The following is a 144,179-nucleotide window of genomic DNA, read 5'->3' as shown; positions in this document are numbered from 1 at the left end:
ATTTTATTCATTGCTGTATCCCCAGCAACTAGAACTGTGCCTGGCATGTGGTCGGGCTTAATAAATATGTGCTGAGTGAATGAATAGGAGACGTGACATGACTTGGTGAAGCAACAGAAGGAAGAAAGTCATGTGAGCTAAAGCTCTCAGGAAAAAGCTCAAAGGGATGGGGCAGCAGGCTGGGCGTGGAGAAGTGATGAGGCATTAGGTAGATGGGGGAGGCCTTTCTCTGACAGAGAAGGCAGGGTGGGAAGAAGGAACATGGAAAGAGGACAGAAAAGGCCTATGGGCATCCACATGTTATGTTCTGGGCTAACCCAGGATGAAGATCTACCTAGAGTGGAGGAAAGGACCACATTAGGAAATGGAGGGAGGTCAGGACAGGGAAGCAGCTGAAAGACCCAAGACCCCCAGACACACCATGTGCTACGCGAAAATTTCCATATATTCTAGAGGCTGAGCTGGTAGATGGCTCAGCATGCATGCATGGAACAGCATCGAAGCTGACACTAGGAAAAGAGAAAGGGATGAAACCAAAGCACTTAGGATTGTAGGTGGCCTAGTAGAACTATTCATTAAATAAGTTTAAGTTAGATTTGATCTGATTCGTCATAAGAATCTAGGTCAAAGATGACCTTTCTCTCAGACCTCCCTCAATGTTGAGTCATTCACATGGACATGAACTGGTTTTGTCTCAGAAACCCTCTTCCTCCACCACCCACCTCATGCAAATACGTCTTGCGAATCGTTGTCAAACAGACCTAGGTTGGAGCTCCACTTCAAACCCTTACTAACTGAATGACCTTGATCTATTTAATATCTCTAAGCCTCTATTTCCTCTTGGGTAAAATAAGGATAATAATAATATACTTATCTCATAGAGTGGCTCTATAGATTAAATGAGATAAATGCATATAAAGCCCTTAGCACAGTTCCTGGCACAAATCAAATACTCAGTATCATTTTTATTGTCTGGGGACCACTGTCTGCCCCTCAGCCTGTCTTACATCTCTGAATCCCAGCAGTGGGCACAAATTACACTCTAGGTGGGTCCTTCACAACAGTAATAAAATGAATTTTCTCCAACTTTGAATGATGCCAAAGGGACTGTAGCTAGGAAAGAAAAGGTGACCTGTTTCCCCTCCTCAGTAACACATAGCATTCCTTGCATCAGGACACTTTCAGAAAGTCAGAGAGGAAAATCCTGCGATTTCTCCTGAGCTCAGGATGTGAGGATTCATCTGGTGTGTAACGCCCGGAAGGAAACCAGTCCCAGACGGCGCGCAGGCTGGTACCTCTCTCTGGGTAACACATACCTGCTCTTTCATTTTCTGGCTTTACCACTTAAGTGTTCCAACCAACACAAAAGATGGTTCTGCAAGATACACAGGAGAACCAGTTGGAGTTCAGATTGTTCCTGGGCCAGAGTAAAAGCACTGCAGAGGAGCTATCACAACACCTGTCAGCGAGAAGTTAGGCTGGCCATTGTGATGCAAGTCCAGTTCCCTCTCTCCTGGCCTGGAGAGTTCATTACAACCTGTGATCACGCCCTTCTGTCCCGAAGACTGAGCAGGACTTCCCCAGGGACTCAGTTCTGTGAAACCTGGAAAAGCTCCTACCCTAGGCAAATCATACAAATGAAAACCCCCAATGGTGGAATTCTCCAATGTAAGAGGCCTACTTTGTGCCCAGGAAAGTAAATGAGGAATATATATAGGCGAATATGATTGGATTCCTTTGAGAATTATGAAATGAGGAGGAAAATTCTAAGCGCTTTTATTTGGAAACTGGAGTCCCCTTCTGCAATGTATTTACTATCTATGGCTTAAAATGAGCCTGAGAATCTGTTCTGAGGAAGACTACTGGACGCAAAGTTTATGCTGTAAATTCAGAGGCATACCCCCCCCCCCACACACACACACACACTCACTAGCCACCAATTAAAACATTTTGCTTTTTTCCCCCAGATATGACATCTATTTAGAGCCCTGTTAATTCTATACTCTTCCTGGTTTTACACAATCTCTAAGATTTGCAAAAGGCTATGCTATGAATGAAACAAACAAAATAATTCCCAATATTTGGGCACCAAAGTATTTTCATATACATGATGAGTGGTGTCATATAAACATTACAGCTTAAATAGCAAACCACCCCCATTCCAGTACTCCTACACCTCTTTCTTGGTATATTTTCCAGATAGTACTTACCACCCTCTGACATAGCATATTCTCTTTATATATGTGTTTAGGTTTTTTTCTGTTTTGTCTGAACAGAATGTAAGCTCCATGAGAGAGCGGGGTGGGACATTTTCCGTATTTTGTTTACTGCTCTCTCCATAGAGCCCAGAATAGTGCCTGGTCCCTGCTTGGCACTTGTATAAATCAGGGCCTGATCAGGAGACAGAAACCACACCAGCTATTGAAACAGAGAGAATAGAAATTAAACATTGTTAACCAGCCAAAAAGTTATTAACTTGGTAACTGAAAGAATAAAAAGAAAATTCTAAAGTAATCACTTAGGGCTGAGTTAACCAAGGGAAGAGGTTGAAATGATTATTAAAACTTGGAAACTTGGAGAAGGGGCCCCACGGAGGTGAAACTCTGAGAAGGGGACACTGCTGGGCTGAGGCTGGGGTCTCTGAGCTCAGAGGAAGACCCCGTGGGCCTGGGACTCAGATCAGAGGAGAGGCACTGCCGGACCCACGTCTTCGAGGTGGCACAAGATGAGGCTGAATCCAAGGGCACACGGAATTCAGCTGTTGCCACCTGAGGGCGCTGTCGCGTCCAGGAGATGCTCACAGAACCAGAAGCCCTAGGAAGCCCCAGGGACCTCACAGCAAGAAACAACTCCCCTCTGCCCCATCCAGCCTTGCAGAGTTGTAGCCCCAGAATCTCAAGGGTAAGTGTAGAAAGGAGGTGTTTCTGCTTAGAGTAATAATTTAATAACGTTATCCGTAAGGTTTCATTTCTAGAAGGAAGGAATGAAAGGAAAGAAAAGAAGAAGAAGGAAGGAAGGACAGACAGACTGTTGGACATCGCTGATGATAAGTAATCCCGTGGTATTTAAAGTAAGAGTAATCACAATACCCACCAGTTATTTTTCTCTTACACCGTGCTCAGCTCTTTACACCTTTACTCTCTTGTCCCCTGACAAGTCTATGATACCGGACATTATTCTCATTTTACAGATGAGAAAGCTGAGAGCCAGAGAGGTTTAAGTGCCTGCTCAAGATCACAGAGCTAATAAATCCTGAAGTGGGGATTTGAACCTACGGGTATTTAGCATTAAAGCCCATCCTCCTCCCTGCTCCTCCCTCATGCTCATTGGCTAATGTGCATTTGGAAAGTTGCCATTTCAAAAACTCAGGGATACCTAGAGAAAGAGAGCACTTGGACTTTGCAGGCGTGTGTGTGTGTGTGTGTGTGTGTGTGTGTGTGTGTGTGTGTGTAAATTCCGGGTTCAACTGTTAATGTGACCCTATTTGTATTCATGAGCCTGTGAGGCCTGTGGACACTAAGTTACTATTATTGCCATCAAAGACTTTAGCCAAGGAAAGAAAGAAATGAAGAAAGAAAGAAAGAAAAGAAGAGGCAAAGCTAAGAAAGAAAGGGAGGAGAGAGGGTAGGGGAGAGGAGAGAGGGGGTGAAGAGAAGGAGGGAAGGAGAAGTGGAGGGGAGGGGAGAAAGGCCCCCCTGCTGGTTACACGTAGTCATGGGCACCAGCCCCTCCCCACACAAATAACTGCCTGAGAGAGTCAACTTTTCTTCCTGTCTCTCAACCAGAGCGAAAGAAGCTGTAATGAGGTTATTTATTCCCCCCAAGAAGCTCCGAGGGAATAAGTCCCTTAGCTGACGGTTCTTAGGCTAAGCTTCCCTACAAATACATGAAATGCCCAAACCCAGCAATCAGCACAACTAATTGAAATGCCAACTTGAAGTTCACTAGATGAGTGCGCAGGGGTCACAGTCATTAACAGCTATTAAATGTTATGCGAAAAGATCCATGAAGAGACACAGGTTTAGCAACAGACTTTAACCCTACACACACCGTGGGAAAAGCAAGGGAAGGACAACGCTGGATGGGAAAGCTGGAGTGGAACCAGAGCAGAGATTGGCCCGGGGGGTTAGCAGAACACAGGCAGACCGCAGCAGGAAGGATTTGGGCTAGCTGTCAGGAAGCTGACGGTAAGAGCTTGGAGGGATCCACCTTTCTTTCCTAAAGCGTCTCTTCATCAGGGTAGTAGGGTAGACCCAGGAATCAGACCTAGGTGCCAATCATAGCTTCACCTCTTTTTTGTAACCTGTAAAGCAAAGGTAATACTATCTATATCAAGGAATTGCCATGGGGATTAAATTAATAGTTTAAACGTTGAGATGAATGCCTGGCACACAGCTGTTACTCCATAAATAGATATGTCTACGATCAGTCAACTAACAACCAATCAACAAATGTTTATTGCAAATGTATTATTTCCAGAAACTCTTTTTTTTCCCTTTTCTTTTCCAGCTCTTTTCTTTTTTTTAATTTTTATTGAAATGTAGTTGATTTACAAAGCTGTGTTAGTTTTGGGTGTACAGCAAAGTGATTCTGTTATATATATATATATATATATATATATATATATATATATATATATATATATATATATATATATATATATATATATATATATATATATATATATATATATATATATATATATTCTTTTTTAGATTCTTTTCCCTTATAGGTTATTATAAGATATTGAGCATAGCTCCCTGTGCTATACAGTAGGCCCTTGTTGGTTATCTATTTTATATATAGTAGTGTGTATATTTTAATCTCAAACTCCTGATTTATCCCTGCCCCCCTCCAGGAACTCTTAAAGGAATGCAAAGACGAATCCAACCCAATTTCTGACCTTTAGACTCACTTGTAAAGGTGGAGCACATACCAGATCCCAAAGCCTGTGTTCAGTATTTTACATAAATTAAAACTTGCAGTCCTCAAGAAACCTGAAATCAACTGAGACTCAGCAATCACACAGCAAGGGAACGAAGAAGCCGTGTTTCAAAGCTTGGTATGTCTGCCTCCCAAGACCATGGCATTTCTCTATACCGCTTGGCCTCCTAAGATGGAAACATAGAAAGTTCAAAAACAATGGGAGAGGGAACAGAGCCCATAACAAACCAGGTATTCCAAGGCAGTGCATGTTCCCCAGACAGGTGAGAGCCCAGGCTTTTAGGAGGAAGAGATGGTGTTGATCATGCCTGTACTAGTTTCCTAGGCCTTTCGTGACAAATTCCCACAGACTCAGGGCACTAAAAGAGCAGAAATTTATTCTGTTTCAGTTTCCCTCGGGGGCCTCTGGAATATATATATATATATATTCCTTTTCAGATTCTTTTCCATTATAGGTTATTACAAGATATTGAATATAGTTCCTTATGTCACACAGTAGGTCCTTGTTCTTTATGTTTTATACATAGTAGTGTGTATGTGTTAATCCCAAACTCCTAATTTATCTCCCCCCTCCTCCACTATCCCCTTTGGTAACCATAAGTTTGTTTTCTATGTCTGTGAGTCTATTTCTGTTTTGTAAATAAGTTCATTTGTATCATTTTTTTAGACTCCACATATATGTGATATCATATGATATTTGTCTTTCTCTGTCTGACTTACTTCACTTAGTGTGATAATCTCTAGGTCCATCCATATTGCTGCAAATGGCATTATTTCGTTCATTTTTATGGCTGAATAATATTCCATCGTGTATATATACCACATCTTCTTCATCCATTCATCTGTAGATGGTCAAAGCCCACCAATTTAAATGTTAATCTCATCTAAAAACAACCTTACAGAAACATCCAGAATTCTGACCGGATATCTGGACACTGTGGCCCAGCCAAGCTGACAGATACAGTCACCCCTCACCCCCCCAGACTCCGTCACTTGCATGGCTGACTCCTCAGTGTTCTGGCATCACCATTTCAAAGGCCATCCCTCACCCTGCAATCTAAAGCAGTCTCCCATTTTGCTTTCTTCGTAGCAGGTTTCACTGTCCAAAATGAGCGTATTCATTTCTTTGCTTGCCTGTTTATCCTCTGTTGTCTCCACGACCCCTGCCACCAGCTACACGACATTAATGACTTTTGTCTTGGTCACCATGACACCCCCAGCGCATAAAGCAGTGCATGACACCTATTAGGTGCTACCTTAGTGTGTTACTTTTGATCCTCCAGGAAGCCAAAGCAATGAAGCAGCTAGAAGTGCAAGAGATGTGTTGGGGATACCACCTTTGAAGGCTTAAGGGGATGGGGAGCAAGGAGAAGCTTAGGTCTGTAATTCAGGCCTGACATCTATGAAAGGAAAGCGGGGAGGAAGAAGGGCTGGGTAGGAAAAGTCTCAGACTGCAGTGAATCTCTAAAAATGTTTTTGCCAGACCAATGGGGAGCCCAGCAGAGGAGTCCCGCATCCCAAAGGGATAGCCCGCCATCTGCAATCATTGGCTGGTAACAGCCCAGGAGAGACGTACCCTCAGCACCTGTGTATGGGTGATCCAGGGGGACAGAGGCTGGGTGGTCACTCATGTTCCCCTAAGGTCGAGATCTGAGTGGAGCATTTTCATGGCCACCCCAGGCACTCAGTAGCCACTGGGCGATTGAATGGATGAATGTCCTCGTCTATATCCTGCTCCATCTCTCCTCTGCTGCTGGCTGACTGCCACCTTCCGCCCTCGCCATTCTCGGCACTCTCCCTCGGCCCCTACCTGCTTGTATCCTCCTGGCGTTCCCGCTACCCCGCCAGCCCTTCAATTTCCCTCTCTGCTCCCACCTCCTCATCTCACCGCTGAAATAAAGGCATCCCCAAAGCTTCTACCCTCTGCCAGGTCTCTTTCCTCTGCCACACTGTCCTGTAGGGCTGTGCCAGGCTTGGGATAAGAGATGTGCATGGAGGCATTGGTCTGAGTGATGTCAGTAAACACTGTGGTTTACGGAGCACTCGCTGAGCGCCAGGCCTTTCCCTGTGCCTTTTGTTGGCATTATGTTGCTTATCTTCACTTTACCCATAAAGAAGTAACAGTATCCCATTTTGTGGTTAAGGAAACTTGTTCAGAGGGGCTCCTTAGCCCAAGGCCTTATAAGTTGCCAGGATTCAGACTCAGGTCTACATGACTCCAGAGCCTGTGCTCTCACTAGACTGCAGGTCCTTGAGGTCAGAAATCGTGTTTTACAACTTCTTATATCCCCATGGCACCCAGTGTAGCTAGATGAGCACACAGTAAGTGCCTTGCAACCACCAAGTGCCTGATGGATTCCGACCCTGGTACACACCTGCCTGCAGAGGAGAAGGGAAGGGGTTAACAGCTCTGGCAGAGGGAGCCTGGCTCTGGGCAACCTATTCTAAATAATGAGCCTCTGGTATGCTTGCTAATGACATTCTCCCCTCACTGCTTCAGGTTTGACTCACAGGAGTAATGAATTAATTAGTGAATGTGGGTGAGAAGCTCTTTGAAGTTGTAAAAAGCCCCGAGTACAAATGCTAAGAAAAGGGACCAGTAGACTAAATCAGATACGCTGTGAGGGCTGAATAGCTCCTGGTGGCTGGGTCACCTGCCCTCTGAGGACAGTGCAGCCAGAACAAAGGAAAGGAAGAAGGGACAGCCACTGGCATCGTGAACACACCCAAACACCCAGGGCAGCCTTCAGAGGCTCTGTCACCCCCTGGAGTCTGGCAAACAATTCATCTGCTCATTCCCATGGATTAACAGTGGAAGAATCTGAGGCCACCTAGAGGCTCAGCAGGAAACAGTGCCCTGTTATCAGTGTCATGGGTATTGTACTGGTTTAACTACTGCTGCAAAATCGCTAGATAACCACCCACCCCAAAGCCCAGAGACTTACAACAGTCATCATTCATTTTCATAATCTGCAGGTCAGTGAAGGGTCAGCCGATGGAGGATGGGTTTGGCTGGCGTGGTCCAGCTCTGCTCCACCTTCTCTCGCTGCCCTTCTGGGATGGGCAGCCAGCTCAGATGGGGTCTCCTCGTGGTGATGGCACAGATGCAAGAGGACAAACCTACTCTCTCAAGCCTCCATGTGTGTCTCAGCTGCTAATATACCACTGGGCCCAAACAAGTCATAGCAATGAGGTGAGTGCAGTGACAAGAAAGCATTCCCAACCACAATGAGATGACGCTGTAAAATTACATGAAAAGGGGCTGGATATGTAGAGGGGTAACGAATTAGGGCCATTAGTACAGTGTACCATGCGGACAGAGGGGTGGTATGGTGGTGGCAATCAGTCTAAGTATCTGACATGCCCATTGATCTAAACTCCCTGCCCTGCTGTTTCTGCAAGACAACAGGCTAGGGCTTGAAGTAGGGCATCGGCTCTCTGGTTCATCAGTCCCAGCCAGGCCTGCTTCCCTCACTTCTCCTCCCTGTCTGGCTCCAGAAGGCATTGGAGGTTGGAGCCACCATCATAAAATGCACTTTTTCCTTAATATTATATGTAGGATACATAACAGTACCTGAACCGAGGAATCTGCTGCTGAGAAAAGAAGTATTGCTGATCCAGTTGTCCTATGTGATAAATAGCTAAATAAGAATTGTGGCCAGTGTGTGAACAGGCTAAACCTGGTGAAGTCTAATCAGGAAATCTTTTTCCCCTCTAAGCCCTACCTTCTATGCTACCGTGTCCTCTCTCCTGTTCCATCCCTCAGTGACCGCCCATAGCTTTTCAGTCTCTTCTAGCTGTTAAAAATGCAGCTCAGTGCAGTTGAACACATGGCATCATGTCTAACTTGGCAGTCACCTCCCCGCCCATGTCGGTGCTCAATGTATTGGTCTGAAGGACTTGGCAGGGGAGGGGAGGTAGTATGTTCAATCCTATCTTCCCCTACCTCTTCTGTCTCCAGTCCCAGCTCCTTCAGAGAAGAAGAGGAGTTTAGAGGGAAGAGGAGGACAGCCTTTTTACTAGACAAGTGCTCTTTAGGTCACCTATGAGCTCTGAGTGATTGGCATCTGTACCATGGAGCACACATGGAGGGACGCTCCACTGCACAATTGCCTTAACATGGGAGGAGATGTGCTTTGGATAATCTCTTCCAGTCCCTCCATACCCACACTCAGATCTCACCCTGCAACTCACCCCACGGCTCTCTTGGGCTGGCTACCAGGCAAGGCAGTTGTGTCAGACATCTTTGATGCCCCATTTCTCATCCTCTCGGCCACCATTTATCCCTGGCTGTTGTTGCAGCTACAGGATAGAGCATCTCTCTTCTGCTGCCTTGGGCATCTTTTACTTTCTGCCTGGGGCCTGTCACCTAATGAATTGCATGCTGGAGTCTGCTCAGCCACTCTGGTGTGTGTGCAAACTGCAAATGCAAGGGAGTTAACACCCCCAGGACGCTTCATGACCACTGGAAGACCAACATCGTTTTCCATGTCTCCAGAGAATAGTCCAAGTCAAGATCCCAGTAGGATCAAGTCCCAGTTGACCACAGCAGTAACTCAGTTGTCCACGACAGTAACCACATCAAGAATTCACCCATAGGATTGGCTTTCCCTCCTTCCCCATCACTCTTCCCAGCCCCTCCATTCCTGATCTTTGGGATTACTTCCCAAGATATATGAGCCCTTGTTGTAGTCTCTGCTTTGGGGGAACCCAAGATTGCACAGCAGTTCATGCTCAGCTAACTTCTGCAGCAATCACTTGGTTTATGTGAAACTCCTATAGCCTTGCCATCCCAAAGGGACAAGGCAGGCTGCCCACTGCCATTCCAACTCTTGGTCCTGCCATTCCTCTCCAACACTCTTCTCTACAGAGTCAATAACTGTGCCTATAACAGTAGATTCTTCTTTGAGGAAAACTGTCATTCAGACATGAAAGGCATGGATAAGAGCTATAGACTGAGCATCAATGCCCCACTACAATTATCCCCAGTTCTGTAACCTAGGGAGTAATTCAAATATGTCATAGACTCCTAGCGCTGGAAGTTGCCTCATTTCTATACTCCATGCTTTGCACAAGGAAGCTGAAAGGAAGAGATGGGAAGGGACTTACCCAACATGACTCCATAGGTTAGAGGCAGACTCAGCAGGACCAGAGCCTTCCTGACTCCCAGGCCAGCTCCTGCCTGCCATCCCCACCCCACCCCCCCGCCAACACCACCGTCCCTCGGGGAAGAGGGTCAGGCTACAGTGAAAGAAGCAGAGACTGGGAGGTTTCATGTACAAATGTTTGAATCCTGGTTCTTCTCACTAGTGGTGTGACCTCGAACAAGTTATGTCACCTCTTTTGAGCTCAGCTGCATCATCTGAAAAGTGGTGATAATAATGCCCTCCTCATAAGGCTGATGTGCATAAGGTTGATGTGCTAAATAAGTGTGTGATTGGTGCATGGCCTTGCAAAGAACAAGCTTAGTAAGTAGAAGCTTTTACAATTATTACCTAACGTCTTGAGGCTCTGGATTTCTTATCTAAGAAATAGTGATAAATAACATTCAATAGGCATACTCCTGGACTTTGGTGATATCACAGTAAGTAATACATAGGAAGTTGCTCTGAAAAAACAAAAATATTATACATATAAAAGGCATTATTATTATTATTACTTCAAAACCAAAATAATTCTATCTGTCATCATTCAAATTATCACCCTGTGATTTCTGAGTAAGATCATTGCTGCTCAGGCTTTCCATAGAGTAGGTACAGTAGGTACCCATTTCCATGAAGTTTCCACAGAGTAAAAAAAAGGAGAAAGATTTGCAGAATTACCTGACACCCTAAGACCTGAGACTATTCTATTGTTATTACTTCACCATGGCTAGAAGGTTGGCACCCAAATGTGCTCTTAAGTGGTTGACGTAGGATTCCAGAATGAAAGGGGAATTATTACCCAAGAATTGGGGAAATGTCAGGTGAAGCCCTGGTGATTAATTTGGAATAAAAATAAAGTTGAATGTAAATGATGGACAATAACATGTGAGATCAAAAGAGGGAGACCCGGGGTTACAGTAATCCAAGATCCTTGCATTTTTCAGGAGTTCAGAGATATAATTTAACATTAGACTTGTTTAATGAAGATCTGTGTTGAAATTAAGGGTAAGCGCTAAGAGATTAGAAGTATACAGTATAACTGCCAAATGGGAAGTCAGGGACAGAGGAGGCTAAGGAAATCTCAACTAAATTAAAACACAGTCAAAAGGATGTAGGGAAGAAGCATAAAAATGTCAAATAGAAAATACAAAATAAAGTGGTAGAACTAAGCGCAAATATATCACTAACCAAAGAAAATGTAGACTAAGCCCTCCAGTAAAAGTCAAAATGGCTATCAGGGGCTTCCCTGGTGGTGCAGTGGTTAAGAATCTGCCTACCAATGCAGGGGACACGGGTTCGAGCCCTGGTCCAGGAAAATCCCACATGCTGCGGAGCAACTAAACCCGTGCACCACAACTACTGAGCCTGTGCTCTAGAGCCCGAGAGCCACAGCTACTGAAGCCCGTGTGCCTAGAGCCCATGCTCCACAGCAAGAGAAGCCACTGCAATGAGAAGCCTGCACACCGCAACGAAGAGTAGCCCCTGCTCACCGCAACTAGAGAAAGCCCACGCGCAGCAACGAAGACCCAACGCAGCCAAAGATAAACAAATAAATAAATTTATTTTTTAAAATAATAAAATTAAAAAAGAAAAAGAAAAAGAAAAAGCTTTTTAAAAATAGTTATCAGTTCTGGGGCAGGAAATATATAAGGTAAGCCTGGAGTATCTTATTATATCAGGGAGCAAAGAGGTTATCAAAGATGACAGGGGTCACATAAAAAAGATTCAGGAGCTCAGTCCAAGAGGCTCCGATTGTCCAAAGATGGGACCATCTGAGCAGTGTTAAGAGCAATAACTGTAATATTGAAAAAAACACAGAAAATATATTTGCAATATCCAAACACATAAAATATAATAGCAAATATGTTAGCAAATAATTGCAACAGAGTGAAACATTTTCAGTATATCACAATGGTAACTCTTAAATGGTCGTATTTAAGGAAATAAATTCATTTTAAAAAAACTAGTAACTAAAAAGGAAAAAATCAAGCATTTATCTTGCCTTTCCTGTATAAACAATACCTCAAGGCAACCCAATAATTGAGTAGAGAAAACTTCTCCTTATAGAAGTACCCCAGCTATTAAATGAAAAATGGTTATAGAACTAGAATTATTTTAAAAGTGATATAGAATCATCATTTTGCAACCCTACTGAAATAATGGATCTAGTGCAAAGTTTGGCAAAACTTTTTCTTAGAAGGCCAGCTAGTAAGTATTTTAGGCTTCACAGACTACACAGTCTTTGTTAGGACTACATAATTCTGCTGTTCTGGCTCAGAAGCAGAGATAGACAATATGTAAATGACTAGACATGACTGCATGCTAATAAAACTTTATTTACAATAACAGGCATGATCGGGATTTGTCTCACAGTGGCCGGAGTAGTTTGCGGACCTCTGAGCTAGGCAGTGATCACCAGTATTTGCTATCATTAAAAGGGACAACTATATTATATTTTCAAGCACACTGCAACTAACTGAAAAAAACAATAACAAAAGAAAATTACAGTCAGAAATTATAAAATGTACTTCTAAAATCGCAAAGATCAAAGAAGAAATCAAGACAGAAATTAGAAAATATTCTGCAACTAAATGATAATAAAAACACTCTCTATCAAACTTGTGGGATTTACCTAACATGGCACTTAAGGGAACACTGTAGCCTTAAATGTTATATTAGAAAAGAAGAAAGATGGGAAATTAAGGAGCTAAGCTTGCAAACATTTAGGCAAAAGACAACAGGATAAATCTGAAGAAAAGAGAAGCAAGTACATAATAAAGACAAGAGGAAAAGTTAATAAACTGGAAACAAAAACACACAGCAAAATAAAAGTAAAGCCGAAAGCTGATTATTAGAAAAGAACAATAAAACAGACACAGCAGGAAAACTGGTTAACACCCACACTTCAAACAGGCTGGGTAGAAAGGAATCACGAAATGTCACATTAAAAATGCTACAAATGACAGATTAGAAAGACTATAAAGGGAGCTAGTGTTTTGTTAACTCATGACTGCAAACAATCAGGATTTTTTCTAGAAGTCCTCAGTACTCTACCTAGGGATTTATAATTCTTTCTTGCGTTCAGAGTCCATTAGTTTCTACCTGATTCTCTCCCTTCAGTTCTCCTACTCCGCGGAGCCCGCCCCTCACTCTCAGCAGAGAGATACCTCACCTCCAAGGTCACTGAGGAAACAGAAACCATTAGGTGCAGCCGCCTCGCCCGCTTCGCTGGATTCACTAACGCACCTGGCCTGTACCCGCTCTGTTACAAGGGCAAACCCTTGCAACCATATTTAAATATGCCTTTCCCAGGTGTCCTGCTTGGTAACTAGTATTTTAAGTTATTTCTTCACGATGTTTCTCCCAGCAGGTCTTTTCTACTCCACAACAACTTCATTAACACACAGCTCAGTGGGTGCAGCGACGTCTCACCCTGCCTCCCTGATTCCTGTCGTTTTTCCCCAACTCACCATGGCAACCATGGACGATGTAATTTCCCCTAAAAAAAAGAAAAAAGAAACCTGACAATGCTTGTCAAGCTACAAAGCCATCCGGGACTCCCTCCTGCCCGTAAGATGAAGACCAAGCATCGGTGTTGGCCATTCAAGCCTTCAGCCTCCCACCCACTTTCTGCCCCTGTACTCCTCCCTTCGAGATCTTTCTATGGACTCACTCATTGCAGAGCCTCCTCCTTTGTTCCTTAAGGACTTCCCTCCCAGGGATCCTCTTACACATCCAACTTCTCCCCCAAACTCCTATGCACTTCCCTCTATATAATGGATTTAGGGACTTCACTTATAAAATACTTTGTGTGATTTCTCATGCAGCAAGTAATTACTGTTTCACCAAATATTCACTGAGCATTTTCACCTAGAGACCTATATCAGAATATTTATACCAGCCCTATTCATAATTACCAAAGACTAGAAACAACCTAATGTCTTTCTACAGTAGAATGGACAAATAAATTGTGCTACATTTGTAGACTGGAAGACTATACAGCAGTAAGAATGGATGAACATTCATAATATGGGATGTATACATGATTTTATCCACATCAAGTACAGAAAAAGGCAAAACTGAGTGATAGTGTTAGAATCAGGATCGTGGTGACCATTGACAGGGATGAGCGGAGGGGTTGGTGACCGGAACAGAGCACCGTGGAGGCTTCTGGGGTAATAGTAGCTCTGTTTCTTTTTCTTTTTTTTTTAATATCTAGCACATAACCTAGTTAGCAAAGCTAGTCCTCTTTTACTTATTTATTTATTTATTTATGGCTGTGTTGGGTCTTCGTTTCTGTGCGAGGGCTTTCTCCAGTTGCAGCGAGCGAGGGCCACACGTCATCGCGGTGCGCGGGCCTCTCACTATCGCGGCCTCTCTTGTTGCGGAGCACCGGCTCCAGACGCGCAGGCTCGGTAACTGTGGCTCACGGGCCTAGTTGCTCCGCGGCATGTGGGATCTTCCCAGACCAGGGCTCGAACCCGTGTCCCCTGCATTAGCAGGCAGATTCTCAACCACTGCGCCACCAGGGAAGCCCTAGCTCTGTTTCTTGATCCTGGTCACAGTGTGTGTTCCCTGTGTGACGATTCATCAAGCTGTATAGTGATGATTTGTGCACTTTTTTTCTATATGTTAAACTTCAACAAAAAGTCAATTGAAAAAAAGCAGCGAGCACCTACTCTGTGCCAGGCACAGGGTTAGAGGCACTAAAGACATAGTCCCTCCCTCAAGGATTGGAAACTGAGTGCAGAGGCAGGTGAAGAGGTATGGCAGGCATTATGACAGAGTGAGGGAGTGATGATGGAGGTAAACACAGGATGTAGCCCATTCAATTCTGTGAGCCTCAGTTTTCTCATCTGTAAAATGGGGAACATATTTCCTACTTCACTGAGTTACATAAGGACCCAAAAGATAATAAAAATGGGTGTGCCCCACAGAGTATCTGGGGCATGGTAGGTGCCCGACAAATGGTTCTTGACTCTGAATCTGATTCTCAGCACGAATATTCCAGGAAAGCCCCACAGATAGCATCTTCTTCCTCTCTGCCGCCACCCCCCCTTTACACCCTTGCACACACACTCAGACACACATAACACCACATGCACACAGGCCACCAGTCACAGCTTCTTGGATTAAGACAGCAGTGGAAAATATATCTTAAACTTCAAAGGTGTTTGTGGTCACGTTCTCTCATTTCTAAAAATGTCTGGCTTCCCATACACACCCCTCTGCCAAGCCCTGAGCTGCTCCCACTCAGGTTTCCTCTGCTGCCCAGCGCCCGGCAGCAACCCAAAAGGCCACCAAAAAGTCCTGTTAGAGGTATATGCCCCATGCCCTGGGGAACCTGGATAAGAAGCGAGTGGTGTCATCTCCAGGCTCTTTCTTTCTCTCACCAGGATTCAGGAACTTTCCGACCTGAATGAAAACAGTTCTTTGAAGTCTGCTCATGTTTAGAAATGAATGGGGAACGTGGACGGCCTCTGTCGGGTTTGGAGGCTGTGGCTCTGGTTGGTTTCATTTGAGAGCAGTCTCATGACGTCTGACAGATAGAACAGACAGTGACCTCAGTAAACAGATCACAGAATTGCTGCATGATCCTGAACAGGTCCCCCCAAAGGTGTGCTCAGGGTACAGGGAACTCTTTCCTGATGCCACCTGCCATGACTCACCCAGAGGTACAAATGTGAGCAAGTAAGCCATCGATGGGAAGGAGATTCACTACAGCAGGTCCGATCCCACAGATCTGTGCAAAGAGCCAAGAAGGCACCTTCACCTCTTTGGTTCCCCTCGAAAATCTCTCTCAAACCCCACCCCTACTTCCCATCTCCCTTGCCAAAACATCAGCCCCCATCAGCTCTCAGCCATACTTCGAAAATCCCCTCCTCACCCATCTCTCTGATTCCCTTCTTGCCCTGCCGGCTACACCGCTTCCCCTCACCCCCTCAAGCCCACCAAGCTCCCTCCAAATTTGGCAGATTGCCCTGCCCGGAACATTCTACACCTCCTCTTCAGCGGGCTAAGTCCTGCTCATGCTTCAGATCTCTGTTCCCAAGTCGCCTTCCACAACTTCTCGCTGACCCCCATGCCAGTCTAAAGTAGATCCCTACCCCGTCATCTTCTCCCGTAATAACCATCACAATGTTTAAGAATCTATCCATCTGTGTATTTGTTTGCATATCTGTCTCATCTGCTGCTAGATTATAGACTTTCATTCATCATTCTGTCTTCAGGGGCTAGCAAGCTGCTTCAAACAGAGTAGGTGCTCAATATTATTGGATTGATTGGATTATTGATTGATTGATGGCTCTCTGGAAAGGGAGCATTGCCAAACAACTTTAAGCTGAATTAAAAAAAAAAAAAAAAGTTTTTCCTTCATTACTGAAAGAGGTTTGGGGAAGCAATGGAAGAATCATGCTGCTTTTTATAGTGAAAAGTTATGGGCAGTCATATGCAATGAGCACAGAACCAGACAACATGTTCCTGCCACACAACAGCTGTGGGATTCAGAAAGTCACTTAGCCTCTCTGAGCCTTAGTTTCTTTCTGACAATGGGAAAAAATAATACATTTTGGGGTTATTGATAGGATCAGATGAAATGAGGAATATGAAAGTATTTTATAGAATCTTAAAGCACTGGAGAATTCATGGGGTCTGAGTTAAGGCAGAAACAGGGGAGGCAGAACGTAATGGAAGTGTGCAAAACCTGTCTGAGATGCAGTTCACACACATACACATACATGGGCACTGTGCGGTGTTGAGTGTTCCTCAAAATTTCACGGCCACCTGGAACCTGTGTATGTGACCTTATTCAGAAATAGAGTCTTTGCCTATGTAATCAGGTTAAGATGAGGCCATCCTGGATTAGGGTGGGCCTAATCCAGTGACTGGTGCATTTATAAAAAGGGAAATTTGAACACAGAGACACAGAGGAGAACATGTGAAGCCAGAGGCAGAGAATGGAATGGTGCCTCTCGGAACCAAGGAATGCCAAGGATTGCCGAATACCCACCAGAGCTTGGAAGAGGCAAGGAAGGCTCCTCCCCTAGAGCCTTCAGAGGGAGCATGGCCCTGCCCATACCTTGATTGTGAACTGCCAGCCTCCAGAACTGTGCAAAAATGGATTTCTGCTGTTTTTAACCATCTAGTTTGTGGTGCTTTGTTACAACAGCCCTAAGATACTAATACACACGCAACCAGCAATTTGCCATTTTGAATACCTACAGGTGGTCCACGTGCCCCACCTTTGCCCTAGTGAGCGAGCCTTTGTAACCAAGGAAACAGCCCTCATGCTTAGCCTAAAAATGCTTTCAGGAAGATTTCACTTCAAAAGATAAGGCACAGAGATGAATTGTTCCTCTTGAGCTGCCTGCACTTGGATGACACTTGTCACTCTTAATGCCCCAGTTCCCTGCCTGCATTTAATGCCAACCAAGACTGCAGCAGTGGCCAACCCAACTTCCTCTGTTGCCCGAGGTCCAGCCAACATCTGGTTTCCCCTCCTCCTTACTGCAAACCACTGGGGGAACGATTCCATCACTGGCTCAAAATGACCGAGGAATAAGTGGCCAGGAAGGATTTCTATTTGCAGCCCTAGGCAAGCAGATTCTATACAAATGACCCAAAAGGAGAAACTGGCCAGATGTCTTGGATCAGGGTGTCCATATGTCATCTTCCCAGGAGGACACCAGACTGTGATTTCCCTTTCTCGATTGCATGTTAAAGATCAGAGCCTAGAACCGCAGTCAGCACATAGCAGTGACAGAAGGGAAGCCCCAGCTCACCCACTGCACCCATGTGCCGGGTCTGTATCTTCCTCTGAGGTGTTAGATGGGAATGCCCTTCCCTGCACTTGCTGGCCGTGAGGAGCAAGTCTTCCCCAAACGCTTCTAGCCCTTTGCTCCTTACGTCTCCTCACAGAGGTGGCATGTTTCCTGGTTTGTGAACAACAGCTGTTGGTCCATATTTCTCAAGAGGGAGGAGTTAATCCATCAGTGGTGTGGAGTGAGGTTCCTTCCCTCTCCACCCACACCTCTGGGTTGCTGGGACCTGAGAAAGTATATCTGCTCTGCAGGTACAAAATTTCCCTTGGGGAGACTAGGCTGTGGATAGAGAGTAAGCAAGCCCACTTTGGCTCTCATTATAGCCTCTACTAATCTTCATCAATAATAAAGGTGGCTTTTTAGTTTCCACATCTTAGACATTGAATGATTTATCAATTGGTTCAGCGCATGGGTGGTGAAGAGAGGGGCTGTTTGGCGGGGACTCCCAATGACCCTGAGGTACTACTGATTATTTTTAGTGATAGTTATGTTCTATAAAGTTCTGCAAATACTGAATTAGCAAATACTAAACCATTGCTCCTCGGGGAAGTACACACACACACACACACACACACACACACACACACACATCTCACATAGATTATAACCTTAAATCTTAACAACAACGCATCCTGGTAGATTCAATTTGACTTTTTTATTTTATAAGAGGGAAAGTAAGCTTCAGAAGTGTTAAGTGGCTTGCCTGAGGACACCCCACTAATAGGGGCCAGAGCTGGGATTCACACTCAGTCCAACTGGCCAGTGTCAGAGCCTCGTGCACTGCCCTGCCCCATCCTGTCTCCACTCTCTGCTCCTCTCTGCACAAAAGCTGAAACACGGAAGCAGAGTGTTGCCTCATTCCACCTCAGCTAGGAAGGTATGCATCGAGCAACTCAATTTTTTTGGGCTGCTCTGCACATGTCTGCAAATAACTTCTAAAGTGCCCAGAGTACTGACTTGGGGGTTACAAATAAGTATCAGCTAGTAGGTGAATTTGCAATTATGGCATCTGTGAATAATGAGGATGAACTGGATGTTGTCTTATTGCTTCTAATTATTCACTGTCCTCATGGTAAAGGGATTATAATCTTTGCCCCTCTCATGTGACTTGCAGTGCCTCCCTGGGCGGCGGGGGAGGAGGGGGGTGAGTATATGCACCTGTCCATTGCCATCACACCTGGCCATGTGACTTGCAGTGATATATGCCAACCCTGGGAGAACCTCTAAGAGCTACCTCATGGTTTTACCCACTTTCTCGCACTTTTTCCTCTTCCAGCAGAACACTGTGTCCCAAAAGAGGCTGCTCCTTCCACCCGGATCCTGGAATGAAGACACATGAATCACAGCCAACATGTGATGTAAGTGTTTGGGCTTGTAACCCATTGAGACTTTGAGGTTTGAAATTGCAGCCTAACCAAGCAAAAGCTGACTAATATAGACCCACGACGTGATGAGTAGACAGCTGTGCTGTTACCTTATCCTGTTGATTAAAGGCAATAATCCCCTTCTGTTTAGATAGTGGTTGGTTGGAACTTTACTTTTTTGCTTTCTGCAAACCTATAAAGAGGAAAAGTCAACCCCATGTTCTGGAGGACAAGAGAATGGGTAAAAACAGAGACCAGGACTTAATCCCACAGTAGCCAAGCATGCCAGCTCAGGTCCAGCAGGAAGCGCTTGCCACGGTGGGATCCGATGTACAAGAGATTCAGTGAAGGATAGAGGGGGAAGGAATGGAGAAGGCCGGGAGGATCCTTCAGACAGCGATGAAGGTCTGACACCGGGGAAGGGAGAGAGCGAAGGAAGGACTGGGGAAGAGGAGCCTCAGACTGCAGCTCAGTTCTGGAAAAGTGTCGACCAGGATGACGGGGAGCCCCAAAGCCAGAGCTGTTCACTAGGGGAACCCCACAGTAAGCAGGTCCCCCAGCCAGGCTCAGTTACTCTCCGGGAGCAGCCTGGAGGCAGCAGGGCTTCAGTGTTCATGGGACGGCAGCTATGTTCCCCGAGGCAGATTCTCTTGAAAGAGATCTGAGTGGTGGGTCTCCAGGGCTACCACACCTGTTTGGAGAAGGCCTGCGCTCTGTGGAGCCCAAATACAGATGGTCTCTGACTTAAGACGGTTTGACTTACGGTTTTTCAACTTTACGATGGTGTGAAAGTATTGAGTAGAAACCGAACTTCGAATTTTGTATTTTGACCTTTTCTCAGGCTAGAGGTAGGCAGTGTGATGCTTTCTTGTGGTGCTGAGCCAGAGCTCCCAGTCGGCCCGGGGATCAGAATGGTAATCAACCGATACGCTTACAACCATCCTGTACCCAGACAAGCATTCCGTTTTTAACTTTCAGTACAGCTTCAATAAATTACATGAGATAGTGAACACTTCATTGTAAAATAGGCTTTGTATTAGGTGATTTTGCCCTACCGTAGGCTACTTGAAGTGTTCTGAGCATGTTTAAGGTAGGCTGGGCTAAGCTATGATGTTAAGTATTAAATGCATTTTCGACTTAGGATATTTTCAACCTCCGATGGTTTTATCTGGACGTAACCCCATCATAAGTTGACAAAGACCTGTAGATATGGGAAACAGGCCAGATGAGGGATATATTAGAGATAAAATCCAAATGGCACGTCCCCCCATAGCTCTCTACTGGCCACCCTAACACATGCCGTAGACTCAGCACCTAGAATATATGTCTATTTCTGCAAAGCCTTTGAGGACTGAGTCATTCCATCACCCTTACAAGCAAATATTCAGAGACTCCTGCTGCTTCGTCAAAGAGGAGGAACCATAAGGCAACCCACTCACTCGCAGTTATGCAACAAGTCCAGGCAGAACCAGAATTCAGACAAGGCTCATGTAATCCCTGCCCTGAGCTACTTCCTTCCCAGGAGACATATGCAGATTTTCCAACCGAATGAGCATGAACTTGACTGCTCCTGCCCATGCTTACCCATTTCCTCCTGACATGGAAGATGTATCCATACAGAATCCATATGAGGTCACAATATCTGCTTCCACCTCCTCATTTCACACAGAAGGCAGATGACACCCAGGCAAGGGGGTGGGGCGGTCGGCCACACGTTGGTCTTATCCGATGGAGACAACACCCCAGAATTTCCAAGTCTATCCAGGATTACCGTGAGGAAACAGAGGCCTGGATTTCGAGACTCTTCTTGTGCTGTGGCGCTCGTTTATTGAGCATCTACTATGTGCTGATCCTTGCCGCAGGCTGTGGGAATATGGATGAGAATGGGGGCTGGAGACCCGCCCTCGTGGAACTTACCGCTTCAAAGCCTTCCCAGGTGTGGCTCAGAAGCGCAGCTGCAGGGTTCCCTGGTTTGGTCCTAAATCCACAGAAGTAAGAACTTAGCCTTTCCCTGCTGTGTGTGAGCTCATGATTTTTTTTTCTTATGTCAGTGAGGTCAATTACTCTCCTGCAGTTCTGCAGTAAAGCTTTCCAAGATTCTCAAGTCACTGCTCTTATTAATTACTGTATCAGCTGTTTTACATTCCCTAATTATCTCCCTATGGCACAGACAATGGCCTTTTTAATTTTTTTTTCCTTACTCTTTCTGGTAAAAATAGAAAATATGAATATGTATGTATTTTAAGCTTTTATGGAATTTAAACACAACGCGAGCGCCATCTGCTGGTTACAATGAGAAATAGCTGCCTTGATTTCCACAGTTTCAGCTTTGAAAATCCTACTAATAAAATTAATGGTAATAAATATAAAGTAATGATATGTTTCAAAATAATAGATTAAAATACCATTTAGGCACCTAATGCATTCCTTTGCTAAGTGACCTAATCCTCATAGCATAATTAATTATTCTAAAATATTCGTCACGAATATCATAGCTAAAACCCTTGGTAAGAACTTGTTATGTACATGATCTCAAAAACCTTCACAACAACTGTATTTGTTGGGTTCTGTTACTCTTCGCATTTGAAAAATTAGGAAATGACAGCACAGAGATGGAAAGTGACTTGCCAAGGAAGTAGATGACACCGCCAAGATCTGAACTCCCATGGACCTGGCTTCTCCTCTGCACCAGCGTTCTATAATAAGCTTGGCGAAGGAGACAGAGACGACGTATTTAAAGACACAGAATGAGTCACAGTTTGCAAAGCACATGCAGGGGCATCACCTTGGTCGGTCCCCTCAACCACCTCATCAGAGAAGCTGTGTCATCGTCCCCGTGATACACATGAGGAAGCAGAGGGAGGTTAATTGTCCTGCCCAGATGTCACACTCAGAGGGGAAACAGGACCTGAACCTGGGTCTGCTGACTCTGGATTCCAAGTTGTACCCCCCACATGGTACGGCTGTCCAATCCTCACAAGTGCTAGAGAAGGACAGCATCTTAATCAGATTTCATCCTCCCCGAGGTCCAGAAGGAGCAGGCCCCATCTCAGAGGACAAATAGGAAAATGCTTGGATTTCTGAAGGCTCCCCGCGGCAGAAGATGCAACAACAGGGCCTGACCTCCTCCAGAAATAAGGCCTCTCCCCCATACTCCCCACATTCCCTTTTGTGCCTTCCACACCCACGCCTGCTGGAGTAGGAACTGCTCAGACCCTCCACCTACAGGCAGGCCACCCTCTTCACACACACACACACACACACACACACACACACACACACACACACACTCCCTAACGCTGTTTGGTTCAGCAGTTAGCTTTTCCTGAGTCTCTAAGAACAGCAGGTATCACGTTGCTAATCCCTGGTGTCTCCCAAACAGCACTTTACACACATTGTTGGTGATTCATTGATCTCTAAGGAGTGATTAAGATGGAGAAATCCCAATAACTTTATATGGTGACAGATGGTGACCAGACTGACAGATCACTTGTAATGTATAGAAATAGCAAATCACTGTGTTGTGCACCCAGAACTAACATAGTGTTGTAGGTCAGTTATATTTCAATTTTTAAACGGTCTTCAACAGTAAACCTATGAATAGGTATAAAAAAAAAAAACTGGAGGAATCCCAAGACCACAGCCACTTGGAGTCAGGCAGTTAGGGTCAGGGCACAGCTTGCCCTTTCCAGAAAGTTTTAAGCCTCTTTAAACTTCAGTTTCCTCGTCTCTAAAATCAGGATAACAAGCTCTGGAAAATTCAGTGAGGGTTAAAGGGATATCACACTTGAAAGTGCTTCATCAAGTATTAAACCCTTTGTATATGCCAAAGAAAGCCCTGCCTGAGCTTTGTGAACTATAGATTCCTCCAAAAACTATGAAGCTAGTTGGAAACCACAGAGATGTAAAGACAAAAACTGTAACGTGCCATAAGAACATAGGTTGTTAATCATTATTAGACCGGAAGAGTTGAGGCTCCACAATGAGTCATCAATTCCACAATTTACTGAGTGCTTCTGAGTTCCAGGCACCGTCCTGAGGGAGGGGAGGGTATTCAAAATACCCCTTGGCGCTGGACTTAAGGCACTCACTGCCCCACAGGAACACTGTTCTCCTTCCTCTTCTCCCAAGCTGACACAAGGAGGACCAATGGGTATTTGCAAAGACGCCAGCTCCAGCTCCAGCCCAGCAAGTGTGCAGCATCAAAATACCTCTCAGCTCCTCTGACTCTGCCACTTACCTGCTGTCTATCCTTGAACCAGCTCTTTATCCTGTCTACCATATGAGTACCAGCCCAGATAATGGATTTTAAAATGATATCTAAACAGTAAAGTGCCAGGCCAAAATTTGGCAAAGACCAGTCATATTCCTCAATATCATTTTCCCCTTCTTCCCTAGCTGGAAACATGACTGTTCAGCATAAAATTACATCCCCCAGATGTCCTTGCAGTTAAGTGTGGTCATGTGACTAAGTTCTTGCCAATGGGATGTCAACAAAATGTCATGTGGTAGCTTCTGGCAGATCCTGGGACTTTTTTATAGGTAGTTGGTCCACCCCCTCTGCCTCTTCTTCCCACCTTCCTCCATGCTGTGTTTGGAATGTGGGTGTGACTACTGAAACTCCAAATTGGGCCATGAGGACAGTGGTTAAACCCTAGGGAGAGTGGATGGAAGGTAAGAATAGCTGTGTTCCCAAGGACTTTGTGGAGACAGCCGTCATGGCTGTCCTGGACTGGATCGCCTACTGATGTTCACATGAGAGAGAAATCAATACCTATTCAAGCCACTCTCGTTTTGAGTTTTCTATAATTTTCAGCTGAACCTCATTCTAACTAATATAGTTTTCCATCGTGACTTGACATGCCACATTGACCTTTCTAACAAGGGCTTTGTACAATGGAATGGGATGCACAAATGAGAAAGTCAACTCCCACAACAAACAATACTGAAGGAAATACTGTACAAACTTCTGTTAAGGTTATTAGAGAACAGAATCTTCCATCAGCTGGATTCCAAGAACCAGCAACCCAGTGGGTGTGAGACCCATGTGCGTAGTAGGAGTCATGACAAAAACCAACCATATTGTGAAAAATTCATGTAAAATATATTCCCAAAACCCCTACCATGCCAGGCCAGATGCTCGGGCTACAAGGGAGCTAAGATATGGTCCCTGCCCACAAGTGGCTCACAGTCTGGTGGGAGACAAACGATGGCCACACCGTGGGGTCTGTACTATAACAGAGTGGTTTGAGGTGCCACAGGAACATGCGAGGGCAGAGACATGGGCATCCTGGTAAGAAGGCAGAGGGACAAGTAGGAAGAGTTTCTTTTTTTTTTTTCTTCAAATTGTTGTTTATTTATTTTATTTATGGAAGAATTGATTTAAAATATTGTGTTAATTTCGGGTGTACAGTAATATGCTTCAGTTGTATATATTCTTTTTCAGATTCTTTTCCACTATAGGTTATTACAAGATATTGAATACAGAACCCTGTGCTATACAGTAGGACTTTGTTGTTTAGTTTATACACAGTAGTTTGTATCTGCTAATCCCAAACTTCTAATTTATCACTCCCCCCTCCTTCCCCCTTTGGTAACCATAAGTTCGTTTTCTTTGTCTGTGAGTCTCAGCCATAAAAAAGAAGGAAATAATGCCATTTTCAGCAACATGGATGGACTTAGAGATTATCATACTAAGTGAAGAAAGCCAGACAGAGGAAGACAAGTATCATATGCTGTCATTTATATGTGGAATCTAAAAAATAATACAAATGAACTTAGTTACGAAACAGAAACAGACTCCCAGACATGGGGAAGTTTTCTGAAAGGAGGTATTGGAGCTCGGTCTTAATGGATACATGGAAGTTATCCAGAAAGAGAAGAGTGGAGAAATCATCCCAGGCAGAGCACAAAGTGCACAAGCAAGAAGGTGTCGGTGGAAACCCAGAGCAGCATCGAGCGGGGCCCCCCTGTCACAGGCCACAGAGGGACACCCGGAGAGAGCAGCTGCTACCCCAGGTGAACCCGGCCAGCCCTTGGAACACAGCTGCACCCCCAGGTTTCACTTTCCAGGGTGACTCAGAGGATGACGCGGAGCGGCTTTGGGCTCCCTGGTGGTTTTTCGCAGCGACAGCTTCTGCTTGTGGGGTCATCACTGGTGAGTAACGAGACAGACAGCCTTTATAGATGGAAAGTGAGAATATATCAAAGTGCTCAAAGCAGGAAGCGAGAGGAGCGGGTAGAGCAAAAGAGAAGCGAGCATTATTGATTCCCTTTTTGGAGCCAGTCCGGCTGCCTTCTTGCCTGCCCCCCTCAGCAAAAGGAGAATCTCAATCCCACAGCTACATCCACCGCGGAGGTCAAGTGGAATGTTCTTACAGGCTCCCCAGAACTTCTTGCCCTTTCTCCTACGCCAGAGCTGAAGCAGCCCCTTCCACAGGGTATTGGCACACAGCTTTGCAGTCTCTGAGAGCCCTGCCCTGCCCTGCCCTGCCCTGCCCTACCCTGCTGCCCCAAGATCTGCCTTCCAGATATCCAGGACACAGCTCACATCCTCTCAAACCTGCTCACACACTCAGCCCCTGGCCTGGTTGCAACTCCACTGAGCCCCCAGGTAAAAATGGTCTAGGTAAAGAGAAGGATAATGCTTGGAAGATTAAAACACCCCTGCCTCACGTATACGCTTACGTGAGGATTCTCCCAGCAACCCTCGTGGAAGGCGTGTTGATCCACCCTGCTCAGACAAGAAACTGAGGTTTGCACTCATGTGCCAAGGCTCATGCCAGGCACTGTACCACTGCAACTCTGAGGAGGAGATGGCAGTGTCTGACCCAGAAAGTCCCATTTTAGCGTGGCGTGTGTGACTAGCTGACACCCCCCTGTGCTAGGGACCATGGGAGACCCAAAGAAAGAGGAGGCATTACCCTTACCCTCAATGGCGAGGACACCTAAAGGCATGCCCGCTGTGTGCCAGGCACTGTGCCGGTCACCTAACATGAACCATCTTAAACAGATGATCCCTTCCAACAACTACTTTGAGGTCGGGATTATCACACCTGTTCTACAGACAAGGAAACAGAGCCTCAGGGAAGCTGAACGTGATGCATCAAAGAAAGACCCAAGAACAAGTAAATGGAAGATTCGGTCCCCAAAGCTATGCCCTTTCGACTCCAGGAGAGATCACCACCGTGAGCGATGCAGACTCCGGGGCCCCACGCCAGCTTGGCTGAATCAGCATCTCCGAGGGTGGGACCCCGGGGCTGTGCTTTTAAAACCATTTCTCTTCATGATTTTCTGATTGGCCAAGTGCGAGAACACTGACCTCCATCAGGGGCCCTGAGCTGCGGACTCACGGCCTTTATGCCTCAAAGGTCCAGTAATACGAGACAGTGAGCCAGGATTGTCACCAGGAGGCTGCGACATGGACGGCTGACGGCACAGCGGTTAGAGCATAGTCTCTGGAGCCAGGTCGCTTGAGCTTGAATCCCGGCTCTGCTGAATGCTAGCTGTGTCACCCTGGGCAAGCCACAGTCTTCCGTGTGCCTCAGTTTCCTCATCTGAAAAATTGCAGTCAGGATAGGACACATCTAGAAGGTTGTTTGGGGGACTGAATGAGTTAAATGTGTAGAAAGTTTAAAACAGTGCCTGCCACAGAGTAACCATCCAAAATGCTGTTGTCATTGTTCCATGATCAATTGCCCCAAATGACACAAGAAAGAAGAGGATATTTGACACTGTGGTTCTTGAAAGAGCAGGTCAAAGGGCGGAGTTCCAAAGGATTTGGATGGATAGCGAGAGAAGAGATTAAATAGCAGTTCTTTTCTTTAGTTCCTGGTCTGGTCTCGTGTCACTGTTTGTTATTCCTCGGGAAATGTCACCAAGAGCAAGTCACTGCAGTGGAGACGGGTCATGAGTCAGCCTGCAGGGCTGAATCACAGCCAAAGCACAACTTCTCCAGAGTCTTCAGGCAAAGGAGACGACCGTTAGTTCTCTTTTAAGCTGTGGAAGACTTTCCCCAAGAAGTGAGCTGTGTATGCTTTTGATGGCCACCAGGGGGAGAAAAAGGGGACTTAATTGACTACAAAATGTGAAAGGTATCCTTAAATTCCCTGAAGATTTGGGCTATTTCCCACTGATTTGTTTTCACTCGTGCTATTTCCCCTACTTAGAATGCGTCCCTCTTTAACCCTCCAACCTGTTGTCAACCTCCCAGCCAACTTCTTCATATGCAACTTTGGGCCAACCACTGTGCTAGGGGCCAAGGGAGGTACAAAAAAATATAAGGCATTGTCCTTACCCTTGAGGGTAAGGGCGTTTAAGGAATGTTTGCTGTGTACCAGGCACTCAGCTGGAATCCCTACAACTACAATGAGGTAGGTTTTATATATTCATTTTCAAGACTCAGTTCAACAGGAATAAGATTCAGGGCACTAAGTGCTAAGCATTTTCTGTGAATTAGCTGATTTAATTCCCAGAACTACCCAATAAGTAAGTACTACCATTATACCCATTTTATAGCAGAATAGACTGAAGCTTGAAGAAATTCAACAACATCCTTGACCAGGAACACAGAGCTAACAAGGGGGATGGAATTCAGATATGAGCCCATGGAGTCTGATTATAGAACCAAAGCCGCATCGTGGCCACCTCTCTGGTCCTTCCACAAACCCTTGACTCATGCCTGCACTGTGCTCTCTCTTCTCTGAATTCTGATCTTATTTACCAGCAATCCAAAAAAGGGATTTGTACTTAGGTAAATTCCACTCTCCTATCCCCACCCCACCCCTGCCAGGTAAAAAGTAAGTTTCTTGACGCCAATGACCCTAACTCAACCTTCCTTCTATGAAGCTGCCAATTTTTGAGCACCTCTGTGTCTGGCATTATCAAAGGCGCATTATTCTTTAGATTTGTTGATTATTAGTCTTCACAGTAACCCTGGGAAGTCAGTAGCATTATCCACATTTTATAGATAGAAGATTAAGTCTCGGAAATTACATGACTCTAGACCACTGTCACCTAGATAACAAGAAGAATATGCAGGACCCCGAAGCCTGTGATCTCACCATGACCCTAAGCTACTGCCTCCCCCTCTGCCTTGCACAGAGTAGCACCCAGGGTGAAGGAAAGCCTCAGAACATGAACTTGAAGACTTCAGTGCAAGTCCCTGGTCAATGATTGACTAATTGTACAGGTCGCTTCACCTCCCTGGGATGCAGGTCAAAAGCATCATCTGTTAATTCCTATCCTGGTACAGTTCCCAGACACAGGCGCTCTCCTGGTCTCAGTGCTGCTCCTTCTTCTGGGGGATTCCATGTTTGGATCCCAAACATTAGTCTAAGAACCATGTCATATTCACCATCAGGTCCCTGGAGCCCAGCACAGAGCCTCACACACAGAGTGAACTCAGTATATACTCAGTGAATAAACGGACAAATAAACAAAACCACAAATTAATACATCTGGTCCCTTGGGCACTCTGTACCCAGATCCTCTCTGTGAACTGGCTTGACTACGTCCTGCCAATCTCCTGCCCTCAATTCCATCATGCAATTTGGACAACAAAGAAGCACTTTGTGGACTTTAGCAGGCTATGGAATACAGTAGATCCCTCTCTCTCACTCTCTTACTCTCTTTATTTCCCCAAAATCAATCCTGTCTTTTGAAGAGAATTCTGCAGTCTTAGGTCATCCCACAGTCACTCCCACTTTGGAAGTTTAGAGAGAGCGAGATAATACCTGATCTATCCCTTGCATCTAGGATGCTGGTAAGGACCTAAGAAAGAGTCTGTCTGAAACTCTGATCTTAGATCAAGGATGCTGGAAGGATGTAGACATTTTTCAAGGTAGTGGTGAGGTCAAGAATCCAGCCATAGCGTGGAGTTCACAGGGGTTGTCACTGTGCTGGTGGCAATGTTATAGCCATAGTGCCCAGGGCTGACCTTGGCTGCGGTTGCTGCAGCCCAGCTGCCCTGGGTTCCCAGCCTGGTTCTCCAGCCCTCTCCCATCCATTCTGTGAACTACTCAGTATACTCCAGTGAATTCTAAACTGAGGCAGAGTCCACTTCTGTAGCTTGAAAATCGTGGCAGAAGCTGGCCAGATGATCACCAATGCCACTTCCTCTTTTCCTAAGCATACAAGACCATTTCTCTCCGCCTCCCTTGCAGTTAGGTTAGTGGGGTTCCGGCCGGTGGGGCGGTCATCGAACCCTTTGAGAGATCACCATATTCTCTCTTTCCCTTCCACGGGGACTTCAGAAGCTACGTGGCTAAGAAGAGAGCATCACAGGATGGAAGGAGATATACCCCCAAATCATCGTGTGGAGAACAGACACCCCAGACAGCATCAAACCATGAAATAAATCTTTCACTGTTCCACCACCAAAGTCCGAGGGTGGTTTAGGACGGGACGTAGAGTTTATCACTCTAACTAATACCATCAATAACCCAGACTAGTTCAATCCATATTATCATTAAGGTTGCAATTATTAACATGGCTCTTCTTAATACAGTGTATATTCGATAGGTACTTAATTGCTAGGAAATTGTGCCATTTTTAGGCACAATTTTAGGCAACCAATAACTTGTTCTTGGTTTTCAATGATGTGCCTCAACTTATACTAGGTATGGGGATGCTCGGTGACTAAGATGTGACAACTCAAAAGGGAATATGGGTGTGATTTGTCTAATACCCAGCACATAGTATGTGCTAAATAAAGAGTAATATTCTCAGGAGGCAGGAGAATATGGTGGTGAAGAGGAAGATCCCTAGAGTGAGACACACCTGGGTTCAAATCCCGGCTCCTCCACCCAACTGTGGGAACCAAGACGAGCCACTCTGCTTCCCTGAGCTGCCTTTTCCTCCTCTGTTAAGTGGAGAAATTCAGTATTTCTTCACTAAATACTCAACATTTTACTAAAAACTATTATCTTTGGGGATTAAGAGAGACAAAATATGTACATCCTAGATACAGCTCCCAGCACAGAGTAATTATTAGAAAATAAAATGTTCACAATTATAAGGTATCCTAATACTAAAATGTTACTCAGAAGCAAAAGTCTAAAGGAGATTTACTTCCCCGGACATTTTTATTTCTTACACAGATACCACAGCTGCTTAAGTGCTAGTGAAGTGTTAACAGTGTAGCATTTCTGGCTTGTTTGCTTGCTTCACCGAGGTTTGCTATCCTTATTAGGTGCCCCGTGCATCAGCGTGGGTGTGGGCAAGCCCAGCAGGTGCCCCTGTGTTTTCTCTTTAATGCCCACAACCAGCAGTTGGGAGGGCAATTTTACCTCCCAAAATAAGGAAAATATGAACAATCCCAACAAGCAAACATTACTCTGAGAAAAAACCATGTCTCCGCCAGGTGAAGACATCCTATTGATTTGTAGTTTCTGGGGGTCTTCATCCAGGTGACAAGTCTTTATGGAACCAGCAGCACATTTCATCTCTGTGAAACACCAGCAACTATTTATTGAGTATTGGGCACTCAACACGCACCATCCCATTTAATGCCAAAAATAACCATCAGAGATTGAATCCATTATGATCCCCGTGGGACAGATGAGGACGATGAGGTTTAGAGATTTAAAGTAACTCGTTCAAAATCAACATCTAATGAGTGGCAGTTGACTCCCCTGCATCCTGCATCATTAGCGTCTCACCCAACACTGGGTGCGCTTAGGAGCAGACACATCTCTTTGACTTGAATGCTCCCTCTTTTTACCTTAAATTTTAACGCTAAGTGCTGTATACACCTGTTAGTGCAGTTATCCAAATGCAAGCTCATTTCCCTGACTTGAGCATCTTCCAGCTGGTCTGTGGGATGCACTGCCCCTGAAGGTCTGGCCTTGATGGGCTGGTGCAGTGGACGGGGTACAGTTTAAAAACCTCACGTGCCCAGGTCTCACTCTTGACCCCACCACTTATTAAGTCACATCACCTCTGCAGCTTCAGTTTCCTCATCTATAAAATGGGTATATTCCTACCTCACAGTAAGCTCTGAGGATTAGGTGCAAGCCCAGCACAGGCCTAAACATAACCCATGCTCCCTAAACAATGGCTCTGTGTGCCTTCATTTTTGTCTTTGCCAAACTTTAGGCCAAAAGATTCGCAGCCCAGTGGAGCTCCCAGCCAATCAACAGTTGTTGTTGTTGTTGTTGTTGTTTTCTAGACCTGGGTAGGGATTGGGGTGTGGGCAAGAGGTGTGTCACGGCCTTAGGACACATAGAAACTCCCTGAGGAATCTGTCATAAATAAAGAATCTTGGACTCCACCCTAGAGATTCTGATTCAATAAACCTGGATTTTTCACCAATTTGTAGGGCATGCTGACACAGGTAGTCGCCAGACCACCCTCTGAGGAACTCCGCCCTTCAGTCATTCGGTTCCAACATCACAACACCCACCTTATCCTCAAACTGTCTCAATATCTTTAACTTATTTATTTATTTATTTATAGATTTATTTATTTTTTATTTATTTATTTTTGGCTGCATTGGGTCTTTGTTGCTGCGTGCAGGGTTTTTCTAGTTGCAGTGAGCGGGGGCTACTCTTTGTTGCGGTGTGTGGGCTTCTCATTGTGGTGGCTTTTCTTTTGCGGAGCACGGGCTCTAGGCGTAAAGGCTTCAGTAGTTGTGGCTCGTGGGCTCTAGAGCGCAGGCTCAGTAGTTGTGACGCACGGGCTTAGTTGCTCTGTGGCATGTGGGATCTTCCCGGGCCAGGGATCGAACCCGTGTCCCCTGCATTGGCAGGCGGATTCTTAACCACTGCGCCACCAGAGAAGTCCCCTTTAACTTATTTTTTTATTCATCATGTTTATTCCCATCAACATGCCTTTGTGACTTTCAATAAATCTATTGTTTAAACATATTTTGTATCACTCCCTGAAACACAAATATATTGCAAGGAAAGACAGCAGGCTGTTACCAGGGGCCCCAAAGCCCAAACTGCCTGATTGAAATCCCATGTCTGCTGCTCACCAGCCGTGTCAGTTTGGACAGGCTACCTAAGGGCTCTGCCTCAGTATGCCACGTGTCCAAAGGGGTAATAAGAGTAGATACATTGCAAGGCTTTAGTGATGATTAAATATTTTACTGTAAAGCACTGACAACCATGCCCAGCACATGGTAAGCACTCACAAAATGTAGTTATTCTTATGATAAGAAATGAAAAAAGAAATATCGCTTGCTACAAATAGAAAATAGCCACCAAAAATATATGCATAACCGTGAAATGTCATTAAAAGCTCATCTGTAAACCATCTAACGTCATCTGTGTATCAGCCGTGGTATACATTCCGGGTTTAGACAAGCATTGCTCCAGAAAGTGTCAAATAGCATGTCAGGGAGGCCATCACGGCACAGACCGACTTGGGGGTTATTTTGGTTCTGTTTCAGACCTAATTTTGCATTTCCAGTTTACCTGAGAGCTGCATATGTCTAGTAAAACTTCCCTTGGCCTCCGCTGTTTTGGTTCATCCGGAAGCAGCGGGAAGACACTGTCTCCCAGGGATTAGGAGCTGATGTCTATTCAGTGGGAAACAAAGCCGCCTCTCAGAGCAGGTTGCCCCACACCAGGCTCGTGAGGACGCTGTGCTTCGTGAGGCTCATTTATCTGCAGATCTCGACGCACCTCAAAAGGCTCAGCGCTCACACCACGACGCTTTTGTCCCAGAAGCGTGGTCCCCATTCTGCAGATGGGAAAATGGATAGAAAGGGCTATCGAGCAAACATGGAGATGTGACAAGAGGGGAAGTGGTGACTCTTAAAGATCCAGGCCTGCTGGGCCTCCCCACAAATCGGGGACGGAAACACACGCTCAGCAGAAAGCTACACGGTTCCTTCTGTGGTTGCCATGACGGGGCGGGGGCGAGCGGTTGCCGGGGGAACGGGACAGGATCTCTGGAGAGCATTGCAAGAGTCGGCCGTGCAGTGGGCATTTCATAAGGTTTTATTGGATTAAAGGGTAGAGGGGATGCTCCAAAAGGAGCCCAATGTCTTCTTCTCATCCAATTCCCCATCAGAAGAGTGATGATAAACACAGCAGGCCGCAGAGGGTAGGGCGGATTGGGCTGAGAGATTTATGACCCAGAACGATGAAGAGGTGTGTAGACAGTAACCAGAAAGGAGGCCAAGGGCATGGCCGGCATCAGATCCAGGGAGCAAGTTGAAGGCTGGGATACAGGAGCTACAGATGAGGTTCAAAATTTACGCTGGTAAGTTGTATATATCAAGAATCATCAAGGGCTTCCCTAGTGGCGCAGTGGTTAAGGATCCGCCTGCCAATGCAGGGGACACGGGTTCGAGCCCTGGTCCGGGAAGATCCCACATGCCGCGGAGCAACTAAGCCCGTGCGCCACAACTACTGAGCCTGTGCTCTAGAGCCCGCGAGCCACAACTACTGAAGCCCGCGTGCCTAGAGCCTGTGCTCTGCAACAAGAGAAGCCACCGCGATGAGAAGCCCGCGCACCGCAACGAAGAGTTGCCCCCGCTCGCCGCAACTAGAGAAACCCCGCGCACAGGAAAGAAGACCCAACGCAGCCAAAAATAAAATAAATAAATTTTTTTTAAATGGCTTGTTTTTAAAAAAAAAAATCTTCAAAATGTTCATTTCAGGAATTTGTCCAAAGCAAGTAATAGGACAAGTATTTAAAGATTTCTAGGGGACTTCCCTGGTGGTCCAGTGGTTAAAATTCCGCCTTCCAATGCAGGGGACGCGGGTTTGAGCCCTGGTCGGGGAACTAAGATCCCACATGCTGCGGAGCAACTAAGCCTGCGCGCGCTAGAGCCCACACGCCACAAATAGAGAGAAGACCATGCGCTGCAATGAAGAGCTGACGCACCACAGTGAAAGATCCCGCATGCCACAACTAAAGACCCCGTGCAGCCAAATAAATAAAATATTTTTTAAAAAAAAGATTTCTATAAAATTATATAAAGATCTCTAAGGGACATTGTTTGCAACAGTGTCATTTATATTAACAAAAATTTTAACTAATCTAAATATTCAAAATTGGGAATCACCTTAAAGAGGTTCTGGTACAGCCACCCTATGCAACCATTAAAAAATATATTCAAGGATGTTTAATTATATAAAGAAAAGATTGTGAACAAGTGAAATGCCAGGAAACAAAACTATTCATAAAGATGTCAAAGGAAACAGAATTCTATGCTTCAGAAAAAATTAGAAGGAAATACTGCAAAAGTACGTGAATAATCTGGGTGGTGGAGTTAAACGTGATTTGAGTTTTGTATACGCGCTTTTGTATTTACTGAAATTCCAGCAATAAGTATGTGTCACTGTTCTTTTTAAGATGTTAATTTTTTTTGGACTTTTACTGTGAATGTCATTGGGGCTTTAGTCTGGGACTTGCTCCCCTGGGAGATAGTTATGTGGTTCTAAAACAGATCCACAGACTTTAAAAACTACCTGTTGGCTGGATACTTCAAGGGATCCAAGTGGCCAAGGTGCTCCCAGACCTCTGAATTTATGAAAGGCATCACAGGGCATGAGAATAAGCCCTGGATTAGGAGTCAAGAAATCCTGCTCCAGGTGAACTGCTAACCCACTCCATGGTCTTGAGCAAAGCACTTCCCCTCCAATTCCTCATCTAAAATGGGAATAACAGTGCACGCGCTGACAACCTCAGAGTGCCATAATTTGTAAAAGGCATGCTCACCTGGGTGTTGTCATCCCAATGAAGGTAAATAGCATCCTAGACCTTGACCCAAAGAATGACCTCAGGGCCCACCCTTGGTAAGGTCTGCCCATCTGTGTTCACCCTCTCCATCAGCCACCTACTGAGAACTAGTGTTCACAGTTGTGACCCTGGAGTCACATTCAGCTCCTGGAGGACCTTCTGAATCATCCCAGAATGACTAAATCAGGAGTGGAATCCTTGGAATTTTATAAGCACCCATGTTCACCATGGTGACTCTCAGTGAGTCAGGATGTCTTAATTTAGCTGAAACATCCCATCCCAGATCCAAGTAGATTAATATGAGAGAGCCATTGCTGGCAGGTAGTGGAGTCTACTGGTTGCTTTGAAGAAGAGTACCCACATTCAACTGTTGACACACATTTGTGCGGAACCAGGAGCTTTATCTTCCTGTGGAGCCCTTCCTCTGAGGAGTTCCTCTTGCTTTAGTCTTTCATACGGCATGGCTTCTTCTCATAAAGTGGCCAGTGCATTTCTAACTTCATAGAATACTCACTCATGTATCAGCGTTGCCTGATAGCCCACACATCTCAATGTCTCCAGGCTAACAGTTCCTAAAAGATAACAGTGGAACACTAGTTACAGGGAATGATAATTACAAAAAGATTGTTCTCAAGTCACTTTGGGAAATATAGTTTAACAGCAATGTACAATTATAGAGGTCACTGTGATGACCATGGATCCTTTTTTCATGGCCAATCATGTGGGACTATTGGTCCAGGGCACACTTTTTGGTCAACACTGCTTTGAATCCCTGGGATGTCTAACGGTACCCAAGCTAGGTTTGTCTTTGGAAAGCTCCTGTGTGACTCTTACTGCCTGGTAAATATCCTTCAAGGAGATGTCTTTACAATTACTCTGCACTCAGACCTGGAGAATACCCAGGGGGTTCCCTGTCCACCTTTGTCCCCAGGGAGCCATGCTTCTGAAGCATCTTCAGTAATTAATTCACAGACGAACCACCATTACTGCCCCACCACACATGTACACTGCTGTTCTTGTTCATGGACTAGTGCTTCTTTTTTTTTTCAGCCACGCCCTATGGTTTGTGGGACCTTAGCTCCCAGACCAGGGATGGAACCCATGCCCCTTGCAGTAGAAGCGCAGAGTCCTAACCACTGGACCACCAGGGAATTCCCTGCGCTAGTGCTTCTGATTGGTCTTTTCTACTTTGTGCAATTGTCTTGCCCAAAAATGCCTGTGCATAAGCGGCTTGTATAACCTCAATCGAAGCATCAAACCTTGAAACAATCGCTGGATAAAACTCAAGGCCTCAGTGCCATGACATTGGGAAACGGCTTACCTTCTCTGGCCTCATTTTCCTCATTTATAAAAGAAGAAGGTTGAACTTCTTTACTTTCCTTAACTCTCTTCAAACTGAAACTCTATTCATTTTCACTTAGCAGGATTAAACAAATCCTCAGAGCTGGGAGGAAAGGAAAGGGGGTGTCTGCCAATACCTAATACCATAGTATACAGAAGAGAGGGCTTGAATGTCTTTGGACAAATTTGATAACTTCTCTGGGTCCCCATTTATTAATATGTAAAATGGGTATAGTTATACCTACCTCACATAATTGTTGTGAGGACTCAATGAGTCAATGCATGTATTAATGCCTGAAATTTAACAATTGACCAAGCCCCTCACAAATATCCTCCAACCTGCTAGAAAGAAAGGAGAGACTGGACATTGGCAATGGAAAGAAGAGTAAAACATCACTGGATCAAATCACATCACTCCCTCTCTCAAATATTGGCCTTGGCTTCCCATTGCCTGAAATTCACACTCTCAGGCATGGCATTCAGAGCTCTTCACCCTTTAATCCCAAACCACCTTCCAGCCTTATTTTCCACAACAGTATATTTTTCCTTTACTCTATTTAGAGTAATGTAGAATTCAATTTCTAGCTGTTCTTACAACGAGCACCTCTGTCTTCATGAAGATTTTCCTTTCATTGCCAACTTTGAAGGATCTGGGTTCAACTCTATTAAAGGAACTGGAAACTCTCCAACCGAATCCCAGACCACCTATACTTTCCCTTTTCTCTCCCCATCCCATCTCCTCCCAGCCTCCTAAATAGGTCTTTAGGTACCGGGATTATTGAGGAATGAGATTGTTAGAGCTCTAGAGGACACTTGGTCTCTGGCTCTGGGTACTGGCCTACTTCCAGCTATTTAAATCATCATCATCATCGTCATCATCATCATCCTCTACTTACAGCTATTTTCAAAATGCCCTTGAACCTCATTTCTCCTCTCCTATGATTCTGGAGTACAAATCTGCATGTCACACATTCACATGTGTTGCTTTCCTCCTATATTGTCATAGTGAGCCCATTGTTCTGAGCTGCCAGAGTTGTGTTCTGATTCTCTCCATCAAGACGCTCTCTGTGTCTCCCTTCTCTATGGCAAACACACAAATTAAAAAGCAGAGGGTCTCTGTCTTCACCCAGGCCATTGATTAAACTCTTGAAGGATGCATAGCAGGGAGTATGGTCTTAATATCCTCTCCTAAGGCTCGTGTTGATTTGCTAATGAGCACATTTAGTGTAAATGGTTATTCAAGTAACTTAGAATCCATGTAACTGTTTTATCATTCACCACTCATGACCCCAACTTGTCTAAAAAAGACCCCAGCTTACCCCTAAAAGAGCCCACTGAAGGCCATGCTGAAATCCAGACACTCCTCATGAAGATATCATGAGACAGCTAGTCTAATCGCCATATTCCAAAAAAGGCCTTGGGCCTTAAGTGGTTGGCATATCGGTTGGCATATTGGGCAGGATGGAGAAGACTCTTCTGCAGTAACAGACAAGTTAGGAAATCTCCGTGGATTATCATAACACTTTATTCTTCAGGCATAAGAATTCGAGGATGGGTCAAACAGTTCTCCATCTTGTTACGCTGCGTCTGGAGCAGTGGCCTCTGAGGCTGCCACGGCAGAAAACGAGGCCATGCCAGCTCCTCCCCCGCTCACCATCCACTAGCAGGAAATAGTCATGTGGCTCCAACCCAAGCCGAGGGGACCTGTGAAATGTCGGGGAGAAAATGACTGGTGGCACAAACCAGCTCTGCCACAGCTGGGTATGTTTCTGTGTGTGATCCCATGATCGTGTTTTCCCTCTCCTGTGCTGGGAAAACTTGATCATCCACTTTAGCATATTTAACAGTTCTAGAATCCTCCACACTGAAGTCTTTGGACAGATTCCATTAGCGCCAACTGCAAGAGTCATAAATGCCAGCACGATAACCTGGATGTTCCAAAATATTGCTTAAGAAGTCCCCTTCATGTCATTGAAACACACACACGCACACACACACACACGCACGCACACACAACCATCTAATCATCTGGCCCCTGGGGGATAAGTACTCTCAGTTCCCAAACAGCAAGCTTGACCAAGTCTGATTAATGAATTTCTGAAGTTATTTTTGTTTATCCTCCTACCCTTGATGCTATGATTTGCCTGTGGCAACATGGGTGTAGATTAATGAGGCTTTCAGCAGCTAGTGAAAAAGTGTTCATTAGCTTAATTATCCACACCTTCAGAGGGAGGGCAACTCAGGGCTGTCAGGACACAGCAGAGTGTCTGTGCCAGAGAAGAACACCCGCTCCATGCTGCTCAACAAGAACGGTCTTCCCTGGAGAGCAAGATGAGGAATGGGGGAAACAAGTACGTAGAGGCACAGAAGACAAACATGACAGGATTTAGTGTGATTAAATTAAATTCAATTAAATTCGCATTAAATTTCGCGTATAGTACTAGCTGGTGAAATTTACCTTTTTTTTTTTTTTTTTCTTTTCATTCCATTCAACATAAATAACAAAAACATTGCTTAAGAAATGTTTGAAATTTGTTAAGAAATTCATTTACTATTGAAAATGTATTTTTTCTGGAATATCTTTCCTTTAAGAGCTGACAAGAAAGGGTGCTCTAATGTATTTCATTACTGAAATGAAGAATCTAGAAATAACGTAAGCTAAAATATGCTGGAAACATTTGTACTTTCCAAATTGTAATTTGGAAAGTAATTGTATTGCAAACCTCTCACACTGAATTATTTAAGTTTTCTTCAACTCTTCAGCAAAAGTGCTATGCATCTTCCAACAATATTTAATGACCAAGGAGTCCATTATAATGTGTCACTATGTAGTTTTTAGATATTTCTTCAGCCATTTCACCATAGCAAGAGTAGCAAGGGTTTGACCGATGGATTATGACATTAAGTAATAAGTTTAAAATTATCACATTTAATCCAATTTTATAAAGGACTGGGTTGAGTATATTATGGCTTTAACGAGTTGAAAAATTTTCTAAATGTCTTGGCGATTGCAATGGCTTCACCCTTTCACTAGCTATGTCAACACACAATATTCGCTCAAGGACACAGTCATCATTAATGATAGTGGACCACAGACCCTATTTCAAATGTCAGTCAATAATTTTTTTAAGTCTTTTGACCAACTTTGTGATTGATATACTTAGACAGCCATTATTTTTCTCTTGTAATTAGCTGAAAAGCAGCAAACGCTCGGGGTTGCAGATGGATAGAGTCAGCCATCCTCCTACTGTTCCCTGGGTTGGCATCATTAACATGGTCCTCAGCTTGCAGTTTCTTCACAGGAATCATTTCAATCGCTTGTCTGTTTTGTGAGGATTAGTTAAATTGAAATGAGATCTCCGAAGCTGTGAATCCACTTAACAGGACACAAGACACAAATAGGCAAGGCTTATAGGAGGCATACAAATTTCCATTTCAGGAAGTGTCCTCTGAATAAGGAGTGTTCCCTGCACTTCACCATGGGAGTTTCCAAGGTAGGAGCTCTCAGGGTTTCTAGAAAGCATCTTGTCAGCCTCCTCAGGCGATAGATGAGTAGGAGGCATCCAGGGGAAGAGTACAGACGATGGAGACTGAGGCGGGCTCCGGTGGTAGAGAACATAGGTTCAAGCCCCAGTCTCGGCCACCTCCTCTCTGTGTATGCTGGAAGAAATTATGCTGCCTCTCTAAGCCTGTTTCCCCAGCTGTTTACCCACACAGGGCAAACGCTACCATTTGTAAATTATATCTCCATAAACCCATCTTTAAAGGGAAGGAAGGGAGGGGGGAGGGAGGAAAGAAAACATCAATGCTAAAGTCTGAAATTCAGTAGAGATTGTCAAACGAGCCTAGAGGCTCCCAGTGAGTAGCATTTCTGTCTTGATTACCTCTGTATCCTTGGCACGCTTAGCACATAGTAGATGCTTAAAAGTTATTACTGATTGTAGTGGGTTGAATGGTGGCCCCCAAAAGATACGTCTATGTCCAAATCCCTGGAACCTCTGAATATGACCTTATTTGGTTAAAGGGTCTTTGCAGATGTAATTTAAGGATCTTTCTTTCTTTCTTTATTTTTGGCTGTGTTGGGTCTTTGTTGCTGCACGTGGGCTTTCTCTAGTTGCGGTGAGCGGGCTTCTCATTGTGGTGGCTTCTCTTGTAGCGGAGCACGGGCTCTAGGCACGCGGGCTTCAGTAGTTGTGGCACATGGGCTCAGTAGTTGTGACTGGTGGGCTGTAGAGCGCAGGCTCAGTAGTTGTGGCACACGGGCTTAGTTGCTCCGCAACATGTGACATCTTCCTGGGCAAGGGCACGAACCCGCGTCTCCTGCATTGGCAGACGGATTCTTAACCACTGCACCACCAAGGAAGTCCCAACTTAAGGATCTTGAGTTGAAAATATCCTGGAATATATCCAGGTGAACTCTAATCCAATGACAAGTGTCCTTGTAAGAGACAGAAGACACAGAACACGGAGGAGGAGCTCATGTAAAGATGGAAACAGAGACTGGAGTTATGCAGCCACGGCAAGGATGGTTAGAGCCACAGAAGTTTAGGAAGAGGCAAAGGAAGGTTCTTCCCTAGAGCCTGTGGAGTGACTGCAACCCTGCCAGACACTTTGATTTTGAACTTCTGGTCCAGAACTGTAAGAGAATACATTTCTATTGTTTTAAGCCACCAAGCTTGTGGTAATTTGCTACCATAGGCCTAGGAAATGAATACACCAATCCCATTGGCTTCATGTGATCGTGCAAATTTGGTATTACCTCATCCAGTGATTTCCAAACTTAAGTTCTGCAGAGCCCTCTGTGGCCCCCATGATGCAATTTTGTATTTAGAGGTACTTCTAAGATTCCTTGTAATTTAAATATTCTGCAGCTTAAAAAAACTAAATTAGGGAATTCCCTGGCAGTCCAGTGTTTAGGACTCAGCGTTTTTACTGCCATGGGCACAGGTTCATTCCCTAGTCAGGGAACTAAGACCCCGCAAGTCACGCAGCTTGGCAAAAAAAAAAAAAAAAAAAAAATTAAAAATCTAATCAACCAACCCCAAATCTTAGCCAACTCTAAATGTTAACACAGAAGATCAGAGAAGTTACGTAACTTGTCCAAGTTCCCCTGCAAACAAGAGGCAGAGCTACGGTCAGCACCACCGCCTTCTTCCTCCCTCTGCAAGGCTCTGCCTGTTCCCCAAGGAACCACCAGTACTTCATTGTCCTTGGAAAACAAAGAGGAAAATATCAGCAACACTCCCGTTATAGTGAACGACAAGGCAAAGATGCCCTTGATTATCAGCACCACCATCCAACATTCAACTACAGGTTCCAAACACTGTGAGAAGTGGAGATAAAGAAAGAAAATGGAAAAAGAGAAAGGAGAATTCAAGTAGTGGGAGCTCCTGACTGTCCACAGGAGATGTGAGGAAAGCGCCCATGGTATTGACACCTATGAAGGCAGAATATTCTTCCACCATGGACTGAGCATTCAGCTCAACCTGCTGTCACTTTGGAGTCAGACAAAAGTGACTTCCCACTGCAGCCCTGTCACTTAAGTCTGTGTAACCTTGAGCAAAGTCAACTTCTCAGAGCCTCAGTGTCCTCTGAGGAAATAGCTACATTGCAGGATGGTTACAGACCGAAGGTTGCAAGAATTAAATGACATGACACAGCCTAGGGATCGGACCCAGATTCTGGAGCCAAGCTAGTAGACCCATGCCTCTGTGATACTAGCTGTGGGTCTTGGACAATTACCTCTCTGTGCCTTGGTTTTCTCATCTATAAAATGGGGTATGCTACCTGCCTCCAAGGGTCATTATGAAGGTTAGAATAAGCTAATAGTTATAAAGTACTTAAAACAGTGTCTGGCAGAATAGTGCTGTATGAGCATTTGTAAAAACAACATGAAAATGTACCTATGGGAGGGGAGGGTTTTTCTCACCTCCTCACAAGAAGGGACTCCCAAGTGACTTAGAATTTGGTAAAAAAGACAGAATTTTGATTGCATAAAATGCATCAATGTCAGTTTTAGCAAGAGAAAAGTTTGCTTTTCTGACAGATGCTCCACTCTAAGAGCCTGAAAGCTCCCTCTCTGCCTGACTCAGTGTGGACAGAAAGAGAGTTTGATAAAAGTCTGAGGGTTTGGTGATTGGCTGACAGTGAGAATGTTTTCTTTCCGGTGATGAATTGTCATGTGCCAGTCTTTCCAACACCACGGGCGTAAGTGAGGGGCGTGCACATGCACAGCCCCTGGCACAGCACAGGTGGTGAGTAATTCTCTCCCACTGATGCGATTAGGGTTACTCCAGGCCTGGGACCAGGCATTCCTGGACTATGGCTGCAGGTCTTGCTAATTTGAGCCTAATTCCTGTGACACTGGTGTGCAGGCATCTAGCTCATGTCAGCTGATCACTGAGCACTCTCATTCCTCCTGACAAAAATAATACTACTAATAAACACCAAGTATGTATCCAGCCCTCTGCTGCTAGGCTCTGGGAACACAGAGATGAGCTCATGGGAAAACAAGATTAACGAACAGAACATTGCAAGTCCTGTTTGGTGGGATCACAAAAGAGACACTGCAGCTAACCAGGGAGTGAGTGTAGAGCAATTATGGAGCTCTTGCTATGTGCTAAACATGACTCAAAGCATTTCCCTTTATTAACTCATTCCACCCTTACAGTCACTCAGTGGGGTAGATGGTACGGCCCTAATTTACAGTCAGGGAAAATGAAAAACAGAGAGGTTAAACCACTTGCCTAATGTCACACAGCTAATAAGGGTAGAATCAATGTGCATCCAGATAGCGGGACTCCAGAACCTGTGCTCTCTGCCCCTCAGACTGGGTTGAGGTGTCCCTGGTTGGTGACCCATTGCATTTCACCTTTGGGTTCTCAATTCCCTCAGCATTAGAAAAGAGAGTGGGATCTGCCTAGAATGCCAACGCTGGACTCCTGTCCAGAGAGAGGAACTCATCTTACCCTCGGGGCCCTGCTGCTCAAGGTTATTACTGTGGATGAAAAATGTCGCCTGCCATATAAGTAAACAAAGAATGTTGCAACCATCAAGCCAGCAGCCACTGTAGCTGCCCCCAGCTGTGCACCCTGAGGGGATTTGGGATGGAGAAATGCAGGATACTGACCCTAGATAGTGAAGGTGCATATCAAAGGAATGATTTCAATGAGTCCAGACTCTCGCATCTTCCCAGACAGAGAAAATGCTAAATCCATTAACTTGAGAGGTCTGGTTTTCTTTAATGAACAGTAATTTTTTGATGTTCCGGCCACCTGAGTTTTTGTTGCAAAACTCCTGTGTATCCTGGTTCCCCCCTTACCTCTTTGCAGCAGTCCCTCAGAGCCACCTGAGAGGCTGTCTTCCAGACTTCAGTCCTCAGAAAAATCCGCCGAATAAAACATAGGTCTCCATTCTAGGTTGCGCTTTTTTGTTTTTGGCGACATTGGTGTACGTAGGTATGTAGGGTGAAATTTCAAGGACGATGCTTTGATGGTGTACCCGTGACGCACATTCTAACAAGATCAGACTGACTAAGGCCCAGGATGATCAGGCCTTGTACCTGACTTCACATCCTTTTTTCAGCCCAAATCTGGAGATGGGTGTTCCTGTCCCCATTTCACAGATAAGGAACACAGAGGATTAGAGAGGCCTAGTGGCCTGTTTAAATCATACAACAAACAAGAGAACTCCAAATCTCATGCCTTTTTCACTGGGCCACATAGACCATGGGACCACTAGAGAAAAAGCCTAGAGCCAGATAATTCAGAGCTTCTGTTGCTTAAAGGGCCAAAAATCTGAGGGTGAGGAAAAATAAATAACAATGATAATAGTGGCAGGTAACATTTACTAAGCTCTTCACATGCCATGCTAAGCACAGTATCTCATTTAATCTTCTTACCATCACCGTGACATAAGTTCCTTTTTATCCTTGTTTTACAAATAAGGAAAATAAAGCTCAGATGATAAATGATTTGCCCAGTTTGTATGTGGTGCAGCAGGAATCAAACCCAGACGAGCCTGAATCCAGAGCCCGTACTCTCAGTTCCTCTTGCCTTCGCAGCCAGAGATGAATCCATTTAACTGTCGCAGCCTCTGCACGGCGGGGTGCCCTTGGATGCCATACCCTTCTGAGAGTTGGCTTCTTCAGTTGCAGGTGTAGGACCCATAAAACCTACCTTCCAGGTGGTAGTGAGGAGCCATTGAATCAGGACCCCTGAGGCCTGGGGGCTGGGCATGACCACTGTAAAAACTCCCCAGGTGATTCTGAGAAGGAGTCAAGGTTAGGTTCCATCCACTGGGCCCACGTGGGTTGTAGGGGCGTCTCACACTTTAATGTGATACGGATGTGCCTTCTGGTTCAGCAAGTCTGGAGTGGGACCTGAGGTTCTGCATTTCTAACCAGGCCTCCTCCCCAACCCCGAGGCTGGTGGACCACACTTTGGATACCAAGGCTGTAGGTCTTGGTGATGATATGAATTTTATTTTACGTGCCAGGGAAGCCCCGGCAGACTTTTAAACAGGGGAGTGTTACGATCCATTCTACCACATGCAAGGATCACTCCAACTGCTGTGTAAAGAACAAAGCCCTGGGTGATGGGGAGGTGGAAGGCTGCCTAGAAGCAGGAGGCCCAATGTCTGCCGTGGTCCAGAGACGATGTAAAAGGACTCCTCTCCTCTCTTCCAAGCAGGAATGGATGGGGAACCGAGCACAGCGCCCATGCCCAGCCCAGGAGGCCAACAGTGTGTAGGGGTTGAGGTTATCGAGCCCGGGAAGGGGCCAAGCGTGGGCTTGCTCCACTGGCCTCCTCCTGCTTCTCACCTTCGCAGCCTCTAGAGGAAGGTGCTTCTTTGGGTGCTGGGTAGAGAACTTTCTCTCCTCGACTACTGAGGGCCCAGTCCAAGAACAACACACCCTCTGGGAAGACCCAGCAGGCAGGTTGGAGCGTGGGATCGAGATTTTCCAGAATTCCACGAGTCTATCTAGACCTAGTCCAGAGCCTGTCACCCTGACCAGTGGCCCTTCCGAAAGGTCCAAAAGCCCCTCGGCCTTTCTCACCCCTTCTTTTGGGTGCTCAGATGAGAGTTCAGAGGGAAAGGATTTCGCTTCCAAAGGAGTGGCTCTGAGGGTTCGATAAAAGACTCACCTCTCCAGGCTCTGCATTTTCCTCTGGGCCGGGTGAGTCATGCTGCTCGAAAATGACAAACACGGGTAAATAAGATAACAGGAATGACACGGGTGACTCAGCTGACATCAACACCCATCTGGCAGGGCTCAGAGGCCCCACAGAGGGCAGGAGGCTCATTCGGAAAAGGAGGATGATTGTGTATAAGAGATCCACTCAGCACATTTTTTTTTTCTTGTCCTGGTTACAGATAGCGTTCACAAAGTACTTCTTTCCACCGGGAGCTGCCTGAGTCTGGCAGGCCCCGGCATTACTCACAGGGGAGGGGGGGGTCACAGGCCGGAATCAAGGTCCAGGGATGGACGGATGTGTGCGAATCTTCCTTTGACTGTTGCAGAAAACGGCAGCGCCCTTCCCCCAGAGGGCTCGTCTAGGCCTCATTTTCTCCCCCAAATCCTCCAACAGAATGAATTTGGACACTGGGGTGTTTATGTGTAAAATAAGAGGGTTCTGGGATTTATTTTAAAAATTCTATTCCCTACTCTAAAATCACTGGGAGGTGATAGATGAAATGAGATTGGCAAAATGTTGATAATTGTTCAACTGAGTGGAGGATGCATGGGTCCATGAAACCATTCTTTCTACTTTGGGATATGTTTTAAGTTTCCATAATAAAAAAATTTTCGTGGTTGTCATTTTAAAGAGATTTGGTCCAGTCACCCCTCACTAGCCTTTAAGCTTCTGGAGCACAGAGATCGTGCTGGGAAAGTTTGACCTCACTTCCCCTCATGGGCCTCGGTTTCCCCAGAAGCCTAGCCGTCTCCTGATAAAGGAGGAGGCATTGGTTTCTCTGAGCCCTTTTCCAGCTCTGCTTCCCTGTGAGCTGATCATCTCCGTGGATTCCAAACTCTCACCGCCCCCTGGGCACCTCAAGCTTGTGTTTTCGTAGCAAGCTTATGTGACCTGTGTAGTGTAGTGGTTAGAGAAGAGATTCTGGAACTCCAATGTGCAGACTAGAATCCTGGATCAACCATGTCCTAATTATGTGACCTCAAACAACTCACTGAATGTCGTGAGATGTCAATTTTCTGATCTGAGAAATGGAGATAATAACATCCACCTCATGGGGTTATTATAAAGATCCAATGACCTTATATTTGTAAAACATTTAAAACAGAAGTAATGTTCAATGAAGAAAAGGGAAAGACTTCAGAAGCCAGCTGGTTCTCTAGGTCAGGGTCAGCAAACTCTGTCTCCAACGTGCCAGATAGTAAATATTTTTGGCTTCACTGGTCATACAACTTGGTCACCTCTAGGCTGAGGTATCTTGAAGCTGATATGCCTCTTCCATCTCTCTCTTCCCCAGCAGCAGCTGCCCCATAGGCTGTATATTCCAGAAGGTGTCACTCACTGCCATTTACAAAATTCAAGAGAACTCACAATCTGCGTTGTGCTTTAGCAGAGCAAGAGATAAACCATGACTGTATTAAGCTACTGTGATCTTTGTGGCTTATTTTGTTGCTGCAGCATGACCTGGCCTAGCCTGACACACAAGGTACAGCCCTTGAGGCCATAAAGAATAAATCTATTGTTTTTTCCCCAAGACCACTCCAAGTTACACAAACTTTCCTAGTTTTATTTCTTTTCATTTTCATATACCATCTCAAATCCTTCTACTGTGCCAGCCGCCATCTCTAAATACCTTCCAATCTGTGCATGCTCTTCTCTAAACCAATGCCCAGAATTGATGATGACCCCCCCAGATGGGCCTGACTTTCAACAGAATGGGACCACTTACAGGAATACACCCTCAGGTCACATCAGGTGTGCGTGGGGGGAGGGAGGCCAGATCTTATTTTTGGTATATATGGAGTTTCCGGTGAATCAAAACCCTAAGCATTTATCATCGTTGCCTCTGTGAAGCCCATCTTCTCGTACAGGTTTTGTAAAATTGGCTTTTAATGGTGACCAAAAGGCTCTGTTCCATTTCCTCCTAGGCTGCCCTGCCAGCCTCTCGACAGCTATCACCCAGCTGAAGAGAACAGGACGACCTGGGAGGAAGAGTCAGAAAGTGTTGCAAAGTGTCCACAGTTCTGTATTTCTTACACACAATCGTCCCAGGTTCTTGGAGGGATTCTGAGAAATGAGTTCAGTTGGAGCTGTAGTTATGGGGACTGTTTTTTCCAAGCTGAAAATCAGGATACCGACCAGACAGATAAAAAAAATGTGATGCCACCACTGTGAGGGTCAGGCTGGGGGATTAATATGTAGGCTGACTTTGGGGAATTTTAGGAATATTGGGTGGTCCTTTGGGTTAAGAGGAAAGGACCCTTGGCCACAGGGGTTCCCCGGGCAATCTGGAGGGTACGATTATAACAGATCCTGTCATCCAGAGGCCTCGGAGAAGGAGTGGGTCTAAACTATCACCGTAGGGTCTGTAAGAGGGCTGAAGGGGCCACAGGGTGCGACCCACAGGTAGGGAGCAAAGGAACTGGGCTTTGGGGCCACGCAGGCCTGCGTTCAAATCCTAGTTCTACCCTTACCTACCATGTAAGCCTCAGGCATGTCCCTAAATTTCTCTGAGCTACAGTCTCTTCACTTGAATTCCATTTGAATGGTGACACCTTCTTTAAGGACTGGTGTGAGGATTAAATGACGAAGGTCTATAGACTCCAGGCTCTTAGGAGGTGCTGGAGCTGAAAGTACCATTTCTCATCCCTTCTTCTCCCACCAGGTACTAGGGTGCTTCTCTCACTAGGTACTAGGTACTTCTCTCTCAAGGTGCTAAGTGCTTCTCTCCCTAGGTACTAGGGTGCTTCTCCCACTGGGTGCTTATTCCCACTAGATAACAGATAGAAGGAGCTGTCTGTAGAAATGAAAAAATCCACTTTATTTAAATGTAAAGATGTATTTCTCTCTTTAGAAACGGAGACTGCCTCAGAGCAGTGGTTCACATCGCATGTTAGAATATGGATATGGCATCTGGATCCATACTCTAGATAAGGGGAGTTTTTTTTAAAAATCCCAATGCCTGGGCCCACCTCCGGGGAATTCTGATTCAAGTGGTCAGGGTGACTATGATGTACAGCTGGGTTTGAGAACCAAGGCCCCAGCACCTCCTACCGCCCACCAAAAGGAGCCCACCCACATAGCACTCACGGGTCAAGGAAGGAACTCTCTCCAGCAGACAGCTGAGAAGGCAGTGCAGGTGACACACGATTATATCTCAATATTATCTTGAGTAGAAGATGGAAAAGGTCTTGTTGAAAAATCCATTTGCTGATATGTGTCTCTTGGAATTCTAAACCTTGCACACCCTACCTGATTGAAGTAGATTTTTTTTTTAATTAATTAAGAGGTTGGCAAAAAAAGAAAGGAATCATCTCTGTTCTTTGGCCAAAACTTTTCCTAAAACAGCTGCAGGGAGAGGGAAGGTAGTTTAAAGCATGAAGAGCAAAAGTGCAAGGAACCATGTCAGGATCCAAGCAGGTCCAGAAGGAGAAAGAGACGTGAAAACCTGCTCCACAGACAGACGTGACTCAATGAACACCAGTCTTTCCCAGTATCCCCAATATGACAACACATCTGTTCTTCCCATGAGGAAACATGAGTAAAGCAATAGAGAGAGGGAAGATCTGTCTCTAGTACTTTCAAAGAGGATGAATATGTTGATGGGATTTTACACGTCTACGAGCCAAGGCAGGAAGGTTAAGAGCATCTGTGGAATATTCCAGAAATCACACCAGCCCCATAAACCCCAGGGCAAACTCTTATCTTCTTTTTATTCTTCATGTGCCCCTTCAATCTTTATTCATGCAGCCAACACTTCGATGTCCCAGGCACACAGTGGGAGTTCCAAGTACCAAAAGGAGGTAGAAAAAGGAATTGGCTTTCACTGGTGCTTTAAAAAAATTCTTCAGACACCATTATATCAGGAGGAACGAGGGCTGGCTGCCCAGAAACAAGGCTGTCCTCACTTTCGAACGACCCTCTTCAGGCTCAAACCACCTGAGGCTCAGCCCCAGCCCTGCATGCCCCCTCTCCTCTCCCGGCTCCTGCCATGACTTGGGCAAGTCACCTGACTTCTCTGCAACTGGATTCCTCACTGATTAAGATAATGGCAGTTGTTCAACCTGCCTCGCAGGGTTGCAGTGAGAATCAAGTTTGTACAAACGCAGGATTGGGACTTATGAGACTATGTATGCAGGTGAGGGCTACAGAGAATGGCATAGGAGGTGAGGAGATGGGGATCCGCCCTGCCCGCCCCCCCCCGCCCCCCCACCAAATGGCAGTGATGAGGGGAAGGAGGAGCAGCCTCCTGCTGCTGGTGATGTCAAGGGCGACCACAGCCATGACAATGACCCTTGTCTTCTCAGAGTACAGATTCTGTACACAGGCTGAGCAGCGAACAGGTACAAAAGGGAAAGACTCATAGGCAGACCGCTGTTTCTCCTCTCCCTGGGAGCCTACCTTGGTTTAGGGCATAATCCTAGACAAGGAAACGCACGTGATTTAATTTGTTTTTCGATTCCTTTCCAGCATTTTCTTTTTGTTTACATTAAGGATGAGTGTTCCATGGAAGTTGTTAAAAAAAAAAATGATCAGATTAGAATTGGGTGGTGTCGACCGCCACTGATAACCAAGGCTCCACGCAATGATGTTGATATCCTGCCTTTCTGCCCAGGTACTCAGCAAACCAGTGCAGATGGGATCTCACCTGGGCACCAGACACTTCCTCTGGACCCACGGGGAAAGTGGGGTACCCCTCCCTCAGGGATGCTTTCCCAAGATGTTGCAGCAATCTTTATGAGCTAGAGAACAGAGGAGCGAGGAGGGCAACTACTGTTTATTGAGTGCTAACCAGGTAATGCTCACAATTATCTTGTGCAATAAAAATCATGATCCCCATTCTATAGATGAGACAGCTCGAGGTCTCACAGATAAAGTAACTTCTCCAAGATCACATTGCTAATAAGCAGAGGAACTGGAGCTTGAGAAAAGCCTGGCTCAAAGCATTGTATGCTAAGTGCTGTGGGAAATGCAAAGGTAAATATTCCAGGGTTAATATGCCCCTTAAGGAACTTTCAGTCCTGTGAGGGAGAAAAACAGGTGCAACTGACATAAAATATAAGGTGGAATACAATAAACAGTAACATACCAGCAATGGATTCTAAGTGTCCAGAGGAAGGAACAATGAATACTGATCCCAGATCCAGAGGGCATTTGAAGGGACCCATGAAAGATGGGCAGAACCACAGCAGGAGGAGAACAGGGAGAGGTGGGGAAAGGAGGGAGGGGCAGTGAGGGAGAAAGACTAGCCCTGGCGAAGGCCTGAGAGTCTGAGGGTACCTGCCAGGCTGTGCAGTAAGGAGGGCGGAGACCACACCCTGCTTCCGATTCCTTTTCTTCCAGGAAAAGGTCCAGGCAAGGCTCACCAGGACCTCCAGAAACTGGGCTCCTTCCCAAGCCATGAACTGCCATAGTTGTGTCAGTCTCCCCAACTTCCCGTGCCCTCTTTCACACCAAAGTCACTCGATGGGACACGCTTTGCACTCCCACCATCCACACCCGACTCTGTCAGTCTGCATCCTAATCATCTTGAGTGCTAGATATCGTACCCTCACCCCAGGAAGACCAGGCTTCCCTCCAGTGGGCTCCCTCCAATGGGCTCCTGCTGACCCTCCATTCCCCATGTTACGGCACTCACCCAGCTGCACGGCCGGCACTCACCAGTGTACGTGTGTGTATCTCCCAGGAGGCCGTGAGTCTCATGAGAACAGGGCTCTCATTTGGTTCCCCAGAGTGTAAGGCAGCTCCTGGCACATAGGAGGTGATAAGGGAATAAAGTAGAATGGCAAACTTAATCAATGAACTGACCATAGAAAGAGAGGAGAAATGGGGAAAGAAAGGAAACGGGGGGGCCAGCTTTCGAGTTAGAGCAGGGCTTTCAGTGCCAGGTGAATTTGTTCCATTTTTACCACGTGGTCAATGGGGAAGGATTGATGGGTTTCGAGGAGGGAAGCAATACGTCCTGTGAGTCGGGATGTAGTGTGGCAGACAGAGAGAGAGCAGGGCTGGAAGCAGGGAGAGTCTTTAGGAGGCTTTTGTGATGGTCCAGACAAGAAGTGAGGAGGTGGACAGACTACTCTCTTGAAGAAGCCTTTCAAAAACTGGAACCAGAGGGCACAGAGCACATCCAGGCTCTGGCTAAACTGGCCAAGAGTTGTTCTTGAGAGATGGCAGGATTCCATGACACCAGAGATGACTGCTGTGGACAAGCCTGGGGAGGGGTGAGAAATTGCCATGTGTGCGTCGGAGCTCTTAAGAAATACTACATGAATAAATGGAAGCCTTGGCAAGAGCTTCCCTGGGAAACCGCCTATTACATGACTAAGGTTCTGAGAAATCTCTGCTGATGGCCTGGCAGAACCTTCGCCAGCAGAATCTCTCATTGAAAACCTCAAAGGGCTTCTGGGAGCATGTGGATAATGGGCTGTGGGAATCTCGGGTCATAAAACTTTCACCCAGCTGCTCGAGTGCCTGGCTGGGCAATTAAGGAGGATGCTTTCAAGCAGATCAAAAGACTCTGGTGAGGTGATCTCAGGAAGCTTCCTGCCCTCCCTGTGAGGAAGGCAAGAGTCAGGTCTCATAATCCTCATTTTACAGATGAGAAAAGTAGTTTCCCTGGTGACTAAGTCCCTTGCCTGAAGTCAAACAGCCAGCAAAGGGTGGAACCCCAAATAAGCATCACAGTCACCCAATTCCCAGGACACCATTACACCAGAGCCTCCCACTACACGGAGGCTGGACCGCTCCTGGGGAGTCTGAACCCACATTTGGGATGTTAGGGCAGGGAGTGGTCCACAGGGTCTATTCCAACCATTTAGCACCCACGGACACTTCCATGGATACACGGCAACTTGGCGTCTGCCTTTGGCAACATCAAGATGTCTTGATGGTCTTCTCACATTAGCAGTTTATGAAACCCAGGCCCCCAACCTAACAATAACAACCCAGTTACTCCTTGGCCCACCTATACGCAAACCGTTTTAGAGGGTATACTCAATCTCAGCGGTCATCTTACAGAACTTCTCAAGTTCATAAAGTCGTACCCGACTTCAGATCCCAGTTCTGCCCTTGCTATTCCCAGGACCTAGGCAAGTTACTTAACCTAAGTCCCACTTCCCGCATATATGAACTGGAGATATACAGAAAACCTCTCTAATTGGGTTATTGTGAGGAGTCGGTGAGGTCAGGCACATAAAAAGCATAGCAGAAAGCCCAGCATGTGGTAACCATTCAATAAATATTAGCAATTATTAATAGCATTACTCACATGAGTGATCTGAGTTTGAAAAGTAATTCTCCATTCTCATAGTCTGGCTATTAAGGAATTAAGTTCAAATCTCAGTGTTTGACCAATTCCTTCCCTTCCGGGACATTTTTACTCTTAATAATCTCAGCTACTTGCCATGTTTTAAACAAGAGATGATTCATTACTCTTAATGCAAAGGATACCTGTTGTAGCAAGAATGCTCTAAGAGTCACAGAGATGCGTCTGGCTTGTCATGGCCTCAAAATTCTTTCTGGGGTCCTGCCTTGTACTTCCCTTGTCTTGTCATTGCCACCTGTTCGTCCACAGGTCCAGGGTCCAACAAATTAAAGGCAGCTAACAAAGAGAGGCCAGAGGCTGGGCTTCTGAGACAAGGTGTCATGTGCAGCTGTGGTCCCTAACTGCAGTCGCATCTTGGCTTGAGTCAGTTTTATAGTGTTTCCTGACCTGGAAGGCTGACTCTCCAAATGAGCCCGGTTACTCAATATGCTTGAAAAGGCATGTCCTATTATAGGCTCCCATTCTTTTTGGATATTACTGCTGCACTTCATACACGCCAACGTCCTACCCTCATCCCATCAGCTCATCCTGCAGGTCACCTGCAGTTTGGTGACAGTTCCCATACACTCCTCTGCCTTCTTGCTCCAAACCCCTACATCTCTTGGTCTGAGCTCTTTCTCGGCCACAGGAGTGCACCCCCCTCTCTCAGGGCAGGCCAGGGAGATAATGCTTCCATGAGTGACCCTCAACTAATACAGGACAAGAATTAGTAGATAAGTACCCCAGTTACCTCATCCCTCAGTGCAGCGATTTCGAGATCAGCCAATACTGCCTCTTAAAGGGTCCTTAGCACAACTGAATCCCACGAGCCCACAGTGACAACTGACTCATTCGTGCACCTTCACTGGCTTCCGCCTTTCCCTGGATGACTGCCTTACTCCCCTAATGAAGCTTCCTCAGATCACCTCCGTATTGACTGCTGGCACCCAAATCTCTGCCTGGGGTCTGCTTTTGGGAGCACCCAAACTAAGACAGATTCTTCAATGAAAAATAGTTGTTATACTAAAAGTGCACAAATCATTTAACTATTAATATTAAATTAGGCAGACACTGGCACTGAAATATGATATGGAGCAAGTCTAAAATGAATAAAACCCCTGGTTACAATGTCTCTGTCGCAACAGGCTCCTCTAATGCCGACCACCAGTTAACTCAAGGTCAGGGCCTTGCTCACTAGTCATACCAGCCCCAGCCATGCATATGATGTGAGTCCTTCCAAAGCCTGTGACCAGCCAGTGCTGAGCTCTCAGAAATAAATTAATTAGACTCTCCAAGGCCAAGAGACAGCTGCTTTTTGGCTCACTCAGTGTCAACTTCCCGCCATTCTCTTTCATCCTTTTTTTTCCAGATCACAGACTTAAAAGGAAAAAATCAGTGTACCCTCTCATCTTTTTCCTGCACAATCTTCAGAAGTCTTCTCTTGGCTGAGGAAAGGCATCTTCTCAATGACTTATTCAAAGAATGTCCTCTTCCTCCTAGTTGCATTCCTCATCTGTATCAAATAAGTACCCTTTACTCAGCTCTGCAGATGTGGCTAAGTTGTCTCTTGACAGACTGATCTTCCACCAAGACTTGTTAAAATTGTATTTGAGGGGTTTGTCCTTCTGAAGATTTCAAAAATATTTGGAACCTAACGACAACTGTTAAACAAAATTATATAGTCAAATTTGCTGTGCCCTGAAATGTTTTCTAGATTTTCACATGTGTCTTAGAGGAGGTGAATTAGCTTTTTTCTATTGCTGTGCAACATGTTACCACAAACTTAGAGGCTAAAAACAGCACATATTTATTTCCTCACAGTCAGGAATTCAGGCATTGCTTAACTGGGTTCTCTGCTTAGGGTCCACCAGGCTACAATCCAGGTGTCCGTTGGAATGCGTTCTCATCTGGAGACTCCTCCACTGGGAAAGGACCGAGTTCCAAGTTCATGCAGGTTGTTGGCAGAATTCACTTCCGGTGGCTGTCTCACTGAGGGTCCTGGCTGCGTGCCGGCTGCCAGCTAGAGGCTCTCCTCAGATCCAAGATGTACCCACAGCTCCTTGCCACGTGGGCTCATCTATCATGGTCGTTTACTTCTCATCTCCTGTTATTCAGCCCTTGTATAATCCCCTCCTGATTGTGGGCTGAACCTAGTTACTTGTTTCTAATTAATAGAAAAAAAATTGATGGGATGCCAATTCCAAGACGAGATTGCAAGAGACTGTGACTCCTGTCTCGTTTGCAGTCTCTCTTCCTCTCACTTTTTCATTTTGATGAAGCCAGTGCTGTGTTGTGTGATGCTCTATGGAGGGATCCACATGGCAAGGAACCAAGGAGGGCCTCCAGCCAACAGCTCCTGAGGAACTGAGGCCCTCAGTGCAAGAAACTAAATCCTGCCAACAACCGTAGGAGCGAACTGGAAAGCAGAACCTTCCCAATCAAGCCTTGAGAAGACTTCAGCCACGTGAGAGTCCCAGAGCCAGAGGACCCAGTTAAGCCTCTCTTGGATTCCTGACCCAGAAAAGCTGTGAGATACTAAATGATGCTGTTTGAAGCCACTAAGTATTGGAATAATTTGTTACACAGCAATAGATAACTAACACACCCCTCACCAATGGTTTGTGCCCAATACCTTAGTAAACATCATCCTAAAAGAAGAGTGTTGGGGCACTGTTCCAAGGGGATAAGTGGGGCAATGCAGAAAACAAAGGGACAGCTTGAGTGCAATGGCTCAGAAATTTCTCAATAGCCTCTTTACATCTTGGAGCTTGACCCAGAACCTGTGAGCAGAGAGGTTGAAACCGAAGCAAACAAAAATTAGAATTATTCCATTAAAATCTCCTTGTCTATTAAGAGGCAAGGTGGCCTTGTCTTGCAGACAAGATGCAGAGACAGGCATTCTCCTCAGGTCGTCAGGGAACACAGTGAGATGCTGGATGGAGACAGTAGCCCCAATACAGATACCAGTCACACCAGCCTTGGCAAGAGCCACCAAAACTTGGCTGTAGACATCAGAGCAGAAAGCTGGAGACGACAAAGAGAAGAGTAAACACTACATGGGAGCCAGAAGGACGGAGTTCACGTGTACACATGAGCCATCCCCTGGGACTTCCAGAAATAACTGAGGTGAGAGCCTTGGCAGGGAGGAAGAGACTAGCACAAGGTGCGCATGGGTAAATATAAATATTTATTGACGGTGACAAAGTGATGGATGTGATGGATATGGTGACCCTGACCCTTCCCCCAATCTTTGATCCCTGAGGACGTAGGAATATAAAATCATTTTCTTCCTAATGGTATTATAAGTCCCTACAGTACAGAGGTGAAGAATATGGATGGAGAGAAAGACAGTGGTCTTTCCTATTTAATGAGTTGAATAGAAATAAGTTTATGCTTCATCCACTTGCCCCGTCCCTTGGTTACAGGCTGCTTTTTGGGCCGGGTCGGCTGAGGGCAGAAGCCTGTGTATTCGGGGCTGCACGTCAGCCAGCTCGTCATCACACCACAGCCAGGCCCCATCTCAAACTGTTGGAAAGTACAATCTCAAAGCCTTCCCCTTCCTCAAAGCTGAACCCACTCTTGGTCCAGCTCCAAGAACAATCAACCCAGAAAATGTGGAATGGAGAAAACATCAATGCAAGCATGGACCATTTCCAAAATAATAAATGATGCTGTTTTAAGCCATGAAGTGTAGGGGACATTTGTTACACAGCAATAGATAATTAATACACCCTCAACTGAGGGTTTGTGCCCCACGCTTTAGAAAACAGCATCCTAAAAGATCAACATTAAGTCACCATTCCAGTGGGGTGAGTGGGATAATGATGAAAAAGAGAGGGACAGAAAGCTAGATGAGAAATCAAAAGCCTTGGGTTCTGGTTCCAGCTCTATCAAGACTCCCCAGCTGTCTGAGCTCTGTGAGATCATTTCCTCTTCTGTAAAGTAGAATTCATGATAAATGCCTTTCTTACATCACACTGTTACTGTGAGACTGAGATTACAGAACCCGAGTGAAAGCTTTGTAATATGTGAGGTTATATCCCAAGTAAGGGGTTATAATCATCCACATTATCATCACCATCTTTATTGCTGGCTGTTACAAGGTAAAGCCAACAAAACTCTGAGAGGCTCAGTCAAAGTCCAACCAAGTGACTAGAAACCACTCTAAGTATTTGGAACCGGGAGAAATTAATATAGGAAGTGGGTTCCACAGGTGATGGAAGGGCTGGAAAGCCCACCAGAAAATAATGGGGGTGACCCAGAGATTAGTAATAGCAAGAAGGGCTTCCCTGGTGGTGCAGTGGTTAAGAATCCGCCTGCCAATGCAGGGGACACGGGTTCAAGCCCTGGTCTGGGATGATCCCACATGCCGCAGAGCAATTAAGCCCGTGTGCCACAACTACTGAGCCTGCGTTCTAGAGCCCGCGAGCCACAACTACTGAGCCCATGAGCCACAATTACTGAAGCCCGCGTGCCTAGAGCCTGTGCTCCACAACAAGAGAAGCCACCGCAATGAGAAGCCTGCGCACCGCAAGGACGAGTAGCCCCTGCTCGCAACTAGAGAAAGCCCGCACGCAGCAACAAAGACCCAACACGGCCAAAAATAAATAAAATAAATTAAAAAAAATAATAATAATAGCAGGAAATCTCTTAGCTGGAGGGATAGAGGAAGGAGGCAGGACCATAACAACCTAAGGCCTGGGGTCACCCTATAAGAACCTGGAACCATAGTGGGAGCCAGAAGCAAGGAAGAAATGCAACCTCTGCCAGATACTTCTGAAGGCAGCGGCGGTGGGGGGGGGGGGGTGAGAAATACCCTGGTTTCTCCCTTCCCAATGCCCTTCAATAATTATCCAGTGCCTCCCATTGGCCAGACCCAGCTAGAAACCAGCTGACACAGGAATGACAAATGGAACTGAAGCCAACAAGCCCTGGGCCAAAGAAGCAGTCTATTTAGCCAGAAATGCAATAATATGCTAGAAATGAAAGTAACATAACAAAGAGACTCAGAAGTCCCAAAGACTCAGACTCCAAAAGAGCATGGGAATTCATCTGGCCCAATCCCTCATTCCACAGGCGAGGCCTCAAAGAGGAAAATGACATGACTTGCCCAGAATCAGCTGGCTAGGGGCAGCCTGAAACCCAGGCATCTGAATTCCTAGTTCGAAGCTTTTTTCACAGCATTAACCTTACAATGATGACTAGCAGAGGTGCTTCAGCTTAACAAAGGGATGTATTCCAACAGCTGATTTCTAAGATGATTGTTCAGACCTGAGAACTCATTTTCCCTTAGAAACAAGGCTATCTTGGCTGACTGTGGTCCCAGTCTGGCTCTTTAGCCCACCACGTGGGAAGAAAGGAACCTTCCTTCTCCGAATTAATGTGAAATCAAGAGGCTGATGAGCATCTTTCTCCCAGGGCAGAACAGAAGAGAGTCTCTCCCCCATCTCCTTGCTCTGCCATTAAAGGGGTCCTGGGGGTGGGGACCTCCCTGCCTTCATCACTCCTCCTTCATCACTGCCAGACTTTCCCACAGTGCTCATTCCTGTGGCTGCAGGCTCAGCCACAGGGTAAGAGCTCCCGGAGGGCTGGAAGCAGGTTCTTTTTTTTTTTTTTTAAAAAACACCTTTGCACCCTCGGCACTCTTCTAGTAACTGGCCCAACCAAATCCTGTGATCGTCACCATGCCCTCCCTAGTGGGATCTGAATTAGCATCTTCAAAGTATAGTCATTATTCTGCCAATGCAGGGGACACGGGTTCGAGCCCTGGTCCGGGAAAATCCCACCTGTCTCGGAGCAACTAAGCCCGCGCGCCACAACTACTGAGCCTGCGCTCTAGAGCCCGCGAGCCACAGCTACTGAAGCCCTCATGCCTAGAGCCCGTGCTCCACAACAGGAGAAGCCACCGCAATGAGAAGCCCGTGCACCGCAACGAAGAGTAGCCCCCACTCGCCGCAACTAGAGAAAGCCCACGCGCAGCAACAAAGACCCAATGCAGCCAAAAATTAATTGATTAATTAATTATTTTTAAAGTATAGTCGTTATTATGAAATCATTTTATATTTGGAAAATGAAAAAAATTGCCTTTTGTTTTTCTACTCTAAGTGAAATAAAGTGAAATTTGCACACACACACAAAGTGCTCTTAGATGGTGAGGAGAATGAGGGGAGGTGTGGAGAGATGAGGGGCTGTTATCTGTGAGATGAAGTCTCCCGTTCTCTGGGGCCACTGTGGGGTCATTGTCCTGTGGTTTGGGCAGAGAATTCCTTAAACAGCTACAAGGTTGCCCATACTTGATCTTCCTGTTTTAGACACGCCCCCTGCAATCGGTGAGCTCCACTTTAAGCAACCAACCACCCAGAAAGAAACTACCCATCCACCCAAAAATGAGAATGAGGGCAAATTTCCCAGGAACTTAAAACAAAATGCAACTCGGGAGCTAATGCAAAAATGGAAACTGAAATACACTTTCTGCTCTACAGGTCGAAACGCAGAAACAAATTTCCTCAAAACTTAACCCTACCTCCCAGTTGAAGAGAACAGGAAATCCAAGTCTGTACAGCTTTGGCAGCGTTCACACTCCAGTGCCCTCTGCCGTGAAGCTCCCCTGCCCTGCAAAGGCGGAAGTGATTGGTCCCCACCCCTCTCCTCCATGCCCCTGTCCCTTGTTCCCATCCCACTGGGTCAGGGCCACCATATGCAGTCACACAGGCAGCACACTGCCCAATTCAGGGGGTGCCATCTCCATCAGCGGCAGTGTGAATGGCGCCCCCTGGAGTTGTGCCGCGCTTCTATTAGAATATCTTGCCAATTGCTATGTCTTAAGACTGACACCTACAAGGCCACAAGGTTCTAGCTGAATTACAGTCACCTCTGTGTCCCTAGCACCTAGCACAGTGCCTGGTACAGAGTAGAACGTCAATAGAAACTCCTAGGGATTTCAGAAGCAATGAATTGGAGAAGAGAGTCAGCACCCCACTTAGACAGGAAATACGTAATTATTTTAAATAGCAGCAGCATCCTAATTAGAGTGTGGGTTCTTCTTGAACTAACCTTGGATACTTTAAAGAGCAAATATAACAGAGTGATTAAGATCTCTGGCTCTGAGCTCAGAAGGATCTGGGTTTGAATCCCTGCTCCGCAACTACTGAACCATGCTGGGCACATTCGTAAACCTCTCTAAGCCTTAGGTTCCTCGTCTGTGAGGACCCACTGAGATCATGCTTTAGCCTAGTGCCTGGTACACAGTAATGTAAGTCTTAGTTGTAATGATAAAAGTACATTGTTAATGGCAATTAATCCATAATTAAACATTAATCCTAAAAGGCACATTTTAACTATCAATATTTATATCCCACCAGAATGAATATGCCCAAGACATATTGAGTGCTCACTTAATGCTTACTGAATGAGAGAGAGAGAAAGAAAGAAAGAAAGAAAGAAAGAAAGAAAGAAAGAAAGAAAGAAAGAAAGAAAGAAAGAAAGAAAGAAAGAAAGAAAGAAAAAAGAAAGAAAGAAAAGAAAGAAAGAAAGAGGAGAAACACAGAGAATGAGAATGAAAGTGAGGGGGGTGGGAGGGAAGAGGGTACTGAACTGGGAGTCAGGAGAGATACAGCTTCAAATCTGACATCACTAACATTGTGACTTTGAGTAAGTTCCTGTCTTTGTCTCAATTTGCTCCTTTTTAAGATCAAAGGTCGTTAGATGATGTCTCAGGTCCCTTCTCCAGGATCCCCTCCCACCTCTCGCTCCTGATCTTTCTTTGCAGGGTTCCCTCAGATCCTGCAGGTGGTGCTGCTGAGTTAAGGAGAAGACCTGTTTTTCTGCAGCCTGGTGTCCAGCTGCCAAGCCTCTGCTTAAACGGCAGACTGGGAATTAGGGAAATCACTTACTTGTTGCTGAAAATGCCTGGGGCAGTAAACGAATCATTCCGTTTCCTTTCTTGCCTACTTGGCCTCTCCCGGTGCCATGAAAGCTCTGTGGATGTGGGGAGACAGCCGGCCCTGGATTCCAAGTCCAGTTCCACCACTTCCTGGCCAGTGACCCTGGGCAAAGGCATTTGCCCTCTTGGAGTCTCTTTCGTAGTCTTCAAAATGAGGAAAATAATATGGATGCCCCTGGAGCATCGGGAAAATTAAATATTGTTTGTCAGTTGAAGAGCCCAGTGCCTGGCACATAGTAGGTGTTCAAGAAATAACGTTCCCTTTCCTTCCCTGCCTTTAATTCACTAAGGACTATGGCTAGTGCTTGAGAAGAAATAAACAAGGTGTAATAGAGTGATGGGGAGGTGGGCTTTCCGAGGGGGATCCCCTGAGGAGAGGACACGTCATCTGAGGCAGGCAGGATAAGGAGAGATGTCCCAGGCAAAAGGACCAGCACGTGCAAAGGCACAGCCCATCTCATCCAGCTCCCCCGCCCCCTTCCTTTACAAACTCATCCTCAATCCAGTGGTTCTGTCCCCTAAGCCCAGAGCCCACCTTGTTCATGCCTCTAGAACAGCAGTCATCTGCCTGTGTTGTAAGTTTTATGTACCCAGTCAGGTCTCTTCAAGGACCAGGAGTGCATTTTATTCATCTCTGTCTCCCCAGAGCCTGGCACAACAAATGCCTTAGTGAATAGACGAGCTGATGAAAGTACCACACTGGCATCATCCTACCTCTTATTGGTAGTCTCTATACACAGGCATACCGACCTTTAGCTGTTCCCCCCACCCCAAAATATCTTGCATATCTAGCCCTTGGTACCTGGTAGGCCCTCGATACATGCTCACGTTGTTGAAATCCAGTTGCATTTTCCTTTATTGAGCACCTGCTGTGTGCCAAGCACTGGCGATGCAAAGATACACAAGGGCTCATTCTAGAAGAATAAAAAGTACAGGAGCATATATGCCGCACTTGCTATGTTCATATCCCAGGGCTAAGTGCTCTGCACATACTCTTCCACTTAATCCTCACGAAACCCTATGAAGTAGGTACTATGATTAGCACCATTTCACAGATGGGGAAAGTGAGGCTCAGGTGGGGAGACTTGTACAGGGTGGCAGAGCCAGACTGAAAGCCAGGAGCCTGTCATGAAAGGACTTGACACTCACCGCTTTGTCATGAACATACACACATGTGTGTATATAAATTGTCTAGACGTGTGTTCAGTGTAGGAGAGCAAAGGAATGGGACGGCAGTTGGGAAAGATTTCCCAGAAAGTCAGCATGAATTGGACCTTAAAAGATAGGAAGAGTTTTCCAGATGGATCATGGATGGGTTCAGTGGGGAAGGTGCAGGAGAGAGGGAGGAAAGGATATTCTAGGTGGAGGGAAGAGGTCTGCAGCCTGCAGGACTCTGGTGGTGAGATGGCGATAAGACAGAGCCTGTCTGGGAGATGCAGGCTGCTTCTCCCCTCTGGAAAGTCAAGTGCTGAGTCTAGAGCAGGCCAGCTCAGGAAAAGACACACAGGACTGGAAACTCTAGAAAAACATACTCTAGAGATAAGTTTAACGAATAAAAACTTTCACCCTTTTTAGTAGCCCATCTGCGTGACTTGCCTGCTTTAGTCCAGGCAATCAAAACATACAAAGGCCCCAAACACTTATTCAACATTCACTAAACACCTACTAGGTGCCAGGCACTTACCAGCGAACACCCAATCTGGGCTGTAAACGTTGTACTATGAGAGGAGGTGGAACAATTAAGGTTTGAATTTGTCCAGGTTTGCATCTCAGCTCCAGTAAATACTCACCAGGCACGTAACCTTGCACAAGTTATTCCTCCCCTCCATACCTTGTTTCCTTATGTGTTAAATGAGAATACTGATAAACAGCAATCACATAGGACTGTTGTATTAAATGAGTTCATTTAATGAACAGCCTGGCAGATAGTAAGCACTCAGTAGATGTTGGATATTATACATGTGCGCTACCATTGAAAATATACTCTTTATTGAACACCTACCAAGTGCCAGGCACTGGGCTAGAAGCAGAGGGTTTAGAGATATTAAGGAGAAAACCGCAGGCCCAAAACGGGGTTGCTTGTGCTAAATCTCACGATACCAAATCTGGATTTAAAACATGACTTAAGGCTTCCCTGGTGGCGCAGTGGTTAAGAATCCGCCTGCCAATGCAGGGGACACGGGTTCGAGCCCTGGTCCAGGAAGATCCCACATGCCGTGGAGCAACTAAGCCCGTGCGCCACAACTACTGAGCCCATGTGCAACAACTACTGAGCCTGTGCTCTAGAGCCCATGCTCCGCAACTAGAGAAGCCACCGCAGTGAGAAGCCTGTGCACCGCAGCGAAGACCCAATGCAGCCAAAAATAAATAAATAAAATAAATAAAAATTTAAAAAATAAATAAAACCTGACTTAACTGCAATTTTGACCTTCCCCCAAAATGTAATCTTAATCAGCCAGTCTGGAATTTTCTGGTCAGCACCAATGAGGTAATCTGTCACAGGGGCCTTCTCCATCCCTCCCCCAAAGGAAGAAGAGGCAGTCTGCACGACGAAGACCCCTGCTGGTCCCTGTTCCCAAAAGAAGACGTTCTGCCCTGAAATGATCTTTTCTTTTCCTTTGCAGATACCTTCTTGCCCCTCCTTCTGCCTATAAAAACCTTCCATTTGGTCCAACGCCTTGGAGTGCCTGTTTGTTTACTGGATGGCATGCTGCCTGATTCATGAGTCTTTGAGTAAGGCCAGTTAGATCTTCACATTTACTCAGTTGAATTATGTTTTTTAACAGAGATGAATAAGACCATGGCCACTGCACTCCAGTAGGGCAGTCGAGTAAGAGTGAGGCTTATGACGAAAGTGATTACAACAGAGGAAAACAGTCCTATATTAATAATAATCATGAGGAATTCTCATCCATGGTGTGATTCGTGGGTGCAAAGGACTGTGTAAAGCTGGCTGTATATTCGATCCTCCCCACAGAGCTTTAGGGAGAGACCATCGTTGTCTCTAGTTCTACTTGAGGAAACAAGACTTCTCAGCAAAGGATGCAGCTGGGGTCTCAATTCAGACCGGAGGCCACGCTGCTAAGTAGGATGCGCAGGGCTAGGGGGGCACGAGGAAGGAGTACGTTCACCCTCCAGTGGGTGAGAGGGGAGGCCACGCAGAGGAGGTGACGTCTGAGCTGTGCCTTTAAGGATGCTGATGCTGAGAAAGAGAAGGGACTGGGGGGCGGGGGGCGGGATGGGGAGAGCGCACATGACACAGAGGCCTGGGGGTGAGAACAGTGTGCAGGACGGTGAGACGCTGCCCTGCCTGAAGCGGGGGGCGGGCAGGTGTCAGAGCCGCGTCTGGAGAGAGGCCTTGAGCGCTGGGCTATGGAGTTCAGACTGTTCCTGCAGAAGACGGGGACTCACTGCAGGTTTCCAATCACGGGGATGCTCCTCTCCACTCGCCCCCGGCCCCCAGGAATCCCGGCCAAGGCAGGATCCTCGGGCTTCTCATTAACGTGTCGGTCAAGGAGCCTGTCCGGCCTCCACATGGCGCGTAAATAATTTCCAGTGACGGAGCGTGTTTGTGTGGCCAGCCCGCCGCCTCGCTCCTCCAGCCTCAGTGCTTCCTCTCGCTCCGCGGGCCGGCGAGGCCCCGCCCCCGGCCCTGCGGGGAGGAGTCGGAGGCCGGGAGCACCAGAGGACTCCCTCCAGCGCCGCCCCTCCGGTGAGAGTCAGGGATTTCACGGTCGGGGAAGGCTGCGGAGCCCCTCAGTCCTGGGTCCCAGGGAAATCGCATCCAATCCCAACCCCATGAAGGGGCCTTTCCTGTTCTCAGCACATTTTCCAGAAATAAGTTAGAAAGGGTGGACGTGGCCTCGGGGACAGGGTGGAGGGCTGGGCCTGGAAGTGAGGGGCAGCGTGGGGAAGGCACGTGAGCGGGGCTTCCTGCCTGAGCCTGCAGGGGCTGGGGCTGTGCCTGCACAGCGGTTTCCCTGCCCCGGGAGTCCAGGGTCGCCAAGGAAAGCTCCTCAATCCCATGAACCAGCTCTCCCCCGATGGCAAAAATTTAATCAGTCTGTGTCATACAGAGTGAAGAAAGTCAGAAAGAGAAAAACAACTATGGTAGAATATCGCTTACATGTGGAATCTAGAAAAATGATACAGATGAACTTCTTTGCAAAGCAGAAATAGAGACACAGACATAGAGAACAGACGTATGGATACTGCTGCCAAAATCTTGGCTCTGTGCACCGATGTTGAATAGATGCACGAAGACAGTTTGGATACAAAGTGGGGAAGGGGGAGTGGGATGAATTGGGAGACTGGGATTGACATATATACACTATTGATACTATGTATAAAATAGATAACTAATGAGAACAGACTGTATAGCACAGGGAACTCTACCCAATGCTCTGTGGTGACCTAAATGGGAAGGAAATCCAAAAAAGAGGGGATATAAGTATACATGTAGCTGATTCACTTTGCTGTACAGCAGAAACTAACAAAACATTGTAAAGCAACTATACTCCAATAAAAATTAATTTAAAAAAAAAAGAATGACATCAGAGGAATGTAAACTACTAGTAAATCAGAAACATTAAAGTGAATGACACTAATTTTTTTAAATAAAAAAAAAATTATCAGTCTACCAAGTGCAGGAATTACGTAGCACAAATGTGACTGTGACTTATTAAGAAGAAATATATATTTGGTCTTCATCCTGGTTCCTTACATAGCATTCCTAAAACTCTTGGAATTTCCTAAGTGAAGAGAGTGATCAAGGTGTCTTTTGTTATTTAAGTGAGGTAACTTTTGGAAAGCCCCTACTTCACCTAAGGATGGGGGCTGGTTGCCAGGGAAACCAGCCAAGTGATTACAGGGTTGGAAATTTCAGCCCCACCCTCCAGCCTCGGGGGAGGGGAGAAGGGCTGGAGATTGAGTTCTGTGGCCGAAGGCCAATGATTTAATTAATTGTTCTGACGTCCTGAAACCGCCATAAAAATCCAAAAGGATGGGCTTTTGGAGAGCTTCCGGGTTGATGAACCAGAACTCCTCCACGTGCCATAGTGGTGGCCCCCAAACTCCACAGAAGCTCCCGCATTTGGGACTTCACCCTACGTTTCTCTGCATCTGGCTGTTGATTCATATCCTTTAATATTCTTTGTAATAAACCGGTAATCTAGTGATTGAACTGATTTCCTGAGTTCTGTGAGCCGCTCTGGCAAATTAATCCCCCCAAGGAGGGGGTCATGGGAACCTCCGATTTACTGCCAGTCTGTCAGGAGCACAGGTAACAACCTGGACTTGCAATAAACATCTGAAGTGGGGGCAGTCTTGTGGGATTGAGCCCTTAGCCTGTGAGATCTGATGCCACTTCAGATAGCAGCAGATAGTGTCAAAATTTAGTTAAAATGCAGGACATCCAGATGGTGTCTCGGAGAATTACTTGGTGGTGTGGGAAAAAACACACATCCAAACTGGTGTCAGAATCATAGGAGTAAAACCAAAATAATATCCAATTTAATACGGTCCTGTGATCTATATTGAAGTTGCGTTCACGTACATTGTGACACCAAGGTCTGTTACATGTAAATCTGTATCTGAACCAAGTTGGTGAGATGTTGTGAATTCAGCTGGGTGTTGAAGCTGAGGATAAGTTCAGGCTGAATAGAAAGAAGCTTTTTGCTCAAATCTAGGCAGAAGGGGAGATGGCTAAATTGAATAAGGATTGCTACCAGTTAGGATTAGTAAGAAAGCTTCCAAAATTTACCTAGATGTTTGGATTTTATTAAATTCTTGCTGCAACTCTGAATTGTCTTGTTAAACATACTAACTTGTCATACTGAGCAAAAGAAATACTTGGCAGTGGCTTCACAGCACACGTGCGTGCGTGCGCACACACACACACACAAATTCTCATTATTCATCGAACTGTAGTGATGTTCTTTTAAATTGCCATGACCACTGAATTAGTTAATGCTGTACCACTGTTCCTAGGGGAAATAGAAGGTTAGGTTCCTGTGAGCCTCTGGTCACAACATTTTCATCAACCCATCAGTACCATAACCTTGCTTTATATATCAATATGTTTCTGTTTCAAGACACTTTATTTAGTATGTATTGTTGATTCATTAACACTGAACTCATGGCTAACAACACTATAACCCATGCCTGAAAGAAGCTTAGCTAATACACCTATATTCCCCATAAGGCACCTCACAGCCTCCTGTGCTTAGGACACTACACAGCACGAGGCACTATGCTTGGGGGCGATGTTAAACAGCAAAGTCACCCAAAAGAAGTACAAAAATGCTCAAAAGATGGCATTAAATAGACTACAAAAAGGACCCTTGTTTACAATACAAGAGCTGAAACAAGAAGGCGCACTGTTCAGGTGGGAACGTGAGGGTTGGGTGAGTCACGTGTTTTCACTGCGCTGCACATGACCACAAATGATTGTGAAAGAGCCATGAATATAGGTTTGGGGGTTACAAGCAAATATTAGCAAGTAGGCAAATTTACAAATACAGAATTCACAAATAGGATCAACTGTGTGTGTGTGTGTGTGTGTGTGTTGTATATGTTATACCTGACTGTGGTCCCCAGGGATGCTGGCCTATCAGGAGCCCCCTCCCCTGGTTTCCCCGGGCCCCCCAGGCAGATGGGGAACAGCTGCAGCTGTGGTTGGTGGCTCCCAGAGGGCAGAGCTGGAAGACGGTTCTGAGCAGCATTCACATGCAAAGAGCGCTTAGCCAACGCTTTCTCTGTGGAATATTTAAAACAGCCTGCACTGCTCTCTGCCCAGAGTGGTCCCCCTAACACATCCTCCCAGTTAGTGACAACTTAGACCCAAAGGCTCACCCAGCACCCTCCTCCTTGAAGCCCTACCTGACTCCCACGGGCAGCTGACCATTCCCGCCTCTGCATGTCCCCCATGTACCCTGTGTGATAATGGGACCCATTGTCCTGTCTGTGTCCCCACCTGGAGTGCTAGACACAGAAGGCAGAAACCACGTCTAGTTCTTTTTTTTTTTTTTAATTCCCCACACCGGGCACAGCTCCCAATGACCAGGAGTTGTCGAGTGTTTTGAATCATTGAACAGCAGAAACAACAGGGTCATTCAAGATCATCCAGCCCCAGGAGACTCAAAGTGGAGGCCATGACCAATCAGCAGTCCCACTGCAGAGCTTGTAAGCAATGCAGATTCCCTGGCCCTTCCCCAGATCTTCGGAATCAGAATTTCTGGGGAGGGATCCAGCAATTGGTATAATAACAAGTGTTCCAGAATATTCTTATGCCTACTAGGTTTTAGAAGCTCTGGGTTTGTTGGACTCCCCTCCACCCCCATGCCTTTACAGATAGGAAGTGGAGAATTGGTAAAGAGACAAGTTTCCCCAAAGACACGCATTTGGTTAAGGGCAGAGGTGGAGCAAAAACCCATATCCTGACTCTTGATCCCGTGCTCTCCTGAGCATTCCACAGTGGGGAGGCCAACAGGTGCCCTCGCTGAAACCAGCCCTTCATAGTGTTTCTCCACGAGACAGGTTCTCATTTTTCTTCTCATTCATGGGTCTCCTCCTCCTCCCCTTCCTCTCTCACCTTCTCTTCCCCCATCCTTCAACTTGGGGAAATAGCTTAAGCTCTCTGGGCACCTACTTCCTTTGCATGTCAAATGGGAACGACCGCCCCTCCCCTGGCCAGCTCAGGTCAATCCAAAGAACACAAGTTACCTCCAAGGGGATGCTCTGGTAATGACTGAAATGATGCAATTTGGGGAAAAGGCCTTGGGAAATTAAAACGGTCCACACAGAGGGCAGGAGTTATCTGTAAACTCTTCCTCCATCAAACGGTCATCCTGATTCCCACCGCCAACCCTCACTGCCCCCACCATCCTCTCCCTCAGCTGTGACAACAGGATTTGTTTTTCTCTGCAGTGGGCTCTGGGTTATACATACAGGCAACTAGGTGAACGTTCTGTGAGGCCGTTAGGGTTTCTCAGAATGAGTCATTTTTTCAAAAATAACAAAACCTCTCGACATCACTTGATTTCAGCATTCTTGCCAGGCTCTTGTAACCTCTTTTGCAATTGCATTCCAAGCACTCCTGACTTTTTTCTCAGGCCTGATGGCAAGTCCCCGCTCCCAGCAGAAGGACTGATAAACAAAGAAACCAAGCTCAGGATCTGCCCATCCTGGTCCAAATATGTTTAGGTTTCAGAGGCTGGGAAGGAAATGTCTGGAGGCTGTGGACGGCAGTGGGGCAGGGAGCACAAGATCAGAGAGGCTGCCCTGGCTTCCAGCCCGCAGTCGCTCACTGGACTTTGACAAACCACCCCGCTACATCACCTTCTCTACCCCCGTTAGGACTGGCTAAGGATACGAAGAGCGACAGCTAACAATTGCTTAATGTGTCATGGTTTTACAAAGCACATTTCACTTCCATCACCTGTGCAGATGAGAACATTCAAAGCTCCTGGAGAAGTGGAGAAGGTGGATGTCTTGCCTGAGTGCTGGCAGTCGATAGCGATGCTTGTCTCTGTGCCCTGAGTGAGCCGGGCCCTTTGCCAGTTGTATCTCAATGTTATACTCTTCATCCACCAGTGCCCACAGGTAGGTTGTTACTCTCCCCATTTTCTAGATAGAGAAACTGAGGCTCAGAGAGGTTAAGTAACTTTCCCAATGTCTCACATCGAGTGGCAGAGCTGGAATTGAAACCCAAGTGTGCCTGGTTTTAAAGCCTGTGTCTTTTCCAACCCTTCACAGGCAAATACTGCTCTCAAAGAACTTTGCACGTTATTCCACTGGCACTTATCGTGAATTTGAATTGACACCCTACGTCTCTTTGTCCTGTGAGCTCCTCAAAGCAAGGAGAGTACTTTATTCATCTCTGTACCCTCAGCACACAGCTCACTAATTGACATAGACGCATGCACCCATTGTTGGATGAAATCCGTGAAGGACTCAACCTCTGGCCCTCAGAGGGCAGACCTGGGCGTGTCCCCTGTACTCACTGCCACTCCCATTCCAGAGCCCTCAGAGCCTGTGGTCTGAGGAAACCCCAGATCTAAACCTGCCCCCTGTACTTCCTGACCTTGGTAAAGACATCTCACCTCCCCCAGGTCCATGTTTGCACTGGAGAAGCTTTCTCATCTGTGCAAACATGTTATTGGACACGAGGCACTCAGAGGGACCTCTAGGCTCTCACAGGGGATGCTTCTGAAAGTGTGATGAGTTTTCTCAAGAGGACAGGGACTAGCACATTTGTTGCTTGAATAACATTTGTTTGCCAAAAGGGTGCAGCAAAACTCATTAACAGAGTCCATAACATTGATCCAATAGTATGCTTTGCATTTACTTTTGTCTCTGTAAGATCCTTGCACAAAAGGGGAAGTGGAACCTCAGAAATCTTAACTCTGTATGACTAAAATCCTGTGTGAATGAAATATATACACCCAGTATCACTATTGTGTTTGCATCTGCTTTAAGACTCAAGCTAGGAGTCACTTTCCTACGGTCCCCACCCCCTCCTGCCATCCCATCACCAGGCTGGGTGGGATGACCCTCCGCCATGCTTACGTCAGGGCACACATCACTTTTGCATTAAAACTTCCTGCTTATTTATCTCTCTTCCGGGAGGCTGTGTGCCTGTGTTTATCTATTTCCTACTACACCTTGTGCCCGACGGTTCTTTGCATCTTCAGCATTTAGCCAGAGTGCAGAGCAGAGCCACGACTTAAATGTTCGATGATTGCACGACTTCCCCAATCCCATACTCCTGCAGAAGCCTCTGCTCTTCTGAGAGCACATCCACATAATAACCCTGGGAACTAGGTAGCGGTTCTCTCCTTGTGCCCATTTTAAAGATAAATGCACTAGACTCAGAACGCTGAATGACTCATCCAACACTGTCCAGCCAGGAAGGGGTAGCACCCACACTAGAATTACAAAACCACGGACGATGAGATTTGGGGGAGCCTTGAAGGCCATGTAAGACAGAGCTCTTCCAAGCTGGTTTTAGCAAAGGAATCTTTTTTTCTTCTTTCTCCAATGAAATCTTCCTCGAAATCACAGTATAAAACGTTTGCCAGGAGAACCTGCTCTTGATAAAGAAAAAGTAGAAATATTGAATGCCCGTCATTGCAGCCCCTCAACTGGCCCTCGGGAGGAGGGAGAGGGTTCACGAACACCACTGGAAAGCCACTGATCCAAATAGACGTTCTAGAGCATCTACGTTTATGTTCTAATCTCGTGTTCCTTCAACTGTAGCACCCCGCTTCCCCGAGGTTGCCTTCCTCATTCAAAAACTCCCCCTTGGCCACCACTGCGTCAAGCCCAGGGCTAAATGCTACCAAGGATGCCACTTACGTTGGACCTGGGGTCCAAGGATCCACTTTGATCCCCAGTCCTACCATTTCCTGGCTGGGAACCTTGGGAAAGTCACTTGATCTCTCCTTGAGCCTTGGCTGCTTCACCCGTAAAGTGGCCCCAAGGCTTGGATTGAATGAGTTTGTTGTCCCATGAGTGTAAATACACTGAGCATGGATCTTGACACCTGCAGGTGCTCCTGAAGCATTGACGGCGTCTGCGGATTCAGGGCTCTCCAAGGTGCGGAGCAGAACCCCCAGGAAGGACCTGAGATCCCTTCTGTTAGGATGTCCAGACTTTTATTTTAATAATCACACCTCATCCTACAAGTGAGTGGGGTTTACGTTTACAGTAGCAACGTCTGTGCTAAAGACGTGGATTTAAATGAAAGAAATGTGGGTTGATTTCATCTCAAATCCCAAGTTAGCAGCGTTACAGGTGAGAAACAGGTGTGGCCAGCGCGGAGCAGGAGCGCCTGAATGGCTGGTGCCCAGGAGCCTGAGAACCCACGAGGCCACAGGTAAAGCGGAGGGTGGGGCGGAGAGCCACCCTTCGTGTGCTTGGCTTCTGTTTCCCCAACCCCAGCCAGCCATCTCTCTGGAGGTGCTGACAGGTGCATTATTCCATCAGGTAGCGCTGTCTAATTTGGAAGCCTCCCAGATCCCCTGCAGGCCTCAAAGGGAGAAAGGAGACAACGAGGTCTCAGGAAAGAAGCCTCCAGGAGCAGCTTTTCCTCTCTGCCTCTCATATCTTCATCTCTATCTGAAAGGTAGCAGCCGGCTGGCAGTGGCTGAATTTTGCAGGAGCCTCCAGGTTCCAACTTCAAAACCATTTGTTATTTTTAACAATAATAATAATAATCCTCTAACATGTGCGTTGTGGACCCAGTCCTTTCACTACATCGCGTCACTGCCTTTGAAATCCTCGTGTCTTGGGGAAGAAGAAAGCTGGACAGGGGCCACTAGCCCTCCTTTGCAGATGAGGCAGTCGAGTCTTACAGTGGCTGGGGGTCACGGAGTGCCCAGGTGGCAGCACGTGGACTGGATCCTGGGGTCTTCCCTCCAATTTCAGTCCTCTTTCTAGAACCTGTACCTTCCAGAAACGTCCAGTAACTTATAAGGTGGGTGGGAAGGAAAAGGACCAGTGCCCCTGGCCTCACAGCCTCCCCTCATCAGCCAAATGGCTCTGGCACGTGTGTGGCCTCCCGGCATGATGACGTTGCCCAGGGCATCAGAACAGCATGGCTGGCCAGCAGCATCCTTGTAAATTCCTGGCTCGGTGCTCTGAGCCCTCACCAGCTCACACAAGAGACCCTCTTGTCTTCCTTCTGTGGGTGGGTCACAGGAGGTAGGGTCCCCTGGGGCACCCACCGCCTTGCCCTTTCTCTCAGTCCTGGAGCCCATGGGCAGACTAGGTTCAGAGGTCTTGGGGCCAGAGCGGGAGGGTCCCCACAGAGGGGTTTCAGAGTGGTAGAGGCTGCAGCTCAGCGTGACCTGAGAAGCTTGTTCAAAATGCATGTACCCACCATGCTTTTCTCCAGGTGCGTCACAATTTCTGGGTGAGCTGGGCAGGTGTGTTTTCTACAACCTCTCCAGCTAACTCCTACTTGCTTCACCGGCAAACTCAGAGCCAAAGAAGGTACTTCATCTTACAGAGAGGGAAACTGAGTCCCAGAGAGGAGAAGTTTCTAGAAGTATCAGAGGAAATTGGGGCTCCATGACTCTGTGACCCAGAACCAGCGATTCTCCTTTCTGAGCCTCAGTTTCCCCACCGGTGAAAGGCCACCTTTAAGTCCAGAGGCCTTCCTTAGCAGAACAAAGACCAAGCTCTCGCACTTACACCCCAAAGCTCAACTTAAGATCCTTCATTATTAAAGGAGGCATAGAGGGTAGAGGAGATAAAAAAAGATGATGAGGGAAGGCATGACATGGGCAGTTGTGGTGCCTCCCCAGGCCTCATTCCTGTTTTCTCTTCCCACTGATTTCCATCGATGGCACTCTGGGAAAGCTGACGCTACCTCCCACCCCAGGAGTGGGACCTTGGCTAAGCCAACCACTGAAGTCCACCTACCTGCAAACAGTGATTGGTCCAAGGGTAGGCATTGATCTAAACTGAACCGATGAGAGTGAATTGCAGGATGTGTGCTTAAAACAAAGGAGAAAAATCATTTTCCGCCTCTATCTGGATATGATACAAACAAAGTACATAACCAAGGAAGTGCTGGAAGCCATATTGCAACCAGAAAGAGAGTCAGCATTAAAGGAAATTGATACCATAGTAGGCAGAGTGAAGAAATAGAGAGAGGTCTTCAGGGGCATCTTTCAGCTAACTGCTGGATCAAGCACTGCCTGAAGCACACACTCTAGAACTAACCCCCTAACCCGCAGTGTGATGGTACTTGGAGGTGAGGGCTTTACTCTCTTGCTCTCTCTGCTATTCAAAGACACAGCCAGAAAATGGCTAGGAATCAGACACCCCTTCACCAGACATCCAATCTGCTGGCACCTCCATCTTGGACTTCCAGCCTCCAGAACTGTGGGAAATAAAAGCTTACTGTTTAAGCCACCCAGTCTATGATATTTTTGTTATAGCAGCCCAAAGAGACTAAGACTCCCTGGCATGAGTGCTTTACTAATAGAGATGAAGATGAGCAACCAAACCCATCCCAGTTTCATGTCGGGAAAGTTCATGCTTGTCAAGGACCCTCTGCTCCCTGCCTTTCCCAGCATCCCTTGCAGTTAGATGAGACCATGTAACCACTTCTGATCAACGTATTGTAAAGATAAGAAGCAAGGATGTTAAGAACTAGTGCCCCTCCTTTGTCACTCTCTTCTCCTCCATGAGAGACTTTGGTGACCATCTGTTCCAGGAGATGCTTGCATAATTGTATAAAGCCACAAGATTTCGAGGGTTTATCTGTTAGCACAGCAGAGACTATCCCATCCTAACTAATATACACTCAAGAATTTAAAGAGAAGATACACACAGAGAATTGGACACAAAAAAGTTTCATGTTAATGTCAAAGCTCTAGAGTAGGAACCCAGTGAATTTTTGCTACTAAGTGGAAGATAACTCAGTTACAAGAAGTGGGTTCTGTCCTGAGCAATTTTATGGTATCCAACTACCTTCCATCCTCTGTGAGGCCTGGTTGTCCTGAGGATTGTGTTCATTCTGTGATGCTGGTTGTGGTAGATTCCTGATTCCCCGAGAAGTTTGGCCTGAACTCTGGAAGCTCCTTTATTCCTATATGTATCCTCACAATTACCCCGTTAGTTGAAGTTATTTGAATGCCTCTGCAACCCAAAGAGGCTGCCAACACAACGGAGCTTTATGATCTGGCCCGTGCTAGCTTTTCCAAGCCTACCTCCTCTACATGCTTCTCAAGTTCCCCTGAGCACCAGCCATGTTTGCCAGACTCACCCAGGCCTCTCGTGCCTCTAAGCTTTGTGGTTCCCACTTTGGCCAGGAATGCCCTTCCTACTGCTTCCTCCATTTATTAAAAGTCTACTCATCCTTCAAACCCCAGCTCAAGGCCAGCCTCTTCCTGAGGCTGCCAATTTCTCCAGCTAGAATTAATCACTTCCCTTTCTTCACTTCCATAGTACTCAAACTCTGAGATTTTTAAGACAGGTATAATAATAATTTGTACTTTACAGGGTGGCTGAGAAGGTCAAAGGAAACAATGTGTGGGAAGACTCTTAGAAAAATATCACAGACTATGTCAATATGAATTGGTATTGTGACAGCTCTTCCCTCCAGGAGAGCATATTGCGTTCTGGCTGATGTTGTGGTTTGCTTTGTACTTTCCTCCCTTCCCTGTATCAATTAGGGTATTTTTGGTTGTGTAAAGAAATTCTGCCTACCTCAAGCACCCTCCCTATTAAAAAAATGCAAAAAATGCAGATTCCATATCTGTTAAGAGGTACATTTGGCTACAAGTAACAAAACCCCTAAACATAGTGGTTTAAAACAGTAAGGGGTTCTCAGCAAGAGATCCAAAGGGGAGGTGTTGCCTGACGTCACTAAGCAGGGCTGATGTCTCTTCACTTTTTCCTCATGCTCATAACTTATCTGCTACAGCTCCAACCATCCTGTTTTTCCTATATCCCAGTAGGAAGAAAGAGAAAGGGGAGAGACATCCCCAGCAGATGTACACTTGCATCTCATTGGCAAGCCACACAGCCATCCCAAACTGCGAGGGAGCCTGGGAAAGTGAGCTTTGAGATTTCCACCTTCTGGAATAGAGAAAGCATAGTTTGACTGGAGTTGGGATGTGTGCTGAGTGAACCAGCCTATATTATCTGCCACAGGGAAGCTCTCAGGAAAAGAGGGAAAAGCTGAATAGCCAGATGGTGGAAACTAATATGCAGGTATCTTCAGGATGTTGCTAGCTGGATCACTCAGCTCCAGCCATTTGAAGTTCTTGAGTCATAATTTGCTTTCCCATAGTCTGATTTTCCAGTTTGAGGCAAACGCCTACCCCTTGGCCAGAGGAGTGCAGGAACCCTGATGAGCAAGCCCCCCAGTGTGGCATGCAATGAGGGAAAGGGAGATCCCAAAAGGAGAATGAGAGAGCTGGGCAGATGAGAAACAAGAAAAAGTCCTTACATAGCCCTTATTAGGATGTGAGCTCCCCAGAGACAGAACCCCTGACTTTCTCTTCTGCACATCTGCGGTTCTACCCAGCAAAATTATGCACTCAACCAATCCATGATTTCATTCTTCAGCCAGGAGGCTGAGTTTGTTTTCTCCTCCTTGTTTTGATTTGTGTCACTGTCGTTTGAATCCTCATGGAAAGCATGGGTCTTGAAGCCAGACAGACCGGGGATGGAATTCCAGCTTCACTAACCCTCTTTCTGTGGCTTTGGTCAAGACAGTTAATTCTCTATGCCTCAGTTTTCCTATCTGCAAAATAGGGAGATTGAAACCAATCTCATGAGGTTGCTGTACGAATGAAACAATATAGTGCATGTAAAGCACTTAGCCAGTGCCTGGTGTATAGTAGTCACTCCAACATCAATGGTCTATTGTTATTTTTATGTGGGTATTTTAGGCAATAGGAGCACAATGAATAACTCCCTACATCCAATTCCCCAGTAATTCCTGTTTGGATGCCTACAGATTGCAGGTTTGATATTTGAGGAGAGAGCAAAGTTCTAATCTTTCTAGTTCATCCTAAAAATAGTTAGCTCTTCTCTGTACATTCTGTCAGCTCAGCAAGCCCCATCTAGGGAACTGGGAGATTGTGTAAGGCAATCTTTCTAAACCGGGGTCAAATGTTCTTCTTTACCCGAGAGTAACTCACAGAAGATGCACATGAAGATAAAGGGCTGGTCGGGTAGTGTGTGTGGGAGGGTGAGGAAATTGGCGGGGCGGGGGGTGGGGGGGGGGTCTTCCCACCCAGGCTGGGGTCTGGTGTCTGGAGCCTCAAGGATAAAAGGCACCTGCATCCTAGAGAGAAGGGATATTTTCCTCATGTTTACTCATTCAACCATTCAAGTCATCTGAAAGACATTTACTGAAAACTACCAACTCAGAAACTGGTAAATGCCCAAGATGCAGAAGTAATTAAGTATACCTAACCCTAGAGATCTCATGGTATGTTCAAGCTTATTTATTGAAATCTTTAAGCATTCAATAACAACAACAATAAGAATAATAATTAATATTTATTGAGCATTTATTAGGTGCTCAATAAATAGTTCTAAAGCTTTACATGCATCATTCACTCTTAATCTTCATCTTAACCTCATGAGATAAGGACTTTATCCCCATCTGCTGATGAAAACATCGAGGTACCAAGAGGTTAAATAAGTTATCTGGGCTCTTTAGAAACTGTCTTACCTGGAAAGCTTTCAATTGTTGCCCCCAATGTGGGGGGCATCTAACATATGAGGCGTCACTGGTTGTCACAGAAACAGCAAAGGAACATAAACCTAGCGCACTTTACTGCTGGCAAACTAATTAACACCCTCTCTGGACTTTCTTAAGTCCTTCTCCAGGCTCAGACTGTTCCCTCCCTGAGAAGGTCTTCCCCTCTACCTTCTCTGTGTAGATACACTCTACTCATCTTTCAAAGGTCAACTCCATTGCCACCGCTACCAAGAAGATTTTCCAGAATGCCCTTACCATACCACCTAGGTACAATCTCTCATACCTTTGTGTTTGTCCAACTCTGGTGGCCCTTACATTCTGCCAAAAGTTATGATCTGCTGTGTATCTGGCTTGTTTGTCTACTAAATGAGTTTTCCTCCAAAGCAGAGACCTTGTTTAGTCAACTGTCTTATCTCCAGGGCCTGGAATTCATGCGTGGATTAATGGGCACTAAACCCATATGCCTGGCTCATAGCAAGCCCACGTAGGTGCTTGACAACCATTTACAGAATGGAATTGGAAATTGACAAAATGAGACAACACGAGGAGAAAATCTCGTATCCCAGAGTTGAAGCATGAGGAGGAAAGTCAGCAGATGCTTTGAGCAAGAAAGGGCAACAGGTTAGACAACCAAGACTTCCTAAGATTTAACAATTAGACTGCCCTCCAACTTAATCGACTCTGTCCTCTCAAGCAAGCTGCTGGATTCCCCAGTTGCCACCCAGAGTAGATGAAAAGCAGAAGTCATATTATTACTTTGTGCAACTTTGGGGGAAAACCACAGTTTCTACTCCTTTGTTTTCCACGCCCTGTGCTGCCCTTCCCTGCCCATCCAACTTTTCCCTCCCATCCACACAAGAAAATCCAAAAGTGCCTCTCTTTAAAAAACCTATGCCATGAAAATCCAGATTTACCAAGACTGTAAATCACTTAGGAGTAATGATCTGCTCTACCAGAAATTATTTACTTTTATTTTTATTTTTTTAAGGGTTTTTTTTTAATTGGGGTATAGTTGTTTTACAATGTTGTGTTAGTTTCTACTGTACAGCGGAGTCCCCTGTGCTGTACAGCAGGTTTCTTATTAGTTATCTATTTTATATATATATATGTCAATCCCAATCTCCCAAATCATCCCACCCCACCACCCCCCATTTTCCCCCCTTGGTGTCCATACATTTGTTCTCTACATCTGTGTCTCTATTTCTGCCTTGCAAACCGGTTCATCTGCACCGTTTTTCTAGATTCCACATATATGCGTTAACACATGCACCCCAATGTTATTTGCAGCGCTATTTACAATAGCTAGGTCATGGAAGCAACCTAAATGCCCATCAACAGACGAATGGATAAAGAAGATGTGGTACATATATACAATGGAATATTAGCCATAGAAAGGAATGAAATTGGGTCATTTGTAGAGATGTGGATGGACCTAGAGACTCATACAGAGTGAAGTAAGTCAGAAATTATTTACTTTTAAAAAAGGATTCTGTAAGTGGCAAGTTGCCAGTGTGGTGCACTGAAAGTGAACTTGAATTTTCAGAGATTCAATACATACGTTTGTTTTTTCCTGGACACATGCTAGGTGCACTGCAGGGTCAGTGGAGTTGGTGGCGAAGTGATGGTGGGATATTTGAGGAAGAACTAGAATGGGGGAGGGCTAGTGAGAATCTGGAACTTGACTCCTCCCCCAAAACCTTTCCCCTGCAATTCCTTTAGAATTGATTTTCACAAAATATGTCTTGAGCTGATCCACCAGAAGTAAAGGGTCCTCATGATCAAATGAGCTTAACCAGTGCACCTGCTCTGTCCTGCTTTTAAAGAGCCTGATCATCATTTGGTTATGCAAGACTCTGAAGAATCCAAAAGTAAAGCAACTCATTTCATTTTATTTAACCCTACTTTTAGAAACTTATTTGGCCATGGGACCTTTTTATGATAGAATTTCTAAAAACATTCCATAGAATTCCTTTCCAGAGGAGGCTATCTTGAGAAAGACAGTAAAGTGAAGTGGGTGAGAGACTGGTGTCTGCAGCCAGACAGTCTGAGCTTATGCCTCGCACTCTCTGTGTGATGGAAGCACACTACCCATGCTCTGTGCTTTCATTTCCTCATCTGCAAAATGTGGATGATAAGAGGACCACCTCATCAGAGGGGGGATGTGAGAATTAAAAGTGTTAACATAGGTACAGTTCTTGGAATGGATCCCATATTCAGTAAGTGCTCAATAAATATCAGCTATAATTACAATTATTTAGAATGTAGGACTCACATATCATCTAACAACATGAAGACCCAGGTATTAAACATCTCAGGGTAGTCTTCCAGCCCAGCCCCAAATTTCTGGGAAACGGTTAAGTGTAACTAATGTGACAATATTAGGTAAATAGAGTTACAGGCTAGATGGGGTGTAAGAAAGATACAACCAGCTCTTGATGGTGTTTCATGTTGACTCTGAAACAATGGAGGAGAGAATGGAAGTGGTCCAAGGCTCTGGGTTACTAGCGTGACCTGTGGAGGACAATGGCTGAGGATATAGCTCAGTCACACCGCGTGCATGCTGTGTGATCTGAGGCAAGAAACCTAACCTCTCTGTGCCTGGGAAGTAGAACAACACAGACCTTTTAGAATCCTTGTGAGGATTAAATGAGCAATGAAATGAACAGTGTCTGGCTTCTGGCAAGTAAATGTAGTCTTGATTATTCTCGTCTTAAAGTGGTAATGTCAATTTTTTGCTTAGTTTTGTTTCTTTCTTTTTTTTTCTTGGAAATACGTAGACTCACAGACTCAGAGCTAAGGGGTACCTGAGAGGTCATCCAGAGCAAAATCTTTATTTTGCGGACAAGGAAACAGGGCCCAGAAAGAGAAAGTCGTTTCCCCCAGGTCACATGGCAAGGGAGAGGTAAGGGGAAGAAGCAACCTCCCTTCAGTGACACAGAAAAAAATGGGTACCCTTTCCCTGACTGCGCAGGCTCCTGGGGAGGAAGTGAGTCTTTAGAGAGACGTGAGGATGGCAGGAGTGGGCATGTGTTCTAGGAGAGCAGAGGACAGCTGCTCGGGAGAACGGTCCAAAATCAAACGGTGTTCTATTGGGCGGGCCATTTCGTCACAGCAGTGCAAGTGTGCTTGGCCGTAGACAATGGAAAGAATAACTGTGATTCACTTTTGTCCACTGCCACGCAGCCTTTGAAGAATGTTTGCCATCAACATCTCACTTATGTTACCTTCCTATGAAGCTCATGTGCTAGGTGTCGTTATCCTTGTTTTTAAAAATATTCAGAGAGGCTAATGAGAACCTGGTAAGCGGCACAGAGAGGATCCAGAGGCAGGGTTTCCTGACTCCAAGCCCCTGCTGCAGGGAGCCACGCCTGACCTGGAGCCAGCCGCCCCATAGGCGTGGGATGGTAACTCTAATACGTGGATTTAACAGACTTTAATTTCTTAGAGCCACAAAATATTGGGGCTGGCCAGAAAGTTCGTTCGGGGTTTTCCATAACATCTTACAGAAAAACCTGAACGAACTTTTTGGCCAACCCAATAATTCCCCTGTGATATCCCTCCAATTCATGTCTCCAGTCCCACATTCTCTGAGGAAGCTTCTCTGGCCAGCCCAATCCACCAGCTCTCCTGGCTGCTCTGAACAACTCCAGGGTTTGCCATCTACACCTTGATGGACACTTGTCAATCACAGCCTGGTTTCAGATGAGAAAGGCTCGACATCTTATCATTCCAATGACAACAGTCCCTATACACCCACCAGGAACCAGGCTCCAAGTCAGATGACCTCCACACCCATAGAGGATGAAGGGGGTAGGAGACAAGTTACTGCCTCAGTTATAGGTTATAGGAAGAACAGTTATCACATCACTTTCTATGAGGATACGGTACGCGAGTGATATAAATCCTCACAGCAACCCTGAAAGGTAGATATTATTATCTGCATTTTAGGGATGAGGAAACTGAATGTCAGATAGAAAAAATAATTTCCATAAGCTCACACAGCAGGTGGGGTGATAACGATGTTGATTGTGAGAACAATAGCATCAGCACCTCGCAAGGACCTTGGGCAGATTTCATAAACTGGACCGGGTTCCGGTGGATACAGTGGTGGTGGCGGTAGCGGTGGGTTTTATTGTCACTGCGATGGTCCCTTTCTGGTTCCCTGCTTCCACTCTGCCTCCTGTGTTCTCCACTCAACAGCCAGAGGCCTCCTTCAATCTCCATCCCTTCCCTGTTCCTCCCCAGGCTTCCCACTTCACCCAGTGCAAAACCCACAGGCACCCCTGCGGCCTTTGAGGCCTTACAGGATCTGTTCCCACGCCTCTCTGACCTCACCTCCCCCTCGCCCCTCCTCATTCACTGCACTCCCCTCCAGCCCTCTTCCTGGAATACACCGGGAAGCATGTTCCCTCCTCCAGACATTCATCCCTACTGTCCCCTCTGCCTGGTGCACTCTCCCCGGTACATCTGCAGAGACCCCTCCCTCTCCTTCTCAGTGACCCCTTCCATGACCACCTTTATAAAAGAGCTCCCATAATTTTCCTAACCTCCTCATCCCACCTTACTTTTTATCTAAACATCACCTGACAAATTAGGATCGTACATCTCTGTTTACTATCTATCTCTTCCCACTAGAACATAAGCTCCATGAGGGCAGGGGCATTGCTTGTCTTATTGGTGCTGTATCTTCATTGCTTAGACCAGGACCAGGCATACAGTAGGTGTTCTATGCAGATCTATTGCGTAAGAGAATGAACTATTAGGTTCCTTTGGGCATCGTGGGCAGAGGGAGCGGGAAGGCAGAAAGCAGGGGCTGAGTAATGTGGGGAGGGGAGGGAGGGGCGCAGAGCAGCTCTGAAGAAGGAACTGTGAGCTGCTGTCAGCTGCCGGCGGGTGCCCCTGGCAGGGCACAGCTGGGTGCAGTTGCTGATCTTCCCCCTTCTCCTCCTCAAAGTGGAGAGCACCCCGAAACCACCCAGAGCTGACCCCCACCCCAGAGCAGGCAAGAAAACTAAAAGCCAAACCGAGAATCTTCCGAGGTGAGGCAAACCTCAACGAGTCTCTAGCCTGCTGATTTGCTGCTTCGCTTATGCCCAAGAGATGAAATCAAGGTGGGGGGCTGGGAGTTCATCCTAAGAAAAGGAAACTCCAGACTAAAAGAGCATCCATAATAACAGGAACATTCGGTGTACCCATAAGTGTGCCAGCAGAAAACAGAGTTTACCCCAGATGGTGCAGATGGAGAGCATTCAATGGAGGGGCCATTTACAGATGTGGGCTGGAGCTGAGGCTCCCGGGGCCAGCAGCAGTGTGAAGCCACGACACCCCCCGAAGGAGTAGAGGGAGGTGATCGTGGTACTGGAGGCTTCAAAGAGAGTGATGGGAACCACCATGGTGGAGAAGCACAGCTGCCATGAAAGATGCTAACGTCTCTCTCCTTCTGCCCTCTGGGCTCCTGCCAGGGCCCTCTGGAAGACAGGTGGCTAGGGAGCTGGGGGGCGCAGTCGGCAGGGTCGGCCTCCAGGGCACAGAGCAGGGCAGGGAGTGGATCTGGTGAACTGCGGAGAAGAACCAGCAGAGGTGGCTGTCTAATAACCATTCAGAGTTTTCCCGCTGCTTGGTTCAGAGCCCAGCACAGACTAGACCTGAATAAACGCTTACAGGCATCCTGCAGCCCCAGCTCCCAGGGTCCTCCACAAGCTGCTCTGTCCTCATTACTCAGCACAAGCACCAACTGAAGGTGCTTAAATCACACACACACACACATACACACTCCGACTGAGTTCTTACTATGTGCCAAGCGTGTCTTAAGCCCTTTGCATTCATCGTATCATTTACTCCCTATGGGGTAAGTTTGCCCGTCCCTATTTTTTCAGATATGGAAACTGAGGCTAAAAAAGGTTCATAGCTTTCCCAAAGTGACTCAACTAGTGAGGGGCAGAGCCAGGGCTCCAGCCCCAATGAGCCTAACTCAGCGGACCATGCCTTCAACCACCAAGTTCTCCATCCCTGAGCCTAGCACAGGGCCTGCCAGGTGATGGGAGGTTAAGGAATAGTGACCTATAGTGGGATAGTGGAGGGGTAGTGGAACTCTTCCTACAGTCTCCACGTGAGTGGGAGATTATGAGTTCTGCATATCGGTGGTCTCCAACCCAAGGTTACTAGGTACAAAGTGGAATTGCTCTTCGCTGATTTGAGATGGTCCCCACAAGCCAGGGTGAGGGCAGAGGAATAGAGCTCAGGCCTTCCAATGCCCTGGGTCACTCTGACTCTAAAATAATCAGGGAAGCGCTTGCCTCCCTCCTCACTGCCTACTGACCGATCATCAGTTACCCCATCAATGCCAGCCCAAGCTGATCAGCTGGAAGTTCCAACTCTGTGGCTAGAGTTTGGGGGAGTTGGTGATGGGGAAGCAAAATGCTGGATTTGTAGAAACCAACCTACTCAAAACTCAGAAAATGACCCCAGAAGAACACTGCACTGATGGTGCAACTCTTGTTTGCCTACCATTTGACTTCTAGCAGGAAGTATTTTTAAAGGGTATTTTTCTGCCTTGCTGGCCAGTTCCTCATTGAGAAATTCTCTTTTGTGACACTTGGACATCTCAGCTCCCAAAGTGATGATGGGACTTTTTTTTTTAATTGCCACTTCCAGGTTTGGATTCACTTCTTCATTCATCTGGAAGAACAGAAAGGATTTCCAAATGCTTACCAAACATCTCCTCTGAGCACTGAAGACTGGCCTTGTCCCTAGACCCTGACTGTCACCTCTTGGAACCACACGGCACAAGATGGGGTGTCTCCACCTCCTCTTTGTTTCCCCCATCCTCAACTCACACACTCAACACAGTTTATCAGCCCCTTCCATGTCCCCCTACGTTATGAAGCAACATGATACAATCTCCTCTTAGGTTTAGTAAGAAATAGAATGTAACCCGATGGTGAAACCACAGTGGGCTTCAGAGCTGAATGGGCCCCAGATGATGCTGGAAACTTCCTTACTCCCTGCCCGTCCTGGGGGCCAAGAAAATAGAAACCATCACCCGTTATGGTGGCCCATGGACAGGGTCCCTGCCATCCCTTACACTGCATACTTACCCTGTCACCCTTCTTCCAGGCAGGTGCCTCAGTCTTCTCGGTGACTATGAGATGTAAGTCCTGCTTACTCTGCTGGCCTCCCTCACCTTATCTTCCTTTACTCAGACTCCATGCCAGGCAACACCAGGCCCCTGTCATGTCTTGCACAGGCTGTGCTGTTCCATCACTCTACCTTTGCTCCTGCTGTTTCCTCTGCCTGGGACGCCGCTCTCCCTCAGTCCCTCTCCAGCAAGCTTCTACTTTTGCTGGAAGACTCAGCTCAGGCTGACCCTGAATGTCATTTCCTGAGCCCCAAGCTAAGCTGTGCCCCCACTGGGAGCCCCAGGTTCCCCTCTGCCTCGACATTTAGTACCTTGTGTTAGAGACATCTGCTTTCTGGTCCACCTCCCACAGTGAACTCTGAGTTCTAGGAAGACCCTCTCTGACGCCTCCCGATCCCCGGAGCCCAGCACAGGGCCTGACATACAGCGGATGCTCAAAGGAGCTCTGTCTGGAATTCGGCTCAACACCCTTTGTTTGCCCTCATCCTCTAAACAGGCATGTGAATTGGCTCAGTCCCTGCCCAGAGAAACAGGAACTTAACGATAAGTACAAAGTGACTGAATCTCCTGAGCCCACAGGCTCTTCCACCGTTTGTAGTGGGCTGTGAAACAGAGTGGACAGCCCAGAATGGGGGCCCCAAGAAGCTGTTGGTGGTGGGAGTCCCCAGGTAGTCCCAAGTGGTATAGGTTTCATGGGTTCCAAACCAACCATCCCACCAGAAATTCCAGCACTAGAGCAACTTACCTTTAGCTGAAATCTCTCTCCCTGGTTAAAAGGGAAAGTCTCATGACAAGGACTTCTAAGCTGTCTTTATCTCTGCAGCTTTCTTTGTAGTCATAAAGTGATATACCTGTGCCCATCAACTCATTTAATTTCACAACAACTCTATGAGATTAGTATTATTTTCCCCATTTTATGGATAAGGAAACTAAGTTACTGAGAAATTACGGTGCCCAAGATCACACATCTCAGAAATGGAAGAGCTAGACCAGCTCTGTCTGGTCCCGTGGCGCTTCCTCTTACCCAAAATGTTAAACTGCCTACTTGAACAAGGGGAAAAGTCCCTGAACAGGAACCAGGAGACCTGCCACGTGACTGGCCTGGTCACAATCATTCTGACCCTTGATTTCCTCATCGTTTCCCTCTAAGTCCAAGGTTACACTAAACTCAGGACACGTGTATCATCACTTCCTCTACAGAGCTTCTCCCAGCCACTCCAACTCATAGTCAATGGACAACTAATAATTCTTCCTTCGTGTTCCCACCAGTCCCTTTGTCACAGCACCTATGTATCAGTTGTTATCGCTGTGTAACAAAGCACTCCCAAACTGAATGGCTTCAAACCAGCGGTCTGAAAACATTTTCTTAAAGGGACACATAGCAAATATTTTAGGCTTTATAGATCACACAGTCTCTGTTGCAATTATTCACTCTGCCTTTGTAGATCAAAAGAAACTAAACAATAAATAAATGGACATGACTGTATTCTAATAAAGTTTTATTTACAAAAACAGACAGCTGGCTGGCCCACAGGCCATAGTTTGCCAATCCCTGCTTTGAGCAGTAAGCATTTGTCATGGTTCACGAGTCTATGAGTTGGCTGAAACAATCTGCTCATCTGGGTTGGGCTCCACTGATCTTGGCTGAACTCACTCATGCATCTGTGGTCAGCTGGCCAGATGCCTAAAGGTTAGCTGGTCTAAGATGCTTATTTGCATACTTGGTAGTTGACCTGCTATGAGTGAAGGTGGCAGAGATAACAGGGCTGTGTGTCTTTCATCATCAGGGAGGTTAACCTGGGTTTGTTCTTCTAGAAGCTCCGTAAGTTTCCTATGGTGGAAGCACACAAGGACAATCGAGACCTAGGCTGAAAACTGGTACACCGTCACTTCCATCACATTTTATTGACAAAGCACCTCACAAGACCAGTCCAGATCCAAGGGGTAGGAAAATAGCCTCAGTCTCTTGATAGGAGGAGCTAGGAAGTAACAAGTCAAAGAACTGTGACCATGTCCACAGTCATGCCATCAGAGCCAGTTGCACTTGTGTGTATGTATTTGTTACATGTACACCTCCCTCTTTTTAGACTGTAAGACCTTTAAAGATGGGTTTAATCTTTGTATCTCCAGTGCCTATTGCAGTGCCTAGAGCAGTCTATTTTCACCTCCTAAATCAAACCCATCCATCTCCATCACCACCACCTCCACGCCGGTCCAAGGTATTGTCAGCACTCGCCGGGTCCACTGCCATAGCCTCCTGACTGCTGAGGGGGCGGTTAATATCCACTTGAATTGGGAACCAGTTCACATCCATGGGTGCAGAACAGCCTAGTGCAGAAGAACAGTACCTGGGAGGGGAGGTTGGAGGCTTCCACTAACTAGGAATTGGGCAGAAAGTCTGCGGATGCTGATTCCCTGGCCGTGATTCTGCTCAGTGTTGGTCCTGATGCAGCTCCTAACAAGACACCTGGGATGGAAATCTCAAGAACTTTGGTGCAGGGAACCAATAAAACAAGCCAGGAGCAATGCAGGTTTAGCATCAAAATCAACCCACAGCTCTGCTTCTTTACAAACAACTTAACTTCTCTGTGCCTCATTTCATCATCTGTAAAATAGAAATAAAAATAGAGAACTCCCTTTCATCATAAAACCCAAAACAAAAGAGCTTCTGTTACAGGATGTTATAATAAAGCTAACACTCATGGTGTGCCCAGAGTGGCTCTAAACCTTTTACCTGCTTTGGCTCATTCAGTCCCCTCCACAGCCTCATAAAGCAGGTCCTACTACCATCCCCATCTTACAGATGAGGAAGCAGAGGCTCAGAAATGTTTAGTAACTTGTCCCAGTTCACACCGCTAGAAGGACATCGATCTGGGATTTGAGTTCTTGTTCTTTTGTTCCAGAGCCTGTGCATGATATCACAGACACATTCAACAAACTCCAGGTGACGTTATTATTAAGGCTCCCAGCCCTCCCCAAAGTCAGGCATGCCTTCCTCTTTCCTTCCCATCTGCACTTTCGAGGCCAAATGGCCAAACAGAGGTCCGTGTTCTGAGCTTGCCTCTGCCAGTTCCTTACCCGCTGACCTTGAGCAAGCAAGGTCACCTTTCTGAAACTCGGTGTTGCACTGTCCATAAAGTGGGTCTAATAATTCATGCCACCCTGGTAGCAATCATGAGGATTAACTGAGACCCTTGTGACAGCACAAAGTAAGTTACCCAGCAAGGCCCAAAATGAACGGGCTACAGGATGGGGCACTTCCAGGCTGGAAGAATGGGGACACTGAAAGGCCCAAATCTTGGTCAGCAGGTTGGCTCTTACAGAGCAGGCCACCCCCGCCTGGAAGTCACCTTGTTTATGCAAAGATCAACAGAAGCTGAAATCCAAGAGGCTGCCATCTTCCCTCAGAGCAGACCTGGCCACCACTTTCCTTTTTATCTTCACCGGCTTCAGATTGGTTTGTTTCTTTACAAAAAAGTTTGGCAAGAGATGTTGTCCCAAAAATTTTAAGTGGTTTGGTTTTCTTTTTCTTTCTTTCTTTTCTTGTTTTTTTTTTTTTTCCTTTGATTGCATGTAACTTCAAACAATGGTGTCATTTACGGACTCCAAATGGCCTCCTGCTGTGGGTCCCACACTGAGCTCCGCTTTCTAAATCTTTGGCTGCTGCCACTCTGACCCTGAAACCACAGCTCTCCTTTGAGGTCGGGTCACATGGCATCTGAAGGCTCCATAACCTTCAAGGGGCGGTATGGGCTAGCCTGGATTCTGATTTTTTATTTTAAGCTCATCACTGTTATTAAACAGTGGTGCGTTTAGGCTTTGTAGATCACACAGTCTCTGTGGCAATTATTCACTCCGGAAGAGCTAGACCAGCTCGGTCTGGCCCTGCGGCACTTTGCTCTCTCCTCCCAATGCGTCTCCCATATTCTCAGTGTTAAGTTCCGTGGGTCTAACCCTCCCACTCTTGACTCCTTATTCTGGGAGACGTGACAAATAAGGCTGACCAAGATCTGCTGCACTTGGACGTGTAGAACATGTATAACATATGCTTCCCGCCCTCCTGGATTCCTGAAATCAGGACACTTCATGTTAAGACAGTAATTTTGGAGAAGAGGCACATTAAACCCCAGAAGTCATTTACGCTAGAGTATGATTGGCCTTTTAGCAGATCTGAAAGCAGTTGTCAGATGGAGAAGGTGAAGAAGATGAAACTTCTGGGAGTTACAAGCAGGACTAGATACCACAGTGGGTGCAAAAGGAGTAGGAACAGGATTGTCACATGCTGAAAATGAACTTGACTTCTGTCATGACTTTGCCTTGTGCCGGGACCATGCCAAAGCTTTACTCTGAGAGGAGGTTATCATCTAATAGACCTCCATATTGTTTATGAAATTTATTCTTTATTTACTTTATTTGATAAATTTCATATAGTACATCTATTGACTCTGTGTTAGGGGTTGTTTTAAGCTCTTTACAAATATAATCTAATTTAATCTTCACAACAACTACCTCACTAGATGAGTAATATTAGTATTCCCATCTTACAGATGAGGAAGGTGGGGTACAGAAGAATTAAGTGATTTGCCACACGTCACGCAGTTTCTAAGTGGCGGAACGGAAGTTCAAATCCAGGCAAGGCTGGCTCTAAAGTCCACGCTATTAACTTTTATGGTGTAAAAGCGAAAGAATACAAAGCCATGAGTATAATTTTATCTTTTTTGGACAAATAAATGAATAAACTCTTGTGATGAGTAAGTCATTTCAACATTCAACTTTAAAAGCATTTTCAAGATTCTCAGAACCCGTAATCAAAGATTGGCTTATGAACTTGATGATGACATTCATTAATTCACCTTTTTGACTCATTCAACAAGTATTACCAAGCACCCTCTGTGCCTCAGGCTGGACACTGAGTAGACAATCATCAATGAGACAGTCACAGCCTTGCCTGCCTGGAGCTTACAGTCTGGCCAGCAGTCAGGGCCTCAGCTGGGAGCTGTAATATAGGTGGCAGGTATGGGCCAGCTCACTATGGGAGTCCCGGGGTGGGAGGATGGGGCAGGTGTAGAGAAGTGATGTCTAAGCCGAGGCCTCACGAAGAAGTAGGAGTCTGCCAGATGAGAAAGCAGAGGCAGAATGAACCAAGAAGCAGGAAGAGCACGTGCAAAGTCCCAAGGGTGATGGAGAGCTGGATAGCTAGGAAAACAGAAAGTTGAGTGAAGCTGTTGGCAGGAGGGAGGTCAGCTGTGGAAGCTGAAGGCAGACAGACACCACAGGGTCATGTGGACCCTGACGTGAAGTTAGGGTTTACCCTGAGGTCAAAGGGGAATGAACCGGGGAAGACACTGAAGCCAGGGCGGGCCAGGTAGAGATTTGAGGTGGAGCAGACTGGAAGCACGGGTAACTTCCAATAACCACAGGGAGCAAAAGATACATCTCTCCCCCCATATGGACCTCTAGATCTGTGGGCTGATTAAAGGGGACTGAACCTGATTACCTCAAGTTAAATAACAACAGTTTACCTTTCAAGGAGAAGTGTCTGGACCCACTTCTCCTTGAACAATACAGACTTGGCAAAGAACACACGCCTGTAAAAGAAATAATCCCCAGTGATGAGAGAAACCAAACTGAAGAGTCTTTAGGGTTACAGACTAAAAGATATTTGATTCTATTTAACTTTCATTTCCCCAGACTCCATCAGTACAGGTCAAAAATGAAGACAAAGGGGGACAGACAAATGGGGACACTGTAACAGAAACAAAGTAATGCTAGTGGCTTGTCCCACCCCAACCAGAGGTGTGTTGAAGCCTGTCCATCCACCTTCCCTTTGCCTGGGTTTTCGGTCACTTCCCTTGTGGCCACCATCATTCACGAAAGCCGATCATCCTGCAGGTATTTCCCGAGCGCATGCCTCCTGGCCGCCCACCTGGCCTGCTTCGGAGCTGCTTTCTCTTCCACACTGTAAGTCACGTGATGTGAAACCCTCTGATGCAGCCACAAGGCTGAGCAAATGCGCTGTCTTGGAAACTTTTCGGCTCAGCTTCTTCATTCCCCAACAAAGTCATTTTGAGTGTTTGCCGGATGCCAGGCACTGGGGACACAGGGGTGAATAAAACCCAGTCCCGACCCTTGAAGAGCGTCTAGCCTCATGGAGGAGGGGAGGGTGCTTACGTTGGGTTCTCCCGTTTGGAGGCGTCTCAAAGGCTGATGCCCGGGTATCAGCACAAGTGGAATGTCACCAGGTGAAGGGCAGGGGGAAGGCATTCCAGGAAGAGGGTACAAGCAAGGTATGGCCTCAGCCTGGCGTGCTGGAAGGGCAGATCTCCCCCTTTAGTGCTGGAGAGAGCCCTGGTAACTTGCTCCAACTTGAGCTGAGAGAGAGAAGCAAAAACAATAAGAATGGTAGTAGCTTACTATATTCTAGACCAGCTCTGTCCAATAGAACTTTCTGTGATGATGGAAATGTGCTGTATCTGTGACGTCCAATAGGGTAGCCACTAGCCACATGTGGCTATTGTGCACTTGAAAGGTGGCTAGTGCAATAGATGAACTGAATTTTTAATTTTAGTTTATTTAAATAGCCACATGTGACTAGTGGCTCTAGATTAGACAACACAGTACAAGATATTGTAGTCACTAAGTACTTTATGGGTAATATATCAATTCTAACAATCAAAGATGAGATAAGCGTGATTATCATCTCCACTTTACAGATGTAGAAACTGAGAGCCAGAGAGGATGATTTGTCCAACTCGCTCAGTTAGAAGTGTCAAGCCAAGATTCAAATCCCAGCAGACTAAACCCAGAGAGAAGAAATGGTTCCCTCATCATTCATTCATTCATTCCTGAGACGCATAGTCATTGTGTGTCTGATGTAAATCAAGCACCGAACCACGTGATGGGGATACAGACATAAAAGGGGTGTGGGCCCTGGTCAAGGAGAGCCGAAAATCTATAGAAGGAGACAGACAAACGAAAGGAAGCCTCACAACCAAGTCACAACTGCTACATTCAAGTTCAGTTCACAATGCCGAGGAGCCCTCAGCCAGGGCCATTAACCCAGCACAGAGATGTTAGGGTATCTGGACAAAGAGAAAGCCTTCTCTACACACAAATACTTCCTGCTTCTTGAGCCCTGGCTGGGTCCTCCAACTCTCCTCGCTAGGTGCCTTCCTCCCCGTGATGGGGAACACATGAGAGGGAAGGGCAGGGCAGTCCCAGGGAGGGGGTTCAATGCCCCCTCTCCCACTGAAGCCCACAGGACACGCAACAACTCAAAACCTCCCCTGACGTGCCCTCAACTGTCCAAATTGGCCACTGGTAACCCACTCAGACTGTGATTTCCAACACTTTCCAAGTTTTGCATCTTCCAGAGCCTAACCTGGCACTCATTTCATAACAGGCCTGCACCAAGGCTGTGGAGCTTTAGGATCAGTTAGACCACAAGTTCAAGGTCCAGCTCTACCACACAGTGCCCCAGTGACCTTAGGCAAGCTTGTTTTAGCCTTTCTGAGTCTCAGTGTCCTCATCTGAAAAATTGGAATAATAATATTTACTTTCCAGGGTTTTTATGAGGATTAAATGTGTGCAAAGCCCCTAATACTTTGTAGACTTTTAATAGATGGTGACTATTGTTATTAAAATTGTTATCGATTAGAGCTAAGAGTAGACCATGTCCCCTTGCTCCTCTGTCCTTCCCATCAGGGCACTGAGGCAAAGGAAGAAAACCAGAGGCGTGGAATGTGTTGCTGAGTGTTAGGAGACCTGGGGTCTCATCCAAGCTCGATCATTTTCATAAAATTCATGTCATGTCCCCGCTCTGCATCTCAGGCTCCCCAGCTGTAAAACGAGACTATTGGCCTTAAACACGGTAATCTGACATACAAGTGCCTACTGGGACAGTGCAGGGAAAGAAAATGGTCCAAGGGAACCTAATATGGGGGCATCTACCATTCAACTCCCACTGACAGTTGTCACATGGGAATTCTGGCCTACTGTTCCCAGATATTCTGATTTTCACCAAAGCTGGACATGCCATTTACAACCACCTGGATGGTCCTGGAGGGCATTAGGCTGAGTGAAATAATTCAGACACAGAAAGACAAATACCATATGATCTCATTTATATGTGGAATCTGAAACAAAACAAAACAAAACAGAAAAACAAGCTCCTACATATAGAGAACAGATCAAGGGTTGCCAGAGGCTGGGAGTAGGGTGGGAGAAACGGGTGAAAGGAGTCAAAATGGATTTTTGTAAAAAAAAGTCTTGAATTAAAAGAAGATGGTAACACTTTGCATCTTTAAATCTTATCAAACACTGTGAAGTGAAACTAAGCAAGTCTTCAAGTCAAGGCTGGTCCAGTGGCTGCCACCGTGGCCTCTACAGGCCAGATAACCTCTCCGGACCTCTCAGCCCTGATGGGCAGCAAATCTGCGCCCTGGGGCCTCCGAGACGCTGCCCCTCCACCCCTGCTGTTCCCTTTGCCTGTTTCTGAGAAAACACATCTTTCAGGTCCCCTTTTCGGTTCCTTCCCCCACACGCGTCACAGACCTGTGAGGCCACAGAGGGTGTCCCTCTGAGGGCTAGGCCTCCTGGAATCCCACAGTGTTGCATCCTGGCAAGTTCTCCTTGCATTTCCAGGAGGCTCCGCACGTCTCAGTTCCCAGTTCCCGTCTGTGATGATAGATTTCTTACACTGACCTCACTCCCAGCTGCGCCGAGCAGAAAAGGTGGATGAAATCATCGTGTCGGCCACCACGTGGGAGAGCAGGTGAGAAATCCGAGGCTGAGCTGACAAGCCGGAGGGTGTTAAGAGCTATCCCCCTGTCAGGCATTGTTCAAAGGATGTTGTAGGTGTTTAATCAACTTCATCTTCGTAGCACCTCTGCAAGGGAGGTACCATTATCAACATCTTTTTGCAGAGGAGAGCACTGAGGTTCCAAGAGGCTGAGTAACCTGCCTGGGGTCACCCAGCTGGTGCTGCTGAGACCCAGGTGGTCTGGCTCCAGAGCCCCAAGCTTATAAGTCATATTCTCTCTGGTGTTGAAATACAGCGTCAACCCCTCCTAACAGGATGAAGCCCAGCCTCCATGGGTGGGCCTGTCTGATCCAGCCCAGTCTTGCCCTCCAGTGTCATATCTAACTCCCCTCATGAAATCATGTGTGCCTCTGTGCCTTTGCACATGCTGATCCCTCTGCCTGAAATGCTCTTCCCTCCATTCTCTGATTGGTGGGCACCATGGCTGAGCCTTCGAAGCATGTCTTCTGTGAAGTCATCCCAGACTGTGGATTATTCCCTTTCCAGGCCTGCATCTGCATGGTGTGTATTTTCATCCCTGAAGGACTCCCATTGGACAAGCTATATGTTTATCTCCTTGTAGGATTAGGAGGTCCTTGAGGGCAGGGTTAGCCTTCATCATCCAGCCCCGACAACACAGCAGGTTCAACACATGGTGTCCAAGGTGACCTACACTGAACCCCTCCCCTTGTCTTGCCTGAACTCCTTTCATGTTTGGTTTAGCTGGACCCCACGAGGACCCAGATATCATGTTTGGGGGACAGTGCTGTTGAATCAGCCAATGGTGTCACCCTGTATCAGTTTGCTAGGATTGTCACAACAAAGGACTACAGACTGGGTGGCTTAAGCAACAGAAATTTTTATTTTCTCACGATCCTGGAAGACGAAAGTCCAAGATCAAAGTATTGTCAGCAGGGGGATTCTTCTGTGGTCTCTCTTCTTGGTTGTAGATGGTTGTCTTCTTCTAGTGTCTTCACATGGTCATCCCTCTGTGTGTGCGTGTCTGTGTCCCAGTCTCCTCTTCTTATAAGGACACTAGTCAGGTTGGGTTAGAGCCCAACCCAATGACCTTAATCACTTTTTTTTTTTTTTTTGGCCACGCTGCACAGCTTGCTTAATCACCTCTTTAAGACCCTATCTCCAGGGACTTCCCTGGTGGTCCAGTGGTTAAGAATCCGCCTTCCAACGCAGGGGACGTGGGTTTAATCCCTGGTTGGGGAACTAAGGTCCCACATGCCAAGGAGCCCCCGCACCACAGCTAGAGAGAAGCCCGTGCACCACAAAGACGCAATGAAAGAGACCGCGAGCTGCAACCAAGACCCGATGCGGCCAAAAATAAATTTAAAAAAAATAATAATTAAAAAAAAAGACCCTATCTCCAAATACAGTCACATTCTGAGGTCCTGGGGGTTTAAGACTTCAACATAGGGATTTGGGGGAGATACAATTCAGCACATAACGTACCCCAGTTCCCCTCTTTCCTCCTGCTCCCCTAGGTGACCCATATGCAGCTAGAATCACTAAAGATCAGGCTGGGAAAGACTTTCATGAGTATCCAGCTCAACACTAGCATTTCACAGATGGGGAGACTTGAGGCCCACAGACGGGAATTGGCTTACCACCCAAATCACCCCACAAATCAAGTCAAAGCTCCTGACTGCTGGTCCAGGGGTCTTTCTGTGACCGCACATCCATTTGCAAATACCATCTTTGCGATTTTGAGCGCCCATCCAGCCGCCAAGGCAGAACAGAGGGGAGGCTTGTGGGAACAGGAAGCAGATTCCCTGCCAGGAACTCTCCTACCTTACCTGAAGCCCAGGCCTCTGGAGCAGTCCCCAGCTACCTGTGGGATTTCTGCAAGCTACCCCTGGTCACTCAGGCTCAACCTGAGAGCTCCCAGAAGGGGAATTTGATCAAAATGCCAAGCATTTGACCTTCTGTTCCAATCCAGAATGTCAGTAAAAAAAAGAGCCCCTCGCCACCCGACGTGCTCTGCTTCAGTTGGTCAAAGGCTTCCCAGAAGCTGAAAGTCACCCCCGCTGTCCTGGGAGCCTGGGGGGCAGCCCCGCAGCCCCTGTTTCACAGCCTCTTCAAGCCTGCACAGCCCAGGGCAGGGCAGCTCACGTCTGTATAGTACAAGACTCTCTGGGACTTCCCTGGTGGCACAGTGGTTAAGAATCCACCTGCCAATGCAGGGGACACGGGTTTGAGCCCTGGTCCGGGAAGATCCCACATGCCACGGAGCAACTAAGCGCATGCGCCGCAACTACTGAGCCTGTGTGCCACAACTACTGAAGTCCACGCACCCTAGAGCCCATGCTCCACAACAAGAGAAGCCACCGCAGTGAGAAACCCACACACTGCAATGAAGAGTAGCCCCCGCTCGCCTCAACTAGAGAAAGCCCACGTGCAGCAATGAGGACCCAACGCAGCCAAAAATAAATAAATTATTTTAAAAAAGACTCTCCAGGGCCCCCCTCAGTCTGTCCACACTGTGCAAACTCAAAGCCCTCCCACGGCTCTCCATGCCTCCAAAAAAAGTTCATCCTCCTCCGTGTGATCGTCAAAGCCTTTTGCCTCGGCCCCCAATTAGGAGCATGGACCTGGGGGACAAATTGCTCGTGTTCAAATCCTTTCTATCTGTGCAACCTTAGAAAAGTGACTTAGTCTCTCTGTGCCTCAGTTTTATCATCTATAAAATGGGGACTATAGCAAAGCCTTCTTTATAAAATGGTTATGTATATTAAATTAGTTGATATGCGTACAGCACGTGGATAGTGCCTAGAATATACTAAGCCCTATGTAAATATTGGTTACATACATACATACATTCCCTCCATCCCACCCAACACAGCAAGCTTTCCTAAGAACCCACATTGTACAAGGCACAGGAAAGGGCTTATGGAGGCAGGCATACTCGATATGGCCTTGAAGGGCAGGGAAACACTCCTGGGTGGGTGGGGCAGGGGGGTGGAGTAATTCAGGTAAAGGAAAGCACCTGAGTAGAGTCAGTCTGGCTGAAGAGCAAGTGGGTGTCGGGCAAACAATAGATCGTAGGTGTTGAGGAGGAAAAGACAGGAGCTCAAATCTTGAAGAAAAGGGATGTTACAGTGAGGGGCCTCGGGGTGTGGACCGCTTCTCAGTCTAGGGACGTACCACACACGTGTCCCTCTCTGGGCCTTGCTCACCCTCGTCCTGTCTCTGCTCACGCTGCCCGTCAGCAAACGCTGAGCTGCAACTCTGTCCCGACTCAGCGTTCAGCCCAGGATATAAAACCGCATGGGGTGTGTGACGTCTCTGCTCTAGAAAGAAGACAAGTCGAAGAAGCTAATTAGCCAGTTTGAGTGTGATGTCAACGAAGAGTAAGACCCTGGACACAGGGCAGCGCCAGCTGAACTTGGGGGCCAGGGAGGGCTTTCCGGAAGATGAGACATGTGAACAGGATGGTGAAGGGCACGTGAGCCTTTGCAGTGGGGGAAGGTAAGGAATGTTCCAGTCTGTGAGAAGGCGCAAGAGCATGGAGTTGCTTATGGCTTGACACAGCAGGAGCAAAGGGCACCCAGGGGCCAAGAGGCAAGGGATGGGGCTTCTGGGGAGGAAGTGACCAGAGCTGAAGGGGCCGCACGGAACAGGCCGAGGAGCTGTACCATCTCTAGGAGTCTGTGGGCTCAGGGATGGAGCTGGAAACGGGAGAGGCACGAACAGAGCTGCATTTTAGAGGGAACCCTGCCGGTTCCCCCAGCACCAGAGCCTGAGACAAGAACGTGAGTGGAGGTGGTTTATTTGCAAGGTGACCCCAGGAAGCAGTGACAAGAGGAGGAGAGTGAGCTAGGGATTTGGGGAAAATACAGTGAGGGGTGCATTATTGAGCTGGTTATCCCTGTGGGAAGCTAGAACCAGTCGTGCTGGGGACACTCAGAGACACCGTTAATGAACTTCATATTGTTGCCAACTTTGAGTCCCCACTGTTTGAGGGCAGCCTCCAAGAGGCATGAACTGCCTCCCCTCCCATAACATTCTTCCAGATTGTTCCTTGGCCGGGGTTGATGGGCCTTCTATGGTTTTGAACAAGCCCTGAAAGTTTGAAATAGGACACTCATGTATGCATGTAGCTGTCCTCATAGCTGTGCTGAAATCAGGTGGCTCAAGGGAGGTGTGGGGCAGGGGGCCACAGAAGCATCTGCAACAATGTCCCAGGTACAAGGTGCATGGTAAGAATTGTGTTTTGTTGCAAATAACAGAAAAACAAAAAATAATAGCGGCTTAATCAGGTTAGATATTGCTTTCACCCTTGCACTGAAGAAGTCCAGAAGTAATGCTTTAGGGCTGATGTACATGTGAAGGGTCTTCCTCTAGCTATGGAAGGCCATGCTCTAAATGGCCCGAGGTAGCTACTAGAGCTTCAGCCATCAGATCCGTGTTCCAAGCAGCAGCAAGAGCCAGGAGAAAGAAGAATGCTCCCTCTCCACTTTAAGGAAACTTCCCAGCCCTTCCACTTGACACTTCTGCTTCTCTCTTCTTGGCCAGAACTTCGGTCCCTGGTCATTCCTAGCTTCAAGACAGGCTGGCTGATATTGTCTTTTAAATTTATTTATTTATTTATTTTGGCCACGCCACAGCCCACAGGATCCCAGCTCCCCAGCCAGGGACTGAACCCGTGCCCTCTGCTGTGAAAGCGCAGAGTCCCAGCCACTGGACTGCCAGGGAACCCCCAGATATTGTCTTTTAGATCACTGGCTATGTAGCTAACTAAAAATTGGGGTTCTTTAACTAAGAAGGGAGAGCGAATAGACCTTAAGAGGTGCCTAGTAGCACCTGCCACAAGGATGTGAGATATAAGTTGGAAGTTAATTAAGAAGTAATTGTCATAATCCAGGGAGAGATGAAGAGGGCCTAAGCAAGGAAGAGGGTGGGGAGGGGATGGAGAGGGGGCTGCACGTGTCAAACGTCTGGGTGTGGATTTGGCAGGGCTCAGTGAGGGATGTGGACAGGAAAGGAGGGCCAGGAGTCAGGAAGGCCATTCGCGCAGGCAGGGAATATATAAGATAAACAGTTTAAGGGAAGGCCATGAGTTCTACTGAGGACATGCTGAGTCTGAGATGCTTGAAGTCCAGCCAGAGATGTCCAGTAAGCAGATAGTTGCGTGTTCAGGAAGTCAGGAGAGAAATCTCTGCCCGAGAAAGCAATCTGGGGGCATCAGCCATTGGGCAGTGGAGGGTCCTCAGGTTGAGAATGTAGAGGAAGGGAGTGGGGGGTCAGACAGAGCAACAGGCCAACATCAGCATGTAAGGGGCACGGGAGGCTGACCTTTGTGAAGTCATCCAAGGGTGGGAGAAGAGTCGGGGGTATTTACACCCTTGGGTGGCTGTGTCCCTCTGTCAAAGCAGCTAACAGGAAGTCCCCTCTCATAGCTATACTCACTTGGCCTTCAAGTCTAGGGTTAACAATGGCTCTTTGAGATTATTCATCCTAGCATGCTGTACTATTTCCTGTTGGATTCCCTTAATCCTCCCTTACTTTTGTGAACAATGCCTTCATTAAATTCTCCTTAATTACAGAGATGATAGAGATAGATAAATAGATGATAGGTAGGTAGATAGATAGATAGATAGATAGATAGATAGATAGATATAGGAGAGAGAATAAATAAATGGATGGTAGGATGGATGGATGGATGGATAGTAGATAGATGGTAACAGGGAAATTTAGAAGGAACAGCGGGGGAGGCAGGGGAGAAGCAGCAGTCAAGGGGGAAGTGAAAGGTGACCCCACGTTAGTTAAGAGGAAGGCTGTGATGCATCCATTGGATTTGCCACAAGAAGGTCGCTGATGACCTGGCAGAAGCCAGATTGCAGTGGGTGGAGAGGAGAAATGAGTGGAAGATGAGGAAGCGGGGACAACTGCTTTCTCCCTCATCTCCACCTAAAAGGCCTGGCTCAAATGTCACCTCCTCCACAAACCTTCTCTGAACCTTCCTCCTTCCCCCGTGCGCCCTGAGCATCCAGTCAGTCACCGGCCACAGACCAGTGGCTGAGCTCCCAGGGTAGGGGTCCTCTGGGACCCTGCCACATGCCCAGTGCCCCACACCATGGGAGGTGCCTCCCAGCCCCTCAGCATCCACTAAAGGACCACAGCCTGCCCGCCACTGCCCTCATCTGATTCCTTGGCCATGAAAAACTGTAGGAGCATCCAATGGTCATGGACATCTCTCTTCCGTACAATCTCCAGGACAGGTCCAGGACAGAGGTGGCCTCTGCTACAGGACAATGCCCACACTGTTCCTGGAGGCTCAGTGAGGAGCCCAGCTACTACTGCCCAATCACCCTGGACTGTCACTGCCTAGATCTGTCACTCAGGGTCAACTCTGACCCCTTGGACCGAGGCTCCATCACCAGCAAAAAGAAGTATACATAGCCAGCCACAAAGCTGACCTTTACAGGGCACTTCCCATGTGTTGGGCACGGTCTAGCATGGTGCCTGTATCATGTCAGTTAACCTCATAACAACTCCATGAGACACATTCTATTCTTATCCCATTTTATGGAACTCAGAAAAGACCAATCCCTGGAGCGATTTGACATTTTCAGATCCAAATCTCTTTTCTTGGCAAAATCATGAGGAAATAAGTATGGAAAGAGAAGGCAGTTAGCACTTTTGCTGGGCACCTTACATATGTAGGAGCGTCATAACAGCTCCGTGAGGGGGAACATTTTATAGATAATCAGACTGAGGCTCAGAGAGGGTAAGTGTGGCCAAGTGGGTTAGTGACGAGGCAGAGAGCTATGATTTAAACCCGGGCCACCTCTTTTGTTGGATCTGCTTGATAATTCTCAACTCGGAGAGGCAGGTAATGTTATCCCCACAACCCGGATGAGAACACGAAGGCTCAGGCAGGTTGGTATGACCTGGCCAAAGTTGCCGTGAGATAGGAGGGCTAGCAGAGGAGGAACACAAGGGGGAGAGCTGGCATTTGAACCCAGACCTCGGACTTTGAAGCCTGTTGACACCAGGTAGGGAAGATGGAATTGAGAAATGGAAGTCTTTTCTCTGCCATGGTCTCTGTGGCTTTTACACCCCTCACTTCTGTGCCTTAGGCAGTGATCGTCCTCATGCCAGCCTCAGTACGCAGTCCTGCTCGTGTGGAATAACCTATGGAAATGTCAGGCCTGGGAAGGGTTGGCATGTGTGATGGAGCCATTCCCAGGCTAATCCTCTGAGCTCCTTGCCCCCCGATCCAGAAAGGGAGGAAGACGGGGCATAACCCTACTGTCATCGCCTCATCTTCCCTGCTGCACTCTGCCCTGGCAAGGCCATCCCTCTGAGCTTGTGGGATGTGTGGGAGAAAGAGAACGGCTTGGGTTCTTGGAAAGCTGATTCACTCATCTTTCACAGAAAAGAAGAAGACTGTCTTGTTTTCTGGACCCAAGTGGCGCTCGCCCTTGCACAATCCTGCCCTTTGAATCTCCTGGGTGATACCCAGGCTGGAAATCTGTGCCTTTTGAAACTTCAGACCTGTCCACCCTCCCTGATTAGTAGCAAAAACAGTCACCCACTCAGGGCCGTCACCCCAGGTCCTGCCTGCTGAGAGAAGCTTCCAGCTCCCGATCAGGAGCCTGAGAACAAGCTCCATCACCCACTGCAATGAGAGGAAGCCACGCCTTGATGGCTTCCAGCTTCTGAGAGTGGCCTATTTCCGGGAAAGGGGAGGTGTCTGCCTCCCCTGGGGGAAGATTCGGGAGACCCCTCCACAGGTAATCTAAATAAACCCGAATGCTTTGGGACAGTCATCTTGTTTGCTTTCCTCCAGTCGTAAATATAGTGGAGGAAAGCAAACAAACAAGCAGATACCACAGTCAGAGAGATCTGGATGCAGATCCTGGCACCACCAAATTGCTCTCTGCCTTTGGGAACACTCACTTCTCTGAGCCTCAGTTTTCTCACCTGTAAAATGGAGTTGGTTATCACAACTGTTGAAAATGACACCTGGGACTTCCCTGGTGGTGCAGTGGTGAAGAATACGCCTACCAATGCAGGGGACACAGGTTCGAGCCCTGGTCCGGGAAGATCCCACATGCCGCGGAGCAACTAAGCCCGTGAGCCACAACTACTGAGCCCGCGTGCCACAACTACTGAAGCCCACGCATCTAGAGCCCGTGCCCCGCAACAAGAGAAGCCACTGCAATGAGAAGCCCGCGCACAGCAATGAAGAGTAGCCCCTGCTGGCCACAACTAGAGATAGCCCGTGTGCAGCAAAAAAGACCCAACGCAGCCAAAAATAAATAAAATAAGTTAATTAGTTAAAAAATAAAATAAAATAAATAAAAACACGGAGAATGCTCGCTGAAGAAATCAGCACTTAGGACTCCGTGCCCCCAAAAGCAGCAAGATGAAGCTCAGAGAAGGCAGAGAGCTCCCTGGGGCACAGAGCTAGCAGGAGGTAGAGTGGGGGTGAGCTTCCTCCCACCATTTAATAAACTACCTCCAAGGGTCACCCACCTTGGTTCCATTTTACCCAGGAGCTCCTCCTGTCCCTTCACTGGACTCTAGAAACCAGAGATGTCAGTGACCTCTGTACCACTTTATATTCAATCGCATGTCCCATCTGATGAACATTCAGACCCTTGACATCAGAAGGACCAGAGGAACTGTTTTCAAAAGCAGATGCCTTGGCCCCATGCCCCAGCTCGGGATTTCTCAGGGAGGTCCCAAGCGTGCCTATTCCTGAGAAGGGCAGGTCTGATGTGGAACCAGGGCCGGGAACCACCAAATCTAAAATTAATCATAGGAAATAAATACTGAGCACCTGCTAGGTGACAAGCAGTGTCTCCGTGGTTAACCTCGCCACCACCCAGCAAAGTGGGCTTTCTCAGCTTCACATTGTGATGAAGAGGGGGATAAGCGGCTTCCCGAGCCACAGCTGGTAAGAGGCAGAGGCAAGCTTTGACTCTGGGTCTTTCTGATTTCAATGCCCAGGATCACCAGGATCCCTCTAGGTGTAGGCCTACTGTGTGAGAGCCTTAGGGATATGGGATGAGTCAGACTCACGCCTGGTCTGGGAGCTGACACCTGAATGGGGGTGGCTGACACATCAAGAGTTATCTCTAACACAAAGCTGCTGAGAAGAAGGATAAGCAGAGGCTCCAAGGGCTGTGAGAGCCAGTGCTGACACTGGGGAGGAACCAAGGAAAACTGCCTGGAAGAGGTGGCGTTTCAGCTGGGTCTTGGCTGATCTCTTGGTTATTTCCATCTGTCACGCAACATGCCTAGCACTATGCTTGGTCCAGGAGATAGAAAGAGAAACAGGACATGGTCTCCGCTCTCATGACGCTTGGGATTCTACTGTCCAGCCTTCTCAGCGCCTCCCATTTTCTCTGCAAGCCCTCCCTCCCCTGCTCCCTCTGCTTTCTCTGGTGCCTCAGCTGTCCCTCGCCCTGCCCTGCGGTTCAGAGGGCCTTTCACAGTGAGCCAGGCCTTCTTGGTCTTCCAGGAAACGGGGTGCTCCAGGCCCAGAGCCAGGGAGGGAGAGGCCCGAGGGCCCCGCCAAGGCCAAGGGAGTAGGAGGTGAGCTCCAGAGCCAAGGGGTGAGTCACTGCACCCAGACACCCAAGAAAGGGGATAATAAGACCCACTTCCTTGAGAAGTTGGGGAGAGAGATGAGATAGGAAGGGAAAGTGCTTTGAGCTCCTCGGGAGAAAGAAACCATAAACAGAGACAGGGTATTATTACCATGGTCATTACCTGCCTCCATTAAAGGGGAACCCATCTACCTACATGAAGAATCATTAACCTGTCCTGCAACCCACATGATTGGAATTTTAATATAATTTCATTTTTATTATTAACAGATTAGCCCATGATATATTCCAAGAGTCATTTTGACATGTTCATACGTCCCCTCGGGCTGGCTAGGGTCTCTTCCCCCTACGTAGCTAGGAAGGAGAGGCTGAGCCTCCTGGGACCCCTCAGCTCCCCGGCCCCCGGGGCCTCCCCACAGAGGTTTGGGATCATCCCTTGGCCCCCAACTCCATTGTCCAAGTTACCTTTCCCCTCGGTGCTTCATACCTTTCCTGCTTCACGCGTCTGCCCACAGCTGCCTTATCTATCCTTCAACTAAAGACCAGGAGAATTTAGTCAAGTCCTACTGGGCGCCAGGCACTGGGGAAACAAAGATTAGTTAGACACAGTCCTTGCCTTCAAGCAGACGAGTGCACCAGGGCATTTCATTCACTCGCCCAGCCAGCTCTGCTCATTGTACCATGTACCGGGCTCTGTGCCGAGCGCTAAGGTGATTACACACATCCCCGCCTGCAGAAAACACACCTCTGAGCGCCAAGGTGGATACACACATCCCCGCCTGCAGGAAACACACCTACGGGGGAGACTGCCCCCGAAACAACCAAAGAAATACGTCCCAACGTGTACTGTAATAAGGCAATGCCCCCAAGTGATGGGGAGACAAGACAGCAGGAAGAATTATATCTGCCTTCAAGTCGGGCTGCAGGAGGTTGTTGCCCATGTCTGAGGATGGTTGCCCGGAGGACACAAACGTGGACCGGGCCTCAGGCTGTTTGGGGAAGCCAGGGCACGGCAGGCAGAGGGAACAGTGGGAGCAATGTGTGGGGAAGGAAGAAATCGGTGTGCTTGGGGTTGGGGAGGAGTCCAGCGTGGCTGGGGAGGTGGGAGAGTTGGGAGGAGGGATAGAAAGGAGGCTGAATGCAGAGGAAGGGGCAGGTTGGGAAGGGCCTCTAGGACTCTAGTAACAGCAGAGTTTATGGACCAACCACGAGCCAGGCCCAGGTGAGGTGTTTTCTTAGCAGTCACTTAGGAAACCCTCCCAGCAGCCCTCGGAGGTGCTATTACCATTCTCTTTTTCTCCTGAAGACACTGAGATCTGGAGCACCCAGGCTGCCCAGTTAGTAAGAGGAGAAGCAGGTTCAGAGGGACCCTCGCTCTTACTGGAAAAATCAGGGGTCTGATTGAGGACGGGAGTGAGGGGTTTAGGCAGAGGGAAGGGGAGCTGCAGGCTCCTTGAGGTAAAGTGATGGGGTACCTGGTGCAGAGCAGGAGGAGGGCAGGGGTCACCATGGGAGGAAGCAGGAGCAGGTGGTGAGTGGGGGGCTGCAGGGAGCAGGGGGGCCCCTGGCAGAGCCTGGGCCTCCTCCACAAGAACCAGGGCCAGCACAGAGTGAGATCATAAAAGGGCAGAGCTGGAAGCAGCCCTGCAGAAAGTCTTCTGGGGAGTAGGACCTTCCTAAATCATTCACTGAGCTGCCCCATCTCTCCTCTAAGCCATCCGCACTCTAGTTCAAGTCAATAGCATCTCTTGCTTAGATGCTTTCTATGAAGCCCATATCCTCATCATGGCCCAGAAGGTTCTGTGTGGCCTCTTTCTGGCCCGACCCACCCCCTACTCCTCACCTTCCCACCCCAGTCTCGTTCCCACCCCACCCTGGACTTCCTTCACTCTGGCCACACAAGTCTTCAAGTGTCTTGCAAGAGCTAACCTCTTTCTGTCCCTGGAGCTTCATGCTTGGGACACTGGCTGCCATTCCTCCCATTTCCAAGCTGACCCCTCATCCTTCAGGGTTCCGCCCTCGCCCACCCGCTTCCTGCCTCCCGTCCCCTGTCCATCCCCTGTGCGGCCGTTCAGCACTGCCCTGACCCTGCATCCTTTTCCAGCTCATGCTTTCCTCACTTGTCATATTTGTTCACTATCTGGCTCCCGCACAACTTTGTGAACTGGCCTTGTTCCCTGCTCTGCTCCCCAAGGCTGCAACAGTACCTGGCACAGAGCAGGGCTCCGTGAAGTATTTTTTGGGTGAATGAATGAGTAAACAAGAGAAAGAAGGAGGAAACGAGCGCATGTGTGAGCCCCACGTGCTGCTCTTTGGCTTGTGCCCCGTCCCCTCGCCTGGCCCAGCCTCCTGTCTTCTGACCGGAAGCCCCCACTTAGTCCCATGTGTTCCGAGAAGGCCTCCCTGGGCATCTGTAACACGAGGAGACACTCCTCCTCACGGTGCCGTAGGACGTGTCGTCTGAACGTGCCGAGGCTTCGGTAAGTCCACTGCAGCCCGTGGGCTGCGCTCTGCCCTGAGCGCGTCACTCTCACCTCCCCTGCTAAGAAGACAGCTCACCAAAGCCTGACACTGGGCTACACGACGACGCCAGGCGAGGGAGGTGAGGGGCCCTCATGCCTGAAGGCGAGCTCAACCACCAGAAGGGCTGACTCACTGTAAAGGGTGGTGAATGTGACACAGCGTTATACAAGTGCAGCCCAGCCGCCTTTCCTTCCCTGTACTGATTGAACACTCTCTACCCACAAGGGTCTGAGTTAGGTGGTACAGGAGAGGGAAACTGTGCTTCAGCCCTGATCCCTGTGCGCTAAGGGTTTATGGTCTGGTTACAACATAAGCCCTAATCAGAAGTCATCACCATATAAGACTATCAGCTAAAGTGCAAGAGAACCCCACCTCCAGAATTCCATGTCTTTATCACTGAACAATCCCAAAGTCTGGCCCCATGCCCATGAGGCACCTGGGTGCTCAGTTCCCTTTCTCACTGGGCGGTGTTCTCTTGCACAGCACCATCACCCCTGGATCTCCTGTTTCCATCTTTCTATTTTATCTTCTCCAGTAGGGGTGTGTGCGTATGTGTGTTCCAGTGAACTTGTCCCCGATAAAGTGCACTTGGCTAAAACCATTCCATTCCCGGTTGTCTACAGAATATGCCTAGGAATTGTTTTTTATGAGTGTTTGAACTCAACAGCCTGCCTCTAGCAAACTCATCCAATTGGGCGACATGGCCAAATGGCCAGGGAGAGGGTAAATGCTAGACCCTGGGTCCAAAGGTTTCCATGATTACTTGGAGTCCTTAAGCACACTTTCAAGATCCTTTGATGGGAGAGGCAAAGGTGCTTTGGATACATAGAGACCCCTGATACCAAAGGAAAACAGATGAGTTGTGTAAGGTGACTCTCTTGGCACTCTTCAGGGCCTGAGGCACGGAAATTGCCAAAATTTCTCAAATTCTACCAGCCCCACCTGGAGTTGCCTGGATGATGAAATATTCTGAAGAGTTTGAGTTGCCTCCTCTGATGAGCTGAGCTAAAGCCAGCAGCCCAGCCTGCTTCCCGGGGGATCACTAAGGACTACAGGTCAGACTTGCTGTGGCCTCACCAACACTCTACAGACCACAGCACATCTCCCCTCCTTCACTGCCGCCAGCATCACAGTGAGTTACTTCACCGCTTCACTGGCCAAGAAAATGCCAGGTGGAAGCAAAATGTTGAAACAAAAATGGATGCATCCCCACCCCGAGGCATGATGAAACACTTGCAAGAGGACTTCGCAGGTGCTCGGCACATGCGTGAGAGAGCAGGGCAGGTGGGTGCTGGGGCTGGGGACACCCAACTGCAAGGTCTCAACTTGAACTTGAGTGTGCAATGGTGGCAGAGAAGCTGAGGATGGGACGAGAAGGAGGCTTCGGGGGATTGGGGCAGCTGCAACATTGCCAATCTGAAATAGTCACGGATTCCAGCAGTTTAAAAAAAAAATCCTTCCAAACGAATGGAATGGTGTGTGTGAATATATGTGTGAGTATGTACGCATCTGTGTTTGTGTGCTAGAATGGTGTGTGTGTTTGTGTGTGTATGTGAATGTGTGTGCATATCTGTGCATCTGTGTCTGTACAGAATCCCGGAATGAAAACAACCGTGGAATAAGTCTCAAAAAAGATGGGATCTTATCCTGATCGGCCACATACAAGCTGTGTGACTTTGAGCAAATCATGTCACCACTCTGAGCCTCAGTTTTCTCATATGTTCTAGTTCCTAGAGCAATACCTAGTAACTAATAACCACTCAGTAAATATCTATTAAATGAGTGATTGTTATCTGGGGACAATGCTGCCTCCTTCTTAGGGTTGACAAAGGTTCTTGGATGACAAAATGAGAAAATATATGCAAAACTACTCTCTTACTCTCTTGGTGCTTGGCACATGATAGAAGCCCAATAATTCTTAGCCCTTCCCCTCCCTAACTTCAGTTTTTTCCCCTCCTTTGTAGAAGGAGGTTGAAGGATGAAATGATGCATTAGGTCACATGCCTCTTGCAGCCCTCTTCCTTGGGCTAAGTACCACTGATCATATTCTTGAGCCATTTCCAGGGACTTCTGAGTTCCCATTAAGTTAGATATTAGCCAGGCCTCTTACGCCTGCTCTCAAAGATCGACAGTAATTCATTTGCAAGAATTAAATGCAAGATTGAATTTTAACGACTTAGAAATTTGAGGTCAACTTTGCTTGCAGTAACCTGTAGGGACGGGAAGCCTGGCGAGTGAACTGGTACCCTGACCTTTCATCTGGTGGTATGCTTTATGGGTTACAATCCTGCAAGATAGGAATCATTATCCTATTCATGCAGCTGAAGGGACAAAAGCTCAGAGAGGTCAAGTGACTGGCCCAAGGTCACACGACTCACTCCAGGGCACCAGCACTGCCTCCAAGCCCAACCAGTGATATTCAGAAGCTTCAGAAAGGTAAAAAGATCTCCTCACTCAGGCAGACAGAAATGAGGTCTTAAGTTCTGAACCCACAAACATCTCAAAATCTCTGACCAGTCAGCCCCGGTTGAGTATTGGCAGATAGAGCCAGGGCCATGTAGCAATCAGAAAACTAGTCAGGTGGGACGGGAACGGTGCCTCTGAGGTATTTCACAAACTCAGGGAACAAACACATTTGGTGTCGCAATCCTGGCCACCCGGAGCTGCCGCGTTGGCTGTTTTTTGAGAACGGTTGGTGGATAAGGAGTTTGAGGGCTGACAGGCCGGGAGGCCCAGGTGGGCGGCCATCTTGGAGACGCACCAGCCCTCAGGACACACGGCTCCTCCAGCCCCCCAAGCCCCTCACAGTCACCGCCAGGTAGCTTCACGCCTCCCAAAGTGCCAAGAGCTGCTCTAGACCCCTTAGCTAGGTACCCAAGGCCTTCCATGGCCCAAAAGTAACCTGGACTTCAACTTCTCCCACTGTTGCCTCTGACAGACTCTATGATCTGACTAACCAGCCTTCTGGCTGGATCCCAAACATACATTTTCCTTCACTGTCTCCATTCCCAGGAAACAGACTATCCCCTGTCCTCAAAGAACTATTCATCCCATAATCCTAAAAACAGCAGTTAATTAAGACCAAATCTCTCTAGCTAGTGGGAAGCAGCCACATAGCACGGGGAGATCAGCTCGGGGCTTTGTGACCACCTAGAGGGGTGGAATAGGGAGGGTGGGAGGGAGACGCAAGAGGGAGGAGGGATATGGGGGTATATGTATATGTACAGCTGATTCACTTTGTTATACAGCAGAAACGAACACACAATTGCAAAGCAATTATACTCCAATAAAGATGCTAAAAAAAAAAAAAAAGAACATTACATGTGTTTTCTGCCCTTAGGGAATAAATCTTCACAATGTATCTGTGGTCTTTGAAATGTATTCATTTCTGTCAAAATTTTTAAATTTTTATATATATATATGTTATATATAAAGTGTGTGCCACAAACACACTCTTTAATAAAAGCAGCAATATCAAATATATTCAAAGCAAGAATTGTGTTTGCATCTTTGACATAAATCACAGCAAGATCTTTTTTGATCCACCTCCTAGAGAAATGGAAATAAAAACAAAAATAAATAAATGGGACCTAATGAAACTTTAAAGCTTTTGCACAGCAAAGGAAACTACAAACAAGACGAAAAGACAACCCTCAGAATGGGAGAAAATATTTGCAAACGAGTCAACGGGCAAAGGATTAATCTCCAAAATATATAAACAGCTCATGCAGCTCAATATTAAAAAAACAACCCAATCAAAAAATGGGCAGAAGACCTAAATAGACATTTCTCCAAAGAAGATATACAGATGGCCAAGAAGCACATGAAAAGCTGCTCAACATCACTAATCATTAGAGAAATGCAGCTCAAAACTACCATGAGGTATCACCTCACACCAGTTAGAATGGGCATCATCAGAAAACCTACAAACAACAAATGCTGGAGAGGGTGTGGAGAAAAGGGAACCCTCTTGCACTGTTGGTGGGAATGTAAATTGATACAGCCACTATGGAGAACAGTATGGAGGTTCCTTAAAAAACTAAAATTAGAATTACCATATGACCCAGCAATCCCACTACTGGACATACACCCAGAGAAAACCATAATTCAAAAAGACACATGCACCCCAATGTTCACTGCAGCACTATTTACAATAGCCAGGTTATGGAAGCAACCTAAATGTCCATCGACAGACGAATGGATAAAGAAGATGTGGTACATATATACAATGAAATATTACTCAGCCATAAAAAGGAACGAAATTGGGTCATTTGTAGAGACGTGGATGGATCTAGAGACTGTCATACAGAGTGAAGTAAGTCAGAAAGAGAAAAACAAATATCGTATATTAACGCATATATGTGGAACCTAGAAAAATGGTACAGATGAACCGGTTTGCAGGGCAGAAATTGAGACACAGATGTAGAGAACAAACGTATGGACACCAAGGGGGGAAAGCGGCGGGGTGGTGGTGGTGTGATGAACTGGGAGATTGGGATTGACATGTATACACTAATATGTATAAAATGGATAACTAATGAGAACCTGCTGTATAAAAATATAAATAAAATAAAATTCAAAAAAAGAAAAAAGAATTGTGTTTGAGCTATCAAAAGTACCCCTGTTTAGCCTAATATTGTTGCTTTTGAGTGTGAAAATTTTCCTAATATGTCATGTTGATAACAGGCATTTTGCAGTATTCAGGCAAACAGTATTCCGTTAGCTGGTGTGTAATATGTGTCAGTTATAGAACTGATCTAGTTAAATAAATACTCAAATATTAAAAAAAAAAAAAGAAGACCAAATCTCTCTTAGCATTTCACAATGCCCTCTGGGATAATTCATGTAACTGGTATGAACCGCTCCATAAACTCAGAGCATAAATACGGTCACATTCCACTGACTTTTCTAATTAATCTCTTAAGCACACATCTATATTAAAAGCAGAAAGTCCAGCATCTCCCTCTGGAAGTTTCCTCCCTTCCCAACAAAATTGTCCCAAAGCCCTGGGGACAGGCCAAGCGAAAACAAAACTGAGTCCTTGCCTTCACCAGTCACAAAGGAACTGGAGTCTGTCCAGTTTACAAACTGCCCCGATTCCTGGCCACGAATTCTTACCACCACACAGCGTCACTGTTGAAACTCATGCCTCCGTAATTTCGTGGATACACACAAATGTCAAAACCAAGTCCCTAACCCACAGACAGGACCCCATGAGAGCTCTTAAAGTATAATTCTCCTACTTTATTTTCTCATACTCAGCTATTTCCCAGGGTATAAGAAGACAGCAGGGACACTAAGTCAGGCCTGATACTACTTTCCACCCCTCACAAACCCCTTTCTCCATGCCCCACGAGCGCTGCAGGGAACACCTTCCATCTTTTAAATTTCCAGATAGAGAAACATCTTTTTATCCTTCTCTCAAGAGCATGAGGGCTACTTGTGATGTCCCTACCCTGCTCGGGGAAGCTGGCCTTGGTTTTCTGCCTGTTCCCTGATATACCTGGCAACTTCCTCACTAAAGAAGAGAATGAAATTTTGCCCAAGTTAAACTTCCAGCAGGGCCCCTCCTTTTAGGACACCTGCAACATCTGCAGCGAATTTCAGGGCCACAAAACTGCTCCCAGCCATAACTAGAGGATAGTCATTACATCCGGGAAGGGCCTGCTGTCTACCAGGCTCTTTGATACATATGATCCTGGTCAACCCCTAAGACACCGGGAGTGAAGCGTCTCGAGCTACATTTTTTGCGGGAGGAAGAGGAGGCTCAGAGCTACTCAGCCATAAGACGCTTGAGCTCTCGCTCCCGCCCTGGAGAAGGCACAGGGGGTTCCCCCACCCACAATAGTTTACTGCAAGTGAGGTCAAACTAAAGCAACCAGCCTGAGCAGCTTGAAAGAGATAAAGGGATCACAGAAGGGCAGCCGAACAGGTGTGTGAGGCCGAAGAGGGAAGATGGGGAAGGAATGGGTTCATTTTAGACCCTAGAACTCAGCCTAGCACATAGTAGGTACTCTATTAATATACACACATGTTAATATGTGCACACATAGGGTTGTAACTGATATCATGTTTACTTGTCCTGGATACGGCTTAAGCACCTGCTCTGTGCCCAGACCTGAGGTGGACCAGTAAAGCACAAGGGCTGATTCCAGCACAAAACCTCATCTCTGAACTTACCATTATGGAGAAGACTCACTTCTTGATTATTCTAATTTAACGTTGAAAGAGAAACATGATTTCAAAAAACTAGAGAAATGATGAAAAGAAAGCCCAGGAGAAGAAAATGCTAATTTCCACTTGGAGAAGCTCAGGAAGGCTTCCTGGAAGAGGGAGCATTTTAGCTGGGCCTTGGAATACACGTAACAGTAACAGCAACCATAATCCACTAACTACTGTTGACCACTTGCTCTATGCCAGACACGAGATAAGCCCTTCTTATGTATATCGTCTCATTTAATTCTTCCAATATCACCTCTTTAATTCTACAAGGTTAGGGCTGTTGTTATTCCCATCATACAGGTGAGGACACTGAGTTACAGTCATAATGACAAACCAGTAATGGTCAAAGCAGATATTGAATCCCAGGTGTCTCTGGAACTTATCTGTCCAGTCAGAGGTGAGGCTGGGACAGAGAGGGAGAAAGAAGTATGGCTCCTCCAGTGGGAGGACTCCTCTGGAGTGGACTCCCTACGGGGAAGCAGGAAGTGGGAGCATGCAGGAAGGGGAGAAGGTAAAACCTATTTCTGTTTGAAAGGCACAGTCTCCCTGCCTACCAGTAAACAGCAGTACAATGAATAGCAAAGCTTGTCGCTTGCAGAACAATTAAAGAGAGAGATTGGGACTGTTTGCTCCAAAGTTTCCTGAATGCAAGAATGGTTAGAGGGGAAATGGACAAAGGAGCTCATTTTCCCACCGTTAATAGCTACACTTACTACGGGCAAGGCATACACTAGGCTTTTGCAAGCATTATTTCATTTTAATTTTCCTAGAAACACTCTGATAATTATAGATAGTATCCATTGATTGTGAAGCATGTGCCGGCCATTGTTCTAGATGCTTCTATATTTTTACACTCATCGGATCCTCACAGCTCTACACAACAAGTATTATTATTATCCCCACTATACAGAAGAGAAAACTGAGGCATAGAGCAAGTAAGTGTTTATCCCAAGGTAACATAGGGGGTAAATAGAAGAACCAGGCTTTTGAACTCAGCAGTCTGGCTTCAGAACTCATGTTATTCACCATTATCCATTCAGCCCTATAAGGAAGGCATTATTACCCACGTCAAATAAATAAGGAGGTAGAGGTCCAACAATATTATATGACCTGTCCAGTAATTTTGGTGGCAAAACCATTAGAACCCAAGAGCCACACTATTAACCACTTGGCAAAAGTAGCCCTCTGACTTCTGGTGTGCAGTGCACATGTCACTTCTCTCCCTGCCTCCATTTCACCCCCCCGAAAAGAAGAAGAAAAACTTTGATATTTTTTAGGAGCCTGGTCAACTCAGACCTCCCGGGACAGGATGGGAAGTTTGAACATCCCAGAGTATCACCTGAGTATGAAACCAGTTGTTTTGTGGCCGGCAAACCACAGCTCAACCCTGAGCAGCTGCTCATTTGCATGAGGATAATAAAGGGTTCGTGTCACCACTCCTCATCCACCCCTGTGGCAGAGTCTCCAGTACGGCCGACAATAGTTTCTCCCTTGTCAGTACATACATTCTGCTCCCACAGCAAGAAGTGGAGTCTATTTTCCTTCCCCTTGACTCTGGTCTGGCCTTGTGATTTGCTTTGCTCAACCGAATGTGGTAGAGATGACATCCTGGGACCTCTGAGCCTGGTCTTAAGAGTTTGGAGAGCTCAGTCTCCTGCTTCTTAGAAGGCAGCTGCTAGCCTGTAGAGAAACCAAGCTAGATGATGAATGATGAGAAACCACATGGAGGAGAGAGGGCCTGAGGATGAGAGGTCACCTTGGATGTTCCTGCCCCCGGCAAAACCCAGCTGAGTATAGTTACTTGACTAACCTTGGTTACACCACGTAGAGCAAAAAATTGCCCAACTCTGGGGAGAAATAATAAATCTTTGTTGTTTTAAGCCACTACACTTGGGAGTGATTTATTACACAGTAATTGAAAGAACCCCATTTCTTCCACCTTATCTTTTTTCACCACAAAAGATAACTCCATAGCTCACAGGTGTCAATGTCCACTGGCTGATGGCATTTAAGTGTTCTCATGCCTTCATGACTAATGGACAGGTTCCTACCTAAGGCAAAGGGCAGTGATGTGGCTTCATTCATTCAGTGTGAGCATCTGCCTGTGCCAGGAATAGGTTGAGGTCTAGAGACCCACAGATAAATAAGACACAGTCCATCCTTCAAAAAGCCAAGTTTGGGGAATAGCCGAGTCCCTCTCATCACAACCCAGAGTGATGGGGTCAATTCGTTCATTCATTCAACATCTTATGAGTGCCGACTACACGTCAGGGACTCCTACTCATTTGTACAAGTGATCAATGAACAAAGGGCAGAGCCAAGCCCTCATCCACCTTATATTTTAAGGGGATTTCATTCCAATAATCACAGAGGTACAAGTGAAGCTCTGTGGGGGCACAAAGGAACTAAACGCTGAGATGGGAAGGGTAACAAGTTTTATCCCTGTTTTACAGGTGAGGATTCTGAGATCCAGGAGAGCTCAGACTTATTCCGCTGCTTATTAGCTGTGTGACCTTGGGCAAGTTACTGAACATTTCTGTCCTTCACTTGCCTCATCTATAAAATGAATTTAATAATTATATGTATGTCGTGGATTATTATAAAGATTAAACGAGTTAATATTTATAAAGTACAAAAAATAGTTCATGACACATTTAAGTACTATATTAATTTTATTAAATGAATTTTAGAAACAAAACAAAAGAAAATGACATGATTAGCCCAAGTTCACAGCACTGGGTCAAAGTTGGAATTAACCCCTGATCCAGTGCTCTTGCTACGCACCTCTATTCTGCTGCTCAACTAAATTTGTGCCTCCATTTTCAGTGAGAGATTTAAATCATCTGTGTACTCCCCTCTGGACATATATATCACAGGGAGACCCTTTGTGCATCCCCAAGTCAAAGAATTCAGCAGAAAGGACTCCCGAGGTTCAAATCTCAGGCTCCCCACAGATCATGTGCAGGGTAGAGATTGTTGCAATGACTCAGGTTGATGTTAATTTACAAATTCATGTGTCAGAAATCATGTTCATGCCCCAGGTGTTTTGAGAAGGACTTGAAGGGTTAAAATGCACCATCCTGCAGATAGGGACTGCCGAGGACTGTGAATTCTCCACAGACATTCCCACCTTCTATTGTCTGGCCATCCTAGGGTATACCTCCATGACCCTCATCTGGTGAAACTCGGTCCAGCCAAGGCATATAATGCCCAGACTCTCTGAAGCTGACATTGTCCTTCCATCAGGGTGGCAAGCAAGGGCCCTGGGAAGACTGTAGTCTCATTTGCAGCCTGGCTTCCATCCACTTACCAGCAATGACACAACTCCCTCTTCTGACAAGCACTTCTCAACCTCCACTGAGATCTGCTGGATGAGGAGCCAATTTCCATCACAGCCGTGCACAGGCACTGTGGGTGGGGCTGTGGATGGAGTTCTCTTCCACACCAAGATCTGGGAAGATGGAGATCATCTCTTCACCCGCCAGAAGCCCAGCCAAGCATAATAGGGCTGCTGTGAGGGGCCATGAGGAAACAAGGTGGGAAATGACCCAACAATCAGGACTGTGAAAGGCACAGTTGTCAAAGAAGCATGCTCAACTGCCCTGCTGATGGAATTGTCCCAAAAGGAAAGATTTAACTTGTTTTAGGAACTAGTCAGAGCATGGCTTTGGCACACTGCCTGTGTATTATGAGAACAATCTCTGGGAAATGTGGAACAGAGTTACTGTCAAGCAGATCGTAGCCCTGGAGCCTGATATTCAGTGGTCCCTGGTATTCAGCTAGCCCCTAATTCCTCAGGACCCCCCTGACCACTACCAGTGCCAGACAGGCTGGCCCGTGGTTCTCAGTTACTCCGCAAGTATCAGGAGCTGGGGCAAGAGGTGCAAGGACATAGCCTCTGCCCTCGAGGACTTCTTTGTCTGGAGCCCATGGATAATTACAACCCAATATGATGGATGCTGCAGTGTGTACGGATTCTGGGAGCCCAGAGGGAGGAGTGACTTGTCCTGTCTGGGCAATCCCAGGAGGATTCAGAAGAAGCAAATGGTGAACCGGGCCTCAGAGGATGACTTCAAGTAGTGATGGTGAAGTGTTTCTGGGATACCAGGCGAAACACCAGCACTGGCCAGGGAGAGTGAGCCAGATGTAGGGGATTCCAGCAGGGTTCTATTCCCACCCTCCCTGCTGACCCCTGTCATGAGGGTGGAGCCCTCATGAATGGGATTAGTTCTTTCCTAAAACAGGCTCCAGGGAGATCCCTTGCCCCTTCCACCATTGAGGACACAGAGAGAAAGCACCGTCCCTTCTTGAACCAGGGAATGAACCCTCAGCAGCCATCTCACTGAATATGCCAGCACCATGATCTTGGACTTCCCAGCCTCCAGACTGTGAGAAATAACTTGCTATGGTTTATTAGCTACCTAATCTGTGGTATTTTGTTATAGCACCCCAAACGGACTAAGATAGTACACAAACAAGACACTTTTAACTTTTGACATAGCTGAATCTCTCCTTGCCAATCTGGAAGGTTCCCCCAGCTGGGCCTAGGGAGGTACCTAAGTGATTGGGATCCAGAGGCTAAATATTCCATCCATCTGCGGAAGGCAGAAAGGCAGGACAGCAGGGAAAAGGAAGGAGGGAAGGAAGGAAGGAAGGGAGGGAGGGAGGGAGGGAGGAAGGACTGCAAGGTGGTTACTTTTTGAGTACCTACCGTGTGCCTGGCACCAAGCGAAGCACTTTACACTTACTATTAAACACTGTTATATTTAATTTCTGTTTCCAAACAATCTGTGAGAAAGGTTTCATTGACTCTACTTTACAGCTAAAAAACTTAGGCTCAGAGAATTTAAGTAACACACCTAAGGTCAAAGCCCTCATAAACAAGGATTCCATCCAAAATCTGAAGACTCGGAAGATAGTGCTTTTTCTAGATGGCCTGGATAAAAATAACTGCCATCTATCGAGAACACTCTGCTTGTCAAGTCCTAGGAAGGCCCTTTACAAACGGTGTCACATGGACTCACTGAAAAGATTCTCCCGACAGAGCAGCCCGTGCCCAGGTGCTCCTCCGGCACAAGGGCCAACAGCCAAGGTGACCACATCACGTAGCATCCAAACCAGAGCAGTTCTGAGCAGCAAGTACAAAGGCACTGTCTCATGTGTTTGTCCTGGTTGTAGCCCCTCTCCCAACCATCCATCCATCCCCTTGAGCAAATATACCTGAAGGGGCTTAAATCCAACTCTCCTGTGTGATCCTTGAGTCCTCTTCATCCTCCCCAGCAAGGGGCCATCAGTCTTTCCAGGGCTTCAGGGACACTGATCACACACTAAGGAATGTAAAAGAAGTGAAAGCAATGGATTTTATTATGTAGCTTTTTTATAAAACACTGCCCTATTCAAAGCATTGTCATACACCTTAAGAGCACATTTTTCTTGCTTTCTTAAGGTTTAAAAACACCCTTTATTTGGATGACACAATGGTTATAATAAATTGTCGCTTGGTTTTTAATGCCTTCAATGGACAAAATTAAAATTTGACAACATTATGATATTGGTTTGCTTGGTTTAATTTTGTTTTACCATTTTAAAATGTACAGTTCAATGGTATTAAGTAGATTTGCATTGTTCTGTAACCATCACTACCATCCATCTCCAGAATTTTTTCATCATCCCAAACTGAAACTCTGTACCCACTGAACAATAATTCCCCATTCCCCCATTCCCCCAGCCCCTGGCAACCTCTGTTCTACTTTCTGTAGTTATGACTGCTCCAGGTACCTGCTATAAATGGAATCGTATAGTATCTGTCCTTTTGTATCTGACTTATTTCACTTAGCGTAATTCCCTCAAGGTTCATTCATGTTGAAGAATGGGGTAGCATTTCCTTCTTTTTTTTTTTTTTTTTTTTAACTTTTTGGGTTTATTTATTTATTTATTTATGGCTGTGTTGGGTCTTCGTTTCTGTGCGAGGGCTTTCTGTAGCTGGGGCGAGCGGGGGCCACTCTTCATCACGGTGCGCGGGCCTCTCACTATCGCGGCCTCTCTTGTTGCGGAGCACAGGCTCCAGACGCGCAGGCCTAGTAATTGTGGCTCACGGGCCTAGTTGCTCCGCGGCATGTGGGATCTTCCCAGACCAGGGCTCGAACCCGTGTCCCCTGCATTGGCAGGCAGATTCTCAACCACTGCGCCACCAGGGAAGCCCGCATTTCCTTCTTTTGTAAGGCTGATTAATGTTCCATTATATGTATATATCACATTTTTTTATCATTTATTCATCCCTGGTACTTGGTTCAATTTGCAAGTCAGCGTAATCCAAAGGCCTGGGAACCATTGATGCAGTCTGTGCCCATACTTAAGTGATGGGGTACTTGCTCCCCACCCTACCCAGGACTTCTTTTTGTGGTTATATTTAAGCCTGGATGACAAGGGAGGACCAACCAAACTGAAGTGGGACAGTAGAGAATAATTTTCAGGCCTCAGCAGCCTTTCAACACTTCAAGATTTGATCCCGATGGCTGTGGGTCTAGAAGCTCATTGCTCAGCTTACCCAGGAAAGATCAGACCCTAGAAAAAGGGTTCCAGCCACCTATACCCACAGCCACTTCTTTGTTCATTCTCTCCTTCACAGACATGTACCCTTAACTCAGAAACTCAAGCCAAAAACGTTGGAATCACCTTCAACTCCTCTCTTTTTCTCACACCTCATATCCAAACCATCATCAAGTCCTGTCATCAGAACTTTAAAATAGAACTCAAATCTTACTCCTTTTCACTGCACCACCATCTAGTCTGAGCCACCATATCTTGTGCCTGGACTATGGCGATAGTGTCCTAACTGGTCTCCCAATGTGAGATCTTTCTCCTTACAATCCCACCTTCTCCCGACAGCCAGACTATCCTTCTAAAATGTAAGTGTGGTCATGTGATTCTCCTAAAATACAGCAGAAACCCACCCAGTTTAGCACAATAAAAATACTGGACAAAGTCTTTTTTAAAAATTATTCCTCACGCCCTAGGGACTGTGCACCACAACTACTGAGCCTACGTGCCACAACTACTGAAGCCTGCATGCTGCAACTACTGAAGCCTGAACGCCTAGAGCCCATGCTCCACAACAAGAGAAGCCACCGCAATGAGAAGCTCACGCACCACAACTAAGACCCAGCACAGCCAAAAATTTAAAAAAAAATTTTTTTGATTATTCATTAATGAATGGCTAAGCTAGTAAAACAGAAAAGGAATCCCTTAAAGATCAGAAAAAATGAGAAAGCTTGAATCTGTAGGGATAGGCAAGGAGTGGAACTGACGTGTACCCAGGGTAAGAGTGATTCCCCAGAGGCAAAGCGACGAGGTCTTAATGAATCTTGTGAATTGTGGGGGGAAAGGGCATGGGCGGGAAGCAGGAGACAAGACCTGGGGCCCTAGCAATGTGAGAGGTCAGACTGGAGATGCCCATAAAAAAGCCGGGACCTCCAAGAATGACAACCTCAATGGATAAACGAGGAATAAAAATTCATCCCACAGCATGAGATTTGTTGGTCTGGCTTTGGCTCTGGGTGAAGCAGAAACAAAGGAAAAAACTATCCCCTTGAGAATTCCTAACCACAGGCCCAAATTCGCAGGGTTTGGGGCCATTATTCATGTCTCTTATGTGGCCCAGCACAACTTGAGTCGATTCAGGTACCTACCAGAAACATACCACAAATACTCTCTGGAGGTGTATGCTTTAAAGCTAAGCCTCAAAGAATGGCCACAGATACTGTTCCAAGGAGCATAAACTCACAATCAAGAATCGAAAACACACTAATAAACAAAACTTCGTAAGTGAGAAGCAGCAGAATCAACAAACGATAGTTCAGCTCCATAACTACAGATGTTGGAATTAATAGATACAACATATAAAGCAATCATGCAGATAATGAAATAAAAGAGAGATTTGAACGAGTGATAAAGGAATAAGAAACCAACCAGGCATGTTTGGAAAAGAACCAGATAGAACTTCTAGAAATGAGAAAGTATAATAATTAAAATTAGAAATTTTAATTATAATAATTAAAATTAGAAATTTTAATTATAATAATTAAAATTAGAAAATCAATGGATTGCTGACACAATGTTTTAGCAATTAGTGGGAAAGGGAAAATTAGTAAAAAAAAAAAAATCTTGAGAAATTATCCACACTGCACTCTAGACAGAAAAAAACAACATGGTGGATAGAATGAGAGGGACTAACATATGTCTACTGGATGGTCAGAAGAAGATATGAGAGAGAATAGGCAAGCAGTTGAATAGGAACATATCAATTCCCAGCTCAGTGTCTCCTATCACTTCCCTCTAAGGGGAAATGTCAAAGTCCCTATCAAGGCCTACACAGTCAGACACAGTCTGGCTCCTAACCACTTCATGCTGGCCATCTGTTCTGGACCTTGTCAAGCATATTCCCGCACCTCCAGGGTTTCTTCGGGGAGCATTCTTCCCCCAGAGCCCTGCATGACTTACTTCCTTGCTTCATTCAGATGAAAGGCCATCCTTGACCACTCAGTTTAACATTGTCCCCTGCACCTCCACCTGGCCCTGCTTTATTTTGCTTCTTGTATAATTACCTAATACTAGATTATACTTTTATTTATTTTGTATTGTTCTTTTCCTCGGTGCATAGATATATGTCTTGCCCTGAGTAGATTCAGTGAATATTTTTTGGTAGAAATAATGGACGAGTGAAACATAGACATACCCACTGTGTGGTCAGTGCTGCAGGGGTACAGAGATGGGTGAGGCGTGGACACTGGGTTGCCTGCCTTTATCCCCCCTCTTCTTCTCCCTTAGTAACACAATCCTGATTTTGTTCAGGAAGCAATGGAACGAGCTGAAAAGCTCTATTTCCCAGGTACACTTGTAGAGAGGTATGACCATTTGGTTATATTCTGGCTGGTGTTATATAGGCTTTCTTTGTTGGGTGGTACTTCCAGGAAGACTCCTAAAAAGAATGAGTGGACTTGTCTGGGGGACCTCTTTGTCCCTTCTCTTTCTTGCTACCTGGAATGTGGACATAAGGGCTGAGACTGCCATGACTATCTTACAACCATAAGTCAACCCTGAAGATGGGGAAATTCCTTGGCAGTCCAGTGGTTAGGACTCCATGCTTCCATGGCAGGGGACCCAGGTTCAATCCCTGGTCGGGTCGTGGAACTAATCCCGAAAGCCGCGAGGCTCGGCCAAAACAAACAAACAAACAAACAAAACCTTGAGGTTGGGAGCCATGAGCTAAGGATGGTAAATGGTAAACCACACAGACAAAAGGAGCTTGGAACATCAATGATGTCACAGTTGTCATTCCAGGCCTGTCTTCTTAACCCAGACATATTTTAGCAGAGAGAAAAATAAGTCCCTATCTTTTTTCAAACACTACCTACTAAAGGTACTTGTCAATGATACCTTGAATAAGATTCAGTCCCTGCCATCAGGAACTTACAACCAGTAATAAGATTCAGACATACCCGCTGACCCCCAGGGCAATGCGCTGGCCAGGAGGAGCTCAGTGGGGTCAAGTGCCTTGCCCAGCATGGGGCTTGGTGGGCAGAAGGAGAGCACTGGGATCTCCCCAAGGAAGGATTGGGTCATCAGCGTGGCCTTTCACACTCTCAAATTGTTGGGTTAGGCAAGGACTGGCAGTGTGAGGGGTCAAACCACAGCAGTTTCTGCTCCTTCTGGAGTCACCCAGTGGGGAAAGTGTCACATATGTTCATGAGGTGTCACCAGTCAATCAGAAGTCTTAGCTCAGCATCCTCTCTGTGCCTGGCATTGTGTTAGATGCCATGGGGGGAGGCACATGGAGGAGATATGGCTCCTGACCCCAGGAGGCTTACACTTACAGATACTCATGAACTCATGTCTGGGAAGAACCTTGGTGGGAACCTCGGTTTCCTGGCCTCGAGGCTCCATGTGGAGGGATCTTATCTGGGGTAACTTTTCCTACCTCATTTCCCCACAAGGCTCACTCCTCATGAGAGGTGGAGTGAGTCTGAGAGCAGAAACAGATAAGCCCTTCTGCGTTCTCTCTCTTTAAGATCCACCTTAGGATGTGCCTGTAGGATGTTCAGTTTCCACTGAAGGGGTGGACAAGTCTGTCTGACTCCAGGGAGCCCAATCACATACTTGTGCCACATCCTTCAACCCAGCTTTTATCAGTTAAAAAGTCGATATTTTTATCTCCCTCTCTTTTTTGGTTCTGAATTCAAGAAGAGAAGGAATGAGTTATTTTTGGTCCGTCAGTATAATTAACGTTGACAGCTGTTATGAACAACCTCCAAATCTCAGTGTCCTAACACCATAAAAGTTTTAGTTCTCATCTCACAAAGTCCAATGATGATGTTTCTGGTCAAGGGGCTGTGCTGTAAAAGGGTGGCTCAGGGACCCAATTTGCTTTCATATTGTGTCTCCACCATTATGCGGCTTCCAAGCCAACCTGGAATCATCCAGCCATGGGAGATGGTGAAAGCCTGGAAGCTCATGCTGTGGGATATTTTATAGTGTGAACAGCCAAGCCTGGAAATGTCAGAGATGAATTCCACCTACACTCCGTTGGGCAAAGTAAGTTACATGACATCTCCTAGATGCAAAGGAGGCTGGAAAATGTGTCTTATTCACGTGCCCAGGGAGAACTAGATGTTGGTGAACTTCAGCAGTCTCTGCCATGCCCAACATGGTCTAATCCCGTCATCATGAACATGACAATTTTGAGAATCAAAGCCTGTGACAAAGCTGCCCAAAGCACATGGCCATTAACAACAGAGCTGGGAAGAAAACTGGGCATCGCTGAAACTAGATAGCATGTGTGGAGTGGGGAGGGGTAAAACCGAGGGCCTTGAACCTAGGTGAGGCATCTGCCTGGCCTGGCCTCAGGGAGTAGTGAGTTCCCTGTCACTGCAAGAAGGCAAACAGAGGCTGATCATTGGTGGAGTTATCGAGAATCAAGTTTTCCATCAGACAACTGGATTACATCAGCGATTCCCACACTTTTCATTCTCAAGGGCCCCTTTCATAAGTTTTCCCTTTGGACTTCATGTTTTGAAAGATTTTGTCAAACAAACAAACTGCACTTATTGAGTAATAACAAATATATTTCCCCACTTCTTCTTAATCAAGGGTGTGTGTGTGCATGTGTTGTGTGTGTGTGTGATCTACAACTGGACACGCTCGCATTGGCACCATGGTTTTGATCTGCTCATCGTATTCCAGAAACACCCAAGATGTCATCAACAGCCAATCTAAGCATTTGACACCCTGCATGGATGATTTAATTCCAGCCAAAGCAAAGAAACTGAGAGTTTAGTTACCCCTATCATGGAGTAAATTAACAATTTTTTTAAAGATTATTAAAAAGCTCTTCCAGACCCATAGAGCTATTTAGGACTCTAGACATCTCACTTCCTTCTTCAACCCCTTCATTCCCCCCAACAGACAGTGTTGGGGTACATTTTTTTGCCCCACCGAGTAGGAATCTTCTCAAGGACATGGACCCTGTCTCCCTATCCCTGGTGCCCAGCCTGGTGCCAGGTAGTCGCTCAATAATTAGCCATGAAAAAAAAAAATCTATGAATGAATATGAAGAACTCCATTTCTAGCGTGAAGGTAAGGCTGGCAGATCAGAAGAAAGCAGACCCCTCTGAACTTGGCAGTTACCCTGATCAGAGAGACAAAGTCAAAAGTCAACAGTGGGGGTCTCCCAGCCCCCAGCAAAAAGTCCTCACTGTGTACACCACGAAAGCGGAATTCCTGGAGGGCTGCAACTCTTTCATTCCTCTTTGAATAGACAGAGGCTCGCCCAGTGCCTGGTACATAGCAGACCCTCGAGAAGAGATCATGGGGGTCTCTCTCTTCTTAAGTCCCACCTTTCTTTCTGTGTCTCCTCCCTCCCTCCCTTCCCACCAGTGCTAACACCCTCACCCCCTTGCTTATATCCAGGCCTGGCACAAATTCTCAGGCCCGCCCTGCATATGGAATAATTAATTAAGGGTACCACTCAAGTCACACAGTCCCTTTAGATAGAGCTCATAAAATTCCTAAATTGGAGCTTAAAAATAGCTTTCTGAATCCATGTGAGGGGTTTATCCTATAGGTTTGTTTTTTATACCCGCCTTGTTCCACCAAAGCCCTGAATGAGGAACGGCATGAGCTGTTGGCCTCTCCGCTGCCCTTCTTCAGGCCTGGTGCTCACATTCTTGGTGGCAGTGAGCGGTCCCCAGTCACCCTGCCCCCAGCTCGATCCCAGAGTCACTGAGGCACTCAGCATCTCCCACAAGCAGGGAGACCAGGACGGCACGGCCATGACAGATATCCTTATGCCCTATTTTTGTCCTTTAGAACAGTGGTCCCCAAACTTTTTGTCACCAGGGACCGGTTTCGGGGAAGACAATTTTTCCACGGTCGGGGTCGGGGGATGGTTCAGGCGGTGATGCGAGCGACGGGGGAGCGATGGGGGAGCGATGGGGGACCGGCAGATGAAGCTTCGCTCCCTTGCCTGCCTCTCACCTCCTGCTGTGCGGCCCGGCTCCTAACAGGCTGTGGCCCAGTACCGGTCCATGGCCCGGAGGGCTGGGGACCCCTGCTTTAGAAGATTTATCCCAGTCCATAAACACCGGTTTACACATGGGAATAGTTGTTTATTTTCTGTCTCCCCACTGGATTGTAGGCAGGAACCTTGTCTGTTGCCACCGCTGTCGCCTTTGCACCCTCAGTGCCTAGCACAGAGCCTGGAGCACAGGAGCTGTTCAACAGACGCACAAGTGGATGCAAGAATGAATGATTGTATGAACTCTGCTCAGCTCACTAAAGGATAATGGAGAACCCTTTCCCTCCCCCACTTTGCTCTAGGGAAGCTCCTGATGCGATGGGATGAATATTCCACCGGACGTGAGGAGACCCGGGTTTTACAGTCCAGCTGGGCCTCAGTGGTGCGATCTCGGGTAGGTCAGCAGACCACAACAGGCCACACGCTCCTCACGCATACAATCGAAGAGGGTGAAGTAGATCAGTGGTTAGCAGACTGTACTCTCCAGAACCCCAGGGTTCTGTGGCAACTCCTGGAGAGCCACTGCCCAGAGAAGGGAAGGCCAAGTGGGTAAGAACCCGGGCCCCAACCCTCTTTCAACTCAGTAGCTCTGCCTTTAGGTGCAAAATCTGTGTCCTGAGTGAGCGACAAAACTGGGATTTGAACCCAGGTCTTATATCTCTGAAACCCAGGCGCTTAGTCACGGTTCTGTGCAGTGGCACCATAATACAGAATGCAGTCAAGAATCCAAGGTGCTACTAGCTGTCTCAGATAGTACCTGGGATGTGGCAGGTGTTTAAAAAACAAACTTGTAGGCTGAATGTATAAAGTTAGGAATGAATGATTCTGGGTGAAAGTTCGGAATGGCTTCGTGGAGGGGATGATATTTAAGGTAAGTCAAGAAGGACGGGTAGGTGCTCCCCTGGATGGGAAGGTGAGCCCACCATTCCAGGCAGAGGCCAAAGCAAAGGCAGGACCCTGGGCGGTTTGGGGTCCTGATGGGCGCCCCATCTCCCTGAGAGTAACTTCCAATCTTCCCTGTGTCTTTATCCCACACCCTGTAGATCCTAAACTTCAGTGTCCAGCAGCAGCATTGCCAAGAGGCAGGGAGGGAGCCTCAGCCCCATTATCTTTTTTTTTTTTTTTTTTAATTTGTTTATTTATTTATTTATTTACTTATTTTTGGCTGTGTTGGGTCTTCGTTTCTGTGCGAGGGTTCCTCCAGTTGCGGCAAGCGGGGGCCACTCCTCATCGCGGTGCGCGGGCCTCTCACTGTCGCGGCCTCTCTTGTTGCGGAGCACAGGCTCCAGACGCGCAGGCTCAGTAGTTGTGGCTCATGGGCCTAGTTGCTCTGTGGCATGTGGGATCTTTCCGGACCAGGGCTCGAATCCGTGTCCCCTGCATTGGCAGGCAGATTCTCAACCACTGCACCACCAGGGAAGCCCCCCATTATCTTTTGTTGCAGGGCCTTGATCCCACCAAGCACCCATAACTCTCAAAATTTGGAAGGGGTTCAAACACAGGCAGCTGAAAGGCTACATATTCTCTGCAAAGGTGAACTTCAGGCATGGAGTTCAGTACTGGTCCTCGGTGCAATTTCTTTTCTATAGCCCTTCTCTCTACTACCTTTGTATTGGAGTTAGTTTTTTTTTTTTTCTTAATTCCATTTCTTTTTCTATTTGGACCACACAGTAAATTCAAATATGAAAGCAAAATAGAGCATACGAGAATGTTCACAGTAGCAAATGTTGTAATAGTAAAACTCAACAGACAAAAAGCTAGAAACAAATGAAAAGCCCATTTGTAAGGATCAGCTGAACTAAATATGGCACAATTTCTATAACTGACTATTGTGTGGTTACCTTTAAAAAGTAGACCAGTTCTGTTGATATGGAAAGACATCTACAATAAATTGAGAAAGTCAAGATGCAAAATGTCACAATAGGCTACCATTTGTGATATTTTTAAGAGGCTATTTAGACAGGTGTGGATTATATACATGGAAAATTGGAATAGTAATACATAAAAACTGTTGAAGGTGATTACCTCTGGGAAGTAGAATTGAAGATCTAAAGTGGAAGAATTATTTTTGCATTGGTACATCCTTTGCTTTTGAATTTTTACCTTGTACATATGTTATTTCCATAATGAAAATTAATTTACTGGTTTATCCACCTGTAATTTATCTCTATTAATTAATTTTAATAGAATATGTGCCCTGGATACAAAGTCCAGTTATGAATTTAGTTAATTAACATTGATAAGGGTTTATTATACCCCAACCAAGTGCTAGGTGCTGGGATTACGTAGATCCACAAAGGAAAGTAACACAGAGACCCTGCCTTCTAGTGGCTCATTGTCAAGTGAGGGAGCTAGCCAAATAAATGTTGGCAACGGGGGAAAAATCAGTGTCATGATTGAGAAAAGTCCTGAAAATTATGGGACCATAGAGGATGGCACCTAGATGGTAGGTTGAAGAAGACTTTCTGAAGGAGGTGCTATCTGCAAAGGGTTTGGAGGATGAATAGGAGTTAATTACAAGGAAGAAGGAAGGGGAAGAGCTTTCCAGGTGTAAAGAGCAAAGCACATCCAGCTCACGGGACAATAAGGATGATGGGTAGTTTTAACCACAGCAAATACACACTTGGAATACTTACGATTTTAAAATGCTCTCATAATGAAATAGTATGCAACCCCTACAAGGAAGAGGTAGCTCTACTGGAAGCAACTAACAGTTGGGTAAAGTGGTTAGGAGTTTGGGCTTTGGAACCAGATGTTAGATCGGGTTCAGACTCTGGCTCCACCACCTACTGGCTGTGCTGTGTTCCCTCCCCATAAAATGAAAATAATGATAGTACATTCTTCATTGGGTTCTAATGAGTATTAGAATGAAATGATGTATACAAAGTCCTTATCCCAGTGCCTGCCACAAAATAAGCATTGCATTAAATACGTGATAGTTACACTCTCATGGACTGATATTTAAGACATGTTAAGTATGAGGGAAAGAGACAAATTGCTTTTTATCTTTAGGATATTATCTTATCTCAGCAGGGACTTTGCTGTTTTGTTCACCAGTATGTACCCGTCAATACATAGGTGCATTCCAATAAATCACTGTTGAATGAATTAATTCCTGTAAAAGAAAATATATGTTGCATTTGCTACTACATACACAGAAAAAGAAACTGAAAAAGTATATACCAAACTGTTAATAGATGTTGTCTCTGGAATGACAGGATTATAAAGGATTTATCCTTTTTAAATCATACTTTTCTCTAACAAATGTTTTGCAAGGAGCCTGATACCTGGCAAAAAGCAGAAAACAGCAATAACGTTCGAATGTAAAACAAGAGGAAAAGTAAACATTTTAGTTGTTTACTGGCACCATCATAGTCAATTCAAAGTTTTTTTCATTTTTTCTGGAATTTGTCTCCAGTCTTCTGAGAGAGAAAATATAGTCTTGTATATATACAAGACTGCATATGTACTGTATAACTGTATAACTTGTATATACAAGTTGATCTTTTCTTAATTTAAAATTATGAGATAGGCTGAACTTCAGTCATTGCCCCAGTTCTTGGATCTGTGCTCCTTGGTAGTGCTCTCCCAACACTGTCTCTGGCCTCAGCCCTGTGGCTTGGTTTTGGTCAATGGAAAAGTAGCAAGCATGACAAAATTAAGGCTTGAAAAGCACTTGCACACTGGGGGTCTTGGAGCCCTAACAACATATGAAGAAGCCGAGGCTAGCCAGCTGAATGATGAGAGACAGGCAGTCCACTCCCGCCATCTGAGACCAGACCGACCACAGACACGTGAGCCGGTGCGGCCAAGATCATCCAAGCCCGACCTCGACCAGAGAACCACCTGACAGGATCATGAGCTAAACAGCTGTTATTTCAGGCCACTAAATTTTAGGGTGGTTCATGGTTTGTCATGCAACAGCGGATAACCAATACAAGTTACTTTAGTCACATGGCTTCTAAACAAAGTGCTCAACTGTATGTGATTTTTCAAATGAAAAAAAAAAGTCAAGAACCTGCAGCAAAATCACCACAAACTATTCACAAAGAGTCTCTTTTAAAAATAAAAGTATATCAAATTGAGGGCTGCCTTTTGTGAAGGACAACAGACACAAGAACATTATATTTTATATATTATATTCTTGTGTATAATATTTTATATATTATACAATATTATATTATAATAAGGGCTCTAGTTTTCCGACCACAAACACAGCTGAAGTTTACCCTGGTATAATATATGTTTGACTTCCTTTTGAGATGACGCAACCAGTAGTATTAAGTGAGTCATTGAATTTCTTGAAACATTTACACATCTTTACAATGAATTCATTTCTTAAAAATCACCCGGAACCTTTTCCTTTGGACATTTCTGAAGCATGAAGCGGCAGCATCAACCTCTCTAACAAGAACACACCTCTGCCAGGTGGGTCTCACATTCATACACATCACCTCTTTTGTTCCTCACAGCATTCCTGGACATAGGTGTGATTATTCCAACTTAACCGAGGCAATGAGGCCCAGAGAAGTCAAGCGACCTGCCCAAGGTCACACAGCTCATAGGGGCAGACCTGAGCCCTGTCAAGACCAGGTCTTCTGCATCCAGATCTCTCATTTTTATCACATCACAGCACATGCTCTGGGATACTTTTAAACCTGGTGGAGTTAGATGGTTGACTCTGAGCATCCAATCATCAAATAATAATAGCTAACCTTCACATAGCATTTGCTGAATGCCAGGTACTGTTCTGAGCACTTTGTCTATATGAATTCATTTCATTCTCACAACAAGCCTATGAGGTAGGCTCTCTTATTATCCGCATTTTACTAATGAAGGGACTTGGGCATATAGAGATTAAGTGATGTGACCAAGATCGCACAACAAGTGAGCGACAGAGCCAGGATTCACACTGGGAAAAATAGCTCCAAAATCGATACTCCTAAACCAATAAGCTGCACTGCACCAAGACCTAGCATCCTGGTTGGCCTGGGACTGAGAGGCTTTCAAAGATGCTGAACTTTCAGCGCTAAAGCCAGGAGAATCCCAGACAAACCAGGGCAGCGGACAGAGGTTACAAACCTGCAGCCCTCAGGCCACATCCAGCCCATTCTATTTGAACCACACGGTATTCTGAAATAATATTGAGCCAACATTTAAAAATTAGAAGACATATCTTATTAAGAGCTATACTTTGGGGAGATCAGGGTATGCATTCAGGCATAGTGACAATAGCTGCTGGGCCCTGTCCCCCTGGCAACAGCCCATCTGCGTCCTCTGCATTCCCCACCACATACACCAGGTGTCACGTGCCCTCACCCCAGCCTGCTGGGCTCATTTCTGTGCCTGACCAGATGTTGTGTGCAGTTACTGGAGTGTGGGACCCAGATTCATCACCCTGATGCACTAGAGCAGGGCTCCTGCACCTGTGAATCATCTGGGGCGCTTTGAAGGTGCCCAGGACACACCTCTGCCCAACAGACTCAAACTTCAATGTGCACATGAATCATTAGGAGATGAGGCAGGTTCTGATTCAGTGGGTCCGGGTGGGGCCCAGGATTCTGCATTTCTGACAAGCTCCAAGGTGGTGTTGATGCTGCATTTCCAGGGACCACACATTGAGAGGCAAGGGGCCAGAAGACAGCGGCTCATTAGCACGTGAGCAAACTGAGCTGGCTCTTCCGGACAGCTCCTGTCTCCTTGGAGCTCATTAGCAAAGAGGCCTAGAGAGGGGCAGTGAGCAGCCCCAGGTCACACAGAGCACCCAGATCTCTGCTGTTTCCCACCACACAATGCTGTCTCCCCCGACAGGTGACTTCACCCACCCATCCAAATCACAGCACCTCCTAGCTCACTGTGTGAGGTGAGGCTGGGGTGAAATCCACCACGGAGGCATCAGCTCCTGTAGAATGTTGCTGGATGGGGGTGGGTGGCAGCCCTCAGTGGAAAGAGGCTGCAGGGCAGGTGAAGCTTCCAACACGCATGCAGCAGAGAGAGCAGAGGCTGACGAAGGGAGGAGGGGCCGACTGAGGGATGGGAGCTGGGGACACAGGGCAGTCTCCTCCCCTGCCCCCTGTCAGACAGGACACCCCATAGCGCCTGAGTCAGAGGGCCTGTGAACTCAGCCCCCAGCTGCTGGGTGGGAGGGTGAGTCAGAGGGCGTGTAGTGAAGTGCACTTCTCCCTGGCCAAATATGGAGCTGTGCTCTGCTCTGTCTTGCCATTCACGCTGCCAGAGGCCTAAGGCTGTGTCTGTTCCACATGACAGCCGGGTCCCTGATGAAGAAGGGACACTATTGCACACTCACTGACCCCTCTTGCTCCCTCACCAGTGGGTGGCACTTTGCTCTGCACTCTCCAAGCACCTTGTCAACCCCCCACTGCACATCTGCTCTCCCCACACCATTATATGAAGCACGAAATAGAGAAGTAATAATAACGCATTTTGAAACAGTGTTTTTGTCATAACGGGGTGCTGGTCTGCTGTCATACGCCCACAGGACTGTAGGCTCGGGGTGAGGGTTAGGAAAGAGACCACATCTTGCTTTTCCTTATACCCCTCCTCCCCCGCCAGTGCCACACACAAAGCCCGGAACAGGGCAGATGTGATTAGCTATTTGTTAAATTAATCACTGTGTGCATTGTGTGTGTGTGTAATTCTCTGCCACTAGACTTTTGATTTCTTGAGTAAATAACTTACATAGCATGCCCTGTGTGCTGGGCGCTGTTCTGAAAATCTTCTCATGTTAGGTCATTTAGTAGGAGGATTAATTCATTTAATCCTCACAACAATTCTACAAGGAAACTACTATGATTATCCTCATGTTACAGATGAGGAACCTAAGGACCAGAGAGGTTCGGTAACTCGCCCAAGGTCGTACAGCCAGAAAGTTGTAGAATCAGGATTCTAATCTCAACAGCATGGCCTCAAATTCTGTACTCTTAATGGTATTGGATTCATTTCTGTATCTCTGATGCCTGGCACGTGATATGTAGTAATAACTGTGTGTTGACTAGATGAATGAATAATTAATTGGTTAATTACTGTGTTTGTGTATGTGCATTTGTGTCTCCCACTAGACATTGAATTTCTCGAAGAAAATATTGGTCTTGCCGATGCCTCCCTGTGCATTTAATAAATGATTAAAGAGAGAATATATTAAGGAATAGACGTTCCCCAATGCCCACTTATCTGATGTGTGATCCAGGGTGACTGGCAGGCACCCTGAGGTTTTCAGAGTTTATTCAGGTGCCCAGGAGGAGACAGGTAGGGCCAAGAGTCAGGGCCGGCTTCATGGCCCTGTGTGGTCTGTACAGCTGCACAGGGTCCTGTGCTCAGAAATGTCCCCCCACTTGGTTCAATGTTCTACTGTCGCCATCTTGAAATTCTTAATAATTTTGAACAAGGGGCCTCCTGCTTCTATTTTACACTGGGCTTCACAAATGATGTCGCCCGTCCTGCCAGGAGTGAATAAAGGCCATGAAGATGCCTGCAGGAGAGGAGAGGGAAGGAAAGGGACTCCAGGAGCTCTGTGTCCACAGCCTCCTGGAGAGAAGCCTTAGTTGTGGTGACCATTCTGATGGTGGATCTCAGGCTTAGTGATTCCAGCCCAGGTGTGTCTTCTGAAGGGGCATTTGCATCTCATCGCCCCTCCCCAAGAGCTGTCCCTGAGACACCCCTGGGCCTCAGGCACCAACAGCCTCAAACCGTCACCCAGGCCAGCTTCTACAGCCCTCCCCCATTTCAGCCGCTACGGTAACAAGGCCTTCGTGTCATGGAGCTAAGGTCTTTTCTTTCATCTGATGCTCACTACCAACACCCCAAGAGATGGGTTTAACTGACCCCACTGCAGGCATCTGAGGTTCCAAGTTAACAAGAGGCAACATCAAGTGCCAATAAATGGTTCCAAGACCCTTCTTAACCAATGGCCCCCACTGCCCCTCCCTGTTTTAGGCAGGCCCTCTTTCTCCCTGCCTGGAAAACCCTCTCCCCTTTTCCCAAATCCTGTCTTCTCCCCTTACCTCTCCTCCAGCCATACAGCTGGGAAGTGGGAGGACCAGGGCTCCAACCCAAGCAGTCGGCCTCAGATTACTGCTCTTAACCATATTTGATAGATTTGCCCTCTTTGGGCCTGGCTCGGATATCTCAACTCACAGGAACGTGAACCTGGAAGGAACTCCAGCTTCAGCTTCTTCATCTGTAATAAATAGACCTACATCACAGATTTGCCTGGATTAAATGTAATGACAGATGTCAAAGTGCTTTTTAACAATCCAGGTCTAAGCAGTTACTCCTATTAATTACCAGTAGTGAAACTAAGGCTTATTACACCTGGTGCTAAAGAAACAAAGGTCATTAGCTCCTACCCGCTTCACCTCAGTCAACCCGAGTCTGGCCACACCCTGGCCAGTCACCACTCAGTAAAGAACTGAACAAGATGCATGCCTGCCAATCACCAGGATTTCTTCTGCATTGTCTTTCAATCCTGAATCTGCCTCTTCTTAGCTATGTGACTTCGGGCAAATCACTTTACCTCTCTCAGTGCTGAGTTTCTCCTCTACAAAGTGGAGCTGATGGAGATAGCTGTATTGCAGGGTGGTCGTAGGGTGACCAGCATGGTAATCACCAAGTGGTGGTTGGTGCTATTCTTGGAAAAACTCTCGTACACACAAGATTCCCTGCAAAGCAGCAAGCACCTGATGAGCATCTTGTGATTTGTGATGGTTAATTTTATGTGTCAAGTTGACTGGACTAAGAAATGCCCAGAGAGCTGATAAAACATTATTCAGGGTGTGTCTGGGAGGGTGTTCCTCAGATTAGCACTTAAATCGATAGACTGAGTAAGAAGATCACCCCCATCAGTGCAGGTGGTCATCGTCCAATCTGCTGAGAATTCGAATAGAATAAAATGGTAGAGGAAAGGCGATTTTGCTCTCTCTGCTTGTGCTGAGATGTCCATCTTCTCCTGCCCTCAGGCCTCGGCATGCCTGGTTCTCAAGCGTTCAGATTCAGACTATGATTTATACCATTGGCTTCTCTGGTTCACAGGCCTTTGAGTTTGGACTGGAGCCACCAGCTATCCTGAGTTTCCAGACTGCAGATAGACGATTATGGACCCTCTCAGTTTCCATATCATGTGAGCTGATCCCTTATAATTAATCTCTTTCCATCTATCAGTATATATCCTAATGATTCTGTTTCTCTGCAGAACCCTGATTAATACGTTCTTAGAACATCTTTTCCGAGTGTTCTCTTCCCACTGAAGACGTGCTACACTCCAAGAACATGGGTGAATACTCTACTGATAAGTGCTAAATAAGACAGCTTTCTAAATCTCTCAGCTTGCCCAAATCTTGACCAAGCTGCAACATTCCCGACAGCTCTTCCAACGTCTTCCCCTCCCTTAGCCTCCCTTTCCCTGACTGCCCAGGGTATAACTGATGGCCTTTTGATTCCACTCCTGCTCCCACCAAACCTTCACCCCCCACAACCAGGTTGGAACTTTCTCTCTGTTTTTCTTTAATCTTTGCAGAAGAAGGGGCCAATTCAGGGCATAACAAGGGGTTAGGCTACCGGATACAGTGAAGTGTCTATTTAGAGTTGAAGGTTCCCTGTTCTTCACCCTACTCTCTCCCCAATGACATTTTTCCAAAGAAAAGAAAATTGTGCCCATCAGAAACACACACGCTAGCTTCGCAGGTGCTAACTCTGTGATCTTTGGCAAAGTCCATAGTGTCTCTAAGGCACAGCTAACTGGGAACAGTCAAAGTGCTCCTCTGGTAGGGCTGGCATTGGGATTAAATGAGATAACCTATGCAAAGAGTCTAGTACAGTTCCTGGTGCATAGTAAATACTCAATAAAGGTAACTATTTTGTTGTTATGGTTATATGAAATCAGTTCCAAACTGTGAAATTGTACATCACAGTTTTATTCGATCCATCGCCGTAGCAAATAAGATTTTTTTATCGCCGTAGCAAATAAGAACTATGAGCATATTGACAGAAGTCAACTGATGATGACATTTCCACAGGCCTAGGTGCTGTCCTTCCTGTTGTCCCAGCATACTTTTTAAAAATTCCTGCCAGCACTCTGGCTCTGTGAGCAAAATTTTTAAAAATTATAAAACTTACTCTCTATAGAGCTTTCATATTTTAGGTATGATAATTTGTGGTTTTTCCCTGGTACCTGTAACTATTTGAAAGCCTGTATAGTCATTCTTCACAAAACTTGCTAAAAGCTTACACAGCAAGTCAAATGGGAGGGCAGATAATGATAATGTTGAATGACAGCAAATTTCATCACCACAGATAAAACATCAGGGGATATCTGGGACCAGTAGAGAAGCAGGATACAGTGCTGATGGTTAAGATCCTGAACAAGATTTGAAATTTATACCCTAAGAAACAGCTGCACTCTTTCAACTAAAATGGACCTTCCAAGTACAGAAAGTTCAGGGTGAATTACAAAGTGTAAAGATTCTGAAAAACAGATTTTTGAAGGCTGAAGTTCAATAGGATTCTATTCCTCAGATTGATTTTGCAGCCAGGAAAATTTAGCAGTGGGAAAGGGGACTTTCTGTTTCTATTAGGGGAAAAAACTGAAAATTTTCAGAAAATATGGGAGAAATAACATTGCAATTACAGGGTTAGTATTGATTTGTGGTGAAACCATTGGAGAATAGTATCGCCTGCTTAGACAAAAAGAGTTGAAGAAAAGAGAACAGCCTTTTTAAAATTAGGAGTTTAAAACAGGGGTCAACAAATTATGACCTGGGACTTCCCTGGTGGTCCAGTGGGTAAGGCTCTGTGCTCCCAATGCAGTGAGCCCGGGTTCAATCACTGGTCGGGGAACTAGATTCCACGTGCATGCTGCAATTAGGAGTCCGCATGCTGCACCTGAAAGATCCCGCATGCCACAACTAAGACCTGGTGCAGCCAAATAAATAAATAAATAAATAAATAAATAAATAAATTACGACCCAGTGGTCAAATCTGACCCTCCACCTGCTTTTGTAAATAAAGTTTTATTGTTATACGGCCACACTCATTCATTTACATATCGTCTCTGGCTGCCTTTGTGCTACAATAACAGAGGTGAGTACTTGTTACAGAGACTTTATGGCCCACTGAGCCTAAAATATTAACTCTGTCGCACTTTATAGAAAAACTTTGCCAACCCCTCGTTTAAAATATCAATCTAGGGCTTCCCTGGTTAAGAATCTGCCTGCCAATGCAGGGGACACGGGTTCGATCCCTGGTCCGGGAAGATCCCACATGCCACGGAGCAACTAAATCCGTGCACCACAACTACTGAGCCTGTGCTCTAGAGCCCGTGAACCAAACTACTGGAGCCCATGTGCCACAACTACTGAAGCCCGCGCACCTAGAGCCTGTGCTCTGCCACAAGAGAAACCACTGCAATGAGAAGCCCGTGCACCGCAACGAAGAGTAGCCCCCGTTCGCTGCAACTAGAGAAAGCCCGCGCAGCAACGAAGACCCAACGCAGCCATAAATAAATAAATAAATAAATAAATAAATAAATAAATAAATAAATTTTAAAAATAAATAAATAAAAATAATATACCAATCTATGTTCCCTGGAAACTGGGAGTATTTGGGAGTATATTTGAAATCAGAGTGAACCATGAAAGAAAAGAAAAACGTCATTTGTTCATTCCATAAATATATGATAAGTACCTACTGTGTGTCAAGCTATGCAAAAATAGAAAAATTTTTTTACAACAGACAAAAGGCCCTGCCCTCAGAGAACTTACCTGGACTGAGGAGTTTCCTAGCTGATCACTATACAAGTGATTTCATTCTTTAAATGAAATCTTTCAAAGAACAATGAAGAATGAAACGTTTCAGGGCATAAGAATGAGATCAGTGTTTCCTCGGCTTAGTCAATAATGTGTGATGAGCCTCCTGGCTGGGCAATGAAGGAAGACTTGTCATCTTGTGCAGCAGAGATCCAAGAAGACCTCAAGGCCCAGCATAAACAAAGACAGGCTGTTAGGACGCATTAAGGTTGAAGGGAAAACTGGAACCAATGTGCACATGGTTGCAAAAACGGATTTGCAGCATGGAGTTCATCTGAACAAAATTCCTGGCCAGGCCTATCACAGAGTTGCTAACAGGAGCAGAAAATTGAATGGATTTGCAGCAATGCTGGTGAAAAGAGAGCCAAGCATTTCACACACACAAGGTTACGTCAAAGTTTGAGACTCGGTAGTAATAAGTTTTGATGTGAGATCGAGAAATTAAAAAACTCTGAAAAGCTCTCAATACTATCAACTCATGCATATGAGAAAAAGCTGATGGTTTTTTTCAAAGCATTTCCACGCAGAGTGAAGGCGCAACAGGCAGGGAGCTGTGTTATTCTGTGAAAACGTCTTTGGGCTATCCAATATGGTAATTTGTGTTCATTTGGGTTTAACATCCTTTCAGAGATTACAGAATTTAGAAAACTGTATAAAATGATTCTTGAAAGATCAAGTGTCTGATAAATTGAGCAGGGCACTGAGGTTAACTTCCAACTTTGAATTTATCTTTTGTCTAATACATATTAAGTATTTCAGGAATTCTTTCGAAGGGCTGCAAAATAAAATTATCTATAATCACTTCTTTTTTTCTTTCTTCATGATTTATCATGTGTAAAGCGATAAATATTTCGAAACTATTGAGGACGGGGTAGAAGAATCATGGCAAAAAATAATCATAGAGGGTTTCAGAGTTTAAAAATCATCCTTTCAAATGAGTACCAAAAAATCCTGGAAGAAAAAATATCTTGGGAATTTAAATCCTTTTTCTTTCAGAAAACAATATAACAGTGTTGTTTATTTACTAAGAATTTGATTCTTAGTTATTAAATTTAAATATATATTTTATGAACATGAGCACAAAAAAACTTTTTTTGAGGTTTTGTATATGTATATACATGAATATGTACATGTATGGAATAAAGCATTAAATGAAACAGCAGGCAAACTTTTTCAAGAATATAGATGTACATATGATGTACATATGGTCCCACAGCTTCATTTTCCTAAGAATGATACAAAGTTTAATTTTCTTCATGACGGCATCAACATAACCAACACGGGTTACTCCACATGGTCTTCACAAGAATGCTACACATGTCCCGAACCATTGCATTTTGTTTCAGTTCCAATTGCCAGACCAAGCAGGGGTGCTTATTCTTCTTCCACATCATCTTAAAACATACTGCGAAGGGCACTAGCCCTTGATGGTTATTAAGAATGACTCGGTGTGGGGCTTCCCTGGTGGCGCAGTGGTTGAGAATCTGCCTGCCAATGCAGGGGACACGGGTTCGAGCCCTGGCCTGGGAAGATCCCACATGCCGCGGAGCAACTAGGCCCGTGAGCCACAATTACTGAGCCTGCATGTCTGGAGCCTGTGCTGTGCAACAAGAGAGGCCACGATAGTGAGAGGCCCACGCACCGCGATGAAGAGTGGCCCCCGCTTGCCGCAACTAGAGAAAGCCCTCGCACAGAAACGAAGACCCAACACAGCCATAAAAAAATAAAAATAAAAAAATAAATAAATAAGCAAATATGGTTAAGAAAAATATTAAAGAAAAAAAAAAAAATGACTCGGTGACCAAACTGATGGACCTCGAAGGAAGGAACCAGTGGTGTTTGGAGAAATTGACCATGCAAGATGAGAGGCAGATGGTGTTTGATGGATCCAATCTCACCTATCAGAATTTCTCACCCAGCTTGGTAGATTGTCATGGCTGACATCCAAATCTGAACTCTAAGTCTGAAGGCATGCTACCCTGATAACAATTGGACACCGTTCCTGGGAGAGGATGGTGACACAATAGAAATCATCATGTTGTTTTTATTAGCATATTCCTGCATGTTCAAAGATTTTTGGAGACCTGCATTTGAAAGTTGTTGCTCTAAAATCTCCCACAAAGGGCTTCACTTGTTTGGTGAAGTTTCCCTCACGTGGAAATCTGCTGAAAACAAGGGTAAGGGATCTGGGTCCCCCACAAACGTCCTATCAGGCTCCACCTTGTCTGGGATTATTACAAAACCCCATTTTATAGATGATGAAACTGAATTTCAAAAAGGTGAAGTCATTGCATCCTTGATTTCCTAAGGGAAAAGCCTCAGTATGTACCTTTGTCACTCGATGTGCAGGGATTTGTGCAAGGGATTGTTTATTTTCAAGAAGGCAGTCGGGCCTCTGGGTGGGCCAGTGCATGACTGATATGCTTACAGGCCCTGGGGTTCTTGGGAACCCAGGGCAGCACCAGGCCAGAGGGAGCCACTTCCAGCTCCTCTCAAACCATGACCCCTACCTCTCTCGTCCTCCACCCCAGACTCTCACCCCTCCTCCCCTGCAGCCGTAATGGGCTCCTCTCAGTCTGTGTTCCCTATTACCAGCAGCTTTTTCTAGTTCCATTCCACTGCCTAGATCTTTCCCACAACCTCTCCGCAGCCTGGGCGGCCACCACCATCCTTCAGACCTCCACGTGGTCTCATTTCCTCCAGGAAGTCCTCCCTGCCCCCTCTCCACCAGCTGCAGCGGGAACCCTTTCTCTGGGCTCTTGTAGCATCCTGTGCTGCCTCTTGTCATCCTGCCCTGAATAAACAGTTGATTTGGTTGTATGAACAAGAGGTGATCCAGCCCTGTGGTTTAAAGCCTGGGCTCTGGAGCCAGTCGGCCTGGGTTCAAATCTTGGCTCCGCCTCTTATGTATGAGCTCTGTGACCTTCAGCAAGTCGCTTAATCTCTCCGTGTCCCCGTCTCTGCCTCTGCAAAATAAGAATAGTAACATAACCAGCCTGTTGTAAAAAACCCAAGAGTTAATACATGCAAGGCTCGTAAAACAATGCCTGACATATAGCAAGTGCTCATTACTGTACCATTACAGTAATCTACTGTTTTCTGGTCCATCCGTTCACTAGACTGAATTCTTGATTGTACAGATGGTGTCATAATTCTCTCTTAGCATAGCCTCTGGCACGTAGTAGGTACTCAGTAAATATTTGCAGAATGAACGAATGGGCAATAGAGGCCATAGCCTCTGTTGAACCCTCTGCCTACAGTTGGCTTTCTCTAGAGGCCGCCTTGGTTTCCGTGGACTCGAGGCCCATGTTGGCTGAGCTGATTTGCTTAGAGGAGACTTGCTTATGCTCTCCCCAGGGCTGAGCTATTCCTCCTAACACAGCTGCTCATGCCATTGGAGTTGTGCAACTCCACGCGATTCAGCTTTGCAATGACGATTCCTCGTATGACTAGGGTGTTGACCTGTTTTCATGGAATTGAACTTCTCCCACTGGAAGATCCCAGGGCCTCAGTCTTAGCCAACAGCCTCACTGGCTGCTCTGTGAGCAGCTAACCCTCTCCTCACCATTGCCTGGGTTGTGCCCCAAGTTCTGGAGCTGGCTGCCCCTGCTTGCCACCTGCTACAGGCCAGCTCTGCCTTCATCTCAACGCTCAAAGGCCACCCCATCCAAGGCTTTTCCAGACTACTCCCAGCTGGAAACCATTCCTCACCGCTCTGAACTCCCATAGTCCTATGTATCCTTGTTGCTTCACCTCTTGGAGTCTCAGTTTCATTATCTATGAAACAGATAACAATGCCTACTTCAAAGGGAGGTTATGAAGACCAAGTGACTCAAGCAAATGCTTCATATCATAAGCATTTGCTTGTTTACTACCTGGGAAGTTTCTCGAAGCCAGGAACCCTCTGTTTCATTACTATGTGCCCCTTATTCTTAGCAACTGATTCGTCTTAGGCATTCACTAAATGTTTGCTCAATGAATGAATCAATCAAAAAACAAATCAAAAACATAAATTATGGCAATGTAGCAATATCCTACAGTTGTAACAGAAAAGAATTGTCTTTGTGTGATTTTCTTTCTTTTTCTTCCTTTTTTTCTTTCTCTTTTCTTTTCTTTCTTTTTTCTTTTTTTTTTTTTTTTTTTTTTTATTGTGTTCAGATTAGAAATTGGCAAACCAAATCAACTATTCTTTTCCTGGGAGGTGGATTCACAGTGGCTGGTGTGTTCAAAATATCATTATTTAGCCAGAGAACTTGGACTTGGGAGTAAAGACATACACATATGTACTCACACCCTGGGGATACTTTTCAGGAAGGAGTGGGTTCTCGTAATTCTCCCCCCCGCACAATGTGAGCATTGGCTACAATGAGCCACCTCATCCAGCCTCTTACTCCAGCCTGGGCCCTTCCCTCCCTGATATCCACATGTCATCACCTGTACCCAATGTCACCAAAGCTAAGTGATTATCGCCTACTCTTCTTGACAAACAAAATTTCCTCTCCCCACAGAACCCTCCAGACACCAAAGGGGAACGCCTGGAGAAGTTCATGTTAGGGGGGTGGGAAACAAGAGTACTGCCTCATTTCTTATAAGCCCTGGGCACATGGAAACAGGAGGATATGCCTCCTTTTGCGACTCTATCCTGCTCTCTCTCACTGATATTCAGAGAGGCCTATCACTTTCACTGGGTACAGGTCCCCACCCTTCTTTCCCTTGCCCATGCCCTGAGCCCTAGAGGGAAAGCCCAGATTCCCTACAAGGTGGTGCCTCCAGAAATTGCCCCATCGTCCTCATCAGACCTACTTGCCTGCCCGACCCAGACCTTTCCCTTGTATAGTCACCAGAGAGGCTCAGCCCAGATGGTTGCAACTTGCCCAGGTGAAGCAAACTGACTTGCCTGAAAGCTGACAGTGAGCCAGAACCGAGCCACCCAAGAAAAGCCAGAGCAGGTCAGTTTGGCAGCAGGATGCTATGGGGAGAACAGGGGAGGCCTGGGCTGCCCCAGTACACAGGAACAATCACTGGCCGACTCCAGGCAGGGACCTCAAGATCTGTTTCCCCTCCTCCCACCTCTAACTCTCACCCTGCAGCCCTGGCTACAGTGGGCTGGCTGCTCAGACCACAGTGATTGACAGGAGGGTATGCACAGCGTCATGATGCATCCATCTAAGATGCCAGTGACTGTGAGAGGTGTCTCAAGGAAAGAAAGAGAGCTGTCTACATCCATGGTTTTCCCCACAAGCTCATCCCCTGTGCCGTCAGGAGCACAGGGACGATCACAGGAACAATGCAGCATGTGTTCAGAGAGTGGCCCCAGCACTGTCTCTGGGGTTTTCTTCCAAGCTGCTGACATTGTTTTGCCAAATTTGAAGGACAGGTGGTGAAAACCACATCATGAATGCCTCTGTCCCAATGTGACTGATAGGTGCATCCTGTTTTCAGAGATGATAGAAAGGAAAAGAAAGTGCATTTAAATTGATAAAACATGAAATAATAATGGCAGCTAACAGGTATTGAACAGCTGGGACGTCCCAGGAACTGTGCTAAGCATGCACCTTACATGTGTTATCTTAGTCTATCTTCTCTCTGAGGTGGGTAATAATATGAGCTGAACTTTTATAGAGCTTACTACTTTCCAGACATGGTTTAAGTTCCTTACATATATTTACTCATTTAATCCTCCCAGCAGCCCTATAAGGTAAATAGTATAATTATCTCTATTTTGAAGATGAAGATAATGAGAATAAATTACTTGCACGAGATTACACTGCTTCCAAGTGGTAAAATTGGTATTTGAATTCCGAAGTCCTGTTCTAGAGTCTACACTTAACCACTCCACTATACGTGGTGCTATTAATGTGCCCATTGTACAGATAAGGAAACTCAGGCTTAGACAAGGTAACGACCTTGCCTAAGGGTACTCAGCACAAGGGGCAAGATTCAAATCCACAGCATCCGACTCTAAAGCCCATGCTGTTCATCATTTTGCTGTCATCATATTTGTCAAGAAGACAAAAGGGCAAACATCAAACCCAGATATTTAGATTTTATCTTGTCACTCAGAATCCCACGTGGCATCATTCTGAAAAAACTTAACTTGCTTTCCTTTCTCTCAAAGACGCAGGTAGCACAATTCCTTGTAGTGATCTAAAGAAGGTCTCATCCATCTTCTTATTTATTCACTGAATAACTATTTTCAAAATGTCCATTATGGGCAAGGCCCTATGCTAGGTGCTCCAAGGAGCTAACAATGCAGCAGGAATAACAGACGTTCTACAAGTGATGATAAGTGTGGCCAAGAGAGGGGAGATGCTATTGATAACTGGAACTGGCTGGAACCTCTTCTGCCACGGAGGAGGACAGTCCAGGAAGCAGAGGTACACAAAGTGGGGGAAAGATGTTTAAAATTTTTCAATGGCTATTTTTTTTTTCTCCCAACCCTCTCCTATTACTGGGCCAGAAGGTGGATTAAGTGTTCTCCTAACATCTTTATTGACTCTTCCAGTCTATTCTTTCTTCTTCCTCCCAAACCTACTCCCCACCCCACACCCAGCTCTAAATATTTCCCGGCTCTGTCTCACTCCAAAACATGCTAGCTAATAACCAACGTGAATAAACATTCTTTGCCCCCATAAATTAAATCATGTTAATGACTTATTGGGTCTATTTTTACTGGACGACTATGGGGCACAGGACTTCCAGAATTCAGATGCCACGGATTATTTCTCAACACATACTCGGTGGAAGGCATTGGCCAGACTAGTCACTTTCACATCCTGTGGCATTTAATCCTCACCATAACCCTACGAGGTTGATAAACACACAGAGGCTCAGAGGAGTGAAATCTAGAGAAGAAATGGCCCCCGCGGGAATGAATGGCAGAGGGAGGCTTTTGACCTGTCTCCAGATTCCTAGTCCTGTGTATTCAGTAAGCATGTGTTGAAGACCCGTCCATGAGTATTGTAGTATTGTACAGGATAAAAAGCAGCTGTAGTATCTCCCTTTGACCTTACAGCATTGATGCTGGGAAATTCTTCCTGGTATCTACTCTAAACTCCTTCTGCAACTCATTCCCATTCCCTACCTCGCCCCCATCCTCAGATAAGTACAAAACAAACAGTTGCTGATGAGATCGACGCCAAGCTCCTCCTCTTCTTGTGGCTTCTGTCTTCAGTTGCCACACAGGCTTGAGATAAGCCTCACGGAACAGGCTTCGTATCTCCCTAGGCATTACTTCCACCCTGCCAGTCACTCCTCAGCCCCTGTCCAGAGTCGGGGAAGACCAAGTACTTTAGGAGAGTCTTCTCTGTGGGAGGGGAGGAAAGACAGAAAGCTGAAAGCTGGCAGCTTCTCTCAGTCCATCACTTCTTACGTGACACTTTGTGTGAAGACTGTCGCCTTTCCAGAGAGGCTCCCCAGATTAGGAACTGTACTGGATGGGCTGTAGTACGTGCCCTTGACCTCCACAGCTCCTGGAGGCTCCCACTAGATACACACCACAGAGGACTCTTTTTCACTGGCTTATCAAAGAAGACCGGGACAGCTACAGCCTCCCTGTGGAACTCAGAGATGACAGGGTCCCGGAACACAGAACAGACTTCATAGATGGTTTATGAGTAAACGGTTGAAACAAATGAGTGAATGTGAGAGTGAGTGAATGAGTAAATGAATTAGATATCATTAAATGGACCAACGAAGGGAGAAAGAAAATAGAAGAATGAATCAGGGTGAATAAAAGAATAAACTTCTAAGAGCTTGAAGGAATAAATGAGAGGAAAGAGTAACAAAGCAATTAAATGAGTACATGATTGAGCATGTGAAAAGATGAATGCACAAATATGTGAGTCAATTGAATGAATATATGAATGATGGACAGATGGATGGATGGATGGATGGATGGATGGATGTGATGGATTGCTGAATGGCCTGATGTATCAGTGAGTGAACGATGAGTAGATTCATAGCTTCTTAGAGGAAGACCGAGGAACTAAATTATGACCTCTATGAGACCAATAACCAGGGCTGTTTTAGTGTCTTACACATCGTAAGAATTCTTATAAGTGAAATGAATAAGCAGACGGATAATTAGATAGCCTCCTGCTTGCAATACCTGGTACTAAAATCTGCCCTTGACGGCGTCCTTCAAATATCAAGGTTCTTCATGTGAAAAGAACTTTAACTCTTGAGTTAGATGAGCGTGGTCTTAAATCCATCTCTGCCATTTCCTAAGCTGTGTGGTCCATCAAAAGGCACTTAAACTCTTGGAACTTTAGTTTCCTCTTCTATAATGTGGAGACAATCAGACCTACTTCGTGGTGCTCTAGTGGAGACTGAAGAAGAATATGTGTAGAAGCACCCAGAAAGCATCCAGCACATAGAAGACACTTGGTAAATAAAAATTTCCTTCCTTTCTCTCCCAAGAGCATCTTCTTCCCCCATCCACCCAAAGCCCACCAACTCCAGTGCCCTTTGAGGCCCTGCCCTCTGTAAGCCCATAGTCTTTTAAGGGACAGATACAAGTGGAAGGAACCCTGCTAGCAAGTAGAAGGGTG

The sequence above is a fragment of the Eschrichtius robustus genome, chromosome 17 (genome assembly GCF_028021215.1).
Source record: "Eschrichtius robustus isolate mEscRob2 chromosome 17, mEscRob2.pri, whole genome shotgun sequence".
Taxonomy (NCBI): Eukaryota; Metazoa; Chordata; class Mammalia; order Artiodactyla; family Eschrichtiidae; genus Eschrichtius; species Eschrichtius robustus.
This window is presented reverse-complemented; position numbering follows the sequence as displayed.